Source organism: Tachypleus tridentatus, chromosome 13 (assembly GCF_004210375.1).
Source record: "Tachypleus tridentatus isolate NWPU-2018 chromosome 13, ASM421037v1, whole genome shotgun sequence".
Classification (NCBI taxonomy): Eukaryota; Metazoa; Arthropoda; class Merostomata; order Xiphosura; family Limulidae; genus Tachypleus; species Tachypleus tridentatus.
In genome coordinates this window covers 119012822-119157000 of record NC_134837.1, presented here as the reverse complement: position 1 = coordinate 119157000, position 144179 = coordinate 119012822, and the positions used below count along the sequence as shown (strand labels likewise).

The 144179-nt window shown below is 33.0% G+C and overlaps 1 protein-coding gene across 8 annotated transcripts; it reads left to right on the top strand.

Moving 5' to 3' along the window:
- Positions 1 to 39481: 39481 nt before the first annotated feature.
- On the top strand, positions 39482 to 91923 carry LOC143240265 (uncharacterized). Of its 8 annotated transcripts, none has more exons than XM_076482430.1 (4): positions 39482 to 39548; positions 44099 to 44181; positions 50247 to 50352; positions 80746 to 91923. In XM_076482430.1, the coding sequence occupies exon 4, from the start codon at positions 80880 to 80882 to the stop codon at positions 84912 to 84914; it is 4035 nt and encodes a 1344-aa protein (XP_076338545.1). In that variant the 5' UTR covers positions 39482 to 39548; positions 44099 to 44181; positions 50247 to 50352; positions 80746 to 80879; the 3' UTR covers positions 84915 to 91923. The 8 variants fall into 8 exon arrangements, 7 of the variants coding, with proteins under 7 accessions (XP_076338545.1, XP_076338550.1, XP_076338546.1 ...); XM_076482431.1 differs by having other exon boundaries at positions 39528 to 39548; positions 44102 to 44181; XM_076482435.1 differs by lacking the exon at positions 50247 to 50352.
- Positions 91924 to 144179: the final 52256 nt, after the last annotated feature.

Sequence of the window (144179 nt, the reverse complement as noted above, 5' to 3'; positions counted from 1 at the left end):
TTAGACACGTTAATATAAGATATCGTTACATAACATTAGACACTCCTTGCTATAAGATATCGTTATATAGCATTATACATTCATTTTTATAAGATATTGTTACATAACTTTCGACACACGTTGTTATAAGATATCGTCATATAGATTTAGAGAGACGATGTTATAATATATCGTTACATAACATTAGACACTCCTTGTTATAAAGTATCGTTACAAAACTTTTCATGTATGTTGTTATAAGATATCGTTACATAGCTTTAGACACACATTAGTATCAGATATCGTTACATGAGACATACGTTGTTATACGGTGTCGTTACATAGCTTTAGACGTACATTGCTATAATATATCGTTGTATAGCTTTAGACACAGATTGGTATAAGATTTCGTTACGTAACTTTAGACACAAGTTGGTACAATATATCGTTACAGAACTTTAGACACACGTTGGTTCAAGATATCGTTACATAACTTTAAACACACGTCAGTGAAAGATATCATTACATAACTTTAGACACACGTCAGTGAAAGATATCATTACATAACTTTAGATATGTGTCAGTATAAAATATTGTTACATAGCTTTAGAGAGACGATGTTATAAAATTTCTTTATATAGCTTTAGACACACGTTGCTGTAAGATATCGTTATATAGCTTTAGACACACGTTGGTATAAGATATCGTTACATAACTTTAGACGTACGTTGTTATAAGATATCGTTACATAACTTCAGACACACATTAGTATCAGATATCGTTACCTAACTTCAGACACGTTGTTAAAAGATATAGTAACATAACTTTATACAGACGATGTTATAAGATATCGTTTCATAAATTTAGACACTCGTTGGTGTAAGATGTCGTTACATAGCTTTAGCCACACGTTAGTATAAGATATCGTTTCATAACTTCAGACACACCTTGGTATAAGATATTGCTACATAGATTTATCCATACGTTGCTATAAGATATCGTTACATATCTTTAGACAGACGATGTTTTAAGATATCGTTTCATGAATTTAGACACAGGTTAGTTTAAGATATCGATAATTAGCTTTAGAAACTCCTTGTTATAAATTATACTTATATAACTTTAGACATACGTTGTTTTAAGATATCGTTACATTGTTTAGACACACATTATTATCACATATAGTAACATAACTTTGGACACACGTTGGTACAAGATATCGTTACCTAAGTTTAACAACACGTTGGTATAAGATATCGTTACACAGCATTAGACACTCATTGTTATAAAATATCGTTACAAACCTTTAGACGTACGTTGTTATAAAATATCGTTACTTAGCTTTAGACACACATTGGTATCGGATGTAGTTACATAAGACATACTTTGTTATAAGGTATAGATACATAGCTTATCGATACATACGAATCTGTGTCTAAAGCTATATAACGATATATTGTAGCAATGTACGTCTAAGATATCGTTACGTAACTTTAGACACAAGTTGGTACAATATATCGTTACATAACTTTAGACCCACGTTGGTACAAGATATTGTTACATAACCTTAGACACACGTTGTTATAAGATATCGAGACATATCTTTAGACATACGTTGTGATAAAAGATTCTTACATTGCTTTAGACACACGATGATATATGATATCGTTACCTAACTTTAGACACATGTTAGTATAAAATATTGTCACATAACTTTTCACACATGCTGTTATAAGATGTTACACAAATTTTGAGAGACGATGTTATAAGATATCGTTGCATAACTTTAGACACTTCTTATTATGAGATATCGTTACATAACTTTATACATGTTCGTAAAATATATCCTTATATAACTTTAGACACACGTTGGTATAAGATATCGTTACATAAGGTTAGACACACGTTAGTTGAAGATATCGATAAATAGCTTTAGAAACTCCTTGTTATAAGTTATCCTTATATAACTTTAGAAACACGTTGATATAAGATATCGTTACATAACTTTAATAACACGTTGTTATAAGATATCATTACATAGCTTTAAACAGACGATGTCATAAGATATCGTTACATAGCTTTAAACAGACGATGTCATAAGATATCGTTACGTAGCTTTAGACTCAAATTAGTATAAGAAATCGTTATATAGCTTTAGACACTACTTATTATAATATATCGTTGCATAACTTTAGACACACGTTAGTATAAGATATCGTTACATAACTTTAGACACGTTGGTATAAGATATCGTTACATAACATTAGACACTCCTTGTTTTAAAATATCGTTACAAAACTTTAGACATACGTTGTTATACGGTATCGTTACATAGCTTTAGACGTACATTGCTATAAAATATCGTTATATAGCTTTAGACACAGATTGGTATAAGATATCGTTACGTAACTTTAGACACAAGTTGGTACAATATATCGTTACAGAACTTTAGACACACGTTGGTTCAATATATCGTTACATAACTTTAGACACACGTCAGTGAAAGATATCATTACATAACTTTAGATATGTGTCAGTATAAAATATTGTTACATAGCTTTAGAGAGATAATGTTATAAGATTTTCTTATATAGCTTTAGACACACGTTGCTGTAAGATATCGTTATATAGCTTTAGATAAACGTTGGTATAAGATATCGTTACATAACTTTAGACGTACGTTGTTATAAGATATCGTTACATAACTTTAGACACACATTAGTATCCGATATCGTTACATATCTTTAGACACATCTTAGTATAAAATATTGTTACATAACTTTTAAAACATGCTGTTATAAGATATTGCACAGCTTTAGAGAGACGATGTTATAAGATATCGTTGTATAACTTTAGACACTTCTTATTATGAGATATCGTTCTATAACTTTATACATGTTGGTAAAATATATCCTTATATAACTTTAGACATACGTTGGTATAAGATATTGTTATATAATTTTAGACACACGTTGCTATAAGATATCGTTACATAAGATTAGACACAGGTTAGTTTAATATATCGATAAATAGCTTTAGAAACTCCTTGTTATAAGTTATCCTTACATAACTTTAGAAACACGTTGATATAAGATATCGTTACATAACTTTAATAACACGTTGTTATAAAATATCATTACATAGCATTAAACAGACGATGTCATAAGATATCGTTACATAGCTTTAAACAGACGATGTCATAAGATATCGTAACATAGCTTTAGACTCAAATTAGTATAAGAAATCGTTATATAGGTTTAGACACTACTTATTATAATATATCGTTGCATAACTTTAGACACACGTTGGTATAAGATATCGTTACATAACTTTAGACACGTTGGTATAAGATATCGTTACATAACATTAGACACTCCTTGCTATAAGATATCGTTATATAGCATTATACATTCATTTTTATAAGATATTCTTACATAACTTTCGACACACGTTGTTATAAGATATCGTCATATAGATTTAGAGAGACGATGTTATAATATATCGTTACATAACATTAGACACTCCTTGTTATAAAGTATCGTTACAAAACTTTAGACGTATGTTGTTATAAGATATCGTTACATAGCTTTAGACACACATTAGTATCAGATATCGTTACATGAGACATACGTTGTTATACGGTTTCGTTACATAGCTTTAGACGTACATTGCTATAATATATCGTTGTATAGCTTTAGACACAGATTGGTATAAGATATCGTTACGTAACTTTAGACACAAGTTGGTACAATATATCGTTACAGAACTTTAGACACACGTTGGTTCAAGATATCGTTACATAACTTTAAACACACGTCAGTGACAGATATCATTACATAACTTTAGACACACGTTAGTGAAAGACATCATTACATAACTTTAGATATGTGTCAGTATAAAATATTGTTACATAGCTTTAGAGAGACGATGTTATAAGATTTCGTTATATAGCTTTAGACACACGTTGCTGTAAGATATCGTTATATAGCTTTAGACACACGTTGGTATAAGATATCGTTACATAACTTTAGACGTACGTTGTTATAAGATATCGTTACATAACTTTAGACACACATTAGTATCCGATATCGTTACATATCTTTAGACACATCTTAGTACAAAATATTGTTACATAACTTTTAACACATGCTGTTATAAGATATTGCACAGCTTTAGAGAGACGATGTTATAAGATATCGTTGTATAACTTTAGACACTTCTTATTATGAGATATCGTTACATAACTTTATACATGTTGGTAAAATATATCCTTATATAACTTTAGACACACGTTGGTATAAGATATTGTTAAATAATTTTAGACACACGTTGCTATAAGATATCGTTACATAAGATTAGACACAGGTTAGTTTAAGATATCGATAAATAGCTTTAGAAACTCCTTGTTATAAGTTATCCTTACATAACTTTAGACACACGTTGTTTTAAGATATCGTTACATTGTTTAGACACACATTATTATCACATATAGTAAAATAACTTTAGACACACGTTGGTACAAGATATCGTTACATGATATCAGTGAAAGATATCATTATATAACTTTAGACACACGTTAGTATAAGATATCGTTACCTAAGTTTAACAACAGCATGTGTTAAAAGTTATGTAACAATATTTTATACTATGATGTGTCTAAAGATATGTCACAGCTTTAGAGAGACGATGTTATAAGATATCGTTGTATAACTTTAGACACTTCTTATTATGAGATATCGTTACATAACTTTATACATGTTCGTAAAATATATCCTTATATAACTTTAGACACACGTTAGTATAAGATATCGTTTCATAACTTCAGACACACCTTGGTATAAGATATTGCTACATAGATTTATCCATACGTTGCTATAAGATATCATTACATATCTTTAGACAGACGATGTTTTAAGATATCGTTACATAAGATTAGACACAGGTTAGTTTAATATATCGATAAATAGCTTTAGAAACTCCTTGTTATAAGTTATCCTTACATAACGTTAGACACACGTTGTTTTAAGATATCGTTACATTGTTTAGACACACATTATTATCACATATAGTAACATAACTTTAGACACACGTTGGTACAAGATATCGTTACATGATATCAGTGAAAGATATCATTATATAACTTTAGACACACGTTAGTATAAGATATCGTTACCTAAGTTTAACAACACGTTGGTATAAGATATCGTTACACAACATTAGACACTCATTGTTATAAAATATCGTTACAAACCTTTAGACGTACGTTGTTATAAAATATCGTTACTTAGCTTTAGACACACATTAGTATCAGATGTAGTTACATAAGACATACTTTGTTATAAGGTATCGATACATAGCTTATCGATACATACGAATCTGTGTCTAAAGCTATATAACGATATATTATAGCAATGTACGTCTAAGATATCGTTACGTAACTTTAGACACAAGTTGGTACAATATATCGTTACATAACTTTAGACCCACGTTGGTACAAGATATTGTTACATAACCTTAGACACACGTTGTTATAAGATATCGAGACATATCTTTAGACATACGTTGTGATAAAAGATTCTAACATTGCTTTAGACACACGATGATATATGATATCGTTACATAGCTTTAGACACATGTTAGTATAAAATATTTTCACATAACTTTTCACACATGCTGTTATAAGATGTTACACAGCTTTAGAGAGACGATGTTATAAGATATCATTGTATAACTTTAGACACTTCTTATTATGAGATATCGTTACATAACTTTATACATGTTCGTAAAATATATCCTTATATAACTTTAGACACACGTTGGTATAAGATATTGTTAAATAATTTTAGACACACGTAAGATATCGTTACATAAGATTAGACACAGGTTAGTTTAAGATATCGATAAATAGCTTTAGAAAGTCCTTGTTATAAGTTATCCTTACATAACTTTAGAAACACGTTGATATAAGATATCGTTACATAACTTTAATAACACGTTGTTATAAGATATCATTACATAGCTTTAAACAGACGATGTCATAAGATATCGTTACATAGCTTTAAACAGACGATGTCATAAGATATCGTATCTTAGCTTTAGACTCAAATTAGTATAAGAAATCGTTATATAGCTTTAGACACGACTTATTATAATATATCGTTGCATAACTTTAGACACACGTTAGTATAAGATATCGTTACATAACTTTAGACACGTTGGTATAAGATATCGTTACATAACATTAGACACTCCTTGCTATAAGATATCGTTATATAGCATTATACATTCATTTTTATAAGATATTCTTACATAACTTTCGACACACGTTGTTATAAGATATCGTCATATAGATTTAGAGAGACGATGTTATAATATATCGTTACATAACATTAGACACTCCTTGTTATAAAGTATCGTTACAAAACTTTAGACGTATGTTGTTATAAGATATCGTTACATAGCTTTAGACACACATTAGTATCAGATATCGTTACATGAGACATACGTTGTTATACGGTTTCGTTACATAGCTTTAGACGTACATTGCTATAATATATCGTTGTATAGCTTTAGACACAGATTGGTATAAGATATCGTTACGTAACTTTAGACACAAGTTGGTACAATATATCGTTACAGAACTTTAGACACACGTTGGTTCAAGATATCGTTACATAACTTTAAACACACGTCAGTGACAGATATCATTACATAACTTTAGACACACGTTAGTGAAAGACATCATTACATAACTATAGATATGTGTCAGTATAAAATATTGTTACATAGCTTTAGAGAGACGATGTTATAAGATTTCCTTATATAGCTTTAGACACACGTTGCTGTAAGATATCGTTATATAGCTTTAGACACACGTTGGTATAAGATATCGTTACATAACTTTAGACGTACGTTGGTATAAGATATCGTTACATAACTTTAGACACACATTAGTATCCGATATCGTTACATATCTTTAGACACATCTTAGTATAAAATATTGTTACATAACTTTTAACACATGCTGTTATAAGATATTGCATAGCTTTAGAGAGACGATGTTATAAGATATCGTTGTATAACTTTAGACACTTCTTATTATGAGATATCGTTACATAACTTTATACATGTTGGTAAAATATATCCTTATATAACTTTAGACACACGTTGGTATAAGATATTGTTAAATAATTTTAGACACACGTTGCTATAAGATATCGTTACATAAGATTAGACACAGGTTAGTTTAAGATATCGATAAATAGCTTTAGAAACTCCTTGTTATAAGTTATCCTTACATAACTTTAGAAACACGTTGATATAAGATATCGTTATATAACTTTAATAACACGTTGTTATAAGATATCATTACATAGCTTTAAACAGACGATGTCATAAGATATCGTTACATAGCTTTAAACAGACGATGTCATAAGATATCGTAACATAGCTTTAGACTCAAATTAGTATAAGAAATCGTTATAAAGCTTTTGACACTACTTATTATAATATATCGTTGCATAACTTTAGACACACGTTAGTATAAGATATCGTTACATAACTTTAGACACGTTGGTATAAGATATCGTTACATAACATTAGACACTCATTGCTATAAGATATCGTTATATAGCATTATACATTCATTTTATAAGATATTGTTACATAATTTTCGACACACGTTGTTATAAGATATCGTCATATAGATTTAGAGAGACGATGTTATAATATATCGTTACATAACATTAGACACTCCTTGTTATAAAGTTATGTAACAATATTTTATACTAAGATGTGTCTAAAGATATGTCACAGCTTTAGAGAGACGATGTTATAAGATATCGTTGTATAACTTTAGACACTTCTTATTATGAGATATCGTTACATAACTTTATACATGTTCGTAAAATATATCCTTATATAACTTTAGACACACGTTGGTATAAGATATTGTTAAATAATTTTAGACACACGTTGCTATAAGATTAGACACAGGTTAGTTTAATATATCGATAAATAGCTTTAGAAACTCCTTGTTATAAGTTATCCTTACATAACTTTAGACACACGTTGTTTTAAGATATCGTTACATTGTTTAGACACACATTATTATCACATATAGTAAAATAACTTTAGACACACGTTGGTACAAGATATCGTTACATGATATCAGTGAAAGATATCATTATATAAATTTAGACACACGTTAGTATAAGATATCGTTACCTAAGTTTAACAACAGCATGTGTTAAAAGTTATGTAACAATATTTTATACTATGATGTGTCTAAAGATATGTCACAGCTTTAGAGAGACGATGTTATAAGATATCGTTGTATAACTTTAGACACTTCTTATTATGAGATATCGTTACATAACTTTATACATGTTCGTAAAATATATCCTTATATAACTTTAGACACACGTTAGTATAAGATATCGTTTCATAACTTCAGACACACCTTGGTATAAGATATTGCTACATAGATTTATCCATACTTTGCTATAAGATATCGTTACATATCTTTAGACAGACGATGTTTTAAGATATCGTTACATAAAATTAGACACAGGTTAGTTTAATATATCGATAAATAGCTTTAGAAACTCCTTGTTATAAGTTATCCTTACATAACGTTAGACACACGTTGTTTTAAGATATCGTTACATTGTTTAGACACACATTATTATCACATATAGTAACATAACTTTAGACACACGTTGGTACAAGATATCGTTACATGATATCAGTGAAAGATATCATTATATAACTTTAGACACACGTTAGTATAAGATATCGTTACCTAAGTTTAACAACACGTTGGTATAAGATATCGTTACACAACATTAGACACTCATTGTTATAAAATATCGTTACAAACCTTTAGACGTACGTTGTTATAAAATATCGTTAATTAGCTTTAGACACACATTAGTATCAGATGTAGTTACATAAGACATACTTTGTTATAAGGTATCGATACATAGCTTATCGATACATACGAATCTGTGTCTAAAGCTATATAACGATATATTATAGCAATGTACGTCTAAGATATCGTTACGTAACTTTAGACACAAGTTGGTACAATATATCGTTACATAACTTTAGACCCACGTTGGTACAAGATATTGTTACATAACCTTAGACACACTTTGTTATAAGATATCGAGACATATCTTTAGACATACGTTGTGATAAAAGATTCTTACATTGCTTTAGACACACGATGATATATGATATCGTTACATAGCTTTAGACACATGTTAGTATAAAATATTGTCACATAACTTTTCACACATGCTGTTATAAGATGTTACACAGCTTTAGAGAGACGATGTTATAAGATATCATTGTATAACTTTAGAGAGACGATGTTATAAGATATCATTGTATAACTTTAGACACTACTTATTATAATATATCGTTGCATAACTTTAGACACGTTGGTATAAGATATCGTTACTTAGCTTTAGACACACATTAGTATCAGATGTAGTTACATAAGACATACTTTGTTATAAGGTATCGATACATAGCTTATCGATACATACGAATCCACGTCTAAAGCTATATAACGATATATTATAGCAATGTACGTCTAAGATATCGTTACGTAACTTTAGACACAAGTTGGTCCAATATATCGTTAAAAAAATTTAGACACACGTTGGTACAAGATATCGTTACATGACTTTAGACACACGTTAGTATAAGATATCGTTTTCTAGCTTTAACAACACGTTGGTATAATATATCGTTATATAACTTTATACACGTTGGTATAATATATCGTTACATAACTTTAGACCCGCGTTGGTACAAGATATTGTAACATAACTTTAGACACACGTTGTTATAAGATATCGAGAAATATCTTTAGACATACGTAGTGATAAGAGATTCTTACATAACTTTAGACACATGTTAGTATAAAATATTGTCACATAAGTTTTCACACATGCTGTTATAAGATGTTACACAGCTTTAGAAAGACGATGTTATAAGATATCGTGGTATAACTTTAGACACTTCTTATTATGAGATATCGTTACATAACTTTAGACACGTTGGTATAAGATATCGTTACATAACATTTGACACTCCTTGTTTTAAAATATCGTTACATAACTTTAAACGTACGTTATTATAATATATCGTTACATAACTTTAGACACACGTTGTTATAAGATATCGTAATATAGATTTAGAGAAACGATGTTATAATATATCGTTACATAACATTAGACACTCCTTGTTTTGAAGTATCGTTACAAAACTTTAAACGTACGGTGTTATAAGATATCGTTACATAGCTTTAGACACACATTAGTATCAGATATCGTTACATGAGACATACGTTGTTATACGGTATCGTTACATAGCTTTAAACAGACGATGTCATAAGATATCGTTACATAGCTTTAAACAGACGATGTCATAAGATATCGTTACGTAGCTTTAGACTCAAATTAGTATAAGAAATCGTTATATAGCTTTAGACACTACTTATTATAATATATCGTTACATAACTTTATACATGTTGGTAAAATATATCCTTATATAACTTTAGACACACGTTGGTATAATATATAGTTACATAAGGTTAGACACAGGTTAGTTTAAGATATCGATAAATAGCTTTAGAAACTCCTTGTTATAAGTTATCCTTACATAACTTTAGAAACACGTTGTTATAAGATATCGTTACTTAGCTTTAGACACACATTAGTATCAGATGTAGTTACATGAGACATACGTTGTTATAAGGTATCGATACATACGAATCTGTGTCTAAAGCTATATAACGATATATTATAGCAATATACGTCTAAGATATCGTTACGTAACTTTAGACACAAGTTGGTACAATATATCGTTAAAGAACTTTAGACCCACGTTGGTACAAGATATTGTTACATAACTTTAGACACACGTTAGTGAAAGACATCATTACATAACTATAGATATGTGTCAGTATAAAATATTGTTACATAGCTTTAGAGAGACGATGTTATAAGATTTCCTTATATAGCTTTAGACACACGTTGCTGTAAGATATCGTTATATAGCTTTAGACACACGTTGGTATAAGATATCGTTACATAACTTTAGACACACATTAGTATCCGATATCGTTACATATCTTTAGACACATCTTAGTATAAAATATTGTTACATAACTTTTAACACATGCTGTTATAAGATATTGCATAGCTTTAGAGAGACGATGTTATAAGATATCGTTGTATAACTTTAGACACTTCTTATTATGAGATATCGTTACATAACTTTATACATGTTGGTAAAATATATCCTTATATAACTTTAGACACACGTTGGTATAAGATATTGTTAAATAATTTTAGACACACGTTGGTATAAGATATCGTTACATAACTTTAGACACACATTAGTATCCGATATCGTTACATATCTTTAGACACATCTTAGTATAAAATATTGTTACATAACTTTTAACACATGCTGTTATAAGATATTGCGTAGCTTTAGAGAGACGATGTTATAAGATATCGTTGTATAACTTTAGACACTTCTTATTATGAGATATCGTTACATAACTTTATACATGTTGGTAAAATATATCCTTATATAACTTTAGACACACGTTGGTATAAGATATTGTTAAATAATTTTAGACACACGTTGGTATAAGATATTGTTAAATAATTTTAGACACACGTTGGTATAAGATATTGTTACATAACTTTAGAAACACGTTGATATAAGATATCGTTACATAACTTTAATAACACGTTGTTATAAGATATCATTACATAGCTTTAAACAGACGATGTAATAAGATATCGTTACATAGCTTTAAACAGACGATGTCATAAGATATCGTAACATAGCTTTAGACTCAAATTAGTATAAGAAATCGTTATATAGCTTTAGACACTACTTATTATAATATATCGTAGCATAACTTTAGACACACGTTAGTATAAGATATCGTTACATAACTTTAGACACGTTAGTATAAGATATCGTTACATAACTTTAGACACGTTAATATAAGATATCGTTACATAACATTAGACACTCCTTGCTATAAGATATCGTTATATAGCATTATACATTCATTTTTATAAGATATTGTTACATAACTTTCGACACACGTTGTTATAAGATATCGTCATATAGATTTAGAGAGACGATGTTATAATATATCGTTACATAACATTAGACACTCCTTGTTATAAAGTATCGTTACAAAACTTTTCATGTATGTTGTTATAAGATATCGTTACATAGCTTTAGACACACATTAGTATCAGATATCGTTACATGAGACATACGTTGTTATACGGTGTCGTTACATAGCTTTAGACGTACATTGCTATAATATATCGTTGTATAGCTTTAGACACAGATTGGTATAAGATTTCGTTACGTAACTTTAGACACAAGTTGGTACAATATATCGTTACAGAACTTTAGACACACGTTGGTTCAAGATATCGTTACATAACTTTAAACACACGTCAGTGAAAGATATCATTACATAACTTTAGACACACGTCAGTGAAAGATATCATTACATAACTTTAGATATGTGTCAGTATAAAATATTGTTACATAGCTTTAGAGAGACGATGTTATAAAATTTCTTTATATAGCTTTAGACACACGTTGCTGTAAGATATCGTTATATAGCTTTAGACACACGTTGGTATAAGATATCGTTACATAACTTTAGACGTACGTTGTTATAAGATATCGTTACATAACTTCAGACACACATTAGTATCAGATATCGTTACCTAACTTCAGACACGTTGTTAAAAGATATAGTAACATAACTTTATACAGACGATGTTATAAGATATCGTTTCATAAATTTAGACACTCGTTGGTGTAAGATGTCGTTACATAGCTTTAGCCACACGTTAGTATAAGATATCGTTTCATAACTTCAGACACACCTTGGTATAAGATATTGCTACATAGATTTATCCATACGTTGCTATAAGATATCGTTACATATCTTTAGACAGACGATGTTTTAAGATATCGTTTCATGAATTTAGACACAGGTTAGTTTAAGATATCGATAATTAGCTTTAGAAACTCCTTGTTATAAATTATACTTATATAACTTTAGACATACGTTGTTTTAAGATATCGTTACATTGTTTAGACACACATTATTATCACATATAGTAACATAACTTTGGACACACGTTGGTACAAGATATCGTTACCTAAGTTTAACAACACGTTGGTATAAGATATCGTTACACAGCATTAGACACTCATTGTTATAAAATATCGTTACAAACCTTTAGACGTACGTTGTTATAAAATATCGTTACTTAGCTTTAGACACACATTGGTATCGGATGTAGTTACATAAGACATACTTTGTTATAAGGTATAGATACATAGCTTATCGATACATACGAATCTGTGTCTAAAGCTATATAACGATATATTGTAGCAATGTACGTCTAAGATATCGTTACGTAACTTTAGACACAAGTTGGTACAATATATCGTTACATTACTTTAGACCCACGTTGGTACAAGATATTGTTACATAACCTTAGACACACGTTGTTATAAGATATCGAGACATATCTTTAGACATACGTTGTGATAAAAGATTCTTACATTGCTTTAGACACACGATGATATATGATATCGTTACCTAACTTTAGACACATGTTAGTATAAAATATTGTCACATAACTTTTCACACATGCTGTTATAAGATGTTACACAAATTTTGAGAGACGATGTTATAAGATATCGTTGCATAACTTTAGACACTTCTTATTATGAGATATCGTTACATAACTTTATACATGTTCGTAAAATATATCCTTATATAACTTTAGACACACGTTGGTATAAGATATCGTTACATAAGGTTAGACACACGTTAGTTGAAGATATCGATAAATAGCTTTAGAAACTCCTTGTTATAAGTTATCCTTATATAACTTTAGAAACACGTTGATATAAGATATCGTTACATAACTTTAATAACACGTTGTTATAAGATATCATTACATAGCTTTAAACAGACGATGTCATAAGATATCGTTACATAGCTTTAAACAGACGATGTCATAAGATATCGTTACGTAGCTTTAGACTCAAATTAGTATAAGAAATCGTTATATAGCTTTAGACACTACTTATTATAATATATCGTTGCATAACTTTAGACACACGTTAGTATAAGATATCGTTACATAACTTTAGACACGTTGGTATAAGATATCGTTACATAACATTAGACACTCCTTGTTTTAAAATATCGTTACAAAACTTTAGACATACGTTGTTATACGGTATCGTTACATAGCTTTAGACGTACATTGCTATAAAATATCGTTATATAGCTTTAGACACAGATTGGTATAAGATATCGTTACGTAACTTTAGACACAAGTTGGTACAATATATCGTTACAGAACTTTAGACACACGTTGGTTCAATATATCGTTACATAACTTTAGACACACGTCAGTGAAAGATATCATTACAAAACTTTAGATATGTGTCAGTATAAAATATTGTTACATAGCTTTAGAGAGATAATGTTATAAGATTTTCTTATATAGCTTTAGACACACGTTGCTGTAAGATATCGTTATATAGCTTTAGATAAACGTTGGTATAAGATATCGTTACATAACTTTAGACGTACGTTGTTATAAGATATCGTTACATGACTTTAGACACACATTAGTATCCGATATCGTTACATATCTTTAGACACATCTTAGTATAAAACATTGTTACATAACTTTTAAAACATGCTGTTATAAGATATTGCACAGCTTTAGAGAGACGATGTTATAAGATATCGTTGTATAACTTTAGACACTTCTTATTATGAGATATCGTTATATAACTTTATACATGTTGGTAAAATATATCCTTATATAACTTTAGACATACGTTGGTATAAGATATTGTTATATAATTTTAGACACACGTTGCTATAAGATATCGTTACATAAGATTAGACACAGGTTAGTTTAATATATCGATAAATAGCTTTAGAAACTCCTTGTTATAAGTTATCCTTACATAACTTTAGAAACACGTTGATATAAGATATCGTTACATAACTTTAATAACACGTTGTTATAAGATATCATTACATAGCTTTAAACAGACGATGTCATAAGATATCGTTACATAGCTTTAAACAGACGATGTCATAAGATATCGTAACATAGCTTTAGACTCAAATTAGTATAAGAAATCGTTATATAGGTTTAGACACTACTTATTATAATATATCGTTGCATAACTTTAGACACACGTTAGTATAAGATATCGTTACATAACTTTAGACACGTTGGTATAAGATATCGTTACATAACATTAGACACTCCTTGCTATAAGATATCGTTATATAGCATTATACATTCATTTTTATAAGATATTCTTACATAACTTTCGACACACGTTGTTATAAGATATCGTCATATAGATTTAGAGAGACGATGTTATAATATATCGTTACATAACATTAGACACTCCTTGTTATAAAGTATCGTTACAAAACTTTAGACGTATGTTGTTATAAGATATCGTTACATAGCTTTAGACACACATTAGTATCAGATATCGTTACATGAGACATACGTTGTTATACGGTTTCGTTACATAGCTTTAGACGTACATTGCTATAATATATCGTTGTATAGCTTTAGACACAGATTGGTATAAGATATCGTTACGTAACTTTAGACACAAGTTGGTACAATATATCGTTACAGAACTTTAGACACACGTTGGTTCAAGATATCGTTACATAACTTTAAACACACGTCAGTGACAGATATCATTACATAACTTTAGACACACGTTAGTGAAAGACATCATTACATAACTTTAGATATGTGTCAGTATAAAATATTGTTACATAGCTTTAGAGAGACGATGTTATAAGATTTCGTTATATAGCTTTAGACACACGTTGCTGTAAGATATCGTTATATAGCTTTAGACACACGTTGGTATAAGATATCGTTACATAACTTTAGACGTACGTTGTTATAAGATATCGTTACATAACTTTAGACACACATTAGTATCCGATATCGTTACATATCTTTAGACACATCTTAGTACAAAATATTGTTACATAACTTTTAACACATGCTGTTATAAGATATTGCACAGCTTTAGAGAGACGATGTTATAAGATATCGTTGTATAACTTTAGACACTTCTTATTATGAGATATCGTTACATAACTTTATACATGTTGGTAAAATATATCCTTATATAACTTTAGACACACGTTGGTATAAGATATTGTTAAATAATTTTAGACACACGTTGCTATAAGATATCGTTACATAAGATTAGACACAGGTTAGTTTAAGATATCGATAAATAGCTTTAGAAACTCCTTGTTATAAGTTATCCTTACATAACTTTAGACACACGTTGTTTTAAGATATCGTTACATTGTTTAGACACACATTATTATCACATATAGTAAAATAACTTTAGACACACGTTGGTACAAGATATCGTTACATGATATCAGTGAAAGATATCATTATATAACTTTAGACACACGTTAGTATAAGATATCGTTACCTAAGTTTAACAACAGCATGTGTTAAAAGTTATGTAACAATATTTTATACTATGATGTGTCTAAAGATATGTCACAGCTTTAGAGAGACGATGTTATAAGATATCGTTGTATAACTTTAGACACTTCTTATTATGAGATATCGTTACATAACTTTATACATGTTCGTAAAATATATCCTTATATAACTTTAGACACACGTTAGTATAAGATATCGTTTCATAACTTCAGACACACCTTGGTATAAGATATTGCTACATAGATTTATCCATACGTTGCTATAAGATATCATTACATATCTTTAGACAGACGATGTTTTAAGATATCGTTACATAAGATTAGACACAGGTTAGTTTAATATATCGATAAATAGCTTTAGAAACTCCTTGTTATAAGTTATCCTTACATAACGTTAGACACACGTTGTTTTAAGATATCGTTACATTGTTTAGACACACATTATTATCACATATAGTAACATAACTTTAGACACACGTTGGTACAAGATATCGTCACATGATATCAGTGAAAGATATCATTATATAACTTTAGACACACGTTAGTATAAGATATCGTTACCTAAGTTTAACAACACGTTGGTATAAGATATCGTTACACAACATTAGACACTCATTGTTATAAAATATCGTTACAAACCTTTAGACGTACGTTGTTATAAAATATCGTTACTTAGCTTTAGACACACATTAGTATCAGATGTAGTTACATAAGACATACTTTGTTATAAGGTATCGATACATAGCTTATCGATACATACGAATCTGTGTCTAAAGCTATATAACGATATATTATAGCAATGTACGTCTAAGATATCGTTACGTAACTTTAGACACAAGTTGGTACAATATATCGTTACATAACTTTAGACCCACGTTGGTACAAGATATTGTTACATAACCTTAGACACACGTTGTTATAAGATATCGAGACATATCTTTAGACATACGTTGTGATAAAAGATTCTAACATTGCTTTAGACACACGATGATATATGATATCGTTACATAGCTTTAGACACATGTTAGTATAAAATATTTTCACATAACTTTTCACACATGCTGTTATAAGATGTTACACAGCTTTAGAGAGACGATGTTATAAGATATCATTGTATAACTTTAGACACTTCTTATTATGAGATATCGTTACATAACTTTATACATGTTCGTAAAATATATCCTTATATAACTTTAGACACACGTTGGTATAAGATATTGTTAAATAATTTTAGACACACGTAAGATATCGTTACATAAGATTAGACACAGGTTAGTTTAAGATATCGATAAATAGCTTTAGAAAGTCCTTGTTATAAGTTATCCTTACATAACTTTAGAAACACGTTGATATAAGATATCGTTACATAACTTTAATAACACGTTGTTATAAGATATCATTACATAGCTTTAAACAGACGATGTCATAAGATATCGTTACATAGCTTTAAACAGACGATGTCATAAGATATCGTATCTTAGCTTTAGACTCAAATTAGTATAAGAAATCGTTATATAGCTTTAGACACGACTTATTATAATATATCGTTGCATAACTTTAGACACACGTTAGTATAAGATATCGTTACATAACTTTAGACACGTTGGTATAAGATATCGTTACATAACATTAGACACTCCTTGCTATAAGATATCGTTATATAGCATTATACATTCATTTTTATAAGATATTCTTACATAACTTTCGACACACGTTGTTATAAGATATCGTCATATAGATTTAGAGAGACGATGTTATAATATATCGTTACATAACATTAGACACTCCTTGTTATAAAGTATCGTTACAAAACTTTAGACGTATGTTGTTATAAGATATCGTTACATAGCTTTAGACACACATTAGTATCAGATATCGTTACATGAGACATACGTTGTTATACGGTTTCGTTACATAGCTTTAGACGTACATTGCTATAATATATCGTTGTATAGCTTTAGACACAGATTGGTATAAGATATCGTTACGTAACTTTAGACACAAGTTGGTACAATATATCGTTACAGAACTTTAGACACACGTTGGTTCAAGATATCGTTACATAACTTTAAACACACGTCAGTGACAGATATCATTACATAACTTTAGACACACGTTAGTGAAAGACATCATTACATAACTATAGATATGTGTCAGTATAAAATATTGTTACATAGCTTTAGAGAGACGATGTTATAAGATTTCCTTATATAGCTTTAGACACACGTTGCTGTAAGATATCGTTATATAGCTTTAGACACACGTTGGTATAAGATATCGTTACATAACTTTAGACGTACGTTGTTATAAGATATCGTTACATAACTTTAGACACACATTAGTATCCGATATCGTTACATATCTTTAGACACATCTTAGTACAAAATATTGTTACATAACTTTTAACACATGCTGTTATAAGATATTGCACAGATTTAGAGAGACGATGTTATAAGATATCGTTGTATAACTTTAGACACTTCTTATTATGAGATATCGTTACATAACTTTATACATGTTGGTAAAATATATCCTTATATAACTTTAGACACACGTTGGTATAAGATATTGTTAAATAATTTTAGACACACGTTGCTATAAGATATCGTTACATAAGATTAGACACAGGTTAGTTTAAGATATCGATAAATAGCTTTAGAAACTCCTTGTTATAAGTTATCCTTACATAACTTTAGAAACACGTTGATATAAGATATCGTTATATAACTTTAATAACACGTTGTTATAAGATATCATTACATAGCTTTAAACAGACGATGTCATAAGATATCGTTACATAGCTTTAAACAGACGATGTCATAAGATATCGTAACATAGCTTTAGACTCAAATTAGTATAAGAAATCGTTATAAAGCTTTTGACACTACTTATTATAATATATCGTTGCATAACTTTAGACACACGTTAGTATAAGATATCGTTACATAACTTTAGACACGTTGGTATAAGATATCGTTACATAACATTAGACACTCATTGCTATAAGATATCGTTATATAGCATTATACATTCATTTTTATAAGATATTGTTACATAACTTTCGACACACGTTGTTATAAGATATCGTCATATAGATTTAGAGAGACGATGTTATAATATATCGTTACATAACATTAGACACTCCTTGTTATAAAGTTATGTAACAATATTTTATACTAAGATGTGTCTAAAGATATGTCACAGCTTTAGAGAGACGATGTTATAAGATATCGTTGTATAACTTTAGACACTTCTTATTATGAGATATCGTTACATAACTTTATACATGTTCGTAAAATATATCCTTATATAACTTTAGACACACGTTGGTATAAGATATTGTTAAATAATTTTAGACACACGTTGCTATAAGATTAGACACAGGTTAGTTTAATATATCGATAAATAGCTTTAGAAACTCCTTGTTATAAGTTATCCTTACATAACTTTAGACACACGTTGTTTTAAGATATCGTTACATTGTTTAGACACACATTATTATCACATATAGTAAAATAACTTTAGACACACGTTGGTACAAGATATCGTGACATGATATCAGTGAAAGATATCATTATATAAATTTAGACACACGTTAGTATAAGATATCGTTACCTAAGTTTAACAACAGCATGTGTTAAAAGTTATGTAACAATATTTTATACTATGATGTGTCTAAAGATATGTCACAGCTTTAGAGAGACGATGTTATAAGATATCGTTGTATAACTTTAGACACTTCTTATTATGAGATATCGTTACATAACTTTATACATGTTCGTAAAATATATCCTTATATAACTTTAGACACACGTTAGTATAAGATATCGTTTCATAACTTCAGACACACCTTGGTATAAGATATTGCTACATAGATTTATCCATACTTTGCTATAAGATATCGTTACATATCTTTAGACAGACGATGTTTTAAGATATCCTTACATAAAATTAGACACAGGTTAGTTTAATATATCGATAAATAGCTTTAGAAACTCCTTGTTATAAGTTATCCTTACATAACGTTAGACACACGTTGTTTTAAGATATCGTTACATTGTTTAGACACACATTATTATCACATATAGTAACATAACTTTAGACACACGTTGGTACAAGATATCGTTACATGATATCAGTGAAAGATATCATTATATAACTTTAGACACACGTTAGTATAAGATATCGTTACCTAAGTTTAACAACACGTTGGTATAAGATATCGTTACACAACATTAGACACTCATTGTTATAAAATATCGTTACAAACCTTTAGACGTACGTTGTTATAAAATATCGTTAATTAGCTTTAGACACACATTAGTATCAGATGTAGTTACATAAGACATACTTTGTTATAAGGTATCGATACATAGCTTATCGATACATACGAATCTGTGTCTAAAGCTATATAACGATATATTATAGCAATGTACGTCTAAGATATCGTTACGTAACTTTAGACACAAGTTGGTACAATATATCGTTACATAACTTTAGACCCACGTTGGTACAAGATATTGTTACATAACCTTAGACACACTTTGTTATAAGATATCGAGACATATCTTTAGACATACGTTGTGATAAAAGATTCTTACATTGCTTTAGACACACGATGATATATGATATCGTTACATAGCTTTAGACACATGTTAGTATAAAATATTGTCACATAACTTTTCACACATGCTGTTATAAGATGTTACACAGCTTTAGAGAGACGATGTTATAAGATATCATTGTATAACTTTAGAGAGACGATGTTATAAGATATCATTGTATAACTTTAGACACTTCTTATTATGAGATATCGTTACATAACTTTATACATGTTCGTAAAATATATCCTTATATAACTTTAGACACACGTTGGTATAAGATATTGTTAAATAATTTTAGACACACGTTGCTATAAGATATCGTTACATAAGATTAGACACAGGTTAGTTTAAGATATCGATAAATAGCTTTAGAAAGTACTTGTTATAAGTTATCCTTACATAACTTTAGAAACACGTTGATATAAGATATCGTTACATAACTTTAATAACACGTTGTTATAAGATATCATTACATAGCTTTAAACAGACGATGTCATAAGATATCGTTACATAGCTTTAAACAGACGATGTCATAAGATATCGTAACATAGCTTTAGACTCAAATTAGTACAAGAAATCGTTATATAGCTTTAGACACTACTTATTATAATATATCGTTGCATAACTTTAGACACACGTTAGTATAAGATATCGTTACATAACTTTAGACACGTTGGTATAAGATATCGTTACATAACATTAGACACTCCTTGCTATAAGATATCGTTATATAGCATTATACATTCATTTTTATAAGATATTGTTACATAACTTTCGACACACGTTGGTATAAGATATCGTTACATAACTTTAGACGTACGTTGTTATAAGATATCGTTACATAACTTCAGACACACATTAGTATCAGATATCGTTACCTAACTTCAGACACGTTGTTAAAAGATATAGTAACATAACTTTATACAGACGATGTTATAAGATATCGTTACATAAATTTAGACACTCGTTGGTGTAAGATGTCGTTACATAGCTTTAGCCACACGTTAGTATAAGATATCGTTTCATAACTTTAGACACACCTTGGTATAAGATATTGCTACATAGATTTATCCATACGTTGCTATAAGATATCGTTACATATCTTTAGACAGACGATGTTTTAAGACATCGTTTCATGAATTTAGACACAGGTTAGTTTAAGATATCGATAATTAGCTTTAGAAACTCCTTGTTATAAATTATACTTATATAACTTTAGACATACGTTGTTTTAAGATATCGTTACATTGTTTAGACACATTATTATCACATATAGTAACATAACTTTAGACACACGTTGGTACAAGATATCGTTACATGATATCAGTGAAAGATATCATTATATAACTTTAGACACACGTTAGTATAAGATATCGTTACCTAAGTTTAACAACACGTTGGTATAAGATATCGTTACACAACATTAGACACTCATTGTTATAAAATATCGTTACAAACCTTTAGACGTACGTTGTTATAAAATATCGTTACTTAGCTTTAGACACACATTAGTATCAGATGTAGTTAGATAAGACATAATTTGTTATAAGGTATCGATACATAGCTTATCGATACATACGAATCTCTGTCTAAAGCTATATAACGATATATTATAGCAATGTACGTCTAAGATATTGTTACGTAACTTTAGACACAAGTTGGTACAATATATCGTTACATAACTTTAGACCCACGTTGGTACAAGATATTGTTACATAACCTTAGACACACGTTGTTATAAGATATCGAGACATATCTTTAGACATACGTTGTGATAAAAGATTCTTACATTGCTTTAGACACACGATGATATATGATATCGTTACATAACTTTAGACACATGTTAGTATAAAATATTGTCACATAACTTTTCACACATGCTGTTATAAGATGTTACACAGCTTTAGAGAGACGATGTTATAAGATATCATTGTATAACTTTAGACACTTCTTATTATGAGATATCGTTACATAACTTTATACATGTTCGTAAAATATATCCTTATATAACTTTAGACACACGTTGGTATAAGATATCGTTACATAAGGTTAGACACAGGTTAGTTGAAGATATCGATAAATAGCTTTAGAAACTCCTTGTTATACGTTATCCTTACATAACTTTAGAAACACGTTGATATAAGATATCGTTACATAACTTTAATAACACGTTGTTATAAGATATCATTACATAGCTTTAAACAGACGATGTCATAAGATATCGTTACATAGCTTTAAACAGACGATGTCATAAGATATCGTTACATAGCTTTAAACAGACGATGTCATAAGATATCGTTACATAGCTTTAGACTCAAATTAGTATAAGAAATCGTTATATAGCTTTAGACACTACTTATTATAATATATCGTTGCATAACTTTAGACACGTTGGTATAAGATATCGTTACATAACATTAGACACTCCTTGCTATAAGATATCGTTATATAGCATTATACATTCATTTTTATAAGATATTGTTACATAACTTTCGACACACGTTGTTATAAAATATCGTCATATAGATTTAGAGAGACGATGTTATAATATACCGTTACATAACATTAGACACTCCTTGTTATAAAGTATCGTTACATAGCTTTAGACACACATTAGTATCAGATATCGTTACATGAGACATACGTTGTTATACGGTGTCGTTACCTTGCTTTAGACGTACATTGCTATAATATATCGTTATATAGCTTTAGACACATATTGGTATAAGATATCGTTACGTAACTTTAGACACAAGTTGGTTCAAGATATCGTTACATAACTTTAAACACACGTCAGTGAAAGATATCATTACATAACTTTAGACACACGTTAGTGAAAGATATCATTACATAACTTTAGATATGTGTCAGTATAAAATATTGTTACATAGCTTTAGAGAGACGATGTTATAAAATTTCCTTATATAGCTTTAGACACACGTTGCTGTAAGATATCGTTATATAGCTTTAGACACACGTTGGTATAAGATATCGTTACATAACTTTAGACGTACGTTGTTATAAGATATCGTTACATAACTTCAGACACACATTAGTATCAGATATCGTTACCTAACTTCAGACACGTTGTTTAAAGATATAGTAGCATAACTTTATACAGACGATGTTATAAGATATCGTTACATAAATTTAGACACTCGTTGGTGTAAGATGTCGTTACATAGCTTTAGCCACACGTTAGTATAAGATATCGTTTCATAACTTCAGACACACCTTGGTATAAGATATTGCTACATAGATTTATCCATACGTTGCTATAAGATATCGTTAGATATCTTTAGACAGACGATGTTATAAGATATCGTTTGATGAAGTTAGACACAGGTTAGTTTAAGATAGCGATAATTAGCTTTAGAAACTCCTTGTTATAAGTTATACTTATATAACTTTAGACACACGTTGGTATAAGATATCGTAACTTAGCTTTAGACACACATTAGTATCAGATGTAGTTACATGAGATATACGTTGTTATAAGATATCGATACATAGCTTTAGACGTACATTGCTATAATATATCGTTATATAGCTTTAGACACAGATTCGTATAAGATATCGTTACGTAACTTTAGACACAAGTTGGTACAATATATCGTTAAAGAACTTTAGACAAACGTTGGTACAAGATATCGTTACATGACTTTAGACACACGTCAGTGAAAGATATCATTACATAACTTTAGACACACGTTAGTATAAGATATCGTTACCTAACTTTAACAACACGTTGGTATAATATATCGTTATATAACTTTATGCACGTTGGTATAATATATCGTTACATAACTTTAGACCTACGTTGGTACAAGATATTGTTACATAACTTTAGACACACGTTGTTATAAGATATCGAGACATATCTTTAGACATACGTTGTGATAAGAGATTCTCACATTGCTTTAGACACACGATGATATATGATATCGTTTCATAACTTTAGACACATGTTAGTATAAAATATTGTTACATAACTTTTAACACATGCTGTCATAAGATATTACACAGCTTTAGAGAGACGATGTTATAAGATATCGTTGTATAACTTTAGACACTTATTATTATGAGATATCGTTACATAACTTTATACATGTTGGTAAAATATATCCTTATATAACTTTAGACACACGTTGCTATAAGCTATTGTTAAATAATTTTAGACACACGTTAATATAAGATATCGTTACATATCTTTAGACGATGTTATAAGATATAGTTACATAGCTTAAGACACACGTTGGTATAAGATATCGTTAGATAAGGTTAAACACAAGTTAGCTTAAGATATCGATAAATAGCTTTAGAAACTCCTTGTTATAAGTTATTCTTACATAACTTTAGAAATACGTTGTTTTAAGATATCGTTACATAGCTTTAGACACACATTATTATCAGATATCGTTACATAACTTTAGTAACACGTTGTTATAAGATATCATTACATAGCTTTAAACAGACGATGGCATAAGATATCGTTACATAGCTTTAGACACACGTTGGTATAAGTTATTGTTAAATAATTTTAGACACACGTTGGTATAACATATCGATACATATCCTTACACATACCTTGTGATAAGAGATTGTTACATAGCTTTAGACACACGATGTTATAAGATATCGTTACATAACTTTAGACACATGTAAGTATAAAATATTGTTACATAATTTTTAACACATGCTGTTATAAGATATCGTTACGTAACTTTAGAGAGACGATGTTATAAGATTTCGTTATATAGCTTTTGACACTTCGTATTATGAGATAGCGTTACATAACTTTATACATGTTGGTATAATATATTGTTACATAACTTTAGACACACGTTGGTATAATATATCGTTGCATAACTTTAGACATACGTTGGTATCAGATATCGTTTTATAGCATTAGACATTGTTATTAGATATTCTTACATAGCTTTAGACGCACGTTATTATAAGATATCGTTACATAAATTTAGACAGACGATGTTATAAGATATCGTTACATAGCTTTAGGTACTTCTCGTTATGAGATATCGTTACATAGCTTTAGTCACTTCTTGTTATAAGATATCCTCACATAACTTTAAACACACGTTGATATAAGATATCGTTACATAAATTTAAACACTCGTTGGTATAAGATGTTACATAGCTTTAGACATACGTTGTTATAAGATATCGTTACATAGCTTTAGGCACACGTTAGTATAAGATATCGTTTCATAACTTAAAAAGAGACGTTGGAATATCATATCGTTTCATAACTTTAGACACATGTTAGTATAATATATCGTTACATAACTTTAGACACACGTTGGTATATGATATCGTTACATAATTTTAGACAGACGATGTTATAAGATATCGTTACATAGCTTTAGACAGACGATGTTATAATATATCGTTATATAGCTTTAGACACTCCTTGTTATAAGATATCGCTACATAACTTTAGACACACGTTAGTATAAGATATGTTTACATAGCTTTAGACACATGTTGTTATAAGACGTCGTTGCATAACTTTAGACACTCGTTGGTATAAGATATCGTTACATATCTTTAAACACACGTTGTTATAAGATGTCGTTACACAGCTTGAGACACATGTTGTTATAAGATATCGTTACATATCTTTAAACACACGTTGTTATAAGATGTCGTTACGCAGCTTTAGACACATGTTGTTATAAGATATCGTTACATAGCTTCAGACACACGTTTAGTTTTGAATATTTATATATATCTTTTACTTCTGGTGTTTCGAAACTTACGACTGAAAAATCGTTTTCAACTTGTATAATGCCTATAAGAAAATACTTTCTATGTCATAATTCCATCACATTAGTAGGTGTGGTCTTAATTGTGACTAGAAGACTTGGTTATGACTGTTATTAGAGCTCTTGTATGAGACAACTTCGAAGCGACTATTAGACTATATTTTGATTTATCGTTTCGTTCTTACAAATGTTTCTTATGTTGCGATAAATCTTCACTTATAAATTAGTTTAACAATGGTAAATAACACTCGCAGGTGATTAACACACCTTGCCCTATAATTGGTTTTTTACAATTAAATAAATGTTTTTGTAGAGACGCTTACATCTCCTGTTGTTGCTCTTTATTTTTATCGTTAGTACTGAAAGATGTGGACAAATTTGTTTGATTTCTGAAGTCGTTGCTATTATTCTGACGTTATTATTAGCTACGTACTGAGACGCTGTCTAGAACACTTCTTACGGTCGATATATTTCACCCTGTTATATACATAGTCCTCAAAGTATACTTTTAAAACACGCCTTGATCTAAGCATTAGAAGACGGTTTCCTTTTTGTTTTCTCTTACACATTTTGTGTATGGGTTTCACGAACTGACTCGTCCAGCACGGAACCACGTGTACATCCTGGCAATATTTGCTTTGTTCAGAACTGATAATATAACAAAGTAACTTAGATTTGAAAGTGGATATTTTATCTTCTGCCTGACATAACGCTCACCAGGGACAACTGAGCTCAGACAATTGTATGTAATTCTAAAAGTCCAATGTCTGTTGGCCCTTAGCGTCACAGTGGTATGTCCGTCAATTTACAACGCTAGAAACAGAGTTTCGGTACCCATGGTGGGCAGAGCACGGATAGCCCTTTGCATACCTTTGTTCTTAACTTCAAACAAAATACAATCAATGTTTGTTTGGTTTGTTTTGAATTTCGCGCAAAACTACACGACGGCTACCTGCGCTAGCCATCCCTAATTTCTCAGTAGAAGATAAGATGGAAGGCAGCTAGTGACCACCACCCACCGCCAACTCTTGGGGTACTGTTTTACTAACGAATAATGGGATTAACCGTCACATTATAACGCCCCCACGGCTGAAAGGGCGAGCATGTTTGATGTGACCAGGATTCGAACCCACGACCCTCAGATTACGACTCAATCATACTAACCACCTAAAGTTCAATGTACAGTTGGATACAGTGAGTTCTAATTTTACGAGTAAGTGATGGAGAGCTACAGAACCTATCTGTAAATGTATGTCACACTACATATATAACACGATGTAGATTTTAGCAAATGAATAAAAAATAAATACTTAAAATAATGCTCAGCAACCTCTGATGGACGTTACAATTGGTACTTGTAGGTTGCAAACCGGCTTTCTTTACCACGTGAAAGAACAGCGGGAAAGTTGACTCTTCTTTACAGCAGATGACAACTTCGCTTGTTTCGTCCTTTTCCACCATAACAACGCAACTTTCTTCAACTGTCGGTAGGTGATAAATGTTGAAATATTTTCAGCGTGTTTAGTTCACCTAAAGACTGGATGTAAGTAAAAAATTCCATCTCCATGCTGGAAGTTGATGAGGATTATAGAACTGAGGTCTAATAAGAGTCCACACACATACATACAAAGTCCATATCTACTTTTCTTGAAAGAATTCCATTCCTTGCCTAACCTTCACGAGAAAAATGTCTTTTTTCTCCACAGCTACGTGAATCAATGACAGTTAGTCTATATCAGAGGTGGGCAACTTATTTCTTATAGTGGCTACAACTGTGGCTAATAAAAACAACGTTTATCACACTATTCAAAAACAAAAATTGAAAGATGTTAGTTTAATCAAAATAACTGCATTTCAACAAACTTTCAATATGAAAATTGATGAGGGTTTTCATCAACAAGTTTCGTGAAATTTGGCTTAATATCTGTGCTCAATTAGCATCTTAGCTCTGCCTCTAAATTTATGTCAGTAAGCCGAGATTTGTATCTAGACTTGAGAAAATCTAGCGTAGAAAATGTTGACTCACACACCCATGTGGATCCAAACATGAAAAATAATTTTGAAATTTTTTTTTAAATTTGGAAGACTCATCAGAATAGTGAGCCACATCTCTCTGGCAGAACATTTTTGTTTACCTTTTATGTATTCTAAACTTTGCAGGGTAAGCATCTCGTCTTCAGATCCACACTTTTCTAAAGACAAAAAAGATGTAATTTCCTTACTGAAATTTCTTAAGTCAAATTAAAGTCGATCATGCAAAAATCAAATATTAATTTCAAATTTTTAAAATCGGAGAAACGTGATTCAAATTTTAGAGATAGAATTTTGATCCATTTACATAGAGATCATATTTAGCATCAGAGAAATCATAGTCCTTATTATTTTCTAGAAAACTATTCAACTTTGCAAAATATGTTAAATCATTCTTTTGTAATTGTTCTGCAAGGAGGTTTACCTTCAATTGAAATTCATGAATAGCCTGTGATTGCTCACTTATTATTTTACCTCTTCTCTGAAGCTTCGTATTCAAATTTTTCAAGTGAGCCATCATGTTGCACAGAAAGTGCAAATCACACTGCCATGACAAGGTTTCAATTTCAGGGAACTTTTCAATCTTACGTTTTTCAACAAGATATTTTTTTATTTGAGGAAATAAGGAAGTAAATCATTCCAAGACTTTTCCTCTACTTAACCATTTTACGTTTGCAAAATCAGTAAGATCATCAAAAACACAGTCACTGCTTTTCTTCAAAGACTCAACAAACTATCGATGGATGAGAGAGCTTCCACTTCTAATATAATTCACAATTTTTACAACAATGTCTAACTTTTTCAATTAATCGCTTTCAAACATCTGAGCACAAATTTTTCTGATGCAAAATGCACTGGAAAGATGTCAGCATGGACTTCACATTATTTTCAATTAAATGCAGCTTCAAAAGAGAAACAAATCCTAATTTCACCCCAGTCGTGGCAGGAGCATGTTGTGACAGAAACCAGTTTTTTACGATCCAGATTGAATTTTTTTAACATTTCAATAAATTTTTTCAAAGATATTTTTTAACATGTTCGATCTCGTAATCCGCAAAGGCCAAGCATTTCTTCCCTCACTTGAAAATCTGAAATTACATATTGAACCCAAAATATCAACCGTAATATATCAATCCCACTATTCGTTGGTAAAAGAGTAGCCCAAGAGTTGGCGGTGGGTGGTGATGACTAGCTGCCTTCCCTCTAGTCTTACATTGCTAAATTAGGGACGGCTAGCACAGATAGCCCTCGAGTAGCTTTGTGCGAAATTCCAAAACAAACAAACAAGTTGTTCAAGTAACTGATTTCCTATGTCTTTCGCTAACTCTAGCATTCTGCGGACAATTGTTCTTCGACTTAATTGCAAATTATTTACCTTTTGTAGAATATCATCTTTTATTTTTAATCATAATTCTCCAACAGAGGTTCAATGACCGCAATCAATATTTCTTTTACTACATCAGCACCAGAAAATTATTTCTTTTTTTGATCTAGAATCCAAGCTACTTTATATCTAGTTTACGTAACTAGTGCTATGGGCGATAAAAAATTTTTTTAGACCTCCCTTTGTTCATGAAGTTGTGTTTTCTGACGGTTCATTTCATTCACACGATTTTTGTTATCAACTGGAAATTTTACATCAATTTCATTGTGAAAATTGTTAAAGTGTTGCTTAAGGTTGGAAACTTTATTATTCCTGAAAACTTTGTTACACAAAAAACACACTGACTTATTATTTACTTCAATCACTACAAATTTCTATTCCAAACTTTCATTAAATTCTTGTTTCACGTTTTTCCAGTCACGTGACATTCTCTTTTCGGCAGAATGAACTAATTTTTCTTTATTTTCTGATTGTTCACCATCATCTGGATTCTTTCGTTTTCGAATTATTCACTTATCCATATTATGGAATTAAAATCAAAATATATTTAAGCACTTAAAAGTTGCACAATAAAAATATGTTTGCAAGCGCATGCAAAAACAACGTACATTCGATAACAAACATCTAAACCAGACTGACGTTACAAAATGGCGGAGTCTGTGGCAGTAATGAAGCGCGCGACATTAGCGACGACGTGAGGCAGTGCAGTTGCTGATTACCAAATTTGTGATAAAAAATAAGCGATGGAAAAAGTTGATTCCTAAACTCGAGCTGCCCACCCCTGGTCTATATGCTGAAAGCTGAAGAAGAGATAATAAAAAGCTAAATAATTTATAGCCAATAAATCCGTCGAATTTTTAATTCTTAACTATATACGTTTCCTACAAAATAATCTTCCCTCCTGCAGCGTGTACTAAGGAGTCGAAACTGGGGACACTGTAGTACCTCCACTTTAACATATTTAATTTATATATACGGTTTTGGTTTTTAATTATTTTCCTTTGTACCTTTAACGGTTGTAGATGGCGCTGCGGTAGCGTTCGCCATTACAAGAATGAAATTGATTGTAAAGAAAGCGAGGATGAGAAGTGTGTATGAAGTAAGATGTCATCTGAAGTAAAAAATTCAACGTTCCATGAATATCGAAAGGAAAGCTTGTTTGTTTGTTTTGGAATTTCGCACAAAGCTACTCGAGGGCTATCTGTGCTAGCCGTCCCTAATTTAGCAGTGTAAGACCAGAGGGAAGGCAGCTAGTCACCACCACCCACCGTAAACTCTTAGGCTATTCTTTTACCAACGAAAAGTGGGATTGACCGTAACATTATAACGCCCTCACGGCTGGGAGGGCGAGCATGTTTGTCGCGACTCGGGCGCGAACCCGCGACCCTCAGATTACGAAGCGCACGCCTTAACGCGCTAGGCCATGCCAGGCCCGAAAGGAAAGCCGTTGACGGTGAAGAAATGTGGAATTAAGTGTTCAAAGTGACAAGTATTTTTTATATTTTATATTTTTTACAAATATGTAAACAGATTGCATATCGAACAGTGGTGTTAACAATCAGAGAATCATTATTATAAAGGTTGTAGTTAAATGCAAAGCTACGTAATGGGTTATCTGTGTTCTACCAACACGGGTATCGAAACCCGGTCGTAAGTCTATAGATATATCACTGTGCTAAGGGAGGGTTGTTATGGAGGGTGGTATATGTCCTACTCAGACAACAAGTCTAGTAATCGAGGCATACATGATATACGATACGACTAGGACAGAATGGAGAAGGGATGACGAGACAAGGTTTATCTTTCAGTCATGTTGGAACACTCTTGTGGAAAATCGAACATCCTCCCAAGAACAACTCTACAGGAGTTAGCTGCACTGATTACGCAACAAAATGGAACAAAGGGGCAAAGAAAAATGTTGAATCCAACCCACTAGCAAATACAAACTTTTACAAACCTCAGACAACAATGATAGTGACACGGTAATTTATCTACCTGGCACAGACGGTTTCAAACTAAAGAAACAACGAAACCTTTTCATGTCGCCAAGATTATCCACGTACTTTGGTCACTGTGAAAGTGATCCGTTGTCATATCGTGCAAAATGTTCGTCTTAAAATTAAGCAAATTGAACAGCTACAAAGTGAAACAGTGGATCAAAGTAAAAGTGTTATTTGAGTGGAAACAGGAACAGCAGCGAGCAATGCACATAAGGGAGTATTTAGGTATAACATTCACTAGTGAAAAATATAGCAAACATAAGACTGAAGTAGAGAACGTTTACAGTTTATTACAGGAAGGAATATGTTTCTCTTCTGAGATAAACTATGTGTTTCTACACAGTCAGTTGTGAATGTTGTACAATGACAGTTGTTTCTCCTGAAAGATTCGGGACACCATTCTCTTGTTATTTTTTCTTGGAAACCAAATTAGAAATGATTTCAATGGCTAAGGTCATCAAAAACTTTAATATCATTGGATTGGAAGAGGTATTATTTGATCTATAGCCTCTGTCTGAAAATAAAGTGTTCAAATGAACCATACATTTAACCACAATGAATAATACTTGTTTTACCATGCCTATATACGAGTATAGTAGGACATCACCGTCGGCCAATAAATTTTCAATTGCAGAAATTGTCCCTCCCTCGAGTTTGGTTTGAACCTCCTTTTCCTCTGTTATTTTAGTTTCATAATTCAACTTTATCTCTGGGTAAAGTTTAATGTCCATCTAAATGGTTCTCGGAACAAACTACAATTTATTCAGCAATGCTTTCCATTTAATAATTTTAATTCATTCAAGTTCTGTTCATCATCTGGCGGCACAAAATGAAACTTAAACAGAATTAAACATGTACAGTCTGTATACATATGTTCGTGTATTTCACATATATTCATTTTACGGCAATTATTTGAACAACTATTAACTGTAAGAAGAACTGTCTCCACCTTTCTTACTTTTCATCACTATCCATGATATGTAAAGTTGAAAACGTAAACAAAATACCTGCGGTATATTTCACTCTTGCTAAGAATGATGCACAAGTGATAGATTACAGGAAGCGCTCATGAAAATTGCATCACATGTGAATAAGAGCGCCGTAAACTGAATTATATTAATTATCTAGGGAACATGTCCCCAGACTCTCTAAACTGAGGTAACTTTGGTGGTACGGGAGCTACTTTAAACAGCTTTCTATACTTTCAATCTCTCATTGTAAAATCAGTATGATTAACCAAGTACCCACCAAGTTGAAACTCCTTCCTACATGACTGATGTATACGAATGTTGTAAATCGGGTTGGACTCGGTTCAAAATCTCCTTGTTAAAATGTTGACCAATTTTCATTCTACGTATTAACATAAACATAACAAATGATAGTGTTATCAATAGTGCCACTTGTACTATTGTGTTAAGTGTATTCATTGCCAAGTAATGTAACGTACAGCCCCCAAGTAGATCCTCGACTTCATTTTACTGTCCAATACGAAAATTTGTCTCTCTGTGTTTTAGCACTAACTATCCCATCACACTGGAAATAATTGAAATGGATATTAAAGGGAGGTTGTAATTTTTTGTAGTTAAGCACAAAGCTACACAAATGGCTAGCTGTGCTCTGCCCATCACGGGTATCGAAACTCGGTTTCTAGCATTGTAAATCCGCAGCCATATCGCTGTGCCACCAGGGGACGATATTAAAGAACGATTGTTTGATTCAAATTTACATCACGTAATGAAAGAGGGAGCCATAACCACGAGCAACAATATACTACTAACTGATATTTTCAAGTGCACACACACACACACACACGTTGAGGCTGGTGTTCACAGTCACGTGCTTTAAAACCTTCATCAATGGATGATGCTTAATCCACCATCATCTATATACTCTTGAAGATAAGTTTAAACTGAGCTGACTCGAGATGTAAAGCTTATCAGCACTTCTGGCACACTCATAAGACGATGTGATTAACTTCTTCCCTAGTGACGATTCAAGGACCCTCCTCAGTTAGCAGGGATGTTTTTGTTTGTTTGTTTTTTCTGTACTGTTATTTTAATCGCAAATATTACCTTTACCACCTTTTTTTTTTAATAAAAGCGATCCCAAACCCTAACTTAGTAATGGACACATTTCTCAGTCACGCATACATGCGATGCGCTGATTGGTTACTAAGTTCAGCGCACGAACTTTGTGCGTGACTGAGAAAGATAGCGAAGTGGTGTTCGTGTGTGAGAGGAAACGACTTTTTAACAAGTGTTAGTATACGCTTAGATTTACAGAACTTATACAATTAACTTTCTATATCCATTTTACTAATTTTAGGGTAGCAGAGGGGTCTCGAAAATATTTCCGCTTTCGGCCCCAACGACCCGGCTTCGCCCCCTGCTTCATACCCTATATATAAACATATACATATATTTCATTTACTTATATTTTAACAATAGCATTGTTTATAACATTAATGAAAGTCGAATAACATTTGAGCAGCAATCGTTTTATTAATCAATATCGGAAAGTACGTGCAGACGTACAAACTATATCTTTGTTATGTCACTGCACAGACGTACAAACTTTATATTTAGTGTCACTGTGCAGACGTACAAACTTTACATTTAGTGTGTCACTGTACAGACGTACAAATTATATCTTTGGTGTGTCACTGTACAGACGTACAAATTATATCTTTGGTGTGTCACTGTGCAGACTTACAAACGTTATATTTAGTGTGTCATTATGAAAAGTACAACTTTATATTTAGTATGTCAGTGTGGAGACGTACAAACTTTATATTTAGTGTGTCACTGTGAAGACATACAAACTATATTCGTGGTGTGGTCCCTTAACCGGTGGGTTAAGGCGTTCGACTCGTAATCCGAGGGTCGAGGGTTCGAATCCCGGTCGCACTAAACATGTTCGCCCTTTCAGCCGTGGGGCATTATAATGTGACGGTCAATCCCACAATTCGTTGGTAAAAGAGTAGCCCAAGAGTTAGCGGTGGGTGGTGATGACTAGCTGCTTTCCCTCTAGTTTCACACTGCTAAATTAGGGACGGCTAGCACAGATAGCCTTCGAGTAGCTTTGTGCGAAATTCAAAAGACAAACAAACATCTATGTTGTGTCACTGTGCAAACGTAGAAACTTTATATTTAGTGTGTCACAATGAAGAGTACAAACTATATTTAGTGTGTCACAATAAAGAGTACAAACTTTATATCTAGCGTGTCACTGTAAAGACGTAAAAACTTTTTTTAGGGACAAGCAGTATCAATTGGACTTTTGAGAAGTGTGTATCATTTAACTGAAAGACACCCAGCAGGCTATTTGAGCGCTGTCCACTGCAGGGAATGGAACCCCCGATGGCACTGAAAGTCTCTAAACTTACACTGACCCAACCAACGATTATCGTGAACTGATATCTCAGTAAATATCTGATATCAATAACAAGCATTACTCCGTCAACCGGAGTATGTTCAACATGTGGAAGATATTAAAATAAAAACTGAAACACTTTATAATTATAAAGATTATACAGCATCGAACGTGAGCACCTCTTATCAAAACACTACTTGTAGAAACAGGTGTGGATCTTCTGTCTTAGGTATATAATATAAGTTGAGGCATGCACCGTCAGAAACAGCTGTAATTGTAATTTAAACCACATGTTTGCTAGAAAATTTAAGGTGCTCATTCTAAACCTGAATATTAAACGTTTCTCCTCTGATGCCAACATCCATATGGTTGGGATATTGTGAGTAACATTTCATCTAGATAAAAAAAAATTGTTAACCAAGTACTCGGATCACAGACAGACGACAATGAATGGTTGTCCAAAGATAATTTTGGAGGTCACTTGAGTTCCCTCTAATGTTTTTAGCTTTTTGGCACTACCATCTCATCAGTACCACACCTTAGACTTCAAACACGTGTAGTAAAATTACAGTTACAAACACCACAATAAACGCTACAATACTCGAACTGGAATTTTCAACCAAAACAGCACTCGTAGGCTATACAGCCAACAAGAGCCCCTAATTTTGGACTCCTGATCAAAGAAATGACTATCATTTCTATAACACACCCATGGCTGTAAATGGAGAAAGAATTCAACGGTATTCAGTCCCAACGTCCATACCTTACATTCCACAGATCTTCACGCTATCTCTTTAGCCCATTCCTGTCACCATTAGCACGTACCAATCGTATTTATATACAGTTACGACAGAAAGTGTTCGTACCCCTGTGTCCCGAATGATTTTTTTGCTCATAACTTAAGAAGTATCACGATTAGGATAATAGAAGTATAATATATTATAAATATCATACTAACACACATCTACATAAATTTGTATGTAAATTAAACGATAAATAAACTGTTTATAAACAAATAACCAAAAATAGGAGGAGCAGAAAGTGTTCGTACAGTTCAGAACTTGTGAAAAAACTGGCATTCCCTTAAAAATGTTCTTTAGTTTGGCAAATAAACTACATTATACCATTCCAGAACTAGACACTGGGTTCATAATTATTGGAATTTAGCCAGCAAAAATGTACTTCCGGCAATTTAGCGCCGTCTCCGTCATTATCTGATTGGTCATCATGGTGAACAGGAAACAACTGTCCAGTGATTCAAAAAACCGAATTATTGTAAAATACAAGTCTCGTGTGTTTCTTTCCGGTATTGCTACACAACTTAATGTGCCAAAATATACTGTTCAAAGCATAATTGCCACGTTTAAGCTTACAGGATCAACTGCTAACCTCCCTCATTCCGGACGCCCCACCAAAATTCCAGAGAGAACCAAGAGGAAGGTTCTCAGAGAAGTTAGTAGGAACTCTCGTTTAACACGTAATGACATACAGGAATTGGTAAGGGAAACTGGAGTTGAAGTAACCACCTCTGCAGTTACGAACACGTTACGCTCTTCTGGGTTCAAAGCATGTCGTCCTCGTAAACTCTATATTTAAAGTCTGTTCATTTAAAAGCACGATTGAGGTATACAAGAAAACATGTAGATAAACTCTTTACCTATTGGAAGAGTAATATACTGTACTTTCATTATCCTAATCGTGATACTTTTTGGGTTATGAGTAAAAAACTACTCACGACGCAGGGGTACGAACACTTTCTGTCGTAACTGTGTGTGTGTGTGTGTGTGTGTGTGTGTGTGTGTGTGTAAATGACAAAACAATACAAGAACAAAGAAGAGTAAAAGTTTGAGGGGTTTATTTTCTAATATTGCAGCCCCAACAGCTCAGCGTTAAGACTGACGACCTACAGCGCTAAAATTGAAGGTTTGATCCTCACGGGTGGCGCAGGTGATAACTCATTGTCCAGCTCTTGCGTTTTGAAAAAACAACCTATTAATTATGTGATGTTCTCACCTAATATGTTTTAGAGAAAAAACATATTAGAGAACGTGCGGAAAACATTTTATCAAATCTAATGTCTGTAAGTAATACTTATCATTTATACATTCGTCACTAGAGGACGCTAGGAAACTCACTAAACAAAATATTACTCGTTTCTATTTTTTACTTGTCACAAAACAGTTCAAACACTTACAAATTATGTTTACTGTGTTTAAAATATACTACGGATTCAAGATATAACTCACAAATGTTCAATATTTAGACCTGCTTATACCTTTTATTATTTTAGTTATACTTCACATCATGTGTTTTTGCACGCACCTAGCAATGTTGGTATATTTGAATTCTCCTCTGTAAATTTGCTTTTCGCCGCTCATCTCGAAGTGATATATTAAAAGGAAAGCAATTAGTCAACATCATCCATCGTCAACAACTGGGCTGCTCAAATCAAACTGTCACTCTTATAACGCGTCCACGAACACAGAATACGGAGTGCTTTTCTTTGTGTGTGTAGTAAAGAGACGCGAACCTCAGATCCACACTCGTATAAAGTTTCCCTACAATCATAAAACAACTACACATGCTGGTCAGTCTTTTAAACTGGAACCTTGGTCAAGTGTGCCCTAGTATTTAGTGTGTCAAACTATACGTCCGAGAATTCATGATCATGGAAGAATCATGCCACGTGTTACGTTGACGTAAAATTGCTCTCAATACTTTGGGTCCGTAACTACGTTATATGAGAGGCAGCTAAATCTCATTCTTAAATTAGAGTAATCCAAGAGTTGGCGGTGGATGTTGTTGACTAGCTACCTTTCCTTTATTCTGTAAGCTCTAAAGTAAGAATGGATAACACGTATAACTCTGGTTTACCTTAACTAGAATATCCGAAACAAACCGTAACACAAGCGATTTCAGTTCACTGATAGCTCTTGAGGGAGTTAACCTTGTGATAGACTTCAGGATTTCGGAGCTGGCGAGTAGGGTTCGAATCAGTGCTATACCACTTTCAGCTTCTTGTGCGCTATAAGTAGCAGTCAATCTCTTAGTGTAGTTAGAAGGGTGCTATTAACGAGCTACCTTCCCTGCCATCAGTAGTTTAAAATTAGGGATAGCAACAGAGAGCTTTAGAAACTTGACCATAAATACAAAATACACCCTAAATATCGGAGATCGATCTCTGCAGTGGGTACAGCACAGATAGCACATTGTGCAACAATAACACTTTTTTTTTGACAGTATTATATATAAACTGAACAATAAAGTTTATATTTTTGTTAAAGCTACATTAAGGCTACATTGAAAAACCTAATTGCAAATTACTGACCAGAGAGAGTTAGTGACACCCCACTACCTACTATCTACATTATACAAGTAACTGTCACTTTTATAATGCACCCAAAGCTTAAAGTGACGTATATATCTTAGGGTATCGAATGGAATTGAATCGGGTTCGCCAGTTCCGAAATCTAAAGATCCAAAAATTGTAAATTTCACCAGAGACATATGAGTGTACATAAAGGCAATTTACAACACTTGCCACAAAAGATGTTGCTAGAGCTTCGTGTGAAACTGAGTTTTGAACGAGAGATAAAACAGAGAGAAGGTGTACGCTACCAGCAAGCGTTTCGCCAGCTTGTGACTTCAGTGTTTTCCTGCCTCTTGTTACTTAATCAGGTTAGCAACATACTAACGTGTACAACATACTCTATACAGCAGGCTTCATTCGAACAGAACCAACTGTTAAATAGGTGTACCGTCTAGGCTGAGAGCAGGTAAGACCTTTACTATTCTTCGGCAAGGGAAAATTAGTTCGATATATATACGCAGTAAAACAAAGCAAGGAAGCCTTAACCCTCCTCAACTCTCTATATATATTTCTTGTGAGGCAGTCCAAATGCATGTTATAAAATACGATGTTACCTTATCTCTTTTTCAGTTTCAAAATGAGAAGGGCGCGTAATTCGAGTCTCAAATTTTTCGAGATAGATCAACATTGAAAACGAGTTCTGTAGAACAACTTATTTCATAAAACTTGACGACTGAGAGTGTTCGATACCCTGTAATAGAACGTTTGGTTGTTGCTAAACATAAAGCTACATAATGGGCCGTCTGCGCTCTACCCACCACTGGTATCGAAACACGAACTTTTAACATCGTAAGCCTGCATACTTACCGGCCAGAAACAACCCGTTAATACCACAGAAAAAAACAAAAGACTAAACATTAACATCTCGCTGTTTGTAACTATTTAAAATAATGGAGGTCGTTGTCACGAAACTGAAATAGTTAGTCAGCAAAGCAGACTAAAACATTACAAAACAGACATAGGTTACAAATACATGATTTAGGGTACCCATGCTAGCTAGTCAACAGCGTCTGTTGTTAACACTTAATGTAACCTAACTGAAGTGGAATTTGACTGCCACTCTTATAACATCCTCACGACACAAAGTGCGCAACGCAGTTTGTTTATTTGTTTTTTTACGGCAGCGTATGAGCCCTCGGATCCACAGTCCGACACGCTAAACACTAGGCTACACCTGGAATAAAACTGTACACTTTTTATTTCGTTGGAAACTTGAGTGTACAGATAGTTCAAACACATTTACAGACGCAAAGAGAAGTAAATAGCTCGTTCTTGAAAGTGCTTGATAAAAACCGAAGCCATCAAAGTAGCTTTCTCGTTGTGTTTTTGTCGTCGGTGCTCAAAGCCCAAACAGCACACCAGTGGCACAGCGGTATGGTGGGCAGAGCGTATATATTCCACTGTGTAGCTTTGTGGTTAATTATAAACAAAATGAACAACAACAACGATAAAGACACATCTGTAAGTGTGTTAGTTGTAGACACATATTTGTTTAAAAAACAAATCAAACAAACTTATGTTCAAACCTATCATCTTATAGTCACGTGATCATGTGTGAAACATGATAAATATTATTTGCGTGTTTTACTGGTCGTATTATTATAAGTTAACTCAAGAAACAATATATGTGACATAATTATGGGCTAAACGGATCGGTAAGACATCTTTTAGGTTCCGGTATAGCCGTCCCAAATTTGAAACAACTGACAACATGGAAGGTAGCATACATCCGTTGCCGCAAGGATCTTTTATAGCACTTAAGTGAATAACGGGATTAGCTTTAACTCTTATAACGCACACACACACAAGCTGAATGCGCAGGACGTGAACCTTGAACTTTCCGATATGCAACATCTCAGCACACTTGTTTTTAGGGCGCGTTAGATGTACTGGAGGTCCAGTGTTTATTCGTCTTATCTAAAAATACTAATTTTGTTTAATTTAAGTATTGTAACGGACAGGGAAAGATAAGGCGTAAAGATCAGAGATATTACGTATGTCCTTCTAATCTCACGATAATATTTTCAGGAAAGTCATTCCGTGAACACACCACCAAAATGTTTCGAATCTCGTGTTTCTTCAACAGAGAAAGAAAGACGTTGTTGTTAAAACATTTTTCACCAACATTTCGTGATATTTTAAGCGTATTGAATGGCCTAGTGACACACTCACCTGTATACTAATGTAATGAGGGTTAAGAAAATACTTATGTCTTATATTAGAGATAATTCTTCGATTTAACTCATTTAACGCAATGATTACTTGTTTGTTTTTGAATTTCGCGCAAAGCTACACGAGGGCTATCTGCGCTAGCCGTCCCTAATTTAGCAGTGTAAGACTAAAGGGAAGGCAGCTCGTCATCACCACCCACCGCCAACTCTTGAGCTGCTCTTCTACCAACGAATAGCGGGATTGACCGTCACATTATAACGCCCCCACGGCTGAAAGGGCGAGCAGTTTGGTGCGACCGGGATTCGAACCCGCGACCCTCGGATTACGAGTCGCACGCCTAAACACAATGAGTTAGGACATGATACGACGAATTGCTAACCTTAGTTACCTTCTCAAGCCACCGAGAAGTTAACTTCGATCTCTCTATTTGAGTAGGAAAAATAAACAACGAATGTGCGAATTAAAGAATATCGTCTGATAAATAAAACTAAGCCTAATAGCAAACAAACTAAAAATGAAGCTATAAAAATGAAGGTGTATTTGATAGTTATATAAGGGTCATTAATGTAATAGGATGTAACAGTGAAACAAACAAAAATGACGGTATTAATGCACAGATGAAAACTAGTTGAAATTAAAGTTATAAAATGAATAGCGAGACGTAAGGGTGGAAATGTGGTAGAGTTACAAATATGGTAGTTATACAACTCAGTGATAAGTCTCAAGGCTTATACACTAAAACTGGGTTTCAATACCTGTGTTGGGTATAACACAGATAGCCGTTTTTGTAGCTTTCTGATTTACATCAAACAAGCAGAATATAAGGGTCAAAAATTAGATAAAGAGAAACAGTAAAATTAAAATGGTAATTGTCTAAGGATCATAGTTCAGGTGATGTCAAATAGTGAAAATATATGAAAATTATGTAAAGGGTGATATGACGGGTATCAAATGGTGGACACAGTTTTCATGGAGTAAAAAAAATGTAATAAAGTGAATAAGTGAAAACACACTGTAGGAGAAAAAAATAATAAACCAGTCAGTATTTTTTATGTGTGTTAGTTTTCCTGAAAAGGCTTAGATTTTGTTGTTTGTTTTTTTGCCTTAGGATTTAACAAAATTGAAGTGGTGGAACAAATGGGTTAAGTATATTTTGATTATTTTAAAGATATCTGTTAATGATTTCTGACAATACTTTCAATTGAAGTTTGTTTCTGAGTACGGTTAATTTAAATATGTAACTGACGAGGAAACAGCTATTAACTGTGAGAATGTATTCAGAAAGACAGAGTAGCGTTCGACAAACAAAGTGGACATGATAACATCTAACCTTTGTTATATATGAGTCGTAACCACAATGAAAGGTAACATCTAACCATTCTTACATGTGTGAGGTAACCAATACGAAACGGCAACATTTGATCCGAAAAAGAGAGAGAATAATTTCCGATCATGGTTTACTGTGAATGAAATGTCGTCCAACACAAACTGTTGTTAATCTGATTTAAAATAAAAAGAAAACCAAGAAAAACTAATTTATTTTTTTTAAATCAGAAAAAAGAAACAAAGAATGGCAGTTGATTAACGTTAATGCTGTTAAATAAGTTATATGAACTGGTTTTGTATGTATTACAGAAAACAGCAGTTTAGGTTTTATCTCAGCCCCTGTCAAGAGCAGAGTGTGTCTGTGAGAGTTTACGAAATGTGACTACGGATTACTTTTAAATTTCTCTCACCCATTGAAATTTTCTTTCCGTTTTCAGTAAATCCCAACGATGGAGGGAAACAAAAAAAGAAAACCATAGGCTCCCTCAATAACACCTGTCTTTTGCAGGTGTTCCTTCTTTTTTCTCTTCGGAATGCTGTTATCGCAATACCAAAAATAGATGAAAAATAAACCAACGTATATAACACTAGTAGCAGAAGTAAAATTAACTGGACATACAGGACTTTTTTGTTTGTTTGTCAGTACACGTACTTTCATACAAAGTAACCTAAATATTGGATGGTGAGTGAAGTTGTCTTATTTGATTTAGTTAAATGAATATCATGGCACAGTTCGAACCGAGGAACAACTCACTTTTAACTTGTTGAACGGACATCGTGACATCTTTAAGTTCCTCGAATCTCATCTGTGTTTTAAAGTTTCGTGAATCCCATCTAAATTTCCGTGCAATGCAGAAAGAGAAAGGCAGATGACAAAAGAGGCAACATTCGTTCATTTTTTTTTTTTTTTTTTAATTTAGGGTTCACGTATAGGGTCTCTTAGTGACCTTAGCTTCACCGCTGATTTGAACGTTTGTTTGAATCACACAAATTCAAAATGGTCTGTCAGCGAAGAGTCCACGACAGGTATTGAATCCAGAATTTTGCATGAGAAGCCTTCGAGATTACCGCAGGTCCAGCGGAGGGTGATTTGAAAGGGATGCATATGTTTGTAATGTGTTTAGAAACTTGCGGTACATGAGTTACTAACGTTTTATGTTTGAAGTTATGCTGTTTTTATTCTGACAAAATATACCTATACATAGAAGAAGATTCGTTAAAAATTACATTTAGGGCAGGTCATAGCCTTAATAAGTTATTATTTAACAAATTAAAACTGCTTTACATGTATGAAATATTGCAGGAACAATGAAAGAAATTTATAGAATGATAATTAAACTTCAGGGTCCCTCTAGCGTACATATCAGAAAGTATATCACATTCGTTCGTTTCTATGTTTTGAAAGTAGGTTAAGCCTAGAGCTGTAGGAAAATACATTTTTATTCTTTCATCGACCAGCAGATCAACTTAAAGACAGCTATTTGTTCCCGAACAGCTTATTTCGACCCTTAGAAGTGAAACGACAGAATGTATCCGAAACGGTAAGTTTGCATTAAACTCGTCTTACGACTGCGGTGATATTTAATTAAATTATAAGATACTTCTATACACGTAATACAAAATGTTTATAACAAAAATTAAACATTTAAACGTTTGGTAAATCCTAATAGTGTAGCAGACAGATAGATATTTATAAGAACTTACGAGTGAAAATAAGGAATAATATCTTGCAATACGTCATTCACACTATAGTATACCTACTATATAATCCAGTGTCCGCGAGGACTTTCGCTCAGTAAGAGAATTCGTGAGGCCGGCTACGGTACGACAAGCACAGGATTAGTTCTCACGTTATCAGATTCAAATAACAGTTATTATGGTGTTAAGTTGACTAAGTTAACCAAGTGAAATTTTTTAACAATTTATTCTTAGTCAAAATTAGAGTGAAGATTAATAACAGATTATTATATATTTATTCTAGCTCTATTTTTTTTTTTTTTACTCGACTCAATTTTACTACCCATTCAGAAGAACTGCGGGCCAACAAGCTTGTCTTAAGGGCAGATAGTTACAATTTAATCATCGAATGTTGGCAAAGCGTTAGGAACAAGCTGACGTAATACTTGTGACAAAATTATGTAAATTACAATCGTTGTTGTTTTTAATTTCTTAGTTTGTCTATTTCATATTCAAAGTTAGAAATGTGTAAAAATAGAATCCCACATCCATATTTTGCCTTCCACAAGTCACTGACTAAGAGGCCTTTTTGGTCAATACCAGATCTCACCAGTTGGATTGGACGATAAGAGACAAAATGTTCTCCCAAAAAACTTGACAGATAGATAAAACTAATGTTTACTATTGTACAAAAATAATTCAAAATATTAATTCTAACTAATATTATAAGTTTAAAATATTTTAACGATAGACATCACTAATCTTTAAACATAAAATTTAACTATTTCCAACAGAAATAATTGATCATTTTTAGTTTAACGACTGTACCTACGAGACACATTTTTGATGCACGTAACAAGTAAACGTATTTCCACCATTGATTAATAACCATTTGACTTCACGTTTTAGTATATGTTACTCCACTCTGACAGTCCTAGTTCTTCATGTAACCAACAACAGTTAAGCACAGCAAAATGAAGCAGCTATCAGTGGGTAAAAGTGAAGGGTCAAAGTCCAGATGAATTTTAGTTTTAGAAATCCACGTTTCTAGAAGTCTCTTTAAATTGTGTGTTAAAAGAATGTTTGTTCGTTTTATGTGTGTGTTTTTTTAATTAAGCACAAACTTCCACAATGGGCTATCTGTGCTCTGCCCACTACGGGTATCGAAACGCTGTTTCGAGCATTACGAGTCCGTAGACATGCCGCTGTGCCACTGGGGAGGTTAAGAATGATAGTGGCGTAGCTAGTAGGAAGCTGCCAAAAGCGAAACAGCGTTCCGATATTTACCCAAAGAAACGAATAAAAATAGAGATGGCACGAATCATGAACCATCACATTCACAGCTGGAGTATACTAACCATTAAGTCACATCGGGGTTATCCACATATTGCAGGATTTAATATTTTTTGCTTTTCACAATACTCAGTGTAAAGAACTGTTAAAATATGTTGAAATTACACATTTAATATGTAAGTTAAACAATATGTTTCAACTGTATGTACTGCGATCAAGTACAAAAATGGCGGGTTTGTTGTAACTCGCATGTTATTAGAAACCTAGTAACCAAGAGCCATGGTTTATTTGTATGTTGAATTTCACATACAGCTACTCGAAGGCTATGATAGACCACAATGGAGAGGCTAGCTAGTCAACACTACCCACCGCCAACTCTTGAGCTACTCTTTACTGACACAAAACTGGGACTTATCGTTACATTATAACGCCTCCACGGCTAAAAGGGACAAGCGTATTCAAAAATGGGATTCGAATCCGTGCCTTGAATTTTGCAAGTCGACCTACCTAACTACTAGACAACGCTAGATCATAAAGTCATAAGTCCACAAGTGTGTGTTTTCTTATAGCAAAGCCACATCGGGCTATCTGCTGAGCCTATCAAGGGGAATCGAACCCCTAATTTTAGCGTTGTAAATCCAAAGACATACCACTGTACTAGCGGAGGGCTGGGTCCACAAGTAATTTGGTGCACACATACCTTTGACAAATGTGTTTTAAAAAGCAAAGTCAGTGGAGTCTATTTGAAGAAAACTGTTAATTCTAAGGCTTAAAAACAGAACTACATGAAATTCGGGGTTTGATCCTCGTGGCAGAAACAACACAGAGAGTCAGTCCATTTATTACAGTTTTACAAACAAACACGACTAGCTGTTAGTTTGCTGGTGGTTGTTACTTCGAAAATGAGTATATTATTCTGGTCTGTAGAAACTCACGAAGCTTTGTAGTTTTATTTAAATTATTTCCAACCAGAGCTGTTTGCTTAGCATACACTGCGTGTTATTTAAAAGTACAAAAATATATCGTGTGGGAGGGAGGAAAAAAATCAAATTCCACATTTAGAGCCCCACCGCTCTGCCTTTACATTATACGTTTTCTAATTGTTATCAAAACCGGATGATGGTCTATAAAGGAGGTCAGACCATACGACGCCTTCAGTAGTAACACCAATTGTTAGAGTGAAATTTGTTTTACAATCTTGAGTTGTTTTGTTTAAGCAAATTGTTGTTTAAAACTTGCAAATTAAAAAAAATATATTTAAAAACCATGTACGTTTTTCAAGGTTTTGCTTTTCCAATCTGTTCCTTCGTCATTTTATAATTTGTATACCTATACAATTAAAACAGTAACGCGTATTGTATGTGAGAAGCGTTTTAAACTTAATTAAACTATGAAAAACCAAACTAGGAGTAGGGCAGTGCGGAGGACGTCACCATATACGTAAGGGAGGGGGTAGTAGATTATGTTATACACCTGATATCCAGGGTTTGAAAGCGTCGCCACTCTTGGCGTCACTTGTCAGATAAGTCGCTCGGTTTGTCACTTTTGAAAAAAAACAAAAAACACTTGGCTCAGTGGGTCTGTTGTACTATAGGTGTATGATGGGTATTATGTATTGTGAAATAGGTTTAAGCAACTTAAGTTTCACTTCGCGGTCGTTAAGAGTTGTTTAGAACTCTACGGAAGTAGTCTAGACAAATCACGTATCTGTTTTAATTACTTTATATCTACAGCATTACCGGTACCTTTTATAATCTTTGTGAATCATATGTAAAATATAACAATCAAAAATTTGTTTCGTACCCAAAGCACGAGTTACCTCTAGTTCCACATTAATTCAGCTTGTAGCTTTATATATAAATGCTTATGTGTGTTTTCAGAAGGCTTCTCGCGCAGTTTTGGAGCTAGCATATGAACTCTGAGTGGCTTGGAGAGAAAAGTCCTTAGCTATATGGTGTAGCCTCCCAACCAAAGGGAGCTAAAACGCGTCCAGTAATGAAGGCCTATGGATAAGTTATCAAGGCTACCGAGCCGAATATGGCATCGGAGATGTTGGTCCTGCCTCCTCTTGTCCCATAATCCCAGAGACGCCATGTTTGAAACTGTATTCTTGAACCCACTCGCGAGCTCGAGGAACCAAACTTCACACAACTGCCGAGGTGCTTATATAGACGACATAATGTTTTGTTATTGTTTCGGGTATGGACCTCCTTGGACTAATTAAATAAGTGCTTGAGCTTAATGGAGGGGCTTAATCAGCACATTAGATCCCCTGTTTATGAGGGGACGCAGCGGGTATTTCATGCTAGTTTTCTATGTACAAACAGCTACATGTAACTTTACACTAATGAAAATAATGGTGTTCTAACATCAATACTTGGATTAGTTTTAGGTTATCACATACGAAACAGCTTTAAGGACAATTATATAATTACTAAGTGTACATATTAATGGATAATTTCTTTTAAAGAGTAGTAAGTGTCTAGTGGAACCGTTTGTCCTGAAGGAAGGTGGGAAAGTTTTTGTATTCATACTTGTAAAGAAGTGAGAGAGGTTTCATGTGTATATATCTATTACACGTAGATATATATAGTACGGTTTTTCTATATGTAGATTAAACTTAAATGGATTAACAAATGAACAAACGGTTGGAATCTGGCGGGCATTTAAATATTACCATTTTAACACCAGGAATGAGGACGTATGATGAAGAGGTCCAAGAGAACCTGACTATCTCTGGACTATATGACCAAAATCCAAACAATGAGAAGAAAAACAAAAGAGGGCTAAATGAGTAGGTTGTTAACAAAACACGTGAAGGTGACTTCGGATGAAAGTGATATTTAATCCTAGTCAGATGTTTCCTGTGCTACGGCTAAAAATAATGGAATGCGGTGACCAACGCTCCCAATTACTAATTTTTGAGTCCAGTATATTTGGATACCTTTGCTAGTATAGTATAAGACAGCCAGAAACTAACTTATAAAACTAATTCATCCTCAATGTTCGTAAAACCAGTCCATCGTTTTTCAATTACTTTATGTCGTAGAGAATAATAATTACACTTCACAAATTTAACCGTCGAGAGAAACGGGCTATGTATTGGAAGGTCCAAGGTTCGAGACGCGATAACAATAAGATTTGAATAAAGCCAATATGGCGGCGGATGCTGCTGGCGAGTTACCTTCACCTGTAGATGTAACTTTAGTTCACGTGCCACAGGAGATAACTCTGCAAGAGAATTTACTTCTCTTTCTTATTTTCATGCTCTTCTCGAGTTCTTTGATCTTTATTTAATTTTACTTCAAACAAAATAACTTTCTTTATATTCTAACTTCTACTTTTTTCACAAACAATCGATAGAAGAGAAGTGATAAAATATCATGGATACGGGCAACTGTGGACTATGTCAGCGTATTTTTTGTTTACTTTTCATGACCTCTTCAAAAAGAATGGCAAAGGCCAGGGGCACAGCATTGTAGAATAATAAAGATTTAAAACTCGATTTCTCTTCTTGTTTTATCAGAGACAGCCAACAAAAGTCAAGAAAGAGATCAAAGTCCGTATCGTTCACTTACCGTTATCAAGGACAAATTTCGAAACGTCCTTTACACTGAAGCATTTTATTAGTTCACTCTGTGTTATTTATTAGTTCATTAAACCACCAGCTCGGAATTCCGAATGCAGTGGTTATATCAGTAGTCTACAACTTACATATTACAATGATTTAATAATTATAAATAGCTTAATTTGTTTCTTCATTGACACGTTACTTCCTCTTTCCCCGGTGGCTAATCGGTAAGTCCGAAAGATTCTGACACTAAAAATCGGGTTTCGATACCTGCGATGAGCAGAGCACAGACACCTCTGTGTAGCTTTGCGCTAAACAAGAACAATCAAAAATCGTTGACTCGTACGACACATTATACAAAGAGACTAAACAATCAGATGTAATCATCCATAACCTTCAACTGAGAAAGCATCTACCGCCTGATAGGTTACTTTTATTACAGTTAGCAACTGAGCTTAAAGACGAAATTCATATTGTGAGGGAACGACAAGGTTCAGGTAAGAAACATCTCGACTTTTTTGTGAGTGTGTGAAGTGAAACAGACTACGTAAAAACTTATTTGTGATTCCTAGTTCATTTTTCACAACCTTACAATAGGCCGTTTTTATATATTTTATTTTTACTTATGCAGTTGACACTAGATGGAGGCGCTATCTTTTTTCTGAACTGAAATGGACTGGGAAAAATTGTTTATTATTCATACTTGATTTTTGATAATGAAGTACAAGAGAATAAAAAAAACAGAAGGTTCATTTTCGCTTTACTTTTTACTTCTCGAGCTGACACTAGAAGTAAACACTGTTGTTGTTGTTTTTTAAATTCGTTTGTTTGCCGTACACAATGGACTCTCTTTTATCGAAACCTAATTTTCAGCGTTGTTACCCCACAATACTTATCGCCGAGCTATTTGAAGGCTTTTTATTAAGGAACGAGCATTTATTCATTCTCATCTGAATAGTTCTGTTTACATAAGTTACAAAATACATTTTAGCTAAATAAATGAAAAAACAAACCAACACAAAACATTCTAACTATATAATATTCTGATAATGTGTTTTTTTATAGCAAAGCCACATCGGGCTACCTACTGTGTTTACCGAAGGGAATCGACCTCCTGATTTTAACGTTGTAAATCTATAGACTGACCGCTGTACCAACGGGGACTATTCTGGTAAGTTAACTCAAAATGGTATCAACTTGTTCCGCATAACACACTAGTGAGTTTAAGGAGGGTTCCCCACTGAGTCAGTGGTAAATTAACAGGCTTGTAATGCTAAAATACGATGTTCGATTTCTAGCGGTGGAAAACGTGCAGGTAGCCCATAGTATAGCTTTGTACCAAGAAAGAATAACAGTAACCTGACGGCTTACAAGGTTAAATTAAATTCAGTGTTTCGTGGGCACAACATAGATAGCCCATTGTGCTGCTTTTCACTTAACAACGGATAAACAAATTATATACTTTTTTTTTCCAGAATTAACTTTAGAAATAAAGCAATTACTTATTCCTTATCCTTATCAAACTGAAGATTTATGATGCTAAACACAAGGTTAGATACCCGTGGATGACACAGTAAACTGATGCTTGCACTTATTTATTGTCAGTAATGATTAATATGGATCAAAACTTCTTTCCCAGAATCCACTTCTTTAACCTGTCTTTGCTTATTTTACTTATAAGGACAAACTGAATAAATACTGGACAGTACGTCTTATACATTTCCATTATAAATGACTGTTCAAGTGGTATTTGAAAAGCATTACGTACCATACCAAAACATGCATTCAAGCTTTGTAAAAAGTAATTAGCCGCCTAGTAGCACAGCGGTAGAAACAGTGTTTCGATACCAGTGATGAGCAGAGCACAGATAGCTTTTGTGTCTAATTTACAAACAAAAGAGTGACTAATTAAAACAGGTTACAAATATCTCGACGGAAGTTTCCCTCATCAACCAAGTGACTGAAAAGTTGCACTATGCACATGTACTCTAATCCCAATAAACTGCTCACACAGGAGTCCGTATTGATTAAAAATTCGCAGTTTAGGTTTAATAGTTCCTGTCCCACAGTTTATTAAATCTAAACAGCGAAGCAACACTTCAGTAACGTCTATGAGTCACTCTTGCGCCAGCGCATGCAGGGAGCGATATTTCATAAATTGTCTCGCAGAGAACTGTGGGTGGTGACCAATGAAAATAACATGGCTGCTGAGGACTGCGAGCTGAGAGGCTCTACGTGAGTTTTTATCGTGTTTGTTTTTTTTTTAACATGACCTTTTTACCTTCCCCTTAATTTCTTTTCTACGGTAACCATTTACTGAATCAAATAAGTTCTTCCCTTCCTTATTCTAATTTAGTTGTCGTCAACTTGTTACTGTCAGTATGTAATAATATTTAGTTAACAGCTTCTAAAACTTATTGTAAAGCGGTCGGTATTGATGTCTCACTTACTCGTATCGTGTCTGTTGTGTTATACAACTCCGTTACGTTAACTCTCGTATTTGACCCATGGATTGCGTGTATCATCTGAGCAACGTGATGAAAATTTTAATTTACGTTCTGAAGGCCAGACTTAGCTAGCGAAGGGGTGTTTTCTTCATGTTTCAGCCTTTCGCTCCGAACGTAATTGAAGGTTTGCTCAACTTTTATTTCTTTTATTTATAATTCTCGCGAGGCTGGACGACTGTAAAAAATCTTGAAATCTAAACAATCGTCTAGTAATGTAACTTATAAGAAGGAGTTTGTTCAATTTAACTATCGATGAACTGTTGTGTGTGTAAAGAGCGAAGCCAAAAAAGAGAAAGAAACATATGAATTAGTTTTATATCTGGGAAGAGATTTTATTCACGTAATTATTCGAGACAAATTATTAATTCTCGAGTAGTTTTAAAAACAAAGCTGCTTTGATGTTACATCATATAAAGAAAATGCGTGGCTATTTGTTTGGATAATTCTTGTACTCCTTGATATAATTAAATTTATCGTATCCATTTTCAATGAGAATGTTTGAATGTATTTCTAATATACAACGTAGATTTTGTGGCAAGTTTCGACGTCAGATAAATAATATATAAATATGTATATTTATATATTTGTAGACACTTGTATTTTTCAAAACGGTATTTATGCCTCTAACATTTTAAGAACTATTGTTTATATTGTTTTATTTGTTTGGTCGATAAATTAATAACTGTAAGTTTGTACTCTAAAATGTATAAGTTAAATCGAATTATCTTTACAGAAGTATTTTGTATATAGCTCGCTATAAAAGTGTTTTTAATATAAATTAAACTATCTTTAATCGCAAATCAGTTTGCTGAGAGGGATGGAAGTTGGCACGGCAGACTTTCTCTACAGTTCATTCAGAATCATGTAGTGAGATATGTATAAGTAATTATAAAAACAATTATTAACCACGTAAATTTTCTTTAATATTTTACCTTCACTTGGACAACTGAAGAGAAATCCTATACCAAGATATTTCACTTCTTCAATTAACCGTTTCTAGTTTTATCAATTGAAGAAGTGAAACTTGGAGGTTTAAGATTTCTTTCCAGCTTCCCTAGAGAGGGAGAGAAAAGCTATTAATCTTCTCAGTAATTCTGAAAAGAGCTGGGATACATTTATGTTAAATATACTCAGTCTTAAAACTGTTCACCTTACAATTTCCTGGTATATATTGTTGTTTGTATATGTATCTGTCACGGTGTGGCATTTGTTTTGTGAGTGATGAAGATAATACAATTTGTATTTGTTTCTTTGCTAGTCTTGCACAGACAGCATGAAATAGCACGACTTTAGTGATATGACTTCTGTTAAACATGATAAATAAGTGACTTAACAGGTTTTTTCACACTGAGTAAGCATACTATTACCACATTGAAAGTAGTTCATTAATTCAGCACTAGGTGGTGCTGTTTAAATGAAGAGTAGTTTTCGAAATATCTAGAAACCGCGAAATTCTATAGTTATGGGTCAGTTATGAGGTGGCTTAATAAAACTCTTTAATCTTATAGTCCATTAAGTCATTAGCAGAACTACTGTAAGAAACATCATTTATATATAAGAGTAATCTTGAACTCTATGCCTCTATTATCAAATGATTAAGATGCTTTTCGTACAGTGATTCAAGTTGGAGACACCCTACCAGATTGCATGGTTATTTTCATAATTCTTCAATTTTCTTTCTGTCAGTAGACAATGTATATCTTTATCAGTATATCTTTTCATAAAAGTGGTAATATATTTATCTTGATGGCACAGAATCCCCGAGTATTCTGTTTACGTATATATCTTTTGTTCTCAGCAAGACAAGCGTGTGTTCTTTTCTGTTGTAAGAAACCAATGGCACTGAAAACTCCGTATTCTGTTTTTATGATTAAAGTAACCAGTTGTCTTTACTCACTGCTGTGCATACAGTAGTGACTGCATTATCACATTTAAAACATTATCTCTTATTTTATACAAGAACTATAATTTTCTTCCTTTCAACTTTACTGAATTTCTTCTCTTTGATTTAAAGGTTCTTTCTCATGGACAGATGAGACTCTCACTCTGTCCACTGAAAACAAAATGACCTTAATATAACTTTTATACCAACCTTGTATATTATAAGATGTTACATCCTTATAACATCTCTTAGGTTACTTATTGATAAAGGTATCATTTAATATTAATATTACTTTAATGTAATTCTGGAAGTATACCAAAATTATATGAAATATGGAAAGCGTAGTGATTTTATTTTCAGTTGAAGTCATAAGTTAAGTTTATCTTTCAAAGATTTCAATATTTATTGAAAATGAACGAGGTGTAGCCTAATGGTTACAATCCCCAAAAAGTGAATCCGAGGATTTTTGGTTTGCAATCCATTACCAGGAAAAAAACAAACTACAATCTGAGTAGCATATTTTATCAGAAAAGTATCACAATATTTGTGATGGCTGTTGCTGACCAGCTAGCTACCTTCCCTGTAGACCACCAGTTCAAAACAAGGGACGACAAAGTCCTGATTGGCCTTGTGTAACTTCGCGCAAAATTTTGAAACAAAAAAAAGAAATTATCTCAAAAACTTATAAATGATCAAATTTATGAGAGCATATTAACCATTTCAGAGTAAACAAACTCACAGACTTTTTATGTGTACCTATTAGTAACTAGTGATTTTATGTGTACCTATTAGTAACTAGTGATTTTATGTGTACACATTAGAGTCTAATGTTCTTTTCTTTGTACTTACTAGTGACAAATGTTCTTTTCTTTGTACCTATTAGTGACTAACGTTATTTTATGTGTACTTACTAGTGACAAATGTTCTTTTATGTGTACCTATTAGTGACTAATAATCTTTTATGTGTACCTATTAGTGATGAATGTTCTTTTATGTGTACCTGTTAGTGGCTAATGTTCTTTTACGTGTACTTATCAATGACTAGTGTTCTTTCATGTGTATCTATTGAGATATTAATGTTCTTTTGTGTATACTTATCAGTGACTTTTACCTATTAGTGAGAAAGGATCTTTTACGTGTACCTATTAGTGACAAGTGTTCCTTTATGTGTACTTTTCAGTGATTAATGTTCTTTTATATGTACCTATTGGTGATAGTATTTTGATGTGTACTCATTAGTGACTAATGCTCTTTCATGTGTAACTAATGTTCTCTTGTGTACTTATTAGTGACTAATGTTCTTTTATGTGCAAATAAAACGGACTTATTTTCCTTCAGGTGCACATATTAGGTACTAATGTTATTTCATGTGCATCTGTTAGAGACTAATGTTCTTTTATGTGTACCTCTTAGTAACAAATGTTCTTTTAAGTGTACCAATTAGTGACTAGTGTTTTTATGGGTACGTATGAGAGACAAGTCTTTTTATGTTTAACTACTTGTGACTAATATTAATTTATGGGCACCTATTAGTGGCTAATGTTCTTTTATGTGTACTTATTAGTATCGTGTTTTTTATCAGTACCTACCAATTATTTTTTATGTTACTATTAGCGACAAATGTTTTTATGTCTACCTATTAGTGATTAGTGTTTTAATGTGTAGATATTAGCGAATAATGTTCTTTTATGTGCACCTATTACTCACTAATGTTCTTTTATGTGCACCTAAAATAACTAAATTTCTTTTATGTGCACCTATTAGGGACTAATCTGATTTTATGTGTACCTATTACTGACTATTAGTGACTAATGTTCTCTTATACGTACCTCTTTGTAACAAATGTTATTTTATATGTACCTATAAGTCACTAGTGTTTTATGTCTACCTATTAGTGAATAATGTTTTCCTTTGTGTACTTATTAGTGATTAAGGTTATTTTATGGGTACCTAATAGTGACTAGTGTTTTATGTGTACTTATTAGTGACTAATGTTATTTTATGTATTTATTAGTAACTAGTGTTTTCAATATCTATCTATTAGTGACTAATGTTCTTTTATGTGTACGTATTAGAAACTAATTTTTATGTGTACCTATTACGGACTAATGTTCTTTTCTGTTTAACTGTTAATAACAAATCTAATTGTATGTGTACTTATTAGTGACGTGATTTTTATGCGTACCTAGTAGTGATTAATGTTTTTATGTGTACCTATTAGTGACAAATGATGCTATGTCTCCCTATTAGTGACTAGTTTTTATGTGTACCTATTCGTGACTAATGCTCTTTCATGCGCTCTTATTAGTGACTAATGTTATTTTATATGCACCTGTTAGTGACCAATATTTTTTAGGTGTACGTACCTCTTTGTAACAAATGTTCATTTATATATACCGGTTAGGCACTAGTGTTTTATTTCTACCTATTAGTGATTAATGTTCTCTTTTGTGTACTTATTAGTGATTAAGGCTATTTGATGTGTACCTATTAGTGACTAGTGTTTTATGTGTACCTATTCGTGACTAATGCTCTTTCATGCGCTCTTATTAGTGACTAATGTTATTTTATATGCACCTGTTAGTGACTAATATTTTTTAGGTGTACGTACCTCTTTGTAACAAATGTTCATTTATATATACCGGTTAGGCACTAGTGTTTTATTTCTACCTATTAGTGATTAATGTTCTCTTTTGTGTACTTATTAGTGATTAAGGCTATTTGATGTGTACCTATTAGTGACTAGTGTTTTATGTGTACCTATTCGTGACTAATGCTCTTTCATGCGCTCTTATTAGTGACTAATGTTATTTTATGTGTATTTATTAGTGAGTAGTGTTTTCAATATGTATCTGTTAGTGACTAATATTCTTTTATTTGTACATATTAATGACTCATGTTCTTTTATTTGCACCTAAAAGTGACTAAATTTTTTTATTGCAGATATTAGGGACTAATTTTATTTTATGTACACCTGTTAGAGACTAATATTCTTTTATGTGTACCTCTTAGTGACAAATGTTCTTTTATGTCCACCTATTAGTCACTAATATTTTGTGTATTATGGTACTAATTTACTCTTAGGTGTACCTATTAGTGACTAATGTTTTTTATATGTACTTGTTGGTCACTAGTGCTTTTCCATGTACCGATTAGCGACTAATGTTCTTTTAAGCGTAACAAGTAGTAACTAATGTTCTCTTATGTGTAATACTAGTGGCTGATGTTTTTTATGTGTACTTATTAGTGACTAGTGTTTTTATGCGTACCTATTACTTACTGCTGTTTTATGTGTACCTGTTAGTGATATTGCCCTTTCATGTGCACTTATTAGTGACTAATCTTCTTTTATGTTTACCAATTAGTTATTAGTGTTCTTTCATGTTTACCTATTAGTGACTAATGTTCTCTTATATGTACCTCTTTGTAACAAATGTTATTTTATATGTACCTATTAGTCACTTGTGTTTTATGTCTACCTATTAGTGAATAATCTTCTCTTTTATTAACTTATTAGTGACTAATGTTATTTTATGTGTACCTATTAGTCACTAATGTTCTTTTATGTGTACCTATTAGTCACTAATGTTCTTTTATGTGTACGTATTAGAAACTAGTTTTTATGTGTACCTATTACGGACTGATGTTCTTTTCTGTTTAACTGTTAGTGACAAATCTAATTGTATGTGTACTTATTAGAGACTAGTGTTTTTATGTGCACCTATTAGTGACTAATATTAATTTTTGTTGATGTGTTAGTCACTAATGTGTTTATGGGCACCTAAAATGACTAAATTTCATTTAAATGTGCACATATTAGGGACTAATCTAATTTTATGTGCACCTGTTAGTGCCTAATGTTATTTTATGTGTACCTATTAATAACTATTTATGTGTACCTATTAATAACTATTTATGTGTACCTATTAATAACTAATGTCATTTTTTGGGCATCTATTAGTGACTTATGTTCTTTTATGTGTACTTATTAGTGGCATGATTTTTATGCGTACCTAGTAGTGATTAATGTTTATATGTGTACCTATTAGTGACAAATGATCCTATGTCTCCCTATTAGTGACTAGTTTTTATGTATACCGATTATTGACAAATGTTCTTTTATATGTACCTATTAATGACTAATGTTCTTCTATGTGCACCTAAACATGACTAATTTTCTTTTATGTCCACCTATTAGTGACTAATATTTTTTATATATACCTGTTGGTGACTAGTACTTTTCTGTTTATCGAGTAGCAACTAATATTCTTTTATGTGTACCTATTAGTGACACATTTTCCTTTACGTGTACCTATTAGTCTCTAGTGTTTTATCTGTACCTATTGGTAAATAATGTTCTCTTTTGTATACTTATTAGTGATTAATGTTATTTTATGTGTACCTATTAGTGAATCGTGTTTTATGTGTAAGTATTATTGACTAACGCTCTTTCATGTCATTATTAGTCAATATTCTTTTATGTGTACTTATTAGTGACTAGTGTCTTATGTGTACCTATTAGTGACTACTGTTGTTTTGTGTACCTATTAGTGACTAATGTTTTATGTGTACCTATTAGTGATGAATGTTCTTTTATGTGTACCTGTTAGTGGCTAATGTTCTTTTACGTGTACTTATCAATGACTAGTGTTCTTTCATGTGTGTCTATTGAGATATTAATGTTCTTTTGTGTATACTTATCAGTGACTTTTACCTATTAGTGAGAAAGGATCTTTTACGTGTACCTATTAGTGACAAGTGTTCCTTTATGTGTACTTTTCAGTGATTAATGTTCTTTTATATGTACCTATTGGTGATAGTATTTTGATGTGTACTCATTAGTGACTAATGCTCTTTCATGTGTAACTAATGTTCTCTTGTGTATTTATTAGTGACTAATGTTCTTTTATGTGCAAATAAAACGGACTTATTTTCTTCAGGTGCACATATTAGGTACTAATGTTATTTCATGTGCATCTGTTAGAGACTAATGTTCTTTTATGTGTACCTCTTAGTAACAAATGTTCTTTTAAGTGTACCAATTAGTGACTAGTGTTTTATGGGTACGTATGAGAGACAAGTCTTTTATGTTTAACTACTTGTGACTAATGTTAATTTATGGGCACCTATTAGTGGCTAATGTTCTTTTATGTGTACTTATTAGTATCGTGTTTTTTATCAGTACCTACCAATTATTTTTTATGTTACTATTAGCGACAAATGTTTTTATGTCTACCTATTAGTGATTAGTGTTTTAATGTGTAGATATTAGCGAATAATGTTCTTTTATGTGCACCTATTACTCACTAATGTTCTTTTATGTGCACCTAAAATAACTAAATTTCTTTTATGTGCACCTATTAGGGACTAATCTGATTTTATGTGTACCTATTACTGACTATTAGTGACTAATGTTCTCTTATACGTACCTCTTTGTAACAAATGTTATTTTATATGTACCTATAAGTCACTAGTGTTTTATGTCTACCTATTAGTGAATAATGTTTTCTTTTGTGTACTTATTAGTGATTAAGGTTATTTTATGGGTACCTAATAGTGACTAGTGTTTTATGTGTACTTATTAGTGACTAATGTTATTTTATGTATTTATTAGTAACTAGTGTTTTCAATATCTATCTATTAGTGACTAATGTTCTTTTATGTGTACGTATTAGAAACTAATTTTTATGTGTACCTATTACGGACTAATGTTCTTTTCTGTTTAACTGTTAATAACAAATCTAATTGTATGTGTACTTATTAGTGACGTGATTTTTATGCGTACCTAGTAGTGATTAATGTTTTTATGTGTACCTATTAGTGACAAATGATGCTATGTCTCCCTATTAGTGACAAATGATGCTATGTCTCCCTATTAGTGACTAGTTTTTATGTGTACCTATTCGTGACTAATGCTCTTTCATGCGCTCTTATTAGTGACTAATGTTATTTTATATGCACCTGTTAGTGACTAATATTTTTTTAGGTGTACGTACCTCTTTGTAACAAATGTTCATTTATATATACCGGTTAGGCACTAGTGTTTTATTTCTACCTATTAGTGATTAATGTTCTCTTTTGTGTACTTATTAGTGATTAAGGCTATTTGATGTGTACCTATTCGTGACTAATGCTCTTTCATGCGCTCTTATTAGTGACTAATGTTATTTTATGTGTATTTATTAGTGAGTAGTGTTTTCAATATGTATCTGTTAGTGACTAATATTCTTTTATTTGTACATATTAATGACTCATGTTCTTTTATTTGCACCTAAAAGTGACTAAATTTTTTTATTGCAGATATTAGGGACTAATTTTATTTTATGTACACCTGTTAGAGACTAATATTCTTTTATGTGTACCTCTTAGTGACAAATGTTCTTTTATGTCCACCTATTAGTCACTAATATTTTGTGTATTATGGTACTAATTTACTCTTAGGTGTACCTATTAGTGACTAATGTTTTTTATATGTACTTGTTGGTCACTAGTGCTTTTCCATGTACCGATTAGCGACTAATGTTCTTTTAAGCGTAACAAGTAGTAACTAATGTTCTCTTATGTGTAATACTAGTGGCTGATGTTTTTTATGTGTACTTATTAGTGACTAGTGTTTTATGCGTACCTATTACTTACTGCTGTTTTATGTGTACCTGTTAGTGATATTGCCCTTTCATGTGCACTTATTAGTGACTAATCTTCTTTTATGTTTACCAATTAGTTATTAGTGTTCTTTCATGTTTACCTATTAGTGACTAATGTTCTCTTATATGTACCTCTTTGTAACAAATGTTATTTTATATGTACCTATTAGTCACTAGTGTTTTATGTCTACCTATTAGTGAATAATCTTCTCTTTTATTAACTTATTAGTGACTAATGTTATTTTATGTGTACCTATTAGTCACTAATGTTCTTTTATGTGTACCTATTAGTCACTAATGTTCTTTTATGTGTACCTATTAGTCACTAATGTTCTTTTATGTGTACGTATTAGAAACTAGTTTTTATGTGTACCTATTACGGACTGATGTTCTTTTCTGTTTAACTGTTAGTGACAAATCTAATTGTATGTGTACTTATTAGAGACTAGTGTTTTTATGTGCACCTATTAGTGACTAATATTAATTTTTGTTGATGTGTTAGTCACTAATGTGTTTATGGGCACCTAAAATGACTAAATTTCATTTAAATGTGCACATATTAGGGACTAATCTAATTTTATGTGCACCTCTTAGTGCCTAATGTTATTTTATGTGTACCTATTAATAACTATTTATGTGTACCTATTAATAACTATTTATGTGTACCTATTAATAACTAATGTCATTTTTTGGGCATCTATTAGTGACTTATGTTCTTTTATGTGTACTTATTAGTGGCATGATTTTTATGCGTACCTAGTAGTGATTAATGTTTATATGTGTACCTATTAGTGACAAATGATCCTATGTCTCCCTATTAGTGACTAGTTTTATGTATACCGATTATTGACAAATGTTCTTTTATATGTACCTATTAATGACTAATGTTCTTCTATGTGCACCTAAACATGACTAATTTTCTTTTATGTCCACCTATTAGTGACTAATATTTTTTATATATACCTGTTGGTGACTAGTACTTTTCTGTTTATCGAGTAGCAACTAATATTCTTTTATGTGTACCTATTAGTGACACATTTTCCTTTACGTGTACCTATTAGTCTCTAGTGTTTTATCTGTACCTATTGGTAAATAATGTTCTCTTTTGTATACTTATTAGTGATTAATGTTATTTTATGTGTACCTATTAGTGAATCGTGTTTTATGTGTAAGTATTATTGACTAACGCTCTTTCATGTCATTATTAGTCAATATTCTTTTATGTGTACTTATTAGTGACTAGTGTCTTATGTGTACCTATTAGTGACTACTGTTGTTTTGTGTACCTATTAGTGACTAATGTTTTATGTGTACCTATTAGTGATGAATGTTCTTTTATGTGTACCTGTTAGTGGCTAATGTTCTTTTACGTGTACTTATCAATGACTAGTGTTCTTTCATGTGTGTCTATTGAGATATTAATGTTCTTTTGTGTATACTTATCAGTGACTTTTACCTATTAGTGAGAAAGGATCTTTTACGTGTACCTATTAGTGACAAGTGTTCCTTTATGTGTACTTTTCAGTGATTAATGTTCTTTTATATGTACCTATTGGTGATAGTATTTTGATGTGTACTCATTAGTGACTAATGCTCTTTCATGTGTAACTAATGTTCTCTTGTGTACTTATTAGTGACTAATGTTCTTTTATGTGCAAATAAAACGGACTTATTTTCCTTCAGGTGCACATATTAGGTACTAATGTTATTTCATGTGCATCTGTTAGAGACTAATGTTCTTTTATGTGTACCTCTTAGTAACAAATGTTCTTTTAAGTGTACCAATTAGTGACTAGTGTTTTTATGGGTACGTATGAGAGACAAGTCTTTTTATGTTTAACTACTTGTGACTAATGTTAATTTATGGGCACCTATTAGTGGCTAATGTTCTTTTATGTGTACTTATTAGTATCGTGTTTTTTATCAGTACCTACCAATTATTTTTTATGTTACTATTAGCGACAAATGTTTTATGTCTACCTATTAGTGATTAGTGTTTTAATGTGTAGATATTAGCGAATAATGTTCTTTTATGTGCACCTATTACTCACTAATGTTCTTTTATGTGCACCTAAAATAACTAAATTTCTTTTATGTGCACCTATTAGGGACTAATCTGATTTTATGTGTACCTATTACTGACTATTAGTGACTAATGTTCTCTTATACGTACCTCTTTGTAACAAATGTTATTTTATATGTACCTATAAGTCACTAGTGTTTTATGTCTACCTATTAGTGAATAATGTTTTCTTTTGTGTACTTATTAGTGATTAAGGTTATTTTATGGGTACCTAATAGTGACTAGTGTTTTATGTGTACTTATTAGTGACTAATGTTATTTTATGTATTTATTAGTAACTAGTGTTTTCAATATCTATCTATTAGTGACTAATGTTCTTTTATGTGTACGTATTAGAAACTAATTTTTATGTGTACCTATTACGGACTAATGTTCTTTTCTGTTTAACTGTTAATAACAAATCTAATTGTATGTGTACTTATTAGTGACGTGATTTTTATGCGTACCTAGTAGTGATTAATGTTTTTATGTGTACCTATTAGTGACAAATGATGCTATGTCTCCCTATTAGTGACAAATGATGCTATGTCTCCCTATTAGTGACTAGTTTTTATGTGTACCTATTCGTGACTAATGCTCTTTCATGCGCTCTTATTAGTGACTAATGTTATTTTATATGCACCTGTTAGTGACTAATATTTTTTAGGTGTACGTACCTCTTTGTAACAAATGTTCATTTATATATACCGGTTAGGCACTAGTGTTTTATTTCTACCTATTAGTGATTAATGTTCTCTTTTGTGTACTTATTAGTGATTAAGGCTATTTGATGTGTACCTATTCGTGACTAATGCTCTTTCATGCGCTCTTATTAGTGACTAATGTTATTTTATGTGTATTTATTAGTGAGTAGTGTTTTCAATATGTATCTGTTAGTGACTAATATTCTTTTATTTGTACATATTAATGACTCATGTTCTTTTATTTGCACCTAAAAGTGACTAAATTTTTTTTATTGCAGATATTAGGGACTAATTTTATTTTATGTACACCTGTTAGAGACTAATATTCTTTTATGTGTACCTCTTAGTGACAAATGTTCTTTTATGTCCACCTATTAGTCACTAATATTTTGTGTATTATGGTACTAATTTACTCTTAGGTGTACCTATTAGTGACTAATGTTTTTTATATGTACTTGTTGGTCACTAGTGCTTTTCCATGTACCGATTAGCGACTAATGTTCTTTTAAGCGTAACAAGTAGTAACTAATGTTCTCTTATGTGTAATACTAGTGGCTGATGTTTTTATGTGTACTTATTAGTGACTAGTGTTTTATGCGTACCTATTACTTACTGCTGTTTTATGTGTACCTGTTAGTGATATTGCCCTTTCATGTGCACTTATTAGTGACTAATCTTCTTTTATGTTTACCAATTAGTTATTAGTGTTCTTTCATGTTTACCTATTAGTGACTAATGTTCTCTTATATGTACCTCTTTGTAACAAATGTTATTTTATATGTACCTATTAGTCACTAGTGTTTTATGTCTACCTATTAGTGAATAATCTTCTCTTTTATTAACTTATTAGTGACTAATGTTATTTTATGTGTACCTATTAGTCACTAATGTTCTTTTATGTGTACCTATTAGTCACTAATGTTCTTTTATGTGTACGTATTAGAAACTAGTTTTTATGTGTACCTATTACGGACTGATGTTCTTTTCTGTTTAACTGTTAGTGACAAATCTAATTGTATGTGTACTTATTAGAGACTAGTGTTTTTATGTGCACCTATTAGTGACTAATATTAATTTTTGTTGATGTGTTAGTCACTAATGTGTTTATGGGCACCTAAAATGACTAAATTTCATTTAAATGTGCACATATTAGGGACTAATCTAATTTTATGTGCACCTCTTAGTGCCTAATGTTATTTTATGTGTACCTATTAATAACTATTTATGTGTACCTATTAATAACTATTTATGTGTACCTATTAATAACTAATGTCATTTTTTGGGCATCTATTAGTGACTTATGTTCTTTTATGTGTACTTATTAGTGGCATGATTTTTATGCGTACCTAGTAGTGATTAATGTTTTTATGTGTACCTATTAGTGACAAATGATGCTATGTCTCCCTATTAGTGACAAATGATGCTATGTCTCCCTATTAGTGACTAGTTTTTATGTGTACCTATTCGTGACTAATGCTCTTTCATGCGCTCTTATTAGTGACTAATGTTATTTTATATGCACCTGTTAGTGACTAATATTTTTTAGGTGTACGTACCTCTTTGTAACAAATGTTCATTTATATATACCGGTTAGGCACTAGTGTTTTATTTCTACCTATTAGTGATTAATGTTCTCTTTTGTGTACTTATTAGTGATTAAGGCTATTTGATGTGTACCTATTCGTGACTAATGCTCTTTCATGCGCTCTTATTAGTGACTAATGTTATTTTATGTGTATTTATTAGTGAGTAGTGTTTTCAATATGTATCTGTTAGTGACTAATATTCTTTTATTTGTACATATTAATGACTCATGTTCTTTTATTTGCACCTAAAAGTGACTAAATTTTTTTTATTGCAGATATTAGGGACTAATTTTATTTTATGTACACCTGTTAGAGACTAATATTCTTTTATGTGTACCTCTTAGTGACAAATGTTCTTTTATGTCCACCTATTAGTCACTAATATTTTGTGTATTATGGTACTAATTTACTCTTAGGTGTACCTATTAGTGACTAATGTTTTTATATGTACTTGTTGGTCACTAGTGCTTTTCCATGTACCGATTAGCGACTAATGTTCTTTTAAGCGTAACAAGTAGTAACTAATGTTCTCTTATGTGTAATACTAGTGGCTGATGTTTTTTATGTGTACTTATTAGTGACTAGTGTTTTTATGCGTACCTATTACTTACTGCTGTTTTATGTGTACCTGTTAGTGATATTGCCCTTTCATGTGCACTTATTAGTGACTAATCTTCTTTTATGTTTACCAATTAGTTATTAGTGTTCTTTCATGTTTACCTATTAGTGACTAATGTTCTCTTATATGTACCTCTTTGTAACAAATGTTATTTTATATGTACCTATTAGTCACTAGTGTTTTATGTCTACCTATTAGTGAATAATCTTCTCTTTTATTAACTTATTAGTGACTAATGTTATTTTATGTGTACCTATTAGTCACTAATGTTCTTTTATGTGTACCTATTAGTCACTAATGTTCTTTTATGTGTACGTATTAGAAACTAGTTTTTATGTGTACCTATTACGGACTGATGTTCTTTTCTGTTTAACTGTTAGTGACAAATCTAATTGTATGTGTACTTATTAGAGACTAGTGTTTTTATGTGCACCTATTAGTGACTAATATTAATTTTTGTTGATGTGTTAGTCACTAATGTGTTTATGGGCACCTAAAATGACTAAATTTCATTTAAATGTGCACATATTAGGGACTAATCTAATTTTATGTGCACCTCTTAGTGCCTAATGTTATTTTATGTGTACCTATTAATAACTATTTATGTGTACCTATTAATAACTATTTATGTGTACCTATTAATAACTAATGTCATTTTTTGGGCATCTATTAGTGACTTATGTTCTTTTATGTGTACTTATTAGTGGCATGATTTTTATGCGTACCTAGTAGTGATTAATGTTTATATGTGTACCTATTAGTGACAAATGATCCTATGTCTCCCTATTAGTGACTAGTTTTTATGTATACCGATTATTGACAAATGTTCTTTTATATGTACCTATTAATGACTAATGTTCTTCTATGTGCACCTAAACATGACTAATTTTCTTTTATGTCCACCTATTAGTGACTAATATTCTTTTATGTGTACCTATTAGTGACACATTTTCCTTTACGTGTACCTATTAGTCTCTAGTGTTTTATCTGTACCTATTGGTAAATAATGTTCTCTTTTGTATACTTATTAGTGATTAATGTTATTTTATGTGTACCTATTAGTGAATCGTGTTTTATGTGTAAGTATTATTGACTAACGCTCTTTCATGTCATTATTAGTCAATATTCTTTTATGTGTACTTATTAGTGACTAGTGTCTTATGTGTACCTATTAGTGACTACTGTTGTTTTGTGTACCTATTAGTGACTAATGTTTTATGTGTACCTATTAGTGACAAATATTTTGTGTACCTGTTAGTGACTAGTGTTTTTATGTGTACCTGTTAGTGACTAGTGTTTTTATGTGTACCTATTAGTGACTAATGTTCTTTAATGTTTATGTGTTTGTCACTAATGTGTTTATATGCACCTAAAAGTAACTAAATTTCTTTGATGTGCACCTATTAGGGACTAATCTAATTTTTGTGCACCTATTAATCACTAATATTATTTTATGTGTACTTATTAGTGACTAGTGTTCTTTTATGTGTACCTATTATTAACTAATATTATATTATGTACACCTGTTAGTGGCTAATGTTCTTGTATGTGTACCTCTTAGTTACAAATGTTCTTTTAAGTGCATCAATAAGAGACTAGCGTTTTTTAGGTACCTATTAGAGACTAGTCTATTTATGTGTACCTACTAGTGACTAATGTTATTTTACGAGTACCTAAAAGTTACTAAAAGTTTTTATGTGCAACTATTAGGGACTAATATGATTTTATGCGTTCCTATTAGTGACTAATATGATTTTATGCGTTCCTATTAGTGACTAATATGATTTTATGCGTTCCTATTAGTGACTAATATTCTGTTTTGTGTACTTATTAGTGACTAAGGTTATTTTATGTGTACCTACTAGTGACTAATGTTCTATTATGTGTACTAATTAGTGATGTGTTTTATGGGTATCTAGTAATGATTAATATTTTTCTGTGTACCTATTAGAGACAAATGTTTTTTATGTCTACCTATTAGTGACTAGTTTTTTATGTGTACCTATAAGTGATGATTGTTCTTTTTTGTGCAACTATTAGTGACTAATGTTCTTTCATGTATAGCTATTGATTACTTATGTTCTTATATGTGCACCTAAATGTGACTTTCTTTTATGTCCACCTATTAGTGACAAATGATTTTATGTGTATTTATTATTGTACTAATTTTCTCCTATGTATACCTATTAGTGAATAATGTTTTTTATATATACCAGTTGGTCACTAGTGCTTTTACGTCTATCGATTAGCGACTAATGTTCTTTTAAGTGTAGCTATTAGTAACTAATGTTCCCTTATGTGTAACTATTAGTGCCTAATATGTTTTTGTGTAGTTATTAGTGACTAGTGATTTTTATGTGTGCCTTTTAGTGACTAGTGTTCTTTTGTGTGTTCATATTAATGACTAAAGTTTTTTATTTGCACCTAAAAGTGACAATTTTTTTATGTGTACCTATTAGTAACTGTTATTTTATGTGCACCTATTAGTGACTAATGGTCTTTTATCTGCACCTGTTAGTGACTAATGTTGTTTTCACGGGTACTTATTAGTGACTAGTATTTTTATGTCTACCTATTAATCACTAATATTCTTTAATCTGTACATATTAGTGACTAGTATTTTATATCTTCATATCAGTGAATAATTACATTATGTGCACCTATTACTGAATAATTTTCTTTCATGTGTTCGTGACGTGTTTTTTATGGGTACCTAGTTGTGATTAGTGTTTTCTACGTACCTGTTAGAGACAAATGTTTTAATGTCTACCTATTAGAGACAAATGTTTTAATGTCTACCTATAAGTGACTAAAGTTTTTACGTGTACTTATTAGTGACTAGTCTTTATGTCTATCTGTTATTGACTAATATTGTTTTATGCGCACCTATTAGTGACTAATGTTCTTTTATGTGTACTTATTTATGAATAGTGTTTTTATTTGTACCTAGCAGCGATTAATGACTTATTTTGTATCTTTTAGTGACTGGTGTACTCTCATGTCTACTTATTAGTGATTAATGTTATTTTATGTGTATCAATTAGTGACTAGTCTTTTCTATGTGTACCTGTTAGTAACTAATGTACTTTCATGTGTAGCTATTAATCATTAATGTTCTTTTATGGGCAGATAAAAGTGACTAATTTTCCTTTAAGTGCACCTATAAGGAACTAATGTTATTTTGTGTGCATCTGTAAGTGACTAATGTTCTTTTATATGTACCTCTTAGTGACAAATATTCCTTTAAGTGTACCAATTAGTGACTAATATTTTAATGTCTACCTATTAGTGACTAGTGTTTTTATGTGCACCTATCATTGACAAATGTTCTTTAATGTGCACCTAGTAGTGACTAAAGTTTTTATGTGTATTTATTATTGTACTAATTTACTCTGATGTGTACCTATCAGTGACTAATGTTTTTATATGTCCCTGTTGGTCACTACTGCTTTTCCGAGTATCGATTAGCGACTAATGTTCTTTTAACTGTAGCCGTTAGTATCTAAGGCTCTCTTATGTGTAACTACTGGTGTCTAATGTTTTTATGGGTACTTATTAGTGACTAGTCTTTTTATGTGTACCTATTAGTAACTAATGTCAATTTATGTGCACCTATTAGTGACTAATGGTCTTTTATGTGCAACTGTTAGTCACTAATGTTCTTTTGTGTACGTATTAGAAACTAGTTTTTATGTGTACCTATTAGTGACTAATGTTCTTCTACGTGTACCTCTTAGTTACAAATGTTCGTTTAAGTGCACAAATTAGTAACTAGCGTTTTCATGGGTACCTATTAGAGACTAGTCTATTTATGTGTACCTACTACTGACTAAAGTTATTTTATGGGCACCTCTTAGTGACAAATATTTTTATGTGTACCTGTTAGTGACGAGTGTTTTTATGTGTACTTATTAGTGACTATTGTTCACTTATACGTATTTTTTAGTGATTAATGTTATTTCATATGCACCTATTAGTAACAAGTGTTTTATGTACACCTAAAAGTGACTAAATTTCTTTTATGTTCACCTATTAGGAACTAATCTAATTTTATGTGCACATGTCACTGACTGATGTTATTTATGTGTGCCTATTAGTGACTAATGTTTTTTTTATATGTACCTCTTGTTGTCTAGTATTTTAATGTGTACCTATTAGTGACTAATGCTCTTTCATGTGTAACTAATGTTCTCTTGTGCACTTATTAGTGACTAATGTTATTTTATGTGTATCAAATAGTGAGTAGTCTTTTCTATGTGTACCTATTAGTGACTAATGTACTTCATGTGTACATATTAATTACTAATGTTCTTTTATGTGCTATTAAAACTGTCTTATTTTCCTTTAGGTGCACATATTAGGTACTAATGTTATTTCATGTGCATCTGTTAGTGACTAATGTTCTTTTATGTGTACCTCTCAGTGAGAAATGTTTTTTTAAGTGTACCAATTACTGACTAGTTTTTATGGGTACGTATTAGAGACAAGTCTTTGTATGTGTAACTACTTGTGACTAATGCCAATTTATGGGCATCTATTAGTGGCTAATGTTCTTTTATGTGTACTTATAAGTGTCGTGTTTTTTATCAGTACCTATGAGTGATTTTTTAAGTGTAACTATTAGAGTCAAATGTTTTTATGTCTACCTCTTAGTGATTAGTTTTAATGTGTAGATATCAGCGAATAATGTTCTTTTATGTGCACCTATTACTGACTAATGTTCTCTTATGTGTACGTCTTAGTGACTAATATTCTTTTATGTGAACCTAAAATAACTTAATTTCTTTTATGCGCACCTATTAGGGACTAATGTATTTTTATGTGTACCTATTAATAACTAATGTTCTTTTATATGTACCTATTAGTCACTAATGTTCTCTTATATTTAACTATTAGTGACTAATGTTCTTTTATGTTTACTTGTTATTCACTAATGTTTATGTGCACTTACTAGTGACAAATGTTTTGTGTGTAACTATTAGTGACTAATGTTTTCTTATGTGTACCTATTAATCACTAATATTCTTTTATGTGCAACCATTAATGAGTAATGTTCTTTTATGTGTCCCTATTAGTGACTACTGTTCTTTTATGTGTACGTATTAGTGACTACTGTTTTATATGTACCTATTAGTGAATAATGTTATCTAATGTGCACCTATTAGTGAATAATGTTCTTCTATGTGTACTTATTAATGAATAGTTTTTATTTGAATCTAGTAGCGATTAATGTTCTGTTGTGTATCTATTTGTGACTGATGTTGTCTCATGTCTAGCTATTAGTGAGTTATGTTATTTTATGTGTATTTATTAGTGACTTGTGTTTTCTATATGTATCTATTAGTGACTATAGTGACTTAGTCACTAATCTTCTTTTATGTGCACCTAAAAGTGAGTAAATCGCTTTATATGCACTAGTTAAGAGTCTAATATTCTTTTCTGTGCACCTCTTAGTGACTAGTGGTTTCTATATGTATCTATTAGTGAATATTGTTCTTTCATATGTACCTATTGATGATTAATGTTCTTTTATGTGCACCTAAAACTGTTTAAATCTCTTTTATATGCACCAATTAGAGACTAATGTTATTTTATGTGCACCTGTTAGTGACTAATATTTTTTTAGGTGTACGTACCTCTTTGTAACAAATGTTCATTTATATATACCGGTTAGGCACTAGTGTTTTACTTCTACCTATTAGTGAATAATGTTCTCTTTTGTGTACTTATTAGTGATTAAGCTTATTTGATGTGTACCCATTAGTGACTAGTGTTTTATGTGTACCTAATCGTGACTAATGCTCTTTCATGCACTCTTATTAGTGACTAATGTTATTTTATGTGTATTTATTAGTGAGTAGTGTTTTCAATATGTATCTGTCAGTGACTAATATTCTTTTATTTGTACATATTAATGTCTCATGTTCTTTTATTTGCACCTCAATGTGCCTAAATTTCTTTTATGTGCAGATATTAGGGACTAATTTTATTTTATGTAACCTGTTAAGAGACTAATATTCTTTTATGTGTACCTCTTAGTAACAAATGTTCTTTTAAGTGTACCAATTAGTGACTAGTGTCTTTATGGGTACGTATTAGAGACAAGTCCTTTTATGTGTAACTACTTGTGACTAATGTTAATTTATGGGTATTTATTAGTGGCTAATGTTTTTTATGTGAACTTATTAGTGTCGTGTTTTTTATTAGTACCTACGAGTGATTTTTAAGTGTAACTACTAGAGACAAATATTTTTATGTCTACCTATTAGTGATTAGTGTTTTAATGTGTAGATATTATCGAATAATGTTCTTTTATGTGCACCTATTAGGGACTAATGTGATTTTATGTGTACCTATTAGTGACTAATGTTCTTTTATGTTTACCTGTTAGTCACTAATGTTTATGTGCACCTACTAGTGACAGATTTTTTTTGTGTAACTATTAGTGACTAATGTTTTCTTATGTGTACCTATTAGTCACTGTTTTTTACGTGTACCTATCAGTCACTAATATTCTTTTATGTGCAACCATTAGTGAGTAATGTTCTTTTATGTGCCCCTATTAGTGACTACTGTTTTATATGTACCTATTAGTCAATAATGTTATCTAATGTGCACCTATTAGAGAATAATGTTCTTCTATGTGTACTTATTAATGAATAGTTTTTATTTGTACCTAGTAGCAATTTATTTTCTATGAAAATAAGTTATGAAAACTGGTGTTTTCAATGTGTATCTATTAGTGACTAATGTTCTTTTCTGTGTACCTATTAGTCACTAATGTTCTTTTATGTGTACGTATTAGAAACTACTTTTATGTGTACCTATTACGGACTAATGTTCTTTTCTGTTTAACTGTTAGTGACAAATCTAATTGTATGTGTGCTTATTAGAGACTAGTGTTTTTATGTGCACCTATTAGTGACTAATGATATTTTTTGTTAACGTGTTAGTCACTAATGTGTTTATGGGCACCTAAAATGACTAAATTTCATTTAAATGTGCACCTATTAAGGACTAATCTAATTTTATGTGCACCTGTTAGTGCCTAATGTTCTTTTATGTGTACCTATTAATGACTAATGTCATTTTCTGGGCATCTATTAGTGACTTAAGTTCTTTTATGTGCACCTATTAGTGACTAATCTTATTATGTGTACCAATTAGTGACTAATATTCTTTTATGTACCTATTAGTCACTAATTTTCTTTCATGTTTAACTTTTAGTGACTAGTATTCTTTTATGTGCACCTATTAGAGACTAATATTCTTTTATGTGTACTAATTAGTGACTAATTTTCTTTTATATGTACCTGTTATTAATTATTATTATTTTATGTGCATTTGTTGGTGACTAATGTTGTTTTATGTGTGCCTATTATTGAGTAGTGTTCTTTTATGTGTACCTATTAGTGACTAGTTTTTGTGTACCTATTAGTGATTATTTTATGTGTACCTATTCGTGCGAAATATTATTTTATGTGCACCTATTTGTGATTAATATTTTATCTATACCTATTTGTGACTAATGTTTCATGTGTACTTATCAGTCACTATTTTTATGTGTAAGTATTAGTCACTAATGTTCTTTCATGTATAACTATTATTGACTACTGTTTTCATGTGCACCTATTAGAGCCTAATATTCTTTTATGTGTACCTATTATTAATTAATAGGTTAGTGACTAATGTTCTTCTACGTTTACCTGTTAGTCACTAATGTGTTTATGTGCACCTATTAATGACAAATGTTGTTTTATGTGTAGCTATTAGTCATTAATGTTGTTTTATGTGTATCTATTAGTCATTAATGTTTTTACATGTACCTATTAATGACTAACGCTCTTTGATGTGTACCTATTAATGTTCTTTTATGTGCACCTATGAGTAACTAATGTTCTTTTATGTGCACCTATTAGTGACAAATGTTATTTTATGTGCACCTAAAAGTGACTAATGTTCTTTCATGTACACTTATTAGTTAATGACTAATGTTCGCTTATGTGTACCTATTACTAACTAGTGTTTTATGTGTACATATTAGAGATTAATGTTCTTTTATGTGCACTAATTAGTGACTAATGTTCTTTTATGTTTACCTGTCAGTCACTGATGTACTTATGTGCACCTATTACTGACTAATGTTCTTTTATGTTTACGTATTGGTCACTAATGTGTTTATGTGCAGGTAAAAGTGACTACATTTTTTATGTTTACCTGTTAGTCACTGATGTGTTTATGTGCACCTATTACTGATTAATGTCCTTTTACGTTTATGTATTAGTCACTAATGTGTTTATGTGCAGGTAAAAGTTACTAAATTTCTTTTATGTGCACCGATTAGAGACTAATCTAATTTTATGAGAACCTGTTCATGACTAATTTCTTTTATGTTGCCTATAGTAACTAGTAATTTTTATGGGCACCTATTTGTGACTAATCTTTTTATGTGTACCTATTTTATGGGCATCTATTAGTGACTAGTGTTCTTTTTTGTGTGTCTATTAGTGACTAATGTTCTTTTATATGCACTAATTAGTGACTAATATTCTTTTATGTTTACCTGTTAGTCACTAATGTATTTATGTGCACCTATTAGTGTCTAATGTTCTTCTGTGTTTACCTGTTAGTCACTAATGTATTTATTTCCTTCTATTAGTGACTAATGTTCTTTTATGTGTTTCTATTAGTGACTAATGTTCTCTTATGTGTACTTATTAGTGACTAATATTATTTTATGTCTACCAATTAGTTACTACTATTTGTTATTTGTATCTATTATTGAATAATATTCTTTTATGTGTATGTATTAGTGACTAACGTTCTTTTATGTGTACATGTTAGTGACTAATGTTCTTTTATGTGTACCTGTTAATGACTTATGTTTTCTAGGCATACCTATTACTGACTAACGCTCTTTCTTGTGTACCTCTTAATGACTAATGTTCTTTTATGTGCACCCAAAAGTTACTAATTCTCCTTTATGTGCACTTATTAGGGACAAATGTTATTTTATGTGTACCTATTATTCACTAGTGTCTTTATCTGTACCTATTAGTGAGTAATATTCTTTTTTATGTGCACCTATTATTGACTAATGTTCTTTCATGTGTACCTATTAGTGGTTAATGTTCTTTTATGTGCACATATTAATGACTAATGTTCTTTTATTGGCACCTATTAGTGATTAATGTTATTTGATGTGCACCTATTTGTTACTAATGTTCTTTTATGTGTTCCTATTAGTAACTAATGTACTTTTATGTGCATCTGTTAGTGACTAATATTTTTTATTTGCATTTTTTTGTAATTAGTGTGTTTGAATCTCTAATGAAGGTTCCCCAATACACAATCTTTACTATGGTATGAGTTCAAAAGTTTAAATTGCAAAACTTACATTAATCATGAGAAATACATTTGTCTGGTGGTAAGTAATAAGTGTAGGGGAACAAAACTTCTAATGCCTTGATACTTTTGTTGTTCACTTTAAGTAAATATTGTGCACTGTTTACATATGAAATGATTAGTTTTAACTATGTTTACTACATTTGATGTCAACTATTTCAGCTGCTATGGCAGCTCCTATGCTGGTTTTTTTCAGCAAAATTGAGTAATTTTTTAAAACAAAGGAAATAAGCAACAAATACTATTTTTTTTCTCCAAGCCAAACTAATAGTAGTACACTAAATGAAGAAATATGTGCAAAACATAAAACAATAACTTGTCTGTGGCATTGTGTTACCGATCAGCTTGGACGAGTTATCTCCTCTACAGCACTGAACGAGTTAAGGTGAGATAATGAACACTTAAAGCACATGTATACATTTTATATTATCCACCTGTATGAAGGATTATGACTGAGTTTATTACTAAACAGGGGAATGACCACATTAAAATGTGAGGGGTTGCTATGTAATCTGTAAGATCCTACCTTGCACATCTTGGTAATTCATCCTTCTCTGTATGATGTGGCTTTTAAATGACTTAACCTATATTGAAAAAAAATGCTGTTGTTGTTAGACATGAAGTGAGGGGGCATATACCCAAAGTAAATTATATCTTTACTAACAAAATGTTCTTTCAAAAAATATTTGGTCACAAGATGTGAAGTCCCAATTATTATATGATTTAACATGAGTTGTTCAGAAAGTATTAGACATTTCATAGTAGGACTCACTATTTCATACATTGTCTCTAAATATGCACATTTCTCTATAGTAAAGGTACATGAATGATTTCAAACCTTACAGTGAATACTTATCTCACATCATTAAGTAATCAAATCTCTTTGTAAACAAGGAACATAGATGTATGTAAGTTTTGTATGTGAACTAGAACCATGTGTATGAAAACATACTGTTCAATACATTTTAATATGTTGTCATGCAGTTATGAAAACAAAGTTCTTTACAAAGCTTTTAAGATTTTATCCTGAATGTAATTAAAATGTGACATGTAAAATTATGGGTGCAAAAAAATAATAATAAATTTCAGTTATAGGTGTTTCATGTTTAATTAGTAAAAAAAAAAGTCTTTGTTTTTCAGGATGTTATTAAAAATATTGGGCATTGTTCTGATAACTTTAAAGTTAGAGTAAAAGTATTTTCTGGTAAATGAACTATTAAATACATCTTCATGCCTCGCCACACTTCCCTGATGCTTGTTGAGATGATGGTTAGGGACCTTGAAAGAATGCATGAATTTGTAAAGTGGTATCTAAACTGCATAAAGTGAAAATAGTCCATAAGTTTTTAGTTTAGTTACTGTCTAACAAAACATAAAGAATTAATTTCTATATATATCAAAACCACCTTTGGATATTGGAACATTTAACTGTTAAAACTTGTATATAGTGATATGGGTTCCTAGTAGTCTAGGTAAAAAAATCTCATCCTAAGTGTTAAGAATGTTTTTGAAAAATTCAACTGACAGTCAAATTAATATTTAGTGTTGAAAAGTATCTTGGCAAGAAAAATAAACTGTGAAATAAGACACTTTATTTTAATTGGTACATGTACATTATACACTGCTTGTGTGACCACCTTTCATCTTATTTAACCAATTAAAAATATTAGTAAACTGTTTTCACTCTAAATTTTGCTGTTACATGTCAAGACATTATCACATGTCAGGGTGTAAAGAAATCTAACATCACCAGGGTCTCTTATTTCATTCAAAATAAGGTCCCTCATGATTCAATATTTAAACCACCAACAAACAATGGCAACACAAGAACAGCAGGTCAATTATCAAGTCAAACCTTTAGATGGTGGAGTAATGTGAAGCTAGCTGCCAATGTAATGTATCAGGATGTTGAGTAATATAAACACGACTCACACTTGGGACTCAGAACTCACTTCAGTATGCTTAAAGTGATGTGCTAACAGCTAAGCTGGCAGGCCTCAATCCTGATAACATTTGATATTAAATCAAGTTTCTGTGTAATTTTAAAAGTTTGTCTTTAAAATATTCATTCAAAAATGGTTTCTGAGGTTTTAGTTTGTACACATTCAGATTATGGTTTATCAGTTCTTAAACTGATTGTCTTTGCTTTTCTGTACATAATTGACAGTATGCTAAAAATATATACAATTTTTGTAGGAAAATTCATTGATTTTAGCTTGAAAAGGACAGTGTATGAAGTGCAACTTCAATGTTTTTCTTTAAGATTATGGGCACATATGGGATATTGTCCAAAAACAAATAATCACAAATATCTACTAATATCCACCTGTGGTAAAATATAGAATTTTAAGACTCATAGTAATTTGAGTCACATTATTCTTTACTGGTCCATTAGGGGTTTCCAGCAACTCTATATAATAATGTTTCAAGTATGTATTGTTTCCTATTTGTCACTGCCAATAAGGCCAGACTTGTTCATAATATAAGTTTATTAGGCCAGAACAAATTCATGTTTTGTTTTTTTTCATTGACATTTAATACAAATTCTTAGTGCAGACCATATTTATATCACTCATTTATGAGAAAAGTCTCAAGTCGTAGAACGTCACATTTGACAAAGTGTGATATTTAGTAATAAGATAATCTACATCCTAAAGTTACCCTCATATTCCTTAGCTATATTTACCATACTTTACCAGCTGATGTGTGTGATGTCTATCTGTCCCTCTTACTTGTAGAAAACAAAAGTTAAACTTTTGTAAATGGTTTAACTTTACTGTACACAGTAGAATGCTTTATAGACCTTAAGAAATGAAAAAGTGGTAATACATATGGATGTATATTACAGGACAGTTACTAGTTCATAACACACTTGGATTTCATTAAGGTTTCAAGGAAGATGATCATGTGAATGGTGCATCTTAAGTTTTATTCAGTGGAAAACAAATTTGGTTAAAAGTGGTCATTGAACATCCCTAGAGAAATTACTGTATCATATGATTTCATAGAAAAACATTCAGAAAACCAAATGTTAACATAAAGTCAGTGACTTCTGGCTGCATGTATTCCATATTATAGTAAAGTTTCTGTTGAGCATGAAGAAACTATTCTGTGTCAGTATACTCAGTGTTGCTTGTCACGAGGTTGGAGGAAATTTGTATATTTTGTTTTTTATGTATTGTATTCCATGATTTTCTGTAGTCACAAATAACAGAAAGTTTTAGAAATTAAACATTGTTTCCTGTCATCTTCTAGGTATTCTAATTACATAAACTATGTTAGTCCTTGAGCTGTGTGCTATATATACATACAAAGTATGTGGAATAAGAGAAGCTTTCCATGGAAGCTACTCTGACTGCTCAAGATATGCTAAAATCAACCACATAACACTCCCTCCTTCATGAATGAATCACTGTTCTTACAACATTTTGACGTATATATTTCAAAGTGGCATGAGCTTGTAAAAACGTCAACAGTTTCCTTTACTATCCATTACAGTTGTCTTCAAACATTATGTTCTAAAAAATGGGTTCCTTATCATCGAATACCATAAAAAGAACAGCCAAAATGAATTTTGGGTGTGAAAACATTAGTTTAAATGTATGTTCATTGTTCAAGAAGAAAATAAACAGGATTTATTTTGATGTTTGAAACTTGGTATTAACACTTGTAATACAGATATTAAAATGAAATGAAATAAGAATAAACTTTGCAGACTTAGTCCTGAACTTGGTTTTAGTACAAACTTACTTTCCATGTAGAATATCTTGTCAAAGATTACATTTTACATGGTATTTGTTATTGACTATTTAGGGATCAGGTGTGACCTTGATAAGTTGAGAGACATAACATGCAGACAGAAAGAGGTAATTTGGACATACATGGCTTTTCTTCTGCACCAACTCTTGAAACACTTAAACCAGCATTTTATATATTACTTTTGTCACTGTCTTATAAAGTATTTGCCTCTACTACTGCCAACAGAAACCAATTCCTTAAGTCAATTACCCGATTAGCAAGGGTTGTGATAAGGGACAGTAGCTGAAGGGGAAGGGGCTAATGCCTGTCCTTTTATTCCCTAATGCCTTAAAAGTGCTCTTTTTCTCTGTCATAAAATTGTCAACTAATATGAGTAATACATCTGATTGTACACTTTGCTTGTTGTGAATTATTAGTCCTGGAAAAAAGGATTTTAGCATTAAAATGAATGACACACAGAGACTTGCATGTTTTTAGGGTAAAAAGTAGTTTTGTTATAGTACTAAATTTTAATAAAAGTGCCCTTTATAACAGTGAGCCCCTGCTCACTTCACATTACTGTCTATTACAAAAGTAAAACTATCTGAAACTTATTTCCTTGCAGTTTTCATATTTATAATGAGTACAAAAAAATCAGTGGCCTTTATCCTACTGATCCTTACGCTAACTGTGTAAGCTTGTAGTCTTACAAGACTGTGAGGGAATAACAATCCCTCGTGTCAGGCACATGAAAAAATAGCACTAACATAGTTTAAATATGGATTGTTTCTCACTTTGCTGTCTTTTACATTCATGTGTGGATTAACGGAAATGTAACAGTGTTCCTGAACTTCTAATTAACTAGTAAACATTTTGTCTTTCCTAACATAAAATATATTGAGAGATTTTAACCTGTTTCTTTATGATAATCTTTCCATCTCTGGAATCATCCTAGTAGATCTTCTCTTAACCCTTTCTAATAATTGAATATCTTTTTCTCAGATAAAGATACAAAAACTGGCACATCAAGTAAAGACTACTTAATGATTCTTATCAACAGATAATATTATTTTAACCTGTAATAACCATGTCTACAAATATACCTTATTTGCTATACTAGTGTGCCAAAATCCTTTTCCATAATCATGCTGTTAAATGGGCTCCAATCTATATAACTGTCAACATTTGTGGCATTTTGCAAATCATTCTTCATTAAAGGTGTTTATATGGCTTCAAGCTACAAAGTTTCTTTACATTTAAATGTATGCTGACACGTACACATCATTAAACTGCCACTATAACTTTAAATCAGACAACTCTGATTTAAAGTGATATAATGCTTGCAAAATTCAGTAAGCTAGATATATGGCAGTGTAAGCACTGAATTCAGTAAGCTAGATATATGGCACTGTGGACAGTGAATTCAGTAAGCTAGATATATGGCACTGCAGACACTGAATTGAGTAAGCTAGATATATGGCACTGTACACTCTGAATTCAGTAAGCTAAATATATGACACTGCAGACACTGAATTCAGTAAGCTAGATATAATAGCACTGTAGACACTGATTTCAGTAAGCTAGATATATGGCAGTGTAAGCACTGAATTCAGTAAGCTAGATATATGACACTGCAGACACTGAATTCAGTAAGCTAGATATAATAGCACTGTAGACACTGAATTCAGTAAGCTAGATATAAGGCACTGCAGACACTGAATTCAGTAAGCTAGATATAAGGTACTGCAGACACTGAATTCAGTAAGCTAGATATATGGCACTGCAGACACTGAATTTAGTAAGCTAGATAGATGGCACTGTATACACTGAATTTAGTAAACTAGATACATGACACTGCAGACACTGAAGTTTGCAGAAATAGAACTAAAAAGTGCTTATGACAGCTCATACAAAACTATAGCATGAAAGAGTAGATTTTTTTAAAACATATTATCGAGGAAGATTTTAACATTGGTTTACTTATATTGTAACAGATGTAACTTGATTCTTCACTCTTTGTTGTATTATCTAGAGTTATTCACATTATACTTAATAAAATTATCTGCCAGGTACTCCTAATAAGAAATCAGTTTTCTTCATGCAAATGGTTTTAACTTTTTTGCAAGTATTTTCATGTTTATATTACAAAACTGTAATGTGAGGCATATTTTTGTTATATTTTATGGATGTTACATATTCATCAAATAACACAAGGCTTCAGTAAAATATCCAAACCTAGATGAAGCTAACCTAACTTTGTAGCCAGATTTGTGATATTCATTAATTGTTTTATTTTCAACTGTAAACAGGACAGAGTGGGTTTATTATATTTTTCAATAATTCCAGTTTTACTTCCATCATGTCCCTTTCAAAACATATTTTATTAACTCTTATGTGTTTCTCCTTATGTTTCACAGGACCTGAAATTGGAAAATAAAATAATAAGAGCCACTGAGTATGGATGGAGTCACCCATTTGAAATAAAGAACTCTGTTTCTGATGTAAGGCTTACTCTGCCTCAAAACTTAAATGGAAGGTTAGGTTATTAACCATGGAAGAGTCAACAAGAATAGAAGAAAGCCACTTAGACACACTTTTTTCTTATAACAATGTTCCAATGCTAGAAGAAAACTCCATTGCTTATGGCTCTTTACAAGCAGATGCTCAAGACTATTCAGGAGATGATGATGGAAACAGCTTAGACCCAACTAATGAATTTGGGTCTGCATTTACATCTACAGAAGTTGTGGAACACAGGGCAAAGAAAAGACGAAAACAAAGTAATCCAGTGAGGTATCAGATGACACAGGTTCTTGACACTGAGGAAAGAGACGAACTGGTTTCAGATGAGGCCTTAAACCTGAAAATTAAACACCAAAATACTTCTAAAGAGTTAGACAAAAGCCTGCGATCATTGTTAAAATGTCACTATTGCAGTAGTTTATTTCAGAGTGAGGAACTCTTACGTGTCCACGTTGAAGAAGAGCATGTCCAGAAACTGCTAGAAAAGCAGCTTCATCATCAGTCTCATAACAAATCTACCTCATTAAATAGCAGGGAAGCAAATAACTCTGAATCCCAGGAAAATTCTGAATCAGTGAGGACCACTGAAGCCTCATCATTCACATTGTTTAATGATCAAAGATTATCCACCATGCCAATCTCATATGCTAGCACCAGTTCTTTTGGAAGTAGGGACTTTACAAAGAACTCTTTCTTTCCAAGCATGCCACCTTTGATACCTATATCCCACTCAGCAGATGGAAAGCCACCAAACATGTCTCTTCCTCTGAACATGTTTCCAAGCTCCATTGCACCATTCCTCTTCCCTGTACTCCCTCAACTCCAAGAACAAAACTCTGCAGCTCCCAACAGTTTAAACCCAAGCAATCGCATTTTTAACCCTGAGGCCTATTGTGAGCTGTGTAATAAAGAGTTTTGTAATAAGTATTTCCTTAAAACCCACAAGGCTAACAAGCATGCAATATACTCAGTAGAGCCACTGATAAGCTCTTCATACCCTGGAACATTTTTGAGCAACAACCGGACCAATCCAATTCCTCTTCCCCCACCCTTATTACAAAATCTTCCAACTAGACAACCAACACCACAGCAGGGAATCATGAACGTAGAAGCCTTCTGTGAAATTTGTCAAAAGGAATTATGTAACAAATATTTCCTTAAAAAACACAAATACAGGATTCATGGCATTCAAGAAAGCCAAAAGGTTTCAGGAACCAGTGACAACAGTGTAATTTCACCTGAGAAGAATAAAACTTCACCAACTACTTTGACAACTGAATCTTCCGAGCATACTTTCTCCACTTTATTCAGTGTACAGAGTAATGTTTTTTTTAATCAAACTATGCTACCTAAACTGAGTTCTTCTGTTGAAACTGTCACTACCTCAGCAACTGTTTCAATAACTTCTAAAAACAAGATTCTCCTTCCTCCTAAAGAAGACTCTTCAAACAGTGAGAAAGGTGCAACAAATTTGACTCCAGACAAGCTCAAAGAGATTGGTGTAATCAACACAGACGCATTTTGTGAACTGTGCTGTAAACAGTTTTGTAACAAATATTTCTTGCACATCCATAGAATTAAAAAACATAGTATCAATGTCTCAGAATCCAATAGCAAAGATGGACAGTCTGGCGGGGAACACGCCTGTTCCCCAGTCCTTTCCGAAGCAGGTCAAGTGCTTCCTTTTAGTAGCATTCCAGGAACTGTACTACAAGAATCTCATAGTAAACAAGAAGACATGTATGTATATAGAGAAGGAGTTGGGGAATCAGTCTGTGAACTCTGTAATCGCCCTTTTGCTAGTCTGCATCTTCTGAAAATGCATATGTTTTACACCCATAATATTCCACACATCAAAGAAGAAGAGAATTCAAAACCCAATTCTCCAGTAGATCCACAGCAACCCCTTACTAGCAGTTCTGTAAATTACACTACTACAGAAATATTTCAGCAGCAAGTTAAAAGTAGCAAATCTTTCCCTGAAGAGTCTTCTGGTCAGGACCTGCAGAGATTACAAACCATGATCAAGGAATTGAATGCACCTCTAAAAATTAATGATAACAGAGTAACATGTAGTATCTGTGGTCTTCAGTTCGATAGCAAATATTACCTAAGAGCACACACAATGAATGAGCATGGATATTTACTAAACGAAGATAGATATAGTACAACTTCCTTGGAAACACAGAAGACAACAGACCATATCATGCATTTTAAGCAATCCTTATGTCATCCACTAGCATCACCACCTTCTGTTGCAGTTCATGAGGTGGAAGTTTCTTGTGAAATATGCCAAAAGAAGTTTTCCAGTAAGTACTTCCTAAGAATTCACAAGCAAAATATTCACAACATTCCAGTAGATGATAACAATGGGACATCGGACCAATTCTCTCTAAAGTCTACACAACCAGGTAGCACAAGTAAACCTATTCCTTCTCCAACAATAAACAACAAATCAAAAGTCCTCACTGGTTCCAACTTCTGCAACATTTGCAATAAGGAACTTTGCAACAAATACTTCATGAAAACTCACATGTTGAAGATGCATGGAGTTGATCTTAATGAACAGCCAAAGGAAGCAGCAAAGATCAGCACTATTGGAGGTGTTACTTGTGATGTTTGCCAAAAGGAACTTTGTAGCAAGTACTTTCTCAAAGTTCACAAACAAAACACACATGGAATATATGAGGAGCCTCCTCCAAGTAAAGAAAGTTTATGTCAGTCTTCTGTTCAATCAGCTGGCTCTAGTAACCAGAATCTACTGCCTGGAGAGTTAGTTGATAGCCAACATTTTAGCCACTACACAGAAATTTGTCCACTTTGTGATCGTCGTTTCAAAAGCATCAAATGGTTAAAAACCCACATAATAAATGATCACAATGCTGCCAAAAAAGACATTTTGAGTAGCCCTGAAAATGTGTTTTTTAACGAGATAGCTGTCATATGTGTCATCTGTGGCCAGAGTTTTGCTGATCAGGTTGCTTTGCAGGTTCACCTGATCAAGGATCACCGCACATCAACTGAAGAGTTGGGAATCATCAGTAGCTCAGGGATTAAAATAACACAAGATTCCTCTGGGGTGATGATCCAAGATCAGCTTGATAACCCTGTTAATGGAAGTGTATCACCAAGAGCATCATCTATGAGTATGGATTTTCTAGAAGGAAAAGAAAAAGAAACAGAGTTACATCATTGCTCATATTGCACTTACACCACTCGTTGGCTGTCAAACTTGTATGCTCATGAAAAAAGACACACAACAATGATTGTTGACAGAGAAAAAAAGTTTTTCTGTCGGATCTGTCACAGAGCCTATCGATACAGCCACTCTCTTCAGCGACACCTCCTCAGTCATAGAACAGTAGGAGTTTCTGCAAAAAACTTATCTCATCCACTAAAACCAACATCCAAGTTATTTACAGAGACTAATGGAGAGCAGAAGAAGACGGAAAACTTTCAGAATGAAAATGGACACAGTCAGGTTAAGCCACGAATAAAGGTAAAGAGGTATCGGTGTAGCAAGTGTGATAAGAAGTTTCGCACACGAGAACTTTGCCTAACACACATTCATGCTTTTCATAACAGCAAGAAGCTGATTTTGAATCAGCAGAAAATATTAAAATCCTTCCACTGCCCTGTCTGTGGATTTATTGCAAAAGCCTGGGATATGTTAAAGCAACATATCTACAAACAACATGAGAATAGTCCCAAAATCTTAAGAAGGGCTGAACTACAACATTTTGTCATTACAGATGCCAGTATTCCAGATAACAGAGAGTTTGCATCAGAAAATTTAACAGAGCCTGTACTGAGAGAGTTTCCTTTTCAGCCAGATCTACCTTCAACTGATCATGGTACACGTGAGCAGCCTCCTATGAGTTATTCCATGCCACATAACCCCCATACCACTGGCACCTTCATCATGCAACCCTTTTTCTTGGCCCAGCCAGAAATGGATGGAAATGTAAAAAATGATAACTTTGTTCCATCTCTTGTATACCTCCCTGTTTGCCACAAGATATCTCAGCCTATGACTGTAGCTTTCTCTCTGACTCCTGCATGAGAACAAAATCTTGTGAAAAGGTTTTAATGAGCTTTTTTGATGGAACCAATCTGTGTAGATTGAAGAAAGTAATACCAATAATCAAAAGCTTTAGTGAGGATGTTTACATTCTTAGTTTCTGTGTGCAATTTGTCATCAGTCTCAAATGAAAAGAAAATCAAAATTTTACTTGTTGGTACTGCTGTTTTTTCACATGTGTGTCTTGTCATATCACTGATGACAGTCATTACGGGTACCTTGCTGCTGTGTGTGTGTTTGTTGGGGATTTTTGACTTTGTACAGTTTTTGAACCCTGGTTTTCTCTTTGTCCTTCTCCTTTTTATTTTATTTGTGTGTGTGTGTGTGTGTATCTCTTGAACTGTGGTGGTCGTCTGATATGAAGCATCCAAAAGACAACTCTATAGCACATCAAATACACAGAAATGCTCAAAGCATCTTGTTTGAAGATGAAGCAAGCTCCTGTCATGAAAAGAAAAAAATTGGAACTGACCTGTGTAAACTGTCTTTTTTTTAATGTAAATACAATCAAACTGACCAGAAGATCTTGTGTGATTAAGACAAATTCAACATGCCTCTGCCTTCACTGTAACAAAATGATGCAATATAAAAGGTTGATGGCAATTTGAAGGAAGCTCTTCTTCTGATTATGACAATAATCCACTGGTATATGTCAGGTATGGGTTATTGGTTAAACCAAGTAGTTCTCAGGTTACTGTTATGTTACCTAGGTAACAACAAATTCCACTTAATCAATCAAAAATTTCCAAGTGTTTTTCATTTACTTGAAGTCAGGGATATATGAGTATATTAGAGAAAATATAATGAACATATTGAATACTTTTAATTCTATTTATTAATAAATATATTGAAGTATACACTTACAAAGTGTATAGATATAGTTGTGTAAGAGAGATATTTATGTGTGAAATATGTATAACCTTGAAATTACTTCTTTAATATCTTTATACAGGTGGGGAATAAGTATTAAACAGGTTTATGTGTATTCCCACATGAAATGGATTTCTACATTGTGTATTGTATCTATCTATTTCATTTCCTGTATGTAGTGTAGGTGTAAAATTAGAATTACCTGATTTATCAACATTTACTTTGTCTAAGTTCACCAGTGATTTAGAACTAGTCATATCATTCTATGTAAGAAAACAAAACTTACACTGCTTTAAGCACTCTTAACCATGAAATTACAGAAACCCCGCTGTAGCTCTAATAACCAAAGAAGGTTGAAATGCCACTGTGTCCCTAATAACCAAAGAAGAATGAAACTCCATTTGTAACCCTAACAACCAAAAAAGATTGAAATGCCATTGTGACCCTAACAAAGAACATTGTAACCTTAAAAACTAAAGACGATCAACACCATTTACTAGGATCTTATGTTTCAAACACTGAAACTTGTGAGCTCAAAAGTTTAGGTTTTTATACTTTTTGTAAATCAATTACAAAATAACTGATTAGACACAAAAAATTGAATATGGAGAATATTACAAAAGAGTAATTAATTATTGATATTTATATCACAAACATTAAAATCTAGTATAATGAAAATGTAACTGGTCTTAAAAGCCAAAATTCAACCAAAGAAATACCAATTGAGATCAACCCCTTTAAATAAAAAGACTCAAATTTAAAAGTAGTTTCCCTTTGTGGCTAAGAACCAAAATGGTATTATGTAGTGATTTAAAAAGACTAAGGAAGCAAATCAATGAAGCATTGAAACCCAACAAAAATAATTAAAGTCATGCATGACTGTGTATTTTATGGTCCTTTTTTTACAGGGCCTTTTTTATATTTTTATAGTTTTGATTAAAATTCCTTAAAAGAATAATTTAGAAGAATCAAAAGAGAAAATTTACAGACTTGTCTGAGTTTAAAATTGTGTTGTGTTTAGATTAGAAATACACACTAAACTAGGTTCACCTAAATGTAAATATTCTTATCAATGGTTGAAGATACAACAAATGAAATAACGATTTATACAGTTAATTTTTTTTTTAAAATCCCCCTCATTGCTGGTATACTGCTAATCACAAATGGAGCTAGTGTACTTAAAAAAGTATACTTGTGTTTCAGATTTAAGATTATTTTACTAAGTCGTTATAGGAAAAGGTGTTTTAAATGTGTTAAATGTTTGTGAAGTTCCATTTATATATGTATATATAGATTAGTATGATCCTGTTCTGGATTTTTGTTTTGTTCTTCAGTGACCATTAACATATTCTAAGCAATGTAGAAATCCAGTTTTATGTCATGTTTGGGATCTCTATTTGATAATACATTTAATGAATATTCAACCAGTGCATGAAGTCCCTTAGTCAAATACCAGGTACTGTTCCATGCTGATCACATGGTACTGTGAGCTAATCACAAATAATTTTAGCAGCTGTACCTTTTTAAAATAGCTTCTGCTGTCTCTGGATCTGTCTAAGTGGACTTTCCTGTTTGTGGATCTTCTTTTTTTTTTTAAATATATATATACCATAGATTCGTGTTGTTTAAAATGTTAGAAAATAATTTTGTGGATAAAGTTGCATATCTTAGTAGAGTTTAAGAAGATGATTTTAGTTTTACCAGTAAATTAAAAACACCAAAATGTCATCAAACTATAGTTTTCGAGCTTGCATGTTTTTATTTTTTACTTAGAAATTTAAATTATAAAAACACAAAATATTTTTAGGATTGTTTAATGATTTCCATGTACTTGTTTTAGATCAGTATGTTTCATCATATTCTGCTTTTTATGAGAAAAAAAAACACCCAACAATTTAGTTTCCTTTTTGTAAATATTGTATGGTATGCTGAGAACACAACAGAATGTTGAGTAATGGTGTAGATAGTTGCATGAGTTTTACTTTTGACCTACTTTAAAATGTATGGATTCATTCTGTTTAATTAAGCAAATCCAATGGAAAAAATACCCGTTTTTAAATATTTACACCTTAATTGTTTAACTATTTTTATTTACTCTCTTATCGATACATTCTTCCAAAGAAGAAATACTGCAAATGTCACGTTGGTATACGATATTAGCTAAATTTAACATACATCTCTGTCACGGAGCATGCTCTCCTCTCATTATACTGTGTACACAGTTGTATTACATTGTAAGAAGTGGGTTTCATCTAACAGTAAACACCTTTTTAACAAATCCGTGTTTCTAGATAACAATTTCGTTATCATTTCTATTCGTATGTAGTCAACATCTGAGACATGGGGAGGGTGTTCGATCCCACAGTTTTAACACGTACTTGAAACTATGCAAAATATAGACTTAGATAATAAACCACATCACTTGGAGGCACTGACTTATTAATATCAAACACTACATACACCAATACTATTCACGACCGAACAAAACACTCACAAATTTATATCGGTTAAAACGGTGTTAATTTCACGCCCAAGTGCAACCAAGTTTTCAATCCTTGTAAGATGTTAGCCTAATAGTTGCTTACCGTCTCTGCAAGGAAACAGTTCAAATAGGCTTCTCTTACAAAGTATGTACATATATGTGTGTGTGCGTGTGTGTATGTGTATATATATATATTTTTCCTCCTCAAATTGTTTTCTGGGCGTTGTATGAAAAGTATATTTTTTCATACTTCCTCAATATTTGTCTAAATAAAAAATGGGCACAGTCATATTCGTGAAGATACACAGACATCGCTACCAATATTTATTGTCTCTAACAGTGTCCGTAATAGACAACGTTATGAAGGTGAGGAATTAGTGACAGGGCCTAAAAACTTTCAAAACGAGATTTATAACTTGGTAAAGGAGTGGGGCGGTTGGTGTTTTGTTAGTGTCGCAGCTGGTGGGAGAATAAACGGAACGTTTGGAGTGGTCGGCACGTGGAAAACACAAAGTAATGCAGGAGAAGAGACAGAGAGCAGGGGTCACCGAAATGAGTGAGTCACTCACCACAGCTGTATGTTACCATAATTCATTTGGTTCCATCTAAACTACCCATTTTCTACCTCATTTCTCATAAAATCTCCCTTTCCCGTTATATCTAAATTTCAGGCCACTCTTCACCACGAGTTTGTGGACAGGTCTGAACCCGTCAATGAAATGTAACAATAGCCAGCCGTAAACGTTACACAAATATTTCAAACAACTTGCCCTACCTCGGCACGAGTTTACTAATGGAAATAGTTCCTCTATAATATTCAACAGAGTTGGGTATTTTAACATCTGTCAGTATACGTGCCTCCCTTATCTGAGCTTCGAGTTAATACATCGTTGGCTTAATTTTTTAATTAAATACACACGAACGGGTACGTATTTATATACCGGGAGAAGGAATACATACACACACATGTATGAAGCCTCAAGGAGTGAGAGAGAGTGGGTGTCGAACAGCTTCGATTCTCTGTGGTTAAAAAACACAGTTTAATTTGTAGCTTCCAAATAAAACAATAACAACCATCGATGATGTGTGGGTTTTCTTCTTTTTAGTTTTTTTGTTTATATATTTTCGTTATAAACCAAATCATCAGAAGTAGAAGTCCCCGAAATTAGAGATTCAAAAGAAAAAATACAACACGCACTATAAACTAGAGATTAAGTGTGTTTTTCTTTTAGCAAAGCCACAAAGGCTATCTGCTCAGCCCACCGAGGGGAATCGAACCCCTGATTTTAGCGTTGTAAATTCGGAGACATACCGCTGTACTAGCGGGGGACAGAGATTAAGAAACACCGTTCTTGGTAAACAGTACTTGAATGCAATGGATAAATGTAATTCATCTCAAGCGTAGATTATATTTAATTAACTGGGTTTATTTAAATGACTTCAAAACATAGTACACGTGTAACTTTCTGAGGTTTCTCAACCAAAACAAGACTAGTCTCAGTAAAAGAACACTAGGAACACCTCTACTGTTATTAGTGAGTTCATAAACAATAAAAACAAACCATTGAACTAACATATAGGCGAGATAACATGTGAATCGACGTTCCTAACAAATATATCACTTGCTTTAAAAGAAACGTACGAAAGACAGTAAACCATATAAGTGTGTCTCGGGAACGATCAGTGTGTATACTGTCTTAGCACCATGTTATATGGTCAAGAGGTGTCACCTGTATTTTGTTAGCCAGTTTCTTAAGTGTCATGAAGACCCAAGTTTCATTTTACGGTAGGCCTAATATTAAAATACACATATTAACATTGTTTGTTTGTTTCTGAATTTCGCGCGAAGCTCTACACGAGTGCTATCTGCATTAGTAGTCCCTAATTTAGCAGTGTAAGGCTACAGAGAAGGCAGCTAGTCATCAAAACCCACCGCCAACTCTTGGGCTACTCTTTTACCAACGAATAGTGGGATTGAGCGTAAAATTATAGCGCCCCCACGACTGAAAAGGCGAGTATGTTTGGTGTGACACTGGAATTCGAACCCGCGACCTTCACATTACGAGTTGAGCGCTCTAACCACCTGGCCATGCCGAGCCCCATTAACAGTGATCTTAACACGTACACTTAGCATTTATAACCAGAGCTATTACACATCCAGACATACAGCTTAATGGGTAGGGTGCTCAACTGACAATCTGAGGGTCACGAATTCGAATCCTGCAATCTACATCACCAAACATGCTAGTCCTTTCAGCCGTGGGGGCGTTATAATTTGACGATCAAGAGTTGTCAGTGGTTGATGTTAACTAGCTACTTTCCTTCTAGTCTGTCACTTCTAAATTGAAAGATAGTTGGTGCTGACAGATCTCGAGTGGCTTTGCTCGAAACTACCAGAAACAAGCAAGAAAAAAAAATTCACACAGACACATGGACCAAAATATTTACAGATAACATAAAATATCTAACATGGATTGTATGGGAGGAGAGCATGCTGACCTTTTCTTCTATAGACTGTCCGAAGTTTCAATGGTCCAATTAAAATTTGTCAAAGTCATATTATAGAATAGTAAAGTTGTAACAAAGAAACATAACCCAACTCATTTGTTTTTCAAAATCATTAATAACACATTTCATATAAACTTTTTTTTTTCAGTATAAATTAGTATCGCGAGTATAGCTCTGGATTTTGTACCTGTTGAACCATTGCCGAATGCGTGCGATACCATACAATAATATACAAACTTTAAACCGTAAGTGCGTTACACGAACAACTGTGAGTTCCTTGGCGTGGATTATAGGGTTTTGCACACTACCTGCCTTCCCTATAATCAATAGTTCAAAATTAGAGACATCAACATACAACGTTAATATATATATAGCTCTGTTATAAGTACCAAAAATTCAGACTAGTTTCGACTCTTTGGACCAGTGAACTTTCGTACTATTTATTTAACTGAACAAAGTTGTCATATATATATGGTCAGTAACCTCCATCAGGTCTTGTTGTCATACACACATGGTCAGTGACCTCCATCAGGTCTTGTTGTCATATACACATGGTCAGTAACCTCCATCAGGTCTTTTTGTCATTTACATATGATCAGTAATCTTCATCAGGTCCTGTTGTCATATACATATAATCAGCAGCCTCAACTAATTCCTGTTGTTATTTAAATACGATCAGTAACCTCCATCAGGTCCTGTTGTCATATACACATGGTCAGTAACCTACACCAGGTCCTGTTGTTATTTACATTCAATCACTAACCCCCATCAGCTGCTGTTTTTTGTTGTTTGTGTCACGTGTTATAATAAATTTAGAGAAATGTGCATAAGCTGGCATTCTTGGATTTGTCTAATTATTTTTATGGTGCTTCAAACAATGATAAACTTGAAAAATTCACAATATACTTTGCAAACAGATAGGTGACGAAGTTGTCGTATCTAGTCCAAAGCATGGGAAAAAAGAGACCAAAGTTGTTTTTAAAGCATGAAAATGTGTTTATGGTAGTGCATGGAGAGTAAAATAGGTTTGCCACGTGGACCATTACCAATATAGTTTCAATAAGTGTATGTATTGTCATATAAGCCTGTTTTATTCTACCTCAATAAAGTATACGTTTTGTTCTTTTCGCACCTTTCGTTTATTATTTCTGTTTTTATTTATTTAATTTTATTATTATTCATTTCTTTATTTTTATATAGAACCACCACCACCCTTAATCCACTTTCTGTTAAAATTACACAAAGTTTATAAGTCGATTATATTTAGAACAATTTATATATATCTTTCAGAACGGCCCTATTTTTTAACAAAAATAGATGAACACAAACTTGGAATTCCCGTCTGTTCTAAGTAATTTTTGATAATATTCAAGCTTCGATTTAGTTTATATCTGAAAGGAAAACAGATTATTAATAATAATAAAACAGCCCTGAAAAATCAAAGTTGTATCATGCCAGCCCATATTTTTCCTGTCTCAGTAACATGTCTAACCCAACTCTCTCGGTTTGTACTTACAAAATAACTCTCGCTGCGAGGCGCATTTCTAAACGCGTGCGATAATTTTATGTGAGTCGACGGTTGGACGTACATTTAAACATGTCCTCATGTAAGAACATCACTTACTAATACAGTACCTCGTTTTTTAGGAAGTATGGCACGCGACATTGATTATTAACCGCACTACGATGAACGTAGGGTTTCAAATAAGTGTGTGTGAGAGGTTAAAAATGTTGATTCGTTTGTCATTGATTTCTAATAATTATAGCTTTCAATTTCTCGCTTTTGTATGTGCGTGTTGTACTGGATGTTTGACCAGGTGTAGGTTGCGGCGTTTGTTTATTTGTGTAAGTGAAGGGATTAAACGTCTGTCCTCTTACTGCTATTTTACTGTGGTTACAAGTTTTACCATATATAGTTTTGTTTTTGCTGACCGATCGCAAACTGACAAAACGAATGAGATTTGAATATTTTTAAACTATCCACTCTACACCCTATCCCTTATCATTTAGCAGAAGTGTTGATAGAACTCGCCTAAAAAGTATTTCATCCTTCACATATTATATCAAGAACTGTGACACGCTCTCCAGTGCACATGCAAGCTTTAGGGTGTCTTACTACCGAAAGCACGAAACCAGTATCACGACATTGGAAGTTGGAGCCTGTTTGTTTGTTTGTTTTTTGAAATTCGCACAAAGCTACTCGAGGGCTATCTGTGCTAGCCGTCCCTAATTTAGCAGTGTAAGACTAGAGGGAAGGCAGCTAGTCATCACCACCCACCGCCAACTCTTGGGCTACTCTTTTACCAACGAATAGTGGGATTGACCGTCACCTTATAACGCCCCCACGGCTAGGAGGGCGAGCATGTTTGGCGCGACGCGGGCGCGAACCCGCGACCCTGGATAACGAGTCGCACGCCTTACGCGCTAGGCCATGCCAGGCCTATTGGAGCCCGAATATGAATACTTGTGACACGGCACTTCAGTAGGCTATGGGTGCGTTATAAAAGTGACAACCAGTTTCTCAGTGTGGGTGGTAGAGCGTTGCTGACCAGCTGTTTTTGTTTTTTTTTCGTTTGGTCAAACACAGGGACGCTGGTAAATAACTGGAACACCTTTGCCACAAGTATAATACAGTACAATGCTACTAAAATATTTTTCAAATTAAAAACATATGCTGAACATCTGCCACCATCGGATCAACATATGTATGAACAACGTAATTGGGCTAGAACGTTCAGTCACTTGCACGTGGCACACGCTACACAGTTCTAGGCGATTCTACTTTTTAAAATATATTTTTTTTCCTTATATACGTTCAAGGGCAGGACTATTTTAGTTTACGGGTACTTTATAACTTTATTTACATTATTGAAACTTGTTTCTGAAATCCGGGGGTCCGGTATAAACTGAAATCCATGTAGGGGGTCCGGTATAAACGTCTTCACTGATAATGAAAGAATGGAAATAAAGGAACACTGATTATTTAAAAGGAACGAAAGGAATAGGAAACAGAAGTTGGCTCTCTTAATGGCGCTATTTTTCCCTGTATTTTAAACAACGTACTTGTTTGTATGTGTTTTTCTTATAGCAAAGTCAAATCGGACTATCTGCTGAGCCCACTGAGGGAAATGGAACCTCTGATTTTAGCGTTGTAAATACGTAGACTTACTGCTGTACTGGCGGGGGTATTAACGCATTTTTGTAACGACATTGCAAAATAAATTCTTTATTTTGTAATCAGTTGGTATTCACTTAAGTCAGGCCCCCGGTGGTTCAGCGGTGAGTTTGTGTACTAACAACGCTGAAATCCAGAGTTCGATTCCAAAAGTACATAGTCCATTGTGTAGATTTACGCTAAAATAACAACGCTTAAATGAAATATATGGTGAGAGTAAACCAGATAACCTTGAAAAAATGGGATGAAAAGTTTCATATATTTTAATATATTTCTTTTTCGCAGGAGATTGTTACAGAATTAAAAACATTTGCTCTGAATTATCTATACGCACTTAAAAGTTGAACGTACAGTTTCAATGCCAGGTGCTGTGTTGCAACTTATAATTTTTTCGCGTACAACAAAGTTGTAAGAACATTTCACGTGATTTTGAAACTATGTATCTGGTTGTTTGATGGCTTGTAACTTAAAATTCGAAATTTGATTCATGCGTTGCACGTGAACACACACACTAGAGCTCAGTGTGCTGCTTTACACTTAAACTAAACAAGTAAACGATACGGGACTACCATAGCAACCAATCTTGTGAATAATAGTTTTTTTTTAATTCAGTTAGAACTTGACATGACAACTAATGCTACGCATTATAACTTTGTTTTGTTTTTTTTGTTCAGGTGTGGGGGTGGGGTATTATAAGTATATGAGGACTTGTTTTCCTAAGGAGCGGTAATGTGACTATCACTCATGCTCATGACAGACTTCAAATAAGCGTTAGGTTTTCAAATATTACAAAACGGTGATAATTATTGTTGATTATAATTGAAGCGTAAGGGAATTTTGGAAGTACAAATTAGTGGGTACAAATTATGTAAGAGGACTGTTTGAGAATCATATTTCTCAGAGAAAAGCCCTTAGTTTGTGTTGTTAAACTTTTGCTACGTGTTTGGAAACCATTATTTTATATTTCCTTCCATAATTTGTAACGCTAGAGGTTATTTACATTTCACGGAACTTGCTTGGAAGAGAGGAAGTTTGAATTTATACACTTGAAGAGGAAGGAAGACGATGCAAGTTATTTCACCATTTTAAATCTATCTGCCACACCACCTGGTGGTGAAGCCCCGTCCTTCCTGTTACAGTGCAACCAGAAAATCTTTTAACAGGAAATCGCCTGTAGTTCACACCCTCCTTCTTCCTGGCCAATGGTGATTGGCTTTAAAGGATTAAGACTCCCTTGAGCACGTGACCCCCTCCCCCCCAATAACGATATCATTATCTTTAGCTAGGACTTCCTCGCCTCGCCCTGCAGCAATTACTGTTCAATGTCGGAGTATCGCAGTCTTTCAGAAATTCACAAAGATCTATGAGTTGACGAGCCTACTATTTAAACCCCATTGTCCATTTGGTCCCTGGTAATTTAATCAGCAAGACAAAGAATTCGGAACCAGCTTTTGTGGCATGACGGTTTATCAGACAAGACCATTCGATCAGTTGAACTACGACCACAGACACTTGCATCGCTCACAAATATAGAAGTAGAAATAATGGAAGCGGGGGAGAATCATGTATCTCCTTCCCCCATTATCCCACTGTTATTGTTGTTTTCTGGCTCGTCATGTATGCTTTATAGCATCTGTCAGTGTTCGATCTTGTTAATGGAGTTCTCAATGTTCTTTTGTGAACGTGACACCATTTACTAGCGATAGCTTAAATTAACAAGAAAATCGATTGATAAAACTTTCTAGTTTTTAAATTCTGTTCTTTACCACTTATCATGCCCTCAGTATTTAATATACACACGTTTATTTATCTTTTCATTGTTGACATTACATTGGAGCGACATACTTCTTGCGATTCTCAGTCTCTCCCTAAATTCCTACTGTTACGGGGACTTTTATTTAACACACTGAAGGGGTTTAGCACTGACTAACTCGTAGGTTCTTCTCCTAACCACACTTTTTATTTTTTTAACTTTTAAGATTTATGGACAAATTAACACTGGCCAATTACATTAATATTTCACAACTACCATCTACAAGAATTTAAATCCTAAATTAGTAATGTTTAAAATGCACAAAAGGGGGAGCGTTAATAGTGGGGAAACATATTTTGGTGGAACTTATATTCCTTCATTGACTTCCTAAACGTAAACCCATAAATTAAATAACAGCAAACTAATATCATAAGAGTACTCTAGTCCTATTATAAATATTAAATTTGTAATTTTTAAAACGGCGCATTTATATCGTGTAGGTGAAACTTCCTGAAACGTGGATAGTGTAAGTCAAACAATTTATTGTTGTTGTTTTTTTACCAAAATAGAAATGGTTACAAGTTGGGCCCTCTTTACCGGTGAACTTTATATAACTGATAAGTACAAAGCGTGTTTCTGTACTCCAGTTTTTCGGTATTGTGACTTTAGTTCGTTGATAGTATATGATTTCTACTCGTGTAAAGCTTTTCCATGAAAAAACATAAGCGTTATTCATTGCCAATAAGCGTAACAGTAAAGATAAGTCAAAAATCATAGCATGAAGCAGTATTGTAACAGTGACGAGGCGTCCCAAGTGACTCATGGAGGAACGCGTCCCTCATCGTTTATGACGGAGGTAGTGTCTCAAAGGCGTTCGTCATCGTATGCTAGACAATCGCCGTTGGTCTGTTGTAGCGGGATTATCGGTATATGGCTTCGTGTTTAATTTTTCTGTCGATTACTAAAGGTCTCAAGTGACTTTAGATATCCTCTTGTAGAATTTCATCTTTTAACAGCTAATTTCACACGAAGGTTCGCACATTCGTTACTTGTAAATCGAATACACCATTTTCGTTAGAAAATGTGCTTTCACCTTTTGGAAGATACGATAATAATTACCTCTCAGTCACCTTGCTTTCTGCACTAGATTTGCGGCGTAGCTTTCTGTGACTTGAGCTTTACTGAGATGTCTTCGTGTTTCTGCCCATACTTTCAAGCCACCGCATTCACGTGGTTATGTGTGTTGGCACGCGAAAACGAAATCTTTTGCAACTGTTATAGAGCTTCAAATTAAGTTAACCATGTGCATTCTTTGAAAGTATCTCGTAGGTTTACAGTTCGAAAGAATTTGTTTAAAAATGTGTATTTTTTGTTTCTATCCCGTTGAAGTTGACTTGTTTGAATCTCATATATTTACGGGAAGATGAAAGTTATGAATACAGCACGTTGTTATGAAATATGATTAATTACTTAATTCAAGTGTAAGCCGTCGTCGTGCCCTTTCCAACCAGATTATTACTTTTGTGTGGGCTTGCCGGTCAGTCGTTGTGTAATGCGGATGCCTTTAAGGCCCTGATTAGAAGAGCACGACAGAACCAAATTAAGGGATATTATAGTTGAAAAGTGACACAGACATCAGTTGTTTGAGAATAAATCATCACAACCCGTCAGAGAAAAATACTCCATCAATAAATCCTCTTTACCTGACATCAAACTAGTATTTTGGGAGGTTTTGTTCTGTGGACCTCATGAATTAGCGTCAACAGGGAAATCAGTGGTGCTGACGATTGGGAAAGGAAAACAGTGAATTACTCCTATTGAAGTGGTTTCAGTCAAGCGGTCCAGTCACACGACACTACATATGAATTGTATATGGCTTTATGTTGTATTAATTTTACCGTCGTCTTTCTTATGTCTTTTGTCAGTAGTTTTAGTTTACCTATAGCATTACGTTGGGCTTAGCGTCATACAGAAAACGATGTCGGATATTGTAAATTTTCTCGTATCGAAGTATACAAATTAACAGATAAACGTGTAAAATGAATTATTTATTTTTAATTTATTCCGATGATTTTGTGTACTTCAAAATTGACTGGTAACACATAACGAAGTTGTATTGTTGCAACGAAACATTTACCATACGAACTAGCAACACGGTACATAACCCAATAGTAGTGTTAAAGAAAACTACAAAAACAATTGACAAGACAGTATGTACTGTTGGTAAGGTTTCCATTTTGTTTCATTTTTCTCAGCAATTTCTAGTGCTATAGCTCCAAGACACTTCGAAACTTTTGGGTAACTTAGCAAAATCATGGGTGATTCATGGCGGTTAAAGTATACTAATATCTTATTGTTTGGCAAGATTTAAACGTCCATTTCACTTACAAACTTTCTTCATCCTGAGAATAGTTATTGAATGACACTGTTACTAGAAGTTGTTGTTGTTTGTTCTAGATCAAGCACAAAGCTACACAATGGGCTGTCCATGCTCTGCTCACCAGCAGGTATCGAAACCCGGTTTTTAGTGATGTAAGTCCACAGAAGTGTCGCTGTGCCACCGGGCTCGTTACATGGAGTGTTTTTTGTTGTTGTTTGTTTACTTGCACTCCAAAAAACATATAAAGTGAAATATACGTATATCTAAATTACCGAAATGAAATAAAGGTGGACAATTGTAAGTTTCTCTTCTAAATTTAGTTGAATTGTAAAGAGGGGGTGAGTACATGTAGGAGAAATAACTAAAAGTTGATTTTGACCTTTTTCATTAAGACATCCAAACTGACAACTCGCTATCTATTTCATACCGACACAGACCCAGTCTTTATCTGTTTGTAATGTCTTGTTTTTTATATCATCATTTTCTTACATCTACTATTTTCCTTGGTGTACCATTACTTTTCATAACTACGTAAAGCACAGCGGCTAGTGAGCTGGACTCTGGATATAGAGTTCTATGGCTACTGCGCTCCTCTCTACTTAAATAACCACGGTCACTACGTTATGGTTGCAAATGCGTTATAAGAGTGAAGGTTAAATTCACTTATTCTTGTCAGAGAAAAGTCCACTAGCTACATTTCCCCTAGTTTACAATGTCAAAATTATGGACAGCAAATGCCGATAGCCCTCTTGTAGTTTTCATAAATATAAACTTTGTAACTTTAAGAGATCTATACTAGTCATGTTTTATATAATCTTCCCAGTGTAGTTTTTGATCTGGGTTGGCCCTGTGATAGAGCTCCACATTTCGAAGCTATCAGCCGCCCAGTAACATAGCGGTATGTCTGCGGACTCAAACCACTAGAAAACAGGTTTCGATATCCGTGGTAGGCATAGCACAGATAGCCCATTGTGCAGCTTTGTGCTTAACTTCAAACAAATAAGCAAAACTCGAAGCTTCCAACCGAGTTCGATTCCTTCCGATACCATGAAACATCTCCACAACGTCCTCGGTATGTTAGAGTACTTCTGTTAGCTTCCTTCTCTCTGTTCAGTAATTCAAAATTAGCGATCTTTATAACTTTGTTCTAAATACAATTGTATTCTGCTGCCTTATATTAACACGAACTAAATGCAACGTTATTTAGAAATGAAATCTAGCGTATCGAATTATAAACAGAATCGACAATCAGAATCTAAAACATTGATTACAAATAGAATTAGCAGAGACTTATAAATGGTAATAACAAACAAATGAATTACACCCATGGTCTAACAATACTAATCACAACCAAAACCTAGCAATATAAAAGGCAATTAATAATCTAACAATACTAATTATAGCTAGACCTAAAAAATATGATATCTACAACCTAACAATACAAATGACATCCAAGGTCTACCAACACTGAAAACAACTAAAAACTTCTAAACCGGTTTCAGTCATGATTTGCTTTTATTCTTCAACTTGATTATTGTCATTGGATGCTCTGGTACTGTCATTATTGATTTGTTAATGAAACACTCGTTACATATGTTGGGAACTGATAGCCTCAGTTCTCTCAATAATAATCCACGTTGGCTGTAAAAAATATTATGAGTTTTAGGTAAATGAAAGAATTGTGAAGCCTGCAAACGAACTGTTTAATGTTTCTTACCAGTTTCTAGTAGGCGCCAGAAAATGTTTCCTGAAACCGTTCTTTACATTCTACGGATTGTTACTATATCAAGTTGGGTTCGGTTTCGACCACTCCCAGATGTTATGTAAAAAAAATATTTTTTCACTTAGGTAATTTATCTTTATTTCGCCGGTTTCGTATCCACACAAGGCATATTTATTAAGTCTGTTTTATCTGACAAATGGCAGTTTCTGATAGGTTTAAGCACATGTAAATAGCTAGTACACTATTTCATATCCTGCTTCCTCTTTGGTTAAGGTTAAATATGTTTAAATTTATTGTATTTACACATTAGTAGTATTAGTTCATCTAAACTAATATATACGCTGAAACTTCTCTTTCTTTAAACCAATTGCAGACAGTAACTGATGAGATAAATACAACGATTTCATTATCCGTGTTGTGTATACAAAGCCAAAATAGCTCATTTATTCTAATGGGGCAATTCGTGAGAACGGCCTCTTTGTAGTTTGGGTATTCAATGTAAAGCATTAGCCATTTTCTTGACTATTAAGGTTTTGAAACGTAGGATAGGGCGTGTCTCTCTTCTCTGTTATAGACAGCTAAATGACAAACTGCACCACATGGGAGCCGTTAGGAAATATTTAGCTTTTCCTGTGTTAGTATAAGAAAAAGTATACTTATAGCCAAACCAAGCGCTTGGTACCAGCTACCATCAGCTACGGAAATTAATGTAGCTTCTAAAATCACCTGTAGAACTTAGTTCCATACACGGCAATGTTTCCCATAATTCCCTGCAATCGTACTTTATTCGTCTAATTGATAGTTGAAACGTGCTTTATATAATTTCCTGTTCTATTTGTGATATAAAACTTAAATAGTAGTGACGTTAACATGAGAGGCTGAGGGGCTTAAGCTCCTTCCTTTCTCCTTTTATGCACTTTGCTTGAGACGGGTTAGGAAACAACAACAAACGATTCCAGCTACAAGATGAACGCACAAAAAAAGTTGTAGGTATTCACAGTAACAAAATGTTGTCCCCCAGTTATACAGCGGGATGTTTGCGGACTCCCACCGCTAAGAACCGGGTTTTGATAACCGTGGTGGGCAGATCACAAATAGCCTTATGTGTATCTTTGTGCTTAATTCCAAACAAAATGTTATTGAGTGTGAAATATGGAAGAGTCTAGTTTTAGATTTTTTATAAGACAGTCGAAAATAAATTAGATGTTTCCTTCTCATGGTTTTCTACCTTATGTGCACTAGAGACAGCCCAGAATATTCCCTAACATCTCCCCTCCTGTTTTTACTGCAAGTGTTTGAAACGTACCCCTTTAATGTCTGTTTACTTTACTCTCCAATAGTTGTGTTCTAAAACATTTTTTGTACAAATGTTACAGATTTTTCACATACTCAAATGTCTCTGTGGACAGGTTTGTCTGCTAAGTGATGCTTAAAACGTGGTTCTTAGGGGTGGGGGGTGTAAAGTAACTAAAAACCTTATCTTTTACATACCTATTTGAAAAATGCTACACAATTATTTAAGACAGCGCCGTTGCTAACCTAATGAATGATAATAATACTCTCGTGCTCAGAGGTCAGCTATATGTCCTGAGAGAAACTTATATGAGGGGATGACATCAACAAGAAAGCAGAGGTGCTGCCGAACCGTGTTAGTTGTCAACTCTTACCAGATTCACAGCCATTAGCACTTATTATAAGACGCACTAGTCTAGCCTTATGTCACACGCAATTTCACGCCTGTAGCAACGCTCTTGACATGTGGTTTCCTGGATATAATAGGCTCGTTAACAGAGCGTGAAGAACCTGTATCCTTTGTCTTCTCACCTTTTTCAATACATACACTGATACTTAGTGTACGGGGCATTAAGAAATCGGTCGATACACGACTGGATAAGTTTACATCAATACTGTTTCGTTTAGGATTTTGTTTGATAAAAGATTTATATCTGTATCACATATTTGATTTTGTGAGCTTCACTGATAAAGATTCGCACAGGACTTGAAGGACTTTTTTCAGTTTATTATATCAATTTTCAAATAGTGTTATTCAGAAATATCTTTGGACAGACATACAGGCGTCGCCATTCTTTTAAATACAAAACTTGCTGATAGAACAATTACTTGTGCTTCGTACGTCTGCGAATTTATAACGCTAAAACTCGAGTTTCGATTCCCGTGGTGGGCACAGCACAGATAGTTCATTATGTAGCTTTATGCTTAAGTACAAATAACCAGCTTGTCATGCATTATTTTTCAGTTAACCTTATTGTTAAATAAATGTCTTCGAAATGGGACCAAAGGACGCCTGAAAGGGTCACTTCTTTTAGCCACTCGGACCACAATACAGTAGCGTGTTGTCCGCCAGTCAATCAATAGACAGTAAAATAATGTAACTTAAGGGGACACTTAACGTTGCACTTTGTACTGTTGTGACGTCAGTAAAACGTACGCATACCATGAATAACGAGAAAAATTATGCTTTCTATAGACTACGACATTGCATGGCATGTGAACCTGAAAAGTAAGAAGTAGAACAGTCTGTTACTCTTAATTTTGGTTTTATTTACTCTCGAAACAGAACACTTTCGGGAATCCTGTGGGAGTACATTTAGTATTTCGGTGTAACTATTCAAGAGAAAAAACGTATAAAAAATAACTAAACGTGCAGACCAGAAAATTCGCTGCAATGTTGTTGATCCGAAAAGTTAGTATATGTGTATGTTGTTGGATTACATTACAACATCGTGAGCACAAACTGTGATAAGTTAACTACCAACAGCAATAGTGTTTTTGTTTTATTTTTTTCTGAAATATTTAACTTTAGCGATAAGAAAAAGTGATTTATAACACTAAGTAATTATAAACAAACAGCTCTTATAATAAGTTAGAGGTCTTGTGAATATAAGCGGTTACAACACAAAGAAAAAAACTGGCCCAGCGGTACGTTTGATGGCTAATAACGCTATGCCCGGCATGGCCAGGTGGGTTAAGGCATTCGACTCGTAATCCGAGGGTCGCAGGTTCGAATCCCCGTTACACCATAAATGCTCGCCCTTTGAGCCGTGGGGGCGTTATAACGTGACGGTCAATCCCACTATTCGTTAGTAAAAGAGTAGCCCAAGAGTTGGCGGTGGGTGATGATGACTAGCTGCCTTCTCTCTAGTCTTACACTGCATAATTAGGGACGGCTAGCGCAAATAGCCCTCGAGCAGCTTTGCGCAAAATTCAAAAAACTAAACCAAACTAATAATGCTAAAACCGATTTTCAATACCTGTGATGGGCATAGCACAGATATCCTGTTGTGTACTTTTGTGCTTCATAAGAAACAAACAAAAGAAAAAATATATAAATTTACCAATAATGTATAACCTAAATTGTATAGATCTTGTCAAAAAGGTAAAATAAAACGAAAAGGATTAAAGATTAATATAAATAAATGTAACCATGACAAAAACTTTATATGGTATCTTGTTATATCCTGTTTCCTTAACACCATCAAAATATTTATCAAGATCGTTCAAAACACTGTTTATGGCTCACCCTGTATAAAGACAGAGTAATTCAAACTGTGGATCAAGTGTTTTAATAGTTCACAAGTCAAGTTTCTTTTCTCTTTTTTTTATTATTCACACTCTACTGACCATCATCTCCTTGGGCTAAATTAAATTTCCAGTTCTGAAGCGTTCGGTGCAGGCTATACATTCTTTAGCCCTTCACGTTTTCATCGCTTTTGGATCCAGTTAGCGTTTCCTGGATGTAATCTGATGGCTGACCTTTTTTTCAGCTTGTAAAGAAATAAGGCCTTAAAGCCCAATTGGATAAAACGTTAAGACGCGAGGAAAATGGAATATGGCAGAAAGAAGGTTTCCATTTCCTCGATGCCGTTGGACCAATCAGAAACAACCAATATTATTGGAGCTAGGCTAGCTGTTCCCGAAAGTCGATCAACTTTGTATTGGAGGCAAAATAACGCAGAGCGTCAGCTGAGGAACAGACCTTCAGTCTCAGGTTATCGAACATATTCTGTAAACACGTCAGAACTAATAGTTTTGAAAAGCTGGTATGGAATTATCCATGTCAGCGTTTCTTCCATATTATTTTTAGGGGATGTTTTTGTGGATGGTAGAGGCATTAGGACTGATTATCTTATAAATCCTAATTTCTTATGAAATTAGAGATGGCTTCGTATTGTGGTTCTAACTTACTATTTTTTCTTCATGGAGAAGAGCAACTTGAAGCCTTTTTTACGTCATCAGTCCGATTAATTAGAGAATCATTACTAGGCACAAAACTACACAATGGACTACCTGTGCTGTGCCTACCGCGGGTATCGAAATCTGACTTTTAGCGTTCTAAGCCCTAAGACTTACCGCTGAGCCAAGGGACTGAGTGGGGGGCTGAGAATTAATGTAATTTTGGAAAATAGTTTCATTCGGCCATCTTTTTTGGTTTAAACAGCTTTTGGCGACGAAATTTAGGACTCATTAAACATTTCCGACGTCGTAGCATTTTAGCATGGGCTTCAACCTCCCAGCTTTTCAAATAATTCTTAAATTAAAAACTGAATGCAAGCTTTATATAAAAAATATTAGTTATTAAACATTTTGGATCCACATATATTGTCCGTACACGTAATTTGTTTGTACATGACTTAAATATCTGTATCTAAATGTATTATTTCTTCTTTTTTTTTTGTAGCTATTACACCCAAGATTTAAGAGTGCAAACTTTCTATGGCTTATTTATACTGACCAGGTAAACGATCCGATGGATTCTTTCTTGTTCCTGAAGGTGATGAGAGAAAAATAACTCTTCCTTTACTATCACACAAGCTTCTTACTTACATAGATATATATATTTTAGTGAAATTAAATAATTACATCCAAATAAAATCATGCGTTAAAAAACAGGAAATCCTAACCTCTGATAATTATATTATAATCATAAATTTTAAGTTATAAACAAAACACATTAAAAATAAACAAAATACCTGCATATTTTTAAAAAGATTCTAGAGTACAAGCCACAACGTGGGATTATAAAATGTATCCTAAGTTTTGAAGGCGACCTTATTTTTAACTAAGTATAATTATTAGTAATTAATTAGTAAATTTACTAATTATTATTAATAGTTAAAAATAAGATCATTTAGGAATATGGCACTATTTTATGCGGATGTGCACCTTGAGCCGCATATAAAAGCACGACAGTCACAGTAACTATCACTTTACTGATGTCGTGTTAATTATTGCCACAACCATATTGGGGACAGGAATGCTAACTTCAAGAGGTAAGTTTTATCTTACTTACCCCCAAATAGTAGTACCTTATTTTCATTTTTTTAATTTATTTTTTTTCATCTTTTTATGTTTATATTTTCCTTATTCATATTTTAACTTGGGAGAGTAGTCACCTTCTCCCAACTGTTTGCAAGCAATGAAGGATGATATAGATGTGGGACATTGTGGGCTTCAGCACCCACATCTCGCACTCCTAATTTCTAAATTTCTAATCTTCTAATGTGAGACTACCGAACTGGAGGTTAAGACTGATAGACGGTGTATTCCCACCGCAATGTGAGTCCTACTTCCACAATCACCTCCAAAACCTAGGATACATTTTATAATCCACGATGTAGCTTGTACCCTAGGATCTTTTTAAAATATGCAGCGCATTTTGTTTTCTAACGTGTTTTGTTTATGACTTAAAAATTTATGGTTATCATACACACACATATACACATCCAGTTTTACTCTGAGTGTTTAACATCTTATTTGATTAATATATTATCGATTTCAAATTCTTCAAATGTTTGTTTCTAATTAAGCTGTGAATAGCTGTATAGAAAGTCACAAATTCTTTAGGGTGTATTCGATAAATAAGTTTGATTTTATGTGTCTAAAATAACCAGTCAACCATCTTCAGTGTGTATTTGATAAACAGGTTTGGTTCTATTTGTGTAAATTGCCAATCAGTCATCTTCAGAATGTATTTGATAAACAGGTTTGGTTCTATTTGTGTAAATTGCCAATCAGTCATCTTCAGAATGTATTTGATAAACAGGTTTGGTTCTATTTGTGTAAATTGCCAATCAGTCACCTTCAGAATGTATTTGATAAACAGATTTGATTCTATTTGTGTAGGTTACCAGTCAGCCATCTTCAGAATGTATTTGATAAACAGGTTTGATTATATTTGTGTAGGTTACTAGTCAGCCATCTACAGAATGTATTTGATAAACAGGTTTGATTATATTTGTGTAGGTTACTAGTCAGCCATCTTCAGAATGTATTTGATAAACAGGTTTTATTCTATTTGTGTAGGTTACTAGTCAGCCATCTTCAGAATGTATTTGATAAACAGGTTTGATTCTATTTGTGTAGGTTACCAGTCAGCCATCTTCAGAATGTATTTGATAAACAGGTTTGATTCTATTTGTGTAGGTTACCAGTCAGTCATCTTCAGAATGTATTTGATAAACAGGTTTGATTCTATTTGTGTAGGTTACCAGTCAGTCATCTTCAGAATGTATTTGATAAACAAGTTTTTCATTCTATTTGTGTAGGTTACTAGTCAGCCATCTTCAGAATGTATTTGATAAACAGGTTTGATTCTATTTGTGTAGATTACTAGTCAGCCATCTTCAGAATGTATTTGATAAACAGGTTTGATTCTATTTGTGTAGGTTACCAGTCAGCCATCTTCAGAATGTATTTGATAAACAGGTTTGATTCTATTTGTGTAGGTTACTAGTCAGCCATCTTCAGAATGTATTTGATAAACAGGTTTGATTCTATTTGTGTAAGTTACCAGTCAGCCATCTTCAGTGTGTATTTCTTAGAAGATTTAGTGTATTAATTTGTGTTCGGTGTGTATTTGTTAGAAGATTTAGTGTATTAATGTGTGTGTTCAGTGTGTATTTGTTAGAAGTTTCAGTCTATTAATGTGTGTGTCCAGTGTGTATTTGTTAGAAGTTTCAGTCTATTAATGTGTGTGTTCAGTGTATATTTGTTAGAAGTTTCAGGGTATTAATGTGTGTGTTCAGTGTGTATCTGTTAGAAGTTTCAGTGTATTAAAGTGTGTTCAGTAAACCATAAATTTATTTGTTTTCCTATAATTTGCCTTCTACCTCGTTATGTTCGCTATAATATGATAATACAAATGTTTATATGTTTACCTGTGTCAGTGTATTCGTGAAATGGAAATGCTTTAATAGAGAGTATGTTATATGTTATTCACTGAATCAGCACCCTTTGTATTACCTTTATGTCTGTGTCTGGGTGCTCATGAAGTACGTTTTGTATTATGTATTTAGAGAATAGGTATGTGTTTCTGTATTCGATGACGGGATACATTCTATACTATGTATTGGCCAAAATGACCTGAAGTGGAAAGCTGAATGGCTTGAGATGTGATCACGGGATGCAGACTGGACAGCTAATATCACGTTGTTTGTCATAAATCTTTCATGCCTGTCAGAGCAGCATCTGCGTCGAGCTACCAGCCCTGGTTGGTTGTGTTGTTGTTTTTTTAAACTAAATAACTGCTTCTGTAAAATAAGCTTGATTCTTGTGATTACCGACATGTTAGTTCTTTTGAGAAATGATTTTGTATGACTGCTTATTTGTTACAGTTAATGAAGTGGGCTCACACATTAGCTACTGCACACATAACGTGGGTAAAAAGTGTCATAAGAGAGTGGTGTGGTACGGAGGACGTCTCTCATGGTGACTCTACAGGGTGTCAAAGAAGTCGTTACACAGAAAAAAAACAACATAAAACAAATGTGTCAAAAGTCCGATGTCCATTGCGCGTGACTAGTTTGTATTCAAATTCATCTTCTCGGAGTCACGTGTCAGAACTAAAATACACTCCTGATAAAACTCATACAATGATAGATAGCTAGTCTTAGAGTATAAGAAAGCCTTATGTGGCGGAGAATGACACACAGTAGTAACACTTGTGTGATATCACACCACAGAATTGCTGATGATAACGTATCTCATGTCATTACTCAGTAGACAAGCACCGCTTTCTGTAAGAAAGGATATAACAGTTCGAAATATCTCGTTTGTTACGTGTCTCTTTATTATCTGTCTTAACATAATGTTAATATTGCACTACAGTCAATAATACCAATAGAATATAATGCTCTACATATGCTGTAACTCGTGGTGGTATTCTGGAATATAGGTAACTGTCGACGATTATAATCCGAATTGACACTAACAACGATAGTTATAGGTTATCTGATGTACGAAACTGGATACTAACTAACGTACATCTGGAACGTATAACGAGTATCGTTAAACGAGTGTGTGTAAATATTTGCACGTGTGATAAACCATACATTCTAGGGAGTTTGGCATTTGTTTACTCAAAAGTTTATACCACCAAATGACATGAATTGTACTACAGTAGTAGTTAGTGAAGTCACAAACTGGTTTTAAACAGTTGCTTTACACACAAAAAATGAATTGTTTTCTTACATTCAAAAGTCTTAATTTCAGTTCATATAGATAAATTGTATTTCAGCTACTTAAGAAACATGTAGGATCAGAGAACTGAATGAGGAACAATCTAGTTACCTTACGAGTTGGCGGTAGGTGGTGATGACTAGCTGCCTTCCCTCTAGTCTTACACTGCTAAATTAGGGACAGCTAGCGCAGATAGCTTTCGTGTAGCTTTGGGCGAAATTCAAAACAAACAAATCAATTGAAAGCCAGACCTCTCTTTTTCACGTGACAAAGTCTGCCTTGGCAAAACATGAAGGTGGCTGGATGTTTTTATCTATATTTAGTATTATTTGTGTGATATTACCCACTGCTTATTATAGAACGGAGAAACATGGTTAGACTGACACTTGTGCATCATCAGTTCCGGTAGTGTAAACACGGATGATTTAACGCATGGGCTTAAAGATCAGAGCCCAGGAGTGCCATCTATCTACTTTTCTCTCACATTCACACGCAACAAAAATATAATAACAGCTACAATAATGCAATAAAATAATATTTGCTTGAGACTTTTGTTTTGTAATAATCTTATTCTCGTCATCATAATCTCTCCCTATGAAAAACAAGTCAATATTATGAGCTAGTAATATATCTTACAGGCGGTAGGTGGCGCTGATCTTAAAGAAGACGTATATTAAGTACTTTACTTAACAGTTGTAAATAAGTATGTATAATATCGGTGGTGAAGGAATAAATAGACAGTCCATCTTCATCTAAACAGTGTTTAATTCAAATCTGGAGGTGTAATGGTGCTTGTGTTTTTAAGGACTTACAGTGATGATTGAAGTTTATATCTAGATTTATAGAAATATTGTGTAGTTTAATGTGTTTAATATTAAGTTTTAAATTCAGTCAACTATAGTATAAGTCTCTTATTAAAGTAAGATCATTTATATATATATATATATCCCCAGAAATAAGAAACGGTGGCTGAGCTACGTTTTGGTCCGAGCTTCACTAATGTAATGGGCTCGGCAGATGTGGCTTTGCTATAGAAACACACACACTAATGTAAAATAGTATTTACCTCTCCAGGTTATCTGTCTGTGATTGAAAATTTCTTGAATAGTGTTTTGTGATGATACGTGATTGGGTGTTTGTAGCCTGGCTATATATTTTGGAGAAATATTCTAATCTGACCTGTAACTTTTCTTTGTTGTTGTTTTCTTTCAGCGAAAGTTTAAAAATAACTTCAACAAATGATCCGTTTAGTATTTAGCAGACAACTGATGTACTTGGTGCTAAACTGTTTTACTTAGTAGCTACAGAAGGTGAATGAAGAAAACACCATACAATTTTGAAGTATATGCGGATGAAAACTGCGACAAAAGTTAACGTAATGTGTCCAAAAGCAACGTGTTTTATAGCGAGGAATGGTCAGTTCTTAAAGCCAGTAACGGTATCGTCACTTAGCAGTTATGCGTTGCCATGGTAACCGTCTTCCTATTTCGTTCAATCACACTTTAATATGGTCCTGCGGCAACTAGCTAGGCGTAAGATCTGTGGACGTAGTACTGAGACAGGGGAAGGGTTTGGGGAGGGGGAGTGGCTTTATTCGTAACTGCATCCTCGTCAGGTAATTAAGGTATGAAGTGTGATGACTAGGATATTGGAGATTAAAATTAATGGCAGGAATAGCCTTATGAGCTGTCTACCTCATCAAATGATAATATCCCATGATGACCTTCTGCAGTCCTTTAAACATTCATACAGATATTTGATTAAAAGCGATTTTAGTTTCAGGGTCTCGTGTTTGTGTGGTCTACAGTCGTGATTTATATATATTTAGACTCTGCCAGCTTTGCCTTCCTAGCCTAGAAGAGGCTGCGTGTTTCCATTTTCTGGACTTTATGACTGCCGACTGGAGTTGTCAATTTGGAGAAACATGGCCGTTTGGGGTAGTTGAAGAAAATGTTCATTACACCTAACGGTCAGATCGCATTGTGATATGACGCACTTCGGTAGGCAGTCCTGTGTTAACGTTAGGTAAAAAAAAAATATTAAATAAACTGGCTGACCGACCAAAGGATTTTATATATCTATTAATAGATGAACATTGTTCCAAAGGTCTTCCCTTCGCCAAAAACAGTTGCATTTGAGGAACGTAATGTCGAATTCCTACGGGTGATAGTGACCGTTTATGGAGAAGGGTGTCTTTTGGTGTTTCTTTTTTATACGGTTACGAGTTTGTAGCTTGTGTCGATAACGTAAATTTTTCTTTATTTGGTTTTACTTAATAGATAAATAATGGTGGGTACATTAGGACTCAAGATAACTGTAAAAGCCAATCAACAGTTACAAACTTAAGTATGCCTTTTCTTTAAAACTCGATATGTTGTAGCAACCCACACCAATATTCACCACAAAAATGTATTTTTCATGTGGACGATTCTCATACACATCATAGTGTTGTTTCTAATGGACTAAAATGAGCATATGGCTGTAAAGCAAACCATATTTTACACCCAAGGTCAACAACAACAGCATGTACTTATCTCAACCGCTAAGGCCGCATAAGCTAGGCACTGCATCAGTATCTGACAGACTGAGACCCCAAGTATATCGTCTTTAATGTTTTTGCCTCTCGCGGTTAAGCCTAATATGGTTGTATCATTAATTTATTTTACATAGCTAAGTCTAATGTGTCTGTTTATCACAAAAACATATTTATCTTTTTTTTTCTTTAATTTAGACTTCTTCAGGAAAAATGTGTTTAAATACTCCTTTCTTATTAAGTTATCTTCCGAAAATAATATATAGTCATATTGATTTTAGTGAATACAGGCGATCTTATCGTTAATCAAGTTCTATAAGTCAGATCTGATATCATACACACAAACATACTTAGTAGTTAACAGGGTAATGAAACAGTTTATGGCTGTTTATCACACTGCTTATTAAATTTATCTTGAATCTTCGAATTTCTCTCTCTCTCTCTCTCTCTAATTTTCTTTTTTCTCCTAAAGGGAAGAAAGGAAGCAAACAAATATTTGTGAAAATAATTTTTCGGCCATAAACCTTTTCGCTTCAGGCCCTTAATGTAAATATTGTAGAAACAAATCGGGGTTTGAATGTTTGTCCACTAATAAGCCTCACCAGCATTGTATGTTTTTACTGTTGAAGTTTCAAGAGGTGCTAGAATGTACAATCGTCAATTCTTGGGCCTGACACGTGCAAGGTTTATAAAGTTCAAATATTTTGACTTATTGTAAAGGTAGTTGCAATATAGACCCATTATTCCCCTCCCACATATTCCAAATAGATTTAAATAGTCATGTATGTCTACCTATTCAAACGCATACACATCTGTCTTAACAGTAAACACTTATGTGATTTTCGTTAAATTTTGAGGGACCTGATGACGAACAGTCGGAGAGGCGTACTTCAACGTAAATTGTGCACAATATTTAATGGGTAATAACTACATCTGAAGTCCACCCTATCCGACTTTAGTAGGTGAAGATATTGATGACACTTTGTTTCCATCGATACGCAGACTGCAAGTTTTTATATCGTTATAAATATATATTAGTATATATATATATATATATCATACAAATTAAGAGAGTATATATATGTATTATTGTCAATTAACCCGCCTTCTTTCTTATCTTGTAGCCTCAATCCCACACTGGCAAGGCTTTACAACCCCTTTCAAGGAGTTATTTTTCTACATTGTTAATATATCGGGGTGGAAGCGTTGCCAGGAGCGGGTTTAATCCATCCGAATGGAGTGAACCACAGAAAATCAAAAATTAGAGTGAGCTATGTTTAGGTTCTGGTTTCTTTTTGTTATCACCTCTGATGTAGTTTATTATAGTGTTGCTTACTCTGACTCTGTATTGCGATGCGACCTAGTTTTTGGCGGTCTGCGCATTTTAGTGTTAAGTATGCACTATTTTTATAAACTCTTAAGCGTCACGACGTTACGTAAAGTAATTTACAGTAGAGAGGAGAAAATTTATACTCGGCGCAACCGTGAAACCTTTTGCTAGCAAGTCATGTGTTTATAAACTACTAATTGTTTCAAGATTACAATACATTCAGTAGTTTCTGTGATTTGAAAACGAGTGATTACTGCCCTAAACCTACCTCAATTTGTCTCTTCTACTGATCAAGCTAATTTCTGTAACTGGACTTTTCGTGTTGCCGATGGTTCATCACTCTCATCAAAAAGTCGCTAAAAAACGATGAATAATGAACTGCTTACACCGAAATCCAGTTGCTTTAGAGCCTTAAAAACTAGTGTTAACTTCCCAGGCCTTTCAAATGTAAATAGAAATAAACCTCCCAGTTGGAGCAACTGAAGTGCCAAGGCCTGGGAAAAGTTCTACACATTTGTATTTTATGATTAGAGGACGTGAACTTTTTCTTTCTCTTCGGGCCGGTCTGTGGATCGAAGGATCCAAGGTTCGAAAAGAGATGCCGCTATAAGTGTGTGATTGAAGTTACGCTAAGTCCTGTCATTCGCTCCAAAGGGCTGGAAAAAAGCCCTTGTGGAGGCAGATACTGTTGACTAATTACATTCCCACTAGTCAGTAGTTGAAAATTAAAATATCTATACCTGTATCCTAAGGGTCTTTGATTTGGCCGCTTTGCCCACGTGCGCATAAGAAGTCACTCAGGTTGAAAATTTAATGCCGTTCTATTTATTTTCCATCCTTATATCTATAAATCAATTGTCAATCAAAGTGTAATGTTTTATGTTTGATATAGATAATTAGGTGGTTACCTATTTGGAATTTGAAAGTACTGGAAAAAATGAAAATAAAAAAATAAAACTGGTTAATGTTTTTCAAGATTGAATTTTATCTTTTTCTCTCTTTTTTTATTCTTTTTTTAGAGTAGTAGGATGTAGTTTTGATTTTTAATAATTCCCGTGTGCTGTATGTATACATGTATTTGTTCATCATGGACCCGGCCCGGGAACGTAAAACAACAGTTCCAAGACGTTGTAAGTAAACTCGAGAATTTGGCTCGCTACCAGTAGATCTGTCGTATTGTACTTTCTTCATGCTATAATAACCAGTGTTTGTATGAAATAAACTGTGTGAAATGTTATCTCTTGGTTGTTAGTTGTGGATGTTATGCGTTTTGTTAAAAGAGGGTCTGAAAAGGAAGCGTTAAAGAAAAAAAGCTAAACACAGAGTTACACACTTAAAAAAATAACACAAACATCTGATTACATGTTAATTAAAGAACATGTAGCATCATTTTATAACAAGACGTACAAGTGCTTTATTCCGTAATTTGACCGGTGAAGATTTAAAAACATGTTTAAATTACTATGTTTGTTTATATTTATCAGGATTCATTCCTTGTCAAACCATAAAGATACTCACTTCAAATATACCCTAAAATACCATTTGCAGATTGCTTAATTACTTCAATTTTTATAAAATGTTCCCAACAATAGGGTTAAAGGGTTATTTTTAAACTATTGACACAAAACCTTTAACTAATACCCAACACTTTGATCGGATGATATTTTTAAAACGAGTGATATAAAACTTTTAATTGACAACCAACACTGTCATTAGATGATATTTTTAAAATCAGTGATATAAGATATGTAATTGACAACCAACACTATGACTGGATGACATTTTTAAAACGACTGATATAAAACATTTACTGGCAACCAATATTTTGGTTGGATGACATTTCTAAAACTTAAATAGAACATTTAATTGACAACCAAATTGGAAGATATGAAGATATTTTTTTAAAAGAGTGATATTAAACATGTAATTGACAACCAACACTACGACTGGATGATATTTTTAAAACGATTGATGTAAAACATTTAATTGAAAACCAATACTATGACTGGAGGATATGAAGATATTTTTTAAAAGTTTGATATAAAACATTTAACTGACAATCAATATTTTGATAGATGACATTTCTAAAACGAGTGATATAAAACATTTAACTGATACTCAATATTTTGACTGGATGATATTTTTAAAACGAGTGATATAAAACATTTAACTGACAATCAATATTTTGACCAGATGATATTTTTAAATCTATTGATAGAAAACATTTGACTGACAATCAATATTTTGACTGTATGATATTTTTAAAACGAGTGATATAAAACATTTAACTGACAATCAATATTTTGACTGGATGATATTTTTAAATCGATTGATAGAAAACATTTGACTGACAATCAATATTTTGACTGGATGATATTTTTAAAACGAGTGATATAAAACATTTAACTGACAATCAATATTTTGACTGGATGATATTTTTAAATCGATTGATAGAAAACATTTGACTACCAACACTATGATTGAATGATATTTTAAAAGGAGTGATAAAAACATTTAACTGACAATCAATATTTTGACTGGATGATATTTTTAAAACGAGTGATAAAAAACATTTAACTGACAATCAATATTTTGACTGAATGATATTTTTAAAACGAGTGATAAAAAACATTTAACTGACAATCAATATTTTGACTGGATGATATTTTTAAAACGAGTGATATAAAACATTTAACTGACAATCAATATTTTGACTGGATGATATTTTTAAAACGAGTGATATAAAACATTTAACTGACAATCAATATTTTGACTGGATGATATTTTTAAAACGAGTGATATAAAACATTTAACTGACAATCAATATTTTGACTGGATGATATTTTTAAATCGATTGATAGAAAACATTTGACTGACAATCAATATTTTGACTGGATGATATTTTTAAAACGAGTGATATAAAACATTTAACTGACAATCAATATTTTGACTGGATGATATTTTTAAATCGATTGATAGAAAACATTTGACTACCAACACTATGATTGAATGATATTTTAAAAGGAGTGATAAAAACATTTAACTGACAATCAATATTTTGACTGGATGATATTTTTAAAACGAGTGATAAAAAACATTTAACTGACAATCAATATTTTGACTGAATGATATTTTTGATAAAAACGAGTGGATGATAAAAACGAGTGATATAAAACATTTAACTGACAATCAATATTTTGACTGGATGATATTTTTAAAACGAGTGATATAAAACATTTAACTGACAATCAATATTTTGACTGGATGATATTTTAAATAAAACATTTAACTGACAATCAATATTTTGATTGGATGATATTTTTAAATCGATTGATAGAAAACATTTGACTACCAACACTATGATTGGATGATATTTTAAAAGGAGTGATAAAAACATTTAATTGACAACCAACACTACGATTGGATAGTATTTTTAAAACTATTGAAATAAAACGTTTAATTGATAACTAACACAATGATTGGATAGTATTTTTAAAACTATTGATATAAAACGTTTAATTGATAACTAACACTATGATTGGATGGTCTTTTTAAAATGATTTATATAAAACGTTTAATTGATAACTAACACTATGATGGTCTTTTTAAAATGATTTATATAAAACATTTAACTGACAACCAGTTTCTACTGAAAACTATGCAAGAGTTAGATTACGATCACAGATAGACTCTCAAGATCATAACAACTAGGTTTAAATAAACATAATAGTTTTTATTGTACTACTAAATCTACAACTTTTTACGAACATGTGTGTCACATCTTACTACTATTTCGTTAAATAAACATACGTAAAGAAAATATTTTAAAAACAGCAAAAAAAAGAATATGTTATTGTTTTTTTTTTACTGAAAGAAAAAGGATTTTAAAGAAAGTTCAAAAAATTCATTTATTTCAAACAGGATTTAAATGAGGACCGATGTCAAACTGAACAATAATCACGAAACGTCTTACAGCCAATACAGTTGTACGTAAAATTTTTTAAAAAGACTGAGAACAACGATATATATTCATAAATAATAGTTTTACTAAAGTAGGCCTGTATAAAGAGGTTTATTAAAAGTGTTCTCCAGTGGGACAACGGTAAATTATGAATTTACAACACTAAAATCAAGGGTTTGATTTCCCTCGCTGAACACAGCAGATAGCTCACTGTGTTTTTGTTATAAAAATGCACATCATTAATAGTTTTTATTAGTGGGTAAGGTCCAGCAAGATAAACAACAATTGCATATTTATCTGTTGTATTACAAGCCAACTGTTCAAATAAAGGTGGTTATAGCCAACTCTTAAATTCAGGACAGCATTGTCAAATGTAAAAGAATCACGTCTTATTAACTAATCAACCTGTTAATAACATTGGCTCTTATAGACTCTGTACTATTATCCAGACCACGTGTATTCCTATACATGTCTTTCTGCTGTCAAGAACACATGAATTCACACTCAGTACTCTACTGTTTTCCAGATCATGTGAATTTTTACACAACGAAACGACGTAAAACATATATTTCACAGCGTTAAATGACATCATTACGTGTTTTATCAAGAATATCTAAACTAAATTCTATAAAATTAAAACATAACTTTTGGACCGTTGGCTCAGCGGTAAGCTTGAGGGGCACATAATGCTTAAATTTGGGGTTTGATTCCCGTATTAGGTACAATAAGTACAACCCATTTCGCAGTGAGTTTAAAATGTAGATCTCTAGATTTAAGAGATGTTGAGTCTGGTTCACATCCGTGCACTATCACAAAATATTTCCCGCACTTTAAACCGTGAGTGCATGATAAAAGTAACAGTCAATCCATTATCCACGATAAAATCCTTCTCTTTGATTCTAATTCAAAATTACAGCAACAGCAGGCAGCCTTAGTAACTACATAAATACAAATAAAAGTCAAAGATGTCTGACGCCTTACTACGACCCAATTGGGTTAAATGTGTTACAGTTTCATTCTCTCTCTTTTTTTTTAATATAAGTATCGTATAACAAGAGAAAAACTACATGTGTATGTCGGTATTGGATTTCCATAATGTATTCCAATACCTACGAAAATTTCAAACAGTGTCATATGGTACCACCCTCAAATGTTTTTGCTACATATTATAAAATCAAACCATTAAAACTGAACGTTAAAAAATAATTACAACACACGTTTAATAGTCTGCGTTATTGTGGATTTTGAGCAGGGGCAGCAATGTTTACACTTGGAGGGTGTAATCACTAAATAAGATTAGACTGTTGTAGTTATTATTTGCAACGTCTAAAAATCGGGACCTATCTCTCGGGCGCCCCCTATAACTAAATTCGTGTTTTCACTACACTAATATGAAAAGTAAAATAACTAATTTAACCAAGTCGAATTTTAAATTTTTCAAAAACATAATTTTGTTTAGTTTATCTTTGAAGTCTACTTATATTAATCCTAATAACACGTTTTTTTCGCGTTTAATATATCATACAAAATTCACATCTATATACTCTCCAATGCATCCTTGAAGAAAAGGTATATAGAAGAGTAGGGATCCACAACAGTCGAGATACATTGTCTCTTTGATATTTCACTTATTCTCGAGCTTTCCATGAGAAATACTCCCAGTGGCAGAGCGATATGTCTGCGAACATACAACGCTAGAAATTGGGTTTCAATACCCGTTGTGGGCAGAGCACAGAGAGCCCATTGTAAAGCTTGGTGGTTAAATTCAAACAAACAATCCATGTAAAATTTATATATATATATAAATTCAAAATGGAGTCAGATACAGATAGCACATAAAGTAAACAAAGTCACTGCTGTATTAACACAATTAATAGGCCTAAAATGAAATGCGCAACGCGTCTTAGAAATAAACTTTTAAATTTAAAAATAGAAAAGACAACTTCAGTCCAGGTATTTCCTAATTTTGAAAAGTTGACCAGAAACAAAACAACCAGCAACACCCCTAGTCACAAGGACTTTGTTTGAGTCAAACTAACGTATGGTATAATGAACTAAATGCACTCCCAGTTTAAAGTATTGTAATACCTTTCGAACCAACGACCCACCGGGCAGCTCTTATTTCTGATAAGCTGACACTTTGAAACTTTTGCCATAAAATGATAAATAAATTCTTCTTGGAAAATGCCCATTATTTGATCATCAAGTACTAATCTGAATCTTAATGCCTAGAATATCCCTTCGAATTTGGTCTTTCTTCAAAGATTTAATCTAAAGGTAGACGTCGAGAAAGAAAAAGGAATAAAAAGTGTTGTTCTTACGAACTGTTGAATGTCTTTTGAGTTATTATTGTTGCTAAGGTACTTAGTACCGGATTTCCAGAGAATGGAATAAGCCCAATTACTCTCAAGCGGCCCATAAACCACCGAGATCTCTTTAACGGAACGTGTTTTACGACTGTTACTTGTTTAGGAAACAGATACTGCTAACTTGTTGAGACAAGTTAACACTTCTCTAGAATATCGTAACGTTATCAAAAATTGGTTTTTATCATTATAAGACTACAAACTGGTAACTCAGCCTGTGGGTAGGGGAGCGTAATAGGAAAGAATGAGTAAAATAAACTTATGTTTGAAACACAGCAAAAGTTCCATTACAGAAACCAATCTGAGATTTAGAAATGTAAAATATATTTTAAATCTGAGCAGTTAAAAATGTCAAATCCTTCTTATCACCAGTTTAAATGAAAATATGGATAAGACTGATAAGTTTTAACACATTAAGTGAAATAAAAGTTGTTATACAGATACACGAACAGACAAAACTGTATTGCAAAGCATATCAACAAGAAGACAATACTGGACAGTAAAGTATATTAATAAGAAGACGATACTGGACACTAAAGCATACCAAGAAGAAGACAATACTGGACAGTAAAGTATATCAGGCAAAAGACAATACTGGACAGTAAAGTATTTCAAGAAAAATGCAATACCGGACAGTAAAGTATACCAACAAGCAGACATAAAACTGAATAACAAAATATACCAACAAGCAGATATAAAATTGGATAACAAAGTATACCAACAAGCAGATATAAAACTGGATATCTAAGAATATCAACAAGAAGACATAAAATCGTATAACAAAGTACACCAATCAGCAGACATAAAATTTGATAACAAAGTATACCAACAAGCAGACATAAAATTTGATAACAAAGTATACCAATCAGCAGACATAAAATTTGATAGCAAAGTATACCAACAAAAAGACATAAAATTGGATAATATACCAACAAGCAGACATAAAATTGGATAACAAAGTATACTAACAAGCAGACAACAAAGTATACTAACAAGCAGACATAAGCTTTGATAACAGCATGTATCAACAAGTAGATAACAAACTGGATAAAGAGAAAGAGATAATGTTATAGATCAACAAGCACAAAGAACATCAGATATTAAACCAAGTAGATTAAGGGTAGGGTTATACATAAACTGACACAGGCAGAGGTCACAGTTTTCAATACATATTTGACCTTATTCTTTTAGGTTCAAAAGAAATGTTGTCACTATTCCCGAATATCAAAGTAAATCCACTAACATATAGTACTATTAAAAGCTTTTTGAGCAGAAGTATTAACTACAGTCCAACAAAGTATATAAAATAAAAGCAAGTCTGCAGACGTATATACGTACTTAACAAGAACATAAGAGGGCGGTTCTCTTTACACACATGCACCCCTTCATTCGCTGTAAATATACGCTCTGCTTCTTAAACAACAAAAGTAAAAAAATATATAGCCTATTGTTAGGAGCTATAATCCTCGTAAATATTTATTTTTTATAACCCAAATCATTTATATTGACTTATTCTTAGACATTATTTCACATGTACTCTTTACAATTACACCTACACATGCAATTCATTCTGTATGTAATTTGCATTACCAATTAAAAGCTGTTTGTATTAAAAATTTACATATATGAAGGATATTCTATACATTAAGAAACATTTACGTTTTCCACTTTTATACTGTTGTAATTATCACTACAAAAGAACTTATAAGCAAACGTTACTTTGATCAGTGACTATGAATATATAAAAACAACGTTAATGTTGTGAGTTATTTCTTACAAATCAATAAATGTGTTCAGTGTTAAATATCAGTTACATATAAAAATGTCGCATAAAGAATAATATTTACAAAAGTAGCCCACGTCCCTGCTTGAAGTGGACTAGTAGGTTTAAGAAAGGTAACAAAACAAAGGCCTAGAGAAGACTTTTTCATGTAAGAGAAGAGAGGAAAAGAGGAAAACTCTGGTTGGCACATTCATATTACAGGTGATGTCTTTAAAATGATATTAATAATTGTTTGTTGTTTTTTTTAATTTTGCACAAAGCTACTCGAGGGCTATTTGTGCTAGCCGTCCCTAATTTAGCTAAAACTAAAGGGAAAACAGCTAGTCATCACCACTCACCGCCAACTCTTGGGCTATTCTTTTACCAACGAATGGTGGGATTGACCGCACATTATAACGCCCCCATGGCTGAAAGGGCGAGCATGTGATCCGATTTAAATTAAAATGATTCACTGATGTTAAAATACATACGACGTTTTGTGAAAAATATGTACGTGATGGAGAAAAATGGATAACATTTTAAGATTCAATGTACAGGAATTACTGTAGAAAATGTTAAAATTACAAGATAATAAAACTATCGCAGGTCTGTGTAATCGACATATTGTGTATCCTTGTCACTAGTAATGATGTTTATCTCAATCAACATATCCACCGGTACATTTTAATACACGTATTCACTAAACAGCGCGATACCTTTTTTTTTTTCTTCAAAGTATTTCGGGGTAAATAAAACTGTTCGTCTGTGGCGTAAGTTTAATAATTTAGAACGTGAAAGTACATTAGAGACATGGGACGAAGTCAAGTGCTCTCTGTCAAACCAGCTCCTTGCTACGAGAAACGATAGATGTATTTTAACCTTTATTGGTCACAGACTCAAGACAGACACGACTAAATACGGGCTACTTTATGAAGTTAGTAAAACCACAACCCTGATGATCTAAATATCTTGATAGCGCCCCACCCCTTCCACCTCAAAATAAAAAATGCTGACGCAAAACCTGACACTTTCAGTAAACAAAACTATTTCGTGGACCCTATACTTAGGTTTATCTAAAAAGCAGTCCTGAAAAGTAAGAAAGCTAATTTCCGTTTACTCGAACATATGATATTCTTTTCGTTTTAACTGTGATAAGCAAATTCGACCTTTACTACCGTGGACTTTCTCGCCAGTGTTCAGTGACCCTAGAGGTTTGAGCCAAACTTAACAACTCCTTGTCTATAACCTCATCGATTTAAGAGAAAATACCAGGAGGTAATCAAGTAAGAAGAATGTTAAAATTATTAAAGATATCACGCCATATCATTTTGCTTTCTTTACAATAAAACAATGTTCATAATAAGTGACTAAAATGATTTGAGAAAAATTTCCAATCATTGTTGGTTCAAGTAACGTATTCACCGTATAGAATGAAATCAGCAATGGACTGTTTCTCTCTTGCCCCTTTGTTCTGGGTCCATCTTTAGGTGAGCAAGATTGATAATTTTAATTGATACAATTAAAAATATACATAAGTGTTCTAATCTCTCTAGGTCTACTGGCTAGCATACCCAGACTATGAATAATAACTATGGGTCTTAGGTTGCACTCCTTTTCCGTAAAAACACGCTCAGCCTTGGATATGCCATAAGAGTGACGGTAGAACTCCCTGGTGGACCAAACAAGAATAGCCCAGAATCTGGAGGTGTATGAAATTGATTATCTGCCTGAGTTTATCAGTCCATAATATGAAACGGCTATGTACAGATATAGACTTTGGGTAGCTTTGCGCGAAAATGTAAAAGCATAGAAACAGTTTAATACTTAATAAAATAATTAACCATCAACACAGCTTTAATACATTTCTCATAGCCTGAATATAGATCGTTTTAAGTTCCTGAAAACAGAGAACTTTAAAGTGACACAATACGGGTGGGTAGGGAAATCTTTTCAAGTTTTGTCTCTGATGTTGACGAATTCATTACAAACCAATGAATTACGTCTCTTGCTCTAACAATTAAGTGAATAATATACAATTGTAATAAGAATACCAATCAGTAATGCATTATGGATTATTGCATTAAGCCTCACTATAAGTTCGTAATGATATACTCATAAGCTTAAAATAACAATATTAAACATTGCTACCAAGGAGTCATATTAATATTTTGTTTTGTTTTGAGCCTCTAAGAGTAATAATAGTCAGTTGTTCTGTTTTCATAATGAATTTTATTATATTTATACGCGCAAATTAATTTTTTCCGAGTATTATATAATTAGGTTTATAACAAACCAATCATTCACACTGTTTTGCCTGAGGTCAAGCGTTTGCCGATTCCATTACTGTCACATTGTTCTACACTTACATATAATCATCATCTGTGCAACTCGAGCCATAAAATAGGAAATTTTATCATGTCCGTTCTCTTGCTCTCAGGTAACGCCAATACTAAAGCAATCGATCACTTTACAACAGCAGAAGAAACTCAGTTATTCCCAGAGGCACTGTTAGAGGGTGCTAACTTTCAAATGTGCTTCTGTTTTGATATATACTCCTTCAGTAGCTGAAATTATTTCAGTAAAAATAGAAGTGCTGAAAGCGGTTGATGACATGGATAATATATCAATGGTAAAAAATGTAAAGGAAAAAATACAATTGAGAACGAGGAATGGAAAGTACCTTTTAATATATATATATAAACATAATGTATCATAAAAGTGAAATAGCTTATAGCCATGGAAACAGAAACAATGCTTCAAATGGGTCGGTACTGCATACCGGCACTTCTATATTCCAAAGAGTTTCTGACATTTCTTATCATACTCAGAAATACGTATCTCAGTATGTACCGTCATATTTTGTTGGATTTTTCTTCCTCTTTCCATACGTTCTGGCACCTTTTCTTTCCACAATCTCAAGCCTTCGGTAGGAACATAGTACACAAGTATAGTAGAAAGTCAAAAGACGTCGGAACTTTAATAGATACTGTAAAGATAAAATATACTTTCACCTTCCTAAAGATATAAAAACAGGTAAAAATATATACACGGTTTACGCGTAGTTTTCATTCAAACGCAAACACTTCAATGCCAGAAGTAATCTTATGGATGGCGCGCCATATGTTTTGTCCGCGAGTGCGCTATAAGAATGACAGTCAAATCCCATTATTCAATAAGACAAGAGTAGCCCAAGAGAGGGTGGTGGTTGCTATCAGTTCAACATGAGAAATGGATATGTAGCCTTGCACAGAATTCTGTAACACAGAAACGAGTCTTTAGATTATAAATAATTACATCTTTCTTTCTCTGAATTCGTGCATATAATATTATATATAATATGATTTTTTTTTGTATAAATCTATTTTAAAGCAGAAATTACTGCCTCTATATTCTTTGAATAAAATCCTTTGTTGTATAAAACTGCTTGAATACCGACAGTTTCTTACCAAACCAGACATTAGGCCTGAAACAAAAGACCGGAGTGTTAGGAATGATGTCAGCCAATAAACACATAGACACGCCCTTGCCCTCGGCAAGATCGTTCTTTGGATTATCATTACGAAACGCCCGACAGTCCCGTACTGAAACGTTTTACCTGCTGCCTCTGAACGGTGAATTACAAAGAAAATGAACATCAGTTATTATTTGTTACTCAAAAATCAAGTTTGTTACAGGAAATGTATGCTGAGATTCGATTCGTCGTTTGTCTATGAAATGTACACTAAATATAGTTCATAGCACTAAAAACTTACTAAGCGTTTTACTTCACACCACTAGAACACTTAAAGAAAGATACTTTTAAAAATTTAATGAAAAATTTGTCAGAATATTTTACCATATAAAGAAATGTTTCTTGGTTTATAACTGTCCGGTTTCGTTACCCGATAAGTATATTCATAAACTGATTCGCATCTTTACGGACAAACAGATGAAACTTGGTGTTCTTGTTTTTAATCGCTAAAAACCCCGATTTTTAGTGGCTTAATGTCCGCTGTGATATCTCAAAAACTAAATAAAAATATATATTTCATTCATCATTAACTTTACATCCAAAAATCTCAAGCACATTTAATATGAAAAACATAGTCTTAAATTGGCATGTATTTACTAACTGTTTTTCCCTCTTCACTCGTTTTATTCCTAAACAATAAAAAAATAGCTCTTAGTTTTATTATTATTATCCTTCTAGGACTTAAGCTACACAACTGTTTGTTCTCTGTCTATCTCAGGCACAGAAGTCCGATTTTTAACTTTATAAAGCCTCGGTTAACTGTTGTGGAGTATGGGATATGAAGAAGGAAAAGGAAACATTATGGGGAGGGGTGATTGCCAGCATCATAGAGAAAGCAATCAACGAACTGGATATGAATGTCTACCCGCGATCGGACGGCACGTGCTATGTTATTAATGGCACGAACAGTTAAGTCTGTTTCTATTCCCACGTGCTGTGAAAAAATCAATAAATTACCATAATTGATTAATGCGCATGTCTACGTAGTGTTTACTTAGACAATGGATGTGAGGTATATTATTCGCCTGTCTGTCTGTGACACTACACAGTGGTGAAGCGAACAGCATTACTGCTCTTACTTCGGCCACCTGCTATGAAGGTGCCAAGCTTTAACCGCCAACTCCCCCTCACAAACACATCTCGTTTATAACAGCGAAGAAACTTGTTAACAACTAGATTACAACGTTTAATATCACGCTACCGTTATTATTGAATTCTGACAACGTTCCAATACTTAAATTTTATTCTCAGAAAAATCTTAGTACGTTTGTTGTTTTTAAATCATGATGTAGAATTTTTTTTATATCTTAAAAATAAACTACAATTTTAAGAAACTGCAGTTAAGTCACTGAAGTATTGTTTTAACCACTTGTAGCTTGTGTGTGTTACTCTTTTCTTGGTCTCTCCTTGTAAAGTGCAATAAACCCACAGTTTAACCCTAGAAGAAAGGATTTAGTAAGGCACGTGATCCATTAATGATATTTGTTACTCATTATAAATAATTCCATAAGAAAAGTATATGACGGAAACTTAGAAAAGTACAAGACCAATGACAAAAATATAGTTTTACGTGACACAGTCAAAACTGTCCTATTTTTGTCACCCAATATTATACTACCCGTTACTTAACAAATCAACATTTCTTACAGATATTTATAATTAATTGCAAGGTACTTTCCAACCCCTTAATTTGCAACCTTCTACAACATTTGATATGTCTCTGTTTGTCATTCACTGTAATCCTTATATGATTTATCTCCTCCTTTCACCCCCCTGAATCTGTAAATGGTCCTGATCTGGCTTTAGAATAGTGACGCACGCTTTTCTTCACCATTTATATCTCATATCAATTTCCAAATGACCAACTAATATCGATCTCAACCAACTTGTTCAACTCGCTGTAAACAAGCCAGTTTCGTGGAGGTGAAGAACGACAGGTTTTCTTTGTCGTTAAGAGCCGGTTAAGATACCGTCATCTTCCGGCGGTGTTTTTAATACCGAGAAATGTATGTTCGGAAGCAATACACACACATACTCGTACGTACAATACCCTGTTATTTATAATGATTACCACCCAAGCGTTTAGTGTTCTCGTGTTTTTTTGCACGTCTCTCTCGGGGAGCGAGTCGTACTATACAAACTAAATTATTTACTTCTGTCTCTAGTATGTGCACGATATTACATTGGAACTGTAACTCACGAGACAACCAATTATTGTGTAAATCAGAGAAGGAAGTTATGTTTCTTCGCTGTATGGCGGGAATGAGTGGGAAGGTATATTTTTTGAGACATTTCATCTATAATGTAAAAGACGTCACTTTATTACTCGTGTTACTGACGGTTTTTCCGAAAACCAACTTCCTTTCTTCCGAAATTTACAGGGTTCGATTCTCTCGCTTATATTAATTAATTTACGACGAACATAATTAACGTTAGAATAACACTAATAAAGCAAATGAATTATTAGTTTCAATAAGGACGTGTAGTGAAAGAATTGACGGTGGGTGCTGTTGACTACCTTCTTTCCCCCCTAGTTTCACAATTCAAAATTAAGGACAGTTAGGGTAAATAACCCTTACCCAGCTTTCTGCGAATACCTGAACAATTCCAGTCTCACAACTGCTATCAGTTTACATATTAGATTTGAAAGGCATTTTAGACCATACGTAGTTTTGGCCGACGGAAGTCACCGCAACAATACTTGGTTATTATTATTCCAATTATTTGCTTGCAAATCCGGAAATCCGCATTGCTCGGGCCCGATTCTGGTCAGCATATTTTATAATCTTCTCACTTCCGGTTTAGAGAAACAACGAAACCATATTCTCATCACTTGTAATTTGTGAAATAAATGTTATAACATGTTTATTGGAAATGGGAGGGGGATAAGAACTAACACTCTTTATTATGTCCAGGGTGTTATTCGTTAGTTAAGTTGGTCGGGAGAGTGGTGGGGGCGAGCAATACTTTGGGATGTCGAGGTGAATAAACGTGTGTATGTGTCTAATTTGGATTTAGAATGTATGAAAATAGGTACGACAAAAAACAATACCCGGACCTAGAGTAGTTGTCAAAATCACACACACACACACACACACACACACACATCCATAAAGTAAGCACTGTGCCAAGTGATGAAACTGTTGGTAAGTTCGTTTTGAACAATCAACTTATATCTTTCAAGATTTTTAGCGCATATCAAAGGGATTAAAATATTTTGATTTTGAAAAAAGACGTTTACACCCCAGATATTTATAAAACAACAACCTTTCATTTTAACCACACAGGGTTAGTTTGTTGGTTTGTTTTTGAATTTCGCGCAAAGCTACACAAGAGCTATCTGCGCTAGTCGTCCCTAGTTTAAGAGTGATGGAATAGGTGAAATAAAGCTAGTTAACATCACCCACTGCCAACTCTTGGGCTACTCTTTTACCAACAAATATATAAATTAACCGTCACAATATAACGCCTTCTTCCCGGCAGAAAAGACAAGAATATTCGTGGATAGAGATTCGAACCATAACCTGCATATTATAAGTTGAGTGCCTTAACCATCAGGCCAAGCCAGGTATTTTGTTAAGCACAAAGTTATACAATGGAGTATCTGTGCTGTGCCCATCACAGGCTTTTAAACCCCATCTTAGAGTCATAACTCCAGAGATATCCTGCTGAGCCACTACGAAAGAGGAAAATACTAAATCAATAATCAATATTCACCTACATTAGTGCTGCCCTAGTGTTTTCCTCATCAATACGTCTGACGGCTTATAACACTAAAATCCAGGTATCGATACCTATGCTAGTCATACCACAGGTATACAAATTGTGTATCTTTGCGTTTAATTACAAACTAACAAATCCTCGACGTGTGTATGCACTAGAATATATTGTTTGTTTTTCAAAGTTTACTGGATAAATTGATCTACATTTCTTCGAAAAGCTGTGGCCTTTCGTCAATATGCCAGAACTAGTTAATTGTGATGAACAATGACACACGTCAGACTCTCTCTCTATATATATATATATATAGGTACAGTATAATCTTTCAAAAGTTAAAGTTTAAATGCCTCTTATTTTCCATTCTAAATGAACAAATTAAGAAAAACACGAAACCAAAATGAAAAAGGCCAAAGACAATGTTAAGTATTTAAAAATTGGGAATTTTATATAGCTTCAGAAGGAAAACATGAAAAATATCATCTAGTCTTTCTTGAAGACTTGGAGGAACACAGAATCTGTTTGAAAGATGACAGTTAAAAGCACAGAAAGAGAAAGACACTAACAAGTTGGAAAGTCTTTCATGAAGACTTGGAGGAACAGAGAATCTGTTTGAAGAATGAAAGTTATAAGTACAGAAAGAGAAAGACACTACCAAGTTGGAAAGCCATTTTTAAGAACTTGGAGGAAAACAGAATCTGTTTGAAAGATGAATGGTATAACTACAGAAAGAGTTTGTTTATAGTTAAGCACAAAGCTACGCAATAGTATATCTGTGCTTTACCCACCACAGGTATCAAAACCTGGTTTCTAGTGTCTACAAACATACCGTTGTGTCACTTTGTGACAAAAGTAAATGAAAGATGGTATGGACTTGCAGGAATATGGAATTGTTTGTAAGATCGAGGTTATAATCACAGAGAAAAAAGCAACCAGCGAAAAACTATTTGTTAGAAAAGGGCTATATCTAGTGGAAGAAAAGAAAGAAAAACATACAATCGGAATGTTATTTGTGAAGTGAAGAAATAGATAATCTCTTTGAAAGATCCAAGTAATTGGTAGGGAAAGAAAAGACAGAGAAAGAAACACCCAAGTCTTTGTTGCAGTCTTGTAAAAATACAACATATTTTTAAAAGCTAAAGGGTATAAACTATAACAAATAATAAATATAGAACTAAGTCTCTGTTGAATGAAGGCTTAGAGATACATAGAACCTGAAAGTCCTTGTTGGAAGCTTGGAGGAACAAGGAAACTGTCTGAGAGATCAAGGGTATGTGAGACATAGGTATCAGTCTATTACTTCTTATTTCAAAGACAGAAACAGACGATTCTTTCCGACGTATTTATATCAGCATCATCCGTCAGACTGATTGAATGCCATGTTTCTTAGTAGAAGAAACTTCGCATTTGCCCATTGTTACATGCGTTACGAATTGACCGGCAATCTCATCACACATAGGTGGGGTTCTAACCTCGATTTAATATCAACCGTACAACTATTAAATGACACTGCTGTTAATCTACCGGTACTATGTTGAAAGCAATGTTTACCACCGGTGGCAACATATATTAACAACTTCGAAAACGATAAAGAAATGAAAATAACTAGAAACAATTTAACAGTTTTCTGACCTCGTGTTAAGTGAAAACCTGAATATATATGTTACTGTCACCATTCACACTTTTCTTTACAGGTAAATAGGTTTGGTAAATCTAACCAACTATTCAAACGTGTGACACCGAGGATTTATGTTGTTTCGTCACCACTATCAGTAGATCAGAAACTGCTTATATCATTGTTGTAGAATTGTTACGATATTCTTTACAAAGACAACTGTTTTATTCAAAATAATTAAATGTATTATCTCAACCTTCATCATAATCATCTGCCACTCGATTCCATTAAGGAACATAGGGCCGCAATCACTGCGGTTTCCGTAACAGGAATTTAAGTGAGTAGGTTGTTAGCCCACTGCACCTAGCAGTCCCTAATTTAGCAGTGTAAGACTAGAGGGAAGGCAGCTAGTCATCACCACCCATCACCAACTCTTGGGCTACTCTTTAAAGAACGAAAAGTGGGACTGACCGTCACATTATAACGCCCCCAAGGCTGAAAGGGCGAGCATGTTTGGCGTGACGCGGGCGCGAACCTGCGACCCTCAGATTACGAGTCGCACGCATTAACGCGCTCGGCCATGCCGGGCCATCTCAACCTTAAATATTCGTTTTCATTAAATGCGTGTGTGTGTGTGTGTGTGTGTGTGTGTGTGCTTTATAGCAAAGCCACGTGGGGCTATCTGCTGAGTCCACCGAGGGGAATCGAAACCCTGATTTTAGCATTGTAAATCCGTAGACTTACCGCTGTATTTCATAAAATGACACACATGCCTGCGATGGGTTTATTGTTTTCAATTTTTTACATGTTCTACACTAATTCCTCTACGCTGAATCCAAGAATACTCTTACATTTTCTTCATCACATACAGACTGTTCACAAAACATCATATGTACTATTAGGTAAGTGAATCATTTTTCTTGAAATCGGGGGTACATTTTATGTTTAAAATGTTGAAAGCCCACTTACTATAGATTTCTCTAGACCAGTCACGACGTGAAAGTCTTATCCACCGTTCCATAATCTAGAACCCACAAGAAACACATCGCTAGTATATAATGGGTTAACAGACCTCATGGCATGTGATTTCTGGATAATATTTGTTTCGGTGTGCACTTTCACATTATTTTGTTTTCGATATTTATTATTCGTCGCTATAACAACAAAAGTTTGTGTAAATGACCCAGACATGTAATGTTATATCTCTAGTAAATTTGTTGTAAAATTAATCGAAGTGTATTTTGTCTTCCCGATTTGTAAAAAATCTTTATGTGATAGAAAAAAAATATTATTTTCGAGATCTTCGCAGTCGAATTATGCAAAATCTATTATTAAAATTAAAACAACTTTTAAATTCGCAGGCCTGTTTAATCGATGATATTTTTAAATATCTATAGATGAGACAGTGGTAAGTCTACTGACTTACAACGCTGAAATAAGGGATTCAATTTCCCCGGCAGACACAGCAGACAGCTTTACGCGGATTTGCTTTAAAAGCCGGTTTTATTCAGTTCTTTACCCCCATCGATACATTTCTGTTTGGCAGAATTAGACAACGTCATCAGGTATGCATTAGCTTTATGTAGCAATAAAGATTTTTCAGTCGAATAAGATTTCAAAACAAAAAGTTTATTTTTAAGTTTTAGATTACACTTCATCAACTCACATTTTAATCTATTCTTGGCATAGCAAAAATAGCAGAAACAAAGAAAAACACATATTGTTATTATTTTCTGTTTGCTGTCTTGGTGATCTCACTTCAAATTTAGCCACCTGGATTTAAAGACTATCATCAAGATAGGTGCGGTGGTCCTGAAGTAGAGCTCTGGATTTCAGAGCAGGGTTGGAACCCAAGCGAACTGCATATTATAAATTCATTGTAAGTTACAATCAATCTTTCAACGTGGAAGTTTAGTGTGTGGGAGGGGTGCTACGTCTGGTTAAGTAGCTTCCTACTGATCAGTAGTTTAAAATTAAGGACAGCCAAAGATAGCCTCTATATCTTTGCAATAAATATAAAATACAAACATTTATCAAGGCTCACCTCCAAGAAACGTATTACTAACCTTTCACTGCTAAGTATTCCGTATTTATTATGTTCAAAAAACATCTACAAACATCCCCACGCCCAAACATGGAAATGATAAACAGTGTCGGACATTTCATACTCTAATCTAATAAATAAAGAATAGGGTAGAATATTCAGTCTATACAGTAACTGGCGGGAGGTTAGGAAAGGCCCTTGCTTCAATACCAGTTTGATAACTTCTGGAAAAAACACGCATTTGTTAAATTCTGTGAATTGTATGTCAACTGACAGAGGCTTGACAATCAGTTATCCATCACATAACAATATCTATCCCTAAACCAGTAGTACAATGAACAAATTCTTTATTCAACACCCAAGTCCTTCATCTTTATATTCGTCCTCATAGTTAGGTAGACGAAAAAAAAAAAAAAAAGCCATGGCTGTACGTAACCTAGTGTCTAACGTGCAACATGCTGTGTGTAAACGATCGCGTTCTGTTGACGCTCTGCATGTTGAGGCCTTGGCCCGGCATGGCCAGGTGATTGAGGCACTCGACTTGTAATATGAGGGTCGCGGATTCGGATCGCCGTCACACAAAACATGCTCGTCCTTTTAGTCGTGAAGTCATTATAATTAGACGATCAAACCCACTATTCATTGGTAAAAAAGTAGCCCAAGAGTTGGATGTGAGCGATAATGACAAGTTACCTTCCCTTTAGTCTTACACTGCTAAATTAAGGACGGCTAGCGCAGATAGCTATCGTGTAGTTTTGTGCGAAAATTAAAATAAACCAAACCTAAACTAAACCTTAAGGCCATGGATGCGCTGTAAGCTGGCAATCAAATCTTACTATTTGGTCAGATGAGGGTAGCCCATAGTTGGCGGTGGGTACTATTGCCCGCCTAAGTCGTTTTAGTTAAAATTAGAAACAGCTACGTATAGAAGGATACGTTGTAGTTGTGTTCGAAAAACTCTAAACAAGGAATTAAAATAACGATATGATATTCATGAATTTACCAGGACCAGGTAGTTAAGGCGTTTCATTCGCCTCTGAGGGTCGTAGGAGCGAATCCTTGTCCAATCAATCACGTTCACTCTTTCAGAGCCCGGCATGGCCATGTTGGTTCAGGCGCTCGACTCGTAATCTGAGGGTCGCGGGTTTGAATCTCCGTCGCACCAAACATGCTCGTCCTTTTAGCCCTGGGAGCGTTATAATGTGATGGTCAATCCCACTATGCGTTGATAGAAGAGTAGTTCAAGAGTTGGCGATGGGTGGTGATGACTAGCTGCCCTGCCTCTTGTCTTACACTGCTAAATTAGGGAGGGCTAGCACAGATAGCCCCCGAGTAGCTTTGTGCTGTTTATTTCACATTTACTTTTCAAGAAAAAAAAGGTTTGCTTGTTTTTTGAATTTCGCGAATCGGGCTACTCTTTTACCAACGAATAGTGGGATTGACTGTCACAGTATAACGCCCCCACGGCTGGAAAGGCAGGCATGTTTGGTGCGACGGGGATGCGAACCCGCGACCCTCAGATTACGAGTCGAGCGCCTTAACCCACCTAGCCATGCCGGGCCGCTGGAGCTTTGCGCGAAATTAAAAAAAAAAAAATCACTCTTTCAGCCATGTGGACGTTATAATGTAACGGTTAATCTATTTGTTGGCAAATAGTAGTTCATGAATTGGCGGTGTGTTTTGTTCACTATCTACCTTCCATCTGAGGAACGGTTAGTGTAGATAACTCCCAAGTAACTTTGCATGAAATTCGAAAAAAAACAAACACTCAACGTGACGAAATTTTTAAATCCACTCTTTATGTTAAATATAATTTAACAAATACTGGACAGATGGAGCCACTAATGAGTTTTTCTTTAGTAAACATCTAGAAAACATTGCCCTTTGATGGTCCAGAGGTAAGTCTGCGAACTCACACCACTAAAAATCGGATTTTGATACCTGTGGTGGGCAGAGCACAGACAACCTATTGGGCAGCCTTGTGCTTAATTCCAAATAATCAGTATAGAAAACATTATTTAAATTTAACACAAGATGCGATTACCAGAGCAAATTACCGTGGCAGTTCTTACGTGAAATATAATTTAACAAACACTAGATAAATGGAACCACTAATTCGTTTTTAGTCGCGACGTATCGGCTCATAGAATGGCTCCGAGTTTGTTTGTTTTTTGTTTGTTTTTTTTCAAGTACAAAGCTTTATCTCACAGTCAATCAACACTTGACCGATATGAAATCTAATTACAGTTCTAGACTCAAAATGTCAAACCGTTTCGACTGATGAGTTAAACCATGCCCAAGCTACCACGGGTTAATTTACTCTAATCCAATCTAAAAAAATTTCAATTTGAGGATACACTAGTAGAGATCCTGACCACTAATAAATTCGAATTGGGTGTACGTGTGCCCTACGTCTGGTACTGCTGGTGCACAAAAATATAGCTATTGAAAAGGGAGGAGGGAAAAATCTTATAGATTAATTTACTCTAATTATACCTAAAAGAATTTCAAGTGCTGCAACTCTTGAGGACTCCCTCGAGTTTTTTAACTAGAAAAACATTGTTTACTCATTAAGAAATGACTGTCGAAGAAATTTACTCTTCCATGCAGTTAATATAAATTTGCATCATTTCAGGTGTTCTATTGTTCAAACAACCTATAGTTACACGTTATTTTATAATAACCTCAAAACACATTCATAAGTTTCCATGGTAACCACTTCTGTTTATTGTAAACCGATTATTGTCGGCGAGTAAATATTCGCACAAGAAAGTATTTTTGTGAATGTTTAAGGCTGTATTATTCGTTGAACGTTCATTACTACAAGTTACGACTAAAAACACGTTATACAACTTTCATAAATATTTGTATAAAGCGTTCAGATACACTTTGCATAGACTATTCCAACTAATCAATAATTGTACTTATCACCAACAACGTGTAAATAGAAGAATAGAAGAAAAACCATGTTAAAGAGATTTGTCATGATTGTAAACGATGGAAGACGTCATTATAATACAATGATTACCTTAAACAACAAAGGTGATCGCAGAACTTACCGTTTGCTTGCTTTTTCTTTTCGAAGAAATAAAAGTGTTATCTAGTCACACTAGGACTTATTATAATATTATTTGGATGTAACCAAATAAATGAATAAAGTTCCTATTAAAAGAAAAAAATAGACTAAGAGAGAAAATCCTTGTCCGATGAAAATATTAACTGGTAATATGGTAGGACTAGAATTTACACAACTCTTATAATATATTCATTTGGTAGAAAACTAAGTATAATCAACAACAGATCTATTTACAGATATTATATAATAATATACGAATCTACTTACACTTATTATATAACAATATAGAGATCTACTTACAGTTATTATATAACAATATACAGATCTATTTACAGTTATTATATAACAATATACGAATCTACTTACAGTTATTATGTAACAATATACAGATCTACTTACAGTTATTATATAACAATATACGAATCTACTTACAGTTATTATGTAACAATATACAGATCTACTTACAGTTATTATATAACAATATACAGGTCTGATTACAGTTATTATATAACAATATACAGATCTACTTACAGTTATTATATAACAATATACGAATCTACTTACAGTTATTATATAACAATATACGAATCTACTTACAGTTATTATGTAACAATATACAGATCTACTTACAGTTATTATATAACAATATACAGGTCTGATTACAGTTATTATATAACAATATACAGATCTACTTACAGTTATTATATAACAATATACGAATCTACTTACAGTTATTATATAACAATATACGAATCTACTTACAGTTATTATGTAACAATATACAGATCTACTTACAGTTATTATATAACAATATACAGGTCTGATTACAGTTATTATATAACAATATACAGATCTACTTACAGTTATTACATAACAATATACAGGTCTGATTACAGTTATTATATAACAATATACGAATCTACTTACAGTTATTATGTAACAATATACAGATCTACTTACAGTTATTATGTAACAATATACAGATCTACTTACAGTTATTATATAACAATATACGAATCTACTTACAGTTATTATGTAACAATATACAGATCTACTTACAGTTATTATATAACAATATACAGGTCTGATTACAGTTATTATATAACAATATACAGATCTACTTACAGTTATTATATAACAATATACGAATCTACTTACAGTTATTATATAACAATATACGAATCTACTTACAGTTATTATGTAACAATATACAGATCTACTTACAGTTATTATATAACAATATACAGGTCTGATTACAGTTATTATATAACAATATACAGATCTACTTACAGTTATTATATAACAATATACGAATCTACTTACAGTTATTATATAACAATATACGAATCTACTTACAGTTATTATGTAACAATATACAGATCTACTTACAGTTATTATATAACAATATACAGGTCTGATTACAGTTATTATATAACAATATACAGATCTACTTACAGTTATTATATAACAATATACAGGTCTGATTACAGTTATTATATAACAATATACGAATCTACTTACAGTTATTATGTAACAATATACAGATCTACTTACAGTTATTATATAACAATATACAGATCTGTTTACAGTTATTAGGTAACAATATACAGATCTACTTACAGTTATTATATAACAATATACAGATCTGTTTACAGTTATTATATAACAATATACAGGTCTGATTACAGTTATTATATAACAATATACAGATCTACTTACAGTTATTATATAGCAATATACAGGTCTGATTACAGTTATTATATAACAATATACAGATCTGTTTACAGTTATTATATAACAATATACAAGTCTGATTACAGTTATTATATAACAATATACAGATCTACTTACAGTTATTATATAGCAATATACAGGTCTGATTACAGTTATTATATAACAATATACGAATCTACTTACAGTTATTATGTAACAATATACAGATCTACTTACAGTTATTATATAACAATATACGAATCTACTTACAGTTATTATGTAACAATATACAGATCTACTTACAGTTATTATATAACAATATACAGGTCTGATTACAGTTATTATATAACAATATACAGATCTACTTACAGTTATTATATAACAATATACGAATCTACTTACAGTTATTATATAACAATATACGAATCTACTTACAGTTATTATGTAACAATATACAGATCTACTTACAGTTATTATATAACAATATACAGATCTACTTACAGTTATTATATAACAATATACAGATCTGTTTACAGTTATTATATAACAATATACGAATCTACTTACAGTTATTATATATTGATATAACAATAAACAGATGTACTTACAGTTATTATATAACAATAAACAGATGTACTTACAGTTATTATATAACAATATACGAATCTACTTACAGTTATTATATATTGATATAACAATAAACATATGTACTTACATTTATTATATAACAATATAAAGATCTACTTACAGTTATTATACAACAATATAGAGATCTACTTACAGTTATTATATAATGTTATAACAGTATACAGATCTGTTCGTTTGTTTTTCAATTTCGCACAAAGCTACTCGAGGGTTATCTGTGCTAATCGTTCCTAATTTAGCAGTGTAAGACTAGATGGAAGGCAGCTAGTCATCACAACCCACCGTCAACTCTTGGGCTACTCTTTTACCAACGAATAGTGGGATTGACCGTAACATTATAATGCCCCCACGGCTGAAAGGCCAAGCATGTTTGGTGCGATCGGGATTCGAACCTGCGACCCTCAGATTACGAGTCAAACGCTTTAACCCACCTGGCCATTCCGGGCCGTATACAGATCTACTTACAGTTATTATATACTGTTATAACAATATATAGAACTACTTACAGTTCTTATATAATTGTACAACAACATACAGATCTACTTACATTCCAAAAAAAGTTAGTTTAGTGTTTGTATTTGATGTGTAGTAATTTATCTAAAAACACATGTACTAGTTCACTAACATTTTCCTTGTACAAAGGCTGAAATTATGTTAAAACCCTGTTTAAAAAGTTCTATCATCTTTGTGTGGACCGAACTGTGATATATTTATATATAGCTTCACTCAGGAGTGAGCTAGAATCTTAGTTAGTGTGTGTATGAACTCATACACAGAACCTTAAATTAATGACAATATTACTCCTGAAACTCACAGAATTTCCGCAAACCTAATATTATTTCCCAAACTCAAAATTATATACAAACCTGATATTGTTATTAAAACCTCAATGTTACCCAAAGAATGGTACAAAACTATTATTTTTACCAAAATAATTGTACAAACCTAATATTGTTACCAAAAGAATGGTACAAAACTAATATTGTTACCCAAAAAATTGTACAAACCTAATATTGTTTCCGAAAGAATGGTACAAACTTAACATTGTTATCGAAAGAATAATACAAACTAATATTGTTTCCGAAAGAATGGTACAAACGTAACATTGTTATTGAAAGAATAATACAAACCTAATATTGTTACCGAAAGAATAGTACAAAAATAATATTGTTAACGAAATAATGATACAAACCTAATATTGTTACCAAAAGAATTGTACAAACCTAAAATCGTTAACCAAATAATAATACAAAGCACCTAAACCTAATATTATTACCCAAAGAATTGTCCAAACATAATATTCTTACCAAAAGAATGGTACAAACCTTGTAGTGTTACCCAAAGAATCGCCGCTAACCCAATATTGCTACTCAAACCCAAAACTATACATAAACCTGATATCGTAAGTAAACCCAAAATAACTTCTCAAATCCAATATCGTCACCTGAACCCAAATAATTGTTGCAAACCTAAAACTGTTATCCAAACCCAGATAATTTGCGCAAACCTAATATTGTTATTAATCCCTAAAAATCGCCACAAACCTAACAATGTTACTCAAACCCAAATAAAATAAATTATATTAACATTTTACCAGCAATAGTCATACTATTTTTTGTATGTTTTTTTTAATTTCGCGCAAAGCTACGGGAAGGCTACCTATGCTAGCCATCCCTAATTTAGCAGTGTAAGACTAGAGGAAAGTCATCACCATCCACCACCAACTCTTGGGCTGCTCTTTTACCAACGAATAGTGGGATTGACTGTCACTTTATAACGCCCCTACGGCTGAAAGAGCGAGCATGTTTGGTTTGACGGGGATTCGAACCCGCAACCCTCAGATTATGAGTTGAGTGCCTTATCCACCTGACCAAGCCGGACCCAGTAGTCATAAACAAGCAGGCATAAAACAGCCATACAACATAAAGCCCGTGTGACTTATCTTGTCAACTTAAATACATGAAGTACATTATTCAGGTGAAAAACGAAAGCACCTAATATTTCAGGTTTTTTATTAACATTCTTGTGATTTGTGTTCTTTACAGCCTTAAAGTATAATTTCTACTTATAAAAGTTTGACCAATAAGTAATTTACCTGTTTTGTTTTTATTTCATTGATGATCCTAATTTTGTTTTGTTTCTCGATGGAATCTGTGTGCAAGTAATTTGATCAATAGTTAATTCACACGTGATTTTCACATATGTTTCGCAGAGTAAGATTTCTTCACGTTGGAACTTTGTACTTCGAACGATATATATCACAACTAATTAACATTTGAAAAATTATCTAGAAATCCAAGTCTATTCACTCATTTTTTATAGATGGTATTTTCAGCTAGTGTGGCCCAAATCTCTTACCGGCTTACATTGGAAGTTTAACGTGCATAATACGATATTTGACTTCCATCAAATGTATTTGTATAAATATTAAATTGGATTGTACACGCTAGGAGACATTCAGTCATACATTGTGTCTACCTGTGTATATGTGTCAGGGAGCGATAAATTACATATCTTTGGTAAAATGGGATTGGCCAGAAAAAAGATCTGAAAGCTCATACGTCCAGAGTAACTGGAAGCTCATACCTTCAGAGTAACTGAAAGCTTATACGTCCAGAGTAACTGAAAGCTCATACCTCCAGAGTAACTGGAAGCTCGTACCTCCAGAGTAACTGAAAGCTTATACGTCCAGAGTAACTGAAAGCTCATACCTCCAGAGTAACTGGAAGCTCGTACCTCCAGAGTAACTGAAAGCTCATACCTCCAGAGTAACTGGAAGCTCATACCTTCAGAGTAACTGAAAGCTTATACGTCCAGAGTAACTGAAAGCTCATACCTCCAGAGTAACTGGAAGCTCGTACCTCCAGAGTAACTGAAAGCTCATACCTCCAGAGTAACTGGAAGCTCATACGTCCAGAGTAACTGAAAGCTCGTACCTCCAGAGTAACTGGAAGCTCATACCTCCAGAGTAACTGAAAACTTTTGATAATTGAATTTATTTGTTTGATATCAGTTTTAAGAGCTTGTTTGTTTTTTCAGTGTGGCAGAGATGATGGGTCAACAAAACAAACTCCAGGGATAACTCCATGATGTTTCTATTGAAGTTGGTGCGGATTGGCTCTAATGGAAAGCTATAGATTTTGAGAACCGGTGAGTCTGGTTCTAATCCATAAATACCACAATAAACTACCTGTATTGTAAGCTTTATTGATGTGCTATAAGAATGGCAGTCAATCCTCTGACATGGACTGCAGGATACTGCTGGTTACCTTCACTGCGATCAGTAATTTACAAATAGAGACGGTGGAATATGCCTTAGTAGCTTCACCACCTATATATAATACAAAGGGTATTTATTGATCTAATTGATGAGTCCTTCATCGGGCGGTATACAATAGAATTTGAATACGTTCAGTAACAACTGATTTCACCAGATCTTAATAGAAATTATGTAGGCCTTTTGTTCACATTAATGCGAACTCAAAGAAGCTGTTGGCTTGTTAACTCATAATACAATAAATTAAGGTTTGATACCTCTACTGACATCCCCTACTGTAACACTACACTTGCACACAAACAATTGGAGGTTTTCACGTCCAAAGAATACCCCTAATTCTTGAGACCTCCTTATAATCCATCTAATGTACGAGAACGATGGTTTTCCAATCTAACGAAATGACTAGTATTTTTTGATACAGTATAGCATGAATATCTGTTTAATTCTCCAGTTGTGTAAAGTGGTGCAGGTTGACCAAAGGCAGATGTGGCGTGGAGCAAATTTGTGTACATGTGGCATGTGTTGCTTTTCTAGAGAGAGATCATTATTGATTATGTTGTGTACAGCTTTTGCCACTAACCTTTGTGTTCGTAGTTTACCACATGTTACAATAAGCCATGCTTTGCTTACCACGGCGATGGTGCGGCATTTTTCGGGACTCTTTCAATATGGTACTCCAAGCTTATCTATATTCCTTTGTTTTCCAAAGTAAAAAAGGTATCACCATCTTGGAAATTCTAAATCGCCAACCTGGACATGCTTTTATTAATTAAATGTATGAATATTTTGTGTTGGAAATGAATGTTATGTAACCTTCCCAAAAGCAAACAGTTTCAAACGCCAAACAATGTTATAATGTGTTTGTGATAAATATAGTATATCGATTGTGTCTACCACAAGCTTTGCTCACTTGCACAGATATCTGTTGTTCAACCCCCTGCTAGTACAGCGGTATGTCTACGGATTTACAACGCTAAAATTAGGGGTTCGGTTCCCCTTGGTGGGCTAAGCAGATAGCCCGAAGTGGCTTTGCTATAAGAAAACGCACACACACTGTTGTTCAGATAATCACGGAACATTTTAAAAGAACTGAAACTATTTCCGTTATATCAAACATGCTCGACCTTTTGGTCATAAGGGCATTATAATGTGCGGTAAATCCCACTATTCGTTAGTAAAAGAAGAGCCCAAGAGTTGCAGGTGTGTGGTGATGACTAGCTGCCTTCCCTCTAGTCTTTCACTGCTAGCGCAGATAGTCCTCGTGTAACTTTGCGCAAAATTCAAAACAAACCGGACCAAATCGAAATATGGTTAAAAAATCGCAAACTTAAGATGTCGTGACGACAACGAAGATGTAAAAATAGCTCGTTCACGCAGATACTCCTTAAACATCTGATAAACAACAGGATAAAATGGAGATCCCATTAGAACGCTATCAGTCTTCTTACAAGACTCATACGTAATTTAAAAATAATGACACATATCTAGAAGTTTTACCACAGAAATGTTCATACCGCCAAAGTCACGTCAGCTTCAATCAGAGAAACCTCTGTCCTTGTTTGGAACCCTAGTAAAAAGTAATTGGATATCAAAAGTCAAATATCACTTTTGTATCAAATTTGAAGAGTTCTTAATATAAAAATATGTGCATGACAAGCCAGAAGAATGAGTTAGCTGGCATTATTAAAGTAGGAAACAAGCTAGTGGAGTGAACAAGTTGAAATCCTTAAGAAAGAAGTCTGTGCGGTAAACTAATGGATATAGCTGACATTCTTAAGATAGGAGTAAGCCAGTAGAGTGAGTTAACTACCATTCTATAAAAAGGAGTACTACAGTAAGCTGGTGGAGTGAGTTAACTGGCATTCTTAAAATAGGAGTCTGCGTGGAAAGTCAGTGAAGTAAATTAGCTGGTAATGTGTTGAGTCTTGTTATTCGCAATACCCTTACCATATCTGACAATTGGTTCAACAGGCGCATTGTCAGAAAAAAAGTTTCCAATGGTAAGTTCGTTCCAATCGTCCTTCTAAGAAGTTTACTGTTGTTGTTTGCAGCTGTAGGTTAATAAGATAACTAAAACTGTCTTCATATTTAGTCCTGTCAATAAAGGACCAGCTCCATTTGTATCAATGTACAGGAATCTAACGATTATACACTACCTTCTAGACCTTCTAACAGTTAAAGCATAACTTCAGTCAAACAAGCAGACAGAAGAACATAGAGACAGATAAGGAATTAGCCACTCACACATTTAAATACAAAGAGTGGCAAACAGACAGATAATCATGCCAAAGCAAGACAATCATCTAGTTAATTTGACAGATGATTTTTGTTTGATGACTTGAAAATTAATAGGTTCTTGCTAAAACATTATAGGGCACACAGTCTATATTAAATACAGATATTAAGATATTTCTTGACTGTTAATTTTATTACCTTATTGGCTAAATTGTTTAATATGCACACATAAGATATTTATTTTATTATTTTTCATTATGAGGACAACTCTACATTTCTAACTCAGTGTTGATTATAGGGTTAACATAAATCCTCGAAGTTGGCCGAATCTTTTGAGATTTTTTGGGATTGCGGCCGAATACATCGCCGACAACGATAGAACCCAACTGATGAATCATTACATTCTAATCATCATAAGTAAGATGGGGTTATTAAATTAACGATATCCTTTAACTGGTTATTTTTGGTTTTTATAAATGTTAGCAACTTGTTCTGAACAGAAGTTATAACTAAGCTATTCTTAATACACTGTATAAAACCGCTTGTATGAGTTGTGAAAGGTACTGGTGCAATATATCTAAGATTACTTGGATGCTTAGCTTATCTAAACTTATACAAATCTTCAGTTTTATGAAAACTTATACTCTGTATAATGAAATATAATAAGATAGAATAAAAATATTTTTGATTTACACACACATACAAATATATATATATATAAAGGTAAATAATTTAATATTCAGTTTTTAAAAAATCTTATAAACCAAAAATAAGTTTTATAAGATTTACAAACAGAAGTGTATTTTTAGACTTTCTTCCTTCTTTTCGATTGGTCCCCCGGTGGAGCAGCAGTAAAACCACTAGTTTATAACGCTAAATTAAAGACTTCGAATATCATCGGTGGACACAGCAGACAGCCTGTTTCGACTGTCAATCTACTTAATGAGCATTTACGGCAGCGCAATCTAAGAACAACAACTGTTAAAAAACTTTACTTTTGATATTAATATTACCAAAGTACAAAACACTATTACCCCCCCAGTAACTCAGCGGCACGCCTGCAAACTTTAATACTAAAAACACCAAGTTTCCATACTCAGGATGAGCACAACACAGATAGCCTATTATGTAGCTTTGTACTTAACTACAAACAAGCAAACAGAATGATGTCTCCACAGCTGCAAAGGTAAGCGTGTTCGACAACGGAATTTGAACCAGCACATTGCGAATAAAATGTTCTAACCACCTGGTCAAGCCAAGCTTTAAATCAGATTTTTAAAAAATGAAAGAGGGTAAAAGCAAAGTTAATAGTGATCTAAACTGCTAAAGAAATAAACAAATATATGAAGGCTCACTAAAATGGAAAGAATAAATAAATAACAGCTCGGTGTAATACCACGACACTTAGAGGTCAAACTTAAAAAACCTTCATGACCTCAACACTCCTTGTTTCCAGTTGCTTGTGTATTACTGTACACTAAGCTTATAAATATTTTAAATACAAGGATTCCAAATAATTCACGCGCTGAAAAAACCACTCTGTCGAATTCCTAAGCAAAAATCCAACCTTTCAAAGTGTAGCTACAACATATTATGCGCGATATGTACTAGTAATATGCTAAAACTGTTGCTAACATTTCCGATATAAGAATTCAAAAAATTTCTAAAACAGCAACGTTTTCGTCTACTACTACCTACCTGATCACGTCAGCGGGGCTAACGCCTAGACGGCTCGGGAAATCGCTACAAGATTTTTCTAACTTATTTGACTTGTCTGTGGGTTTACGCTTTTGCTACTCCGATAAAACCCATATATATATATATATATTCATCGTTAAATTCATCGTTTAACAGTACATACTTAATTGGAAAATAAATAAAACATTAAGAACTAAATGTAACATATTAGCTACAAATACAGTTGTCTCAAAAAATTAACGTATCACACTCTCGACACAGTCCCTCGCTGGTACAACGGTAAGTCTACATATTTACGACACTGAAATCAGGCGTTCGATTCCCCTCGGTGAACTCAGCAAATATCCCGATCTGGCTTTTCTATCAGAAAACATGCACGCTCAAAGCATGGTCTT

Bases quoted from the DNA above. Each gene is read 5' to 3' on its own strand.
- LOC143240265 (XM_076482435.1), top strand. From the start codon at position 80,880: ATGGAAGAGTCAACAAGAATAGAAGAAAGCCACTTAGACACACTTTTT.